This window comes from Maylandia zebra, linkage group LG7 (assembly GCF_041146795.1).
Source record: "Maylandia zebra isolate NMK-2024a linkage group LG7, Mzebra_GT3a, whole genome shotgun sequence".
NCBI classification, from domain to species: domain Eukaryota; kingdom Metazoa; phylum Chordata; class Actinopteri; order Cichliformes; family Cichlidae; genus Maylandia; species Maylandia zebra.
Window position 1 is genome coordinate 40144877 of NC_135173.1, and position 131433 is coordinate 40276309.

General features: G+C 39.0%; 4 protein-coding genes and 1 long non-coding RNA gene across 10 annotated transcripts; 1 reads left to right on the forward strand and 4 right to left on the reverse strand.

The window, feature by feature from the left end:
• Nucleotides 1-7655: 7655 nt before the first annotated feature.
• LOC143419696 (uncharacterized) lies at nt 7656-85556 on the reverse strand. The gene is made up of 3 exons (XR_013099708.1): nt 85425-85556; nt 77316-77364; nt 7656-8018 (listed from the first exon to the last, which is right to left on the reverse strand). It is a non-coding gene; the product is annotated as an uncharacterized LOC143419696 (long non-coding RNA).
• Nucleotides 85557-86790: 1234 nt separating this feature from the next.
• Nucleotides 86791-105818, reverse strand: smad2 (SMAD family member 2). Of its 5 annotated transcripts, none has more exons than XM_014409564.3 (11): nt 105742-105818; nt 101349-101813; nt 96325-96414; nt 95013-95206; nt 94586-94720; nt 94333-94407; nt 94099-94152; nt 93777-93989; nt 93226-93363; nt 91690-91834; nt 86791-90455 (listed from the first exon to the last, which is right to left on the reverse strand). In XM_014409564.3, exons 2-11 carry the CDS (start codon nt 101597-101599, stop codon nt 90332-90334), a joined length of 1419 nt encoding a protein of 472 aa, XP_014265050.1. In that variant the 5' UTR covers nt 101600-101813; nt 105742-105818; the 3' UTR covers nt 86791-90331. The 5 variants fall into 5 exon arrangements, with proteins under 5 accessions (XP_014265050.1, XP_014265053.1, XP_014265049.1 ...); XM_014409567.4 differs by lacking the exon at nt 105742-105818 and adding an exon at nt 105021-105184 and having other exon boundaries at nt 94345-94407; XM_014409563.4 differs by lacking the exon at nt 105742-105818 and adding an exon at nt 105021-105184.
• Nucleotides 105280-108575, forward strand: LOC101481391 (N-acetyllactosaminide beta-1,3-N-acetylglucosaminyltransferase 2). Of its 2 annotated transcripts, XM_012916902.4 has the most exons (4): nt 105280-105357; nt 105696-105946; nt 106222-106242; nt 106475-108575. In XM_012916902.4, exon 4 carries the CDS (start codon nt 106504-106506, stop codon nt 107845-107847), a length of 1344 nt encoding a protein of 447 aa, XP_012772356.1. In that variant the 5' UTR covers nt 105280-105357; nt 105696-105946; nt 106222-106242; nt 106475-106503; the 3' UTR covers nt 107848-108575. The 2 variants fall into 2 exon arrangements, with proteins under 2 accessions (XP_012772356.1, XP_012772359.1); XM_012916905.3 differs by lacking the exon at nt 106222-106242.
• A 1004-nt stretch (nt 108576-109579) lies between these two features.
• LOC106675214 (heat shock protein 30) lies at nt 109580-111095 on the reverse strand. Its single transcript, XM_014409315.4, has one exon. The coding sequence runs from the start codon at nt 110983-110985 to the stop codon at nt 110374-110376; it is 612 nt and encodes a 203-aa protein (XP_014264801.3). The 5' UTR covers nt 110986-111095; the 3' UTR covers nt 109580-110373.
• Nucleotides 111096-112583: 1488 nt separating this feature from the next.
• LOC106675223 (heat shock protein 30-like) lies at nt 112584-113425 on the reverse strand. The gene has a single exon (XM_014409331.4). It carries the CDS (start codon nt 113306-113308, stop codon nt 112664-112666), a length of 645 nt encoding a protein of 214 aa, XP_014264817.3. The 5' UTR covers nt 113309-113425; the 3' UTR covers nt 112584-112663.
• Nucleotides 113426-131433: the final 18008 nt, after the last annotated feature.

Consider the following 131433-nt stretch of genomic DNA (forward strand, 5'->3'; position numbering starts at 1 on the left):
GTTTTAAAGATAAGAAATAACATGTACAGCCTGTTATTTCCTGAAAACTCTTTCTTTATTACAAAGTAAATTATTCAAGCTCAAATATTTTAATAACTTTTTGGTAACTTTCTAATTAACTTGTCCCAAAATTTAGTTTCAAGGAAAATGTATTTAAAGTAAAACAATGTGACGATTTCAGCACAACTAATAATATAGCTAATATGCAACTACACTAAAAATGACAAATTCACATTTAATTGCTCGATCAAAACACGTTTTTTTAATGACAGACCAACAACTTCTTCTCTCCCCCCTAAATGAGATCAAGAGTGCCACATATGGATCAATTTTACATCTGTATTGTTTGTGATGTCCTGATCCCCCCCATATTAAAGCTCAGCATCAAAAACAGTCTTTCTTGCTATTATTGTTATTATTATTGTGCCTGATCTCGTACCACCGATGCACTAATACCCTTGTACAACATTGTGTGAACTGAGGGATTAACTGAGAGACATTAAGGACGCATGGCAGTGATCTGACAGAGTTAAGGGCGTTAATGATGACAGAAACATAAGCCTTTGTTGTTTTCGATGATGACAAACAAGCTCATGTGCCACATGTGCACACACACACACACACACACACACACACACACACACACACACACACACACACACACACACACACACACACACACATGATATGCTCATTGACTTAAGTATCCCCCAAAACACAGTGCCAAACATGAGATCCAACAAGATGTTTTTCCACCTCTATTTTTGATGGATTATTTTGCCCCAAACACTGATATAATCTTTAGGATATTTCAGTATCTACTGACAGATGTTATACAGAAAGAAGATAATAAAAACAGCTATACTTCTCACCTATTAAGGGTCATTCATATGTAGTTCATTATTGTCACATAAGTACAAGACTTACAAAAGTTTTGATTAGGTTTGGGAGAGTTAATCAGTGTATAGTGCTGTATGCTGTATATGAGCTTTTTGATCCCAATTGTAACTTGGTAGGTTAAACTTGAAAATAAAGAAAGAAAACCAGCAATTAAAATTGGAGACCCCTGAAGGCATCCAAGCAGCAAAGTCTTTTAGTAGACAAACATTTGATTCAATCCACTGCTATGCATACATTTTAAAACTCTGCATCCAGTCTTGTTGCCATCAGTGTACCAAGGCACCAGACCCAAAGGACGCCTGGTGCATATCTCTATGATGGCAGCAGTGGCTTCTTATAAAACAAGAGTATTAGTCATACTGGGATGAGAACATGTTGTTATCTGATTGTTAAGTCTGATGTCATAGCCATTTCCACATCCAAAGTTCCCTTTCAATTCCCCAAAGCAAAAATGCAGAGGCACAGCTGACAGTTTAAAACTACCCAGATTCGATCAGCACCAATAAAATGATCAACATGGTTGTTCTACTAGGCATTATAATAAAGAGAAGTGTCCAGACAATGATGATAGAGGATTTGCAAGGTTGTGCAAAATTAGAAGTTAGCAGTAAGTTAGATTAAGATGCCAGTTACTGACAGATTCCGAATTTTTAATTATTATTGGGCCTTCACCTTTATTAGATAGTGGAAACTGACAGGAGGGTGAGAGAGTGGGGAAAGAGGAATGGGCCTCGGGTTTGACTCAAACTCAGGCTGCTGCATTTCAGCCTTCGGGCATTTGGCTGCTTCTTCACCCTGTGAGCTAATCTGGCACCTGGCCTGAAGTATTCCACGCTTCTATAAACTTGGACCTAAATACGTGTGACATATAGATGATTAGTGAAGATTTGTCACATTTACATAATGATCTGCCACTGTGTCACTAGATATAGTGCCAGTATTTGAGTAATATAGACTCACAGGTAAGATGTAGGATGAGGGGTAAATTGTTCTCAATACAGATAATCTAGAAGAAGATACTGAAAACATAGAAAAGCTTAATCAAAGCAGCACCTGAAATTACCCCATGCATTGCAGTAGGTTATTATGCATGAAAAAAGTCCTTCAGTTCTTAATATGCACCCTAAAATCTTACTCAGCCTGAGAGTGATTTATCTTGGTGTTGCTCAATCATCCAGGTAAGGAAATCCCTAAAAGTTGATTCTTTTCATCTGGACATCAATTCAGTTCAATTCAATTTTATTTATTTATCACCAAATCACAACAACAGTCACCTCAAGGTGTTTGTAAGGTAGACTTTACAATAATACCCTATGAGCAAGCACTTTGGTGACAGTGGGAAGGAAAAACTCATCATTGATCATCATTGAACATCATTGATCAATGGCCATTTACAACTGATCAGTTGGCCAGTGATCAGTTTGCATATTATTGATCATTGTCAGTCAGTGGTGCTAGTTTCAGTCATTATGCAAATGTGCTGTTTATAAGGTTGGGGGTGAAATGATGAAATTTTACATCCAGATGAACAGGATCAGCTTTTTATGACCTGAGTGTGATTGTTTCCTTGAACTATTTGGCGTTTGGGACACTGAGCTTTAGTTTTGCTAAAAAGTTAAACAGATTCTCATCAAGAGGTCATTAAATCATGATTTAACAATTGTACAACATCCACAGTATAGAAGTAGCTACTGTGTCATCACCCACTGATTTCTGAAGTCTAAGATTGAGCATTCACACTGTTGCTGTTTTCATTTCAGAAAATTGGATATGACATGGAGGGCCATGTCTGACTGTGAAACCACTCAGTCATATCACAGATGATTCACCGTTTTGAAGCATAATATGTATTTCTGTATTTTTTTCATCTTTATATTGAGTTTATGAAATTTGGTTAAAGCTGACTTTATGCATGGATAGCCGTGTTTGACATTTCCTGTTTATCAACTTAAAAAAATCTTAAATTTTTAAAATGTATTTATTTATTTTGTCTCGGTTGTATTCCAGTAAAATGTGAAGCCTGTTTGTTGTGTACTCATGGCAAGTTTTAAGAAAAGCTGAAACATTTTGCCTTTAGAATAAATTTGCACATTTTGGAGGATTTTAGCGGCAGTCCCACTTGAGTCCCACATCATTCATTGTTGCAGCTGACGTTCTTTAAAATGTGTAACTATTACTTTCAAGGAGAACCGTTTCTGTTTGTGACTCTTGACCTTGTTGTTTAACTTTATTATAAAACTTAAATTCTAATTATTGTGGCACAGCTTCCTTCAGTGCACCAATAAGCCAGAGAAAGACTTAAGAACATTTATGCAGCACCAGCTTCGGAAGATTTATTTGCATGAGCAAAAGTGAAAAGGAAATACCCCCTAAACATTTTATACACAGCTTTGCATAAACAGCTGTAATTAAACATTATTTTTCATCCCTTTCTAAAAAAGAAAAAAAGTTATCAGTTGCCAGACCATCTTTGTTTAAAATTTTAATCTCATGGCTTCATAAACACACCAGAGTGGATTGTTAGTAAGAACTGGACTTTTCTATTCACCCCAAATCAAAAAGTATAATACCAGTTGCCTTGAAATGGCCCTGCTGACCTGCGTTTGACTCTTAAAATACTCTGCTTCCGCTCTAAAATGTGGATTAAAAAACATAGCTGAGAGCATAAATATTCTTCAGCATGTGTATTTGCTTTTTATAAAATCCCAGCAGCATATTACTCTTACAGAAGTCGTGTGCACTGAGTAAAAATCATAGAGTGTAAAATTGACAGATGGGGCTATTTGGGTTTCTGTTAGTGCTCAGGGACACTCACACACTTTAGGAGGGTCTCTTGTCATCAACGGTACTTTGGTTAATGATGACAGCTGCACTCAGTCGTGATTGACAAATTTTAAAAGAAAGAAAGTGAGGGAGAGTTATCGTTCAGCTCCACCCACACCCACCATCCTCACTCACCCGCTCCCCTACTTTTACATGAAATCAAGAGCAACATGTTGACTTCAAACTCTTAAAATTGAAAACATATGCAGTCCATTAGCATGGCCCCCAGATGTTGCTGCTGTAATCCCAGGCCTTCTGCTGATCTGATTGGCCCAGAACTTTAATCATGAGATGGTTAATGCGGTGCATTAAAGGCACATTTTTAGTGCTCAGTGCACACATGTAAAAACTTGCATAATGCCGCAGCATTGTTCATTATAGAGTAAATAAATAAAAACTTTAAAAAAGAAGGCAAAGTGACACTTCAGGTGACTCTTTTGTTTCATAATCAACCAAGAGTGCAGGAGGGAAATGTGAGACACGGCTTTAAATTGATCCTCTTTCAATATCTGATCTCTACGTGAATGTTACAGATTAAAATATCTCCCACTCTTTCTACATTCCAGCTTTGCTCTCTCTTTAAGCTCAACTTCTAAGCTGTATTTGAAATACAGAGGCCACAAATAAGATATTTAAGAAAAAGCAGATCTTTAAATGCACTCTATGCCGCTCTTCCCTTTGCAATTCTTATGCAATTTATTTGTGTGTAAGAAAGCCTAAGTATTTAAGCTGCTCAACAAGTTGTTTTAAACCATGTCCATTAACAAAAAAAATATTTAGGTATGATCCTGAGAAGCATCAACAGTTCAGTTCACCAGATTCGCCGGAGAGTGTCCAGCTGAACCTTGTGCGCTGAACTTGTTTATTAAGTTGAATAAAGCTGAATAAATAAATAAATCTAACCTGAATTAATATTATTAAGCTGATGTGTGCTGAATGCTAAGTACAAGACTTATGGTCAGTCTTATTGAGACACAGATTAACTACAATAAACCTTTGAAAGTCACTTGAAACCTACATACACTCAGTTTAGCCTTTAAAAGCATTACAGGGATGCTGATACGGTAAGTAGTTCACTGTAGTAGCGTTCTGAGTTGATAACTATACAATTGTGGTGCTCTAGTTGAAGAGATGCTGGTATGAGCCTATAAAAATAAAATAGGTAACCTGGATGTAACAGTCAGAAAATACAATATTGTTGATTTTTCTAAGTGAAAAGTGTAAATCCCAAAATGATGTCAGTCTTACACAGATCAGAACTTTGAAAATGAAACAATCTTCACGTCTTTATTTCTTGCTTAGTTCTAAAATGAGGAGCATTCAAAAAGTTTCGCGTTGGATTTACAGATTATCCTTTGGATTAGGGATATTTAGAGGAACCAATTCGTCTACTCAGCCACTGATCACCGCAAGATCCCAATTTTATCTATGACTTTGCTTATTAGATGTAACCCTTTAAAGCCTGAACCATTAAAGAATTGTCAGAAAATATAATTTCCCAAGTGATGCCTAAACTGCTGCATGACAACGACTTTTTTTTCTGCATCTTTCAACCTTAAACGACTGACAAATCCTTCTTGTCGCACCTGTCTTTTTTATACATGACACGCTTGTACAGTCTGTAGTTCATCCTCAGCCAGAGGCCAAATATTTTCCTGAGCTTTACTTTCATGTGTGTTGCACATCATGCACACTATGCAGAGTGTGCAAATGTAGCCCAGCATCTAATAATATCACACCTTGAATCTAGTTAATATGTTGATGCAGCATTGTAACATTAACTGCAACTAATCAAAACCTTATTAATTAAATGACAAAGATTTCATTCCTGATTATTTCTCAGTTGATTAATATATCTGAGAGTAATATACTGCCTCATTAATAAGTGTTTTTGCTGCCCACAGTGCTTTGCCCTCAATTTATAAACACCCACGCATAGTGCACGCCTAAAAACAGAGACGAGTCCTCTGTTTGAACTCATGACTTAATCCAATTCTATTAGTGGAGAAAATGGGTAAGGTATTATTTTGCTTTACAAGCAGCCAGTCTAGTGAATAATGTGTAATTAATAACTCGTAGTTTTCAAACAACTGTCCAAACACTGTAACAGCACTGACACTTGTGTATGAAAAATGTCAGTAAATGTGGGTTTTTTTTTAAAGATGACAGCAGATTTAGACATATGGTGTTTTACAGTTAAAACTTTTATTCAGGTCAAATAGGCATCAAGTCACTAACTGCTTTACTGGCTGTGATGGCTTTCTGTTTGCCAAGGATAATACATGCTCTCTATTTCCATCTCTGCACAGACTTTTTGGTATTTACATCTTCTCTAACTTTTAGTATGACATCTGTATGTTGAAGTGATTGAGGATCATAAGAGCATCAGAGGTTTGTATAGACCATGCAGGGTTTTATAGTCAAACATACTCCCTGATCTTCCAAGATGTAAATAATCTCTCCTTTATTCTCCTCATTAAAAAAAAAAAAAAATACAGAAGCAATATTTTCCTGGTTTGGTATTTCACATTTGATTTGATTAGTAAATTGGCAGTTTCCGTTCATAAATGGTGTTCAGGTTTGGATTGCAGTATTTGTTTTTCAGTGTTTAAATAGTTAATAGGGGAAACCAGTATTCAGTCTAGCAACCCATTAACCTCGCCTCTGGTCCTGGTGTCTATTATAGCTTCATCCCTTTGTGACATATATTATAGTACATGTTCAGCTCATCTGCTGGCAACTGATAAATTTTCTAAACATTGTATGTTCATTTCAAACAGTTGTTAACAGTAGTTGTAGCATAGTTACAAGCTTCATTTTTTTTCCAGAATATAGGAAATGCATAAAAATAATAAAAAATAAAACAAGCAAGCCCAAAATGTCTGACATATTTAAGAAGAATGCATGCTCTGTGATTACACTGGATCAGCCGACCCAGCTTCATACTCTGTCTTAAGCTAGGCCCAGACATCCTGTGAAAGTAATTTTCCATGCTCTTGAGCAACTGAGTGATCATATTTCTTTAGTGACTTCCCAAAGCTCAACAAGTGAGAGATTCAGAGAAGGTTGGTAAATAGAGAATTCAATTTTCTTTACCCCGATTCACAGCTCCTTCAGTGCCAGCGAAGTCCATATGCCAAAAAGCACCCAGACACCCATCTGGGGATGCACCAGTATACTTTTTTCTGTCTTTATTTTTGTTTGTTTTTAATGAAGTTTCTGAACCACAAAAGTGGCCCTAACAAAAGTCCTCTTGATAAAGGTTGAAAGCTCACAGGGATGGTGGGTGGTGTGATGTTTGGCAGAAATGTCCTGGGCTCAAATCTACTGACCAGCTTCAAACTCTTTCCTTTTTTCCCCTTATTTAGAAAACATGTTTAATGTGAAATTTACATTGTTTTCTTTTCACTGAATGGGACTGCGTACAATTTCCTTGTTCTTGTTGTATAATGACAATTAAAATTCTAATTTATCTGATGTGCCTGTGTGCTGCCCACCCACGGTCTAAAGACATGCACGTTAGATTAACTGGTGATTCTAAATATCTTCACATATTTCTTTTTCCGTGTGTTAGCCCTGTGATAGACTGGCAACCTGTGTAGGGTGTATGACCGCTCCACCTCTCCCGCACCCACAAATTGAAGAAGCGGTTAAGAAAATGGACGAATGGTCACCTGGATGCAAATTCTCCTCCACTCTCACCACGATGCACCACAAAGGGAGGGCTTCATTTTGAAAACTTTTTCCTCAAGCTTATAATCTTGAAATTACACGGGGAGGTCACTTGGCATGTGTTATAATTACTTTGGATCAATGAGGGCCTGTTTGAGTGTTTGGCTGAAATGTGCCTGAAGAACAATAAATCAGGAGGAGGTATACCAAGGTGAACAAAAAGCATGAATTATTAAATTTTTAATGGTCATGGAGTAAATTCAGCTTCCCACAACAGGATGCGTTATCTATTTGAAATATAATTAGTTGTGTTACAGAACTGGAGGAGATGGAGGTGATGGCTGAAAGGGGGTTTATGGCCTGGCTTATTTCTCATTGCAAAAGGATTAGGACTGATGTTAAAAATATTTTGAACTCATAATTCTTTCCCTTTAGAAATGTGCAAAACATTACATTTTTCTGGTCAATAATAGACTCACTCACTCACTCAATCACTCAACTGTGTCAGTGGGCGTTCCTCTTGAACCCTTAGAGAAGGCTTGACTGATGTCTGGCATCACTTTCTCTCCTCTCGTTCTTCCTCCTCTTCTCCTAGTCCTTCCTCCATCGCGTCACGCAGTGTCCTGCGGGATCCGGGAAATGATTAAGGAAGACAGTTTCAAATACCTTTCAAATCTCTCCCTGATGGCACTGCAAAGTAGGTGGGCATGGAGAATGTGGGAGTCGGTGAGGAGTATGCCAGTGTGCCTGGTAGAGACAGCAGAAAAGGTGAATACTGAGTGTATAGATGTGGATGTGCACGTACAGGTGTTTCCCTACATCTCTAAGAGTCATGCTGGTTGTTCGTGCATGGGAGTGCCCATTAGTAATTAGAGGAAACAAGTCTCTCCAGATAAGTGTGTTCAGGTTCATTTACTTGTGGTTGCAAGTATACCAATCTACATTTTCACCTGTAGTGCAAATGTGTGTGTGTGTTTGTGTGTGTAAGAGACACAGTGTAAGAACAAATTGAGCTCCTTTAGCAGAATATATAATCTCAATTAAATATGCGATATACTTCAGTATCTTGTTCACGGTGACATACATACATGGTCCCTCACTGTGACATGCTGCTCAGTGTGGCATGACAAGGTGTGTGCATGTGTGAATACATAAACGCGTTACAGTCTGTGCCTTTGTATGTGTACGCATGGGTCTGTGTGAGGGAGAGATAATGAGATCTTGTTCAGTTGAGGCCTGGTCTTGATCCCCAGAAGCCCTGGACTCATTTCAGTGACAAACCTCTGAACAGAGTGAATACGAAACTGAGCACCTCTGGCAAGCTTGGCATCAGAAGGATTTTAAACCTATGAAAGTCCAAGATGATAGTCTTTGATATCTGTAATGAGGGAACTTAAAAAACAACAACAACAACAACAACAACAAAAACCCAACTTTTTCTCAGGAGACAAGCTTTCTTTGTGAGATGGTGTACATTTTACAATTTAAAGAAATATGCCTAAACATAAAAGAGCAAGAGAATATCTGAACACATATGTACTACCATCTAGTATCATTTTTACCTGTGTACATTTTAATCAGTTAGGAAAATCAAGACTCTTTCATAACATAGTGTTTAGAAGTAATCAGCTATCACTTTTTTTTCATCATTTGGCTATTTGTTTAAGATGAGAAAACCTCTTATCGCTTTAACATGTGGCCAGAGACTGACACCATTATGTCAGCCATAGAGGTATGATGTCACCTATTGGTTTGAGGACTGGCATTTTGATACTGTCATTTTAGGATTTTGGCTGTAAAGACTTTTTTGTTTAAGCCAGATGTTGGAAAAAAGGTTGGAGTCCAAAGGTAGTAGCTAATGCTTACACGCTTGGTTGTAAAACTCCATTGATTGTATTTTTGCATTGCTAATTAGTAACAGTTTAGTACAATTTCCCTCTACAGTACAAAATTGGGGCACAAACCTGTGTGTATTAGTAGAAATATTATTGGTGCTTGCCAAAGAAATGCAGAAAAATTCAGCTTTTTTTGACATTTCAGAACATGCTAAGAATAGTTTCAGTGTCTTCCTTCCTATCTTTTTGTCTTCCTTTGCTTCCTCTTTCCCCTTCCTCTCTCTAGCCTTTCCACGCCTGTCAGCTAGCTTTACCAAGTAAGTTAGCCAAAGCTATCAATGTTCCCTTTTCTTTTCGGCATTGTTCAAACTAAATGGAAACAAGGTAATTAGCTTGTTACAATTAAAGCGAGACGAGCGGATGAATTGTAATCACCCGCAATGGAGTTCCTGCTTTCTCCCCTGCAGCCTCCAACAGGCCAGCTGAGCTATCCTCATTTGCATAATTAAAATATACAAATGATAATGGATTTTGTAGTCAATGTCCAGAGGCTGCAGAGGCAGGGATGAGAAGAAAATATGAAATCACAATAACAACCACACTGGTGTTTGCCTAGAGGGGAGGAACGGGGGGGTAGGAAAAGAAGGAGATGGGAAGAAATGGAGAATACGAGACTACTGGAAAAGATGGAAAGAGAAAGGAGGATGTGAAGATAATAGGGAACAAATGAGTGAGAGAAAAGGCAGCCCGAACATCACAGAGAGCAGAATAAAGGTGAACCAATTACATTTGCAAATAGCACATGCCTGGCCTTGGCCTGTGATGCCCTCCCTCTGGGGAAGCCTTTCGCCTGATTACATGAAATTGGGATAGAATTAAACATCTAAGAGTTGTCCTAAGACAAACCAAAATGAAATTAGAACCCGACTTCTTTTTTACCTTGGAGCGCCACAGAGCCGCACGACAGGGAGGGAAAGAGAGACAGAGGGATTTTGCAATTAGGCGAGGGACAATGTCGGTGAAATTAGGCCTTAGAGCTGAGTTCTCTCTTTGCTCTTTTTCTCCCCCGCCCCTTCCTGGCTTTTTATCTAGTGTTCTCTCTTTTCACCATCAGAAAGTTCAGAGGCAAAACAGCTGTGATCCCAAGATGCTGATGTGGCAATAGACTTCACACATTCACAACGCCAAAGTACATTTGCATACACTCATGTTGTGGTTATTTGGCCTATATAGCAGCTTGGTGCACGACATTAGACTGTGCCGTAAGCGCTGGGCAAGGCCTCAAAACAAGTGAATAGCTCTCCAGCCACCACGCAAACTTCTTTTTCCACTACAGTAAATGTTTGAGGCAGAGGTTATTATGTAGAGAGGGCTCCTCTTTAAAACACGAGTGTTATTTTCTGGTCAAAAAAAAAACAAAAAACGGGGGGGTGGGCAGTTTAGGGTTTGACTAAATTCCTCTCTGCCTCGCTCTCAGTTTTCTTTTGTTTTTGCATTCTCTCTGCCATCTCCACCTTGAATAAATGTAAAATAAAATATATAAATAAAATAAAAGTCAGACCTTTTACTCAGGAGATCATCAAATTACAGCAAGACACATTGTTATTATTATACAAATAATACAATAAAATGTGCACATATTGTCTCTTCTCTTCCACTCCATTTACCAACCAATTCTGCTTTCCCACAGGGATCAAATGTAGTTCATTTAAATTGTAATCTGATCAAATCTAATCTGATCTAAAATGAACACGCATGCGATGCACTTCTCCTTCTCATTTTATTACCAACAACCTCTCTAAACATAATGACAAAACACAGTGTTCTTCACTGCCTTCCAGTCCAAATGAGCAGCATCTGTTCCAGATGCCATTATTCTTTTAAAAACCCACATGAGCACTGAGAAAAAAAAGTGGAAAAAAGGAAGATTTTTCTTAGAAGCTCACTTATAAAATAATCTGGCAAAAACTTCACTCACATATAGAGCGGCTCACGGAGCTCTTCTGTACAAATAATGCAATTTTTTCTCTGGTGTCTTGTCTATGGTTAAGTGATGGGGAGTTTTAAGTGCCTTAGTTACAAACGTCATAGTTGGGAATTATTATTATCGGGAAACAGGATGGGAAACTTGCAACCAGACGGGGAATACTAATTTCTTCCTAGCGACCAGTGGTTGCCAGCAGTGGCTAGGCCTGTTTGACTAGGGCCTAACTGAGTAATGACTTTTCAGTTTTTATGAAGGAACTTTGTTTTCCTCCTTTTTTGTTTGTTCTCTTGTCCTCTTTTCCCATCTTTTGCATTTCCCTGGATATTAACGTCCTCTTCATTGTCTCTGTTATGTTTTAACTACTTCTTCCTTTGTTTGACGCTATTCTCCCAAAAAACTGCATTAGCAGTGCGTATGCAATGTAATTAAATGCTTATTACAGTGTTGAAGGCTCTCTTTGTCCAGTTGTGTAACTCTGTGTCATTTATTCTATTCTTTCATCCTTTTATTTTCATTCTCTCACCTTATTTTCATTGGCACGCACGTCTTTCGACTCTTTTCTCACCTTCTTTTTCCTTCTCTGCAGCCTTTTTTTCTTTGTGCACATTGCCTTTCCTCTGAACTTTGCATTTCTCTCACTATGTCTCTTCACACCATGTCATTTAACTCTTCATTACTTTCTCTTTGTGCTTTCATTAAGTGCAGCTCCCTCAGTCTTTACATGTGTTTTCATATAATTCTGTCTGTGTGGTTCCCTGTTTACATCGCTGCCCCCCCCTCGCCTCATCTTTTGGTATTTGTGTGAGAGTGAAAGCAATAACAGCGGCAGAGCTGTAAGTAAATAATGAGAAGTAATCAAAGTTAATGGAACCCAATGGGAGCCACAGCTTCTGTATGTGGCAATAATCTCATTTAGAGAGAGAGGCAGATTTAGTGGATAATTGGGGCCTAAGTATTCACCGAATCCCTTGCTAACTAACTAACTAACTAACTGAGCTGCTGATGCCCGTTTTGTTCACGGCAACACAGATGGAGCACAAACAATGAAGAGACGTTTGATGTACTCTTTCATATTGGCCAGTCTTCTTCCTGCTCTGGTTTCTTTTCCTTTTTTGTTTTTATGTTATCCTCTGTCCTATTGATTACCTTCTCCTATTTTCATGATTTCTTTCTTTTTTCTTTTTTCCTCCTTTCTTTTATTTGGTCTTAGCTCATCACTTTGTCTCACATCTTTCCATCATCTCTTTTCCTCCTTTCCTCCTTTCCATTATACATTTTCCCTTCTTTTCACCCTTTCCTTTCAACTACTTTATTTTCAATTCCTTATGAATTTTTCTCATTTTGGCGTTTCTCTGTCGCAGCTTCCTCCTTTCTCACTACCTGTTCTTACTTTTCCATACTTCTTTGCTTCACCCCTTTAATCTGGTGTATTCATTTCAGTTTTTTCCTCTAATCCAATTTTTCTTGTTACCCTTATTGCCTTCTTCCCTTCCCTCTCATCCTTATATAGTCCTCTTTTCTCTCACATGAATTTCTTCTCCTCTAACATTTTTATCTTGGCCTGTCTACTAATTCTCCTTTCTTCTCACCCTTTCCCCTTCCTATAAATGTGTCTATGACATAAAGAAGGATGGGCATGTACAAAGTGTGTGATGGAGTTAATGAAGGATGCTGTCAGTTTCACAGCAGGGTTGTACTTGCTCTTGGGAAAGCTCAGCATGCTTTGATCCAGGTATGTGTGTGGGTCTGTGTGTCTGTGTTCATTTTTTTTGTGTTCCTGAATCTGAATTGTCTAAATGTCATTACCGAACAGCAATCTGTGCGTGCTGCTTTCCTCTATGGCTACCAGTCTTTAACCCTCAATTTGATAAGCAACTCAAATCATTTACCTAGCATGATGACTGGACCACTGCCAAAATCGCCCTGTATCATTCTCACATGTTTTTCTCCTCTGCATCTGTATAATTAATCTTTCTCTCTTTCTCATCTTGCTCTTTTTCTCTCATCACACTTCTTGAGTCCGTTCCATCCTTTATTGGCAGGAATCTCAAATGAACAGTATTAACCAAGGATCTAAATACAAAAGAAAATTAACGAGAGAAATAATTAACAAACAGATAAAACACAAACCATGTGATTTCCCCACCGTCTCTTTCATCTGTTTACCCATTTCTATAATTTTTTATTTGCTTCTTAACGTCTTATCTCCATTTTTTTTAATTTAAAGACTGTGAGTAATTTACTACGATTGCTTCAAGTTTAGATGATTCAAAACAACAAACACTAAGCCTAAGAATTTTATGAAGTGATCTTGAGCAATAGTTGAAGTCTAAGTCTACACTTAACACACAACCTGGAAAAGAAAAGATTTCAGTTGTACCTTTAGGCATTTTATTACTAGACGCCAGTTGCAAACGTGCATAGTTTGTTCCCATCACAGAATGACAAACATAACATAATACCAAAGGGACTATTAATCAAAAACTTGGCATATCTCAGCATGCTTAAAAAATACAGAGGAAACTGGACAAAGTGAACAAAAGAAGAGGTGACAGTCTTAAAAATTATTTAAAATCAGTGGAAACAGTTCTTAGTGAGAACTTAATTTGGAAGTTTTTGTATGTCAAGAGAAACGTACAACAGTGAGTTTGCTTGGGAGGCTCTGTAATAGTTTGGGGCTGAATGTCAGCCAGCGGTGGCATTTCATTAGTAACAGCTTCATTTTGTAGTATGACAATAATCTCAAACAAACCACCAATGCAGTAAAAGTATACCTGGAGAGAAAGAAAAAACACACAAACGCACAGTGGACCTCTTTCACACAGCCCAGACCTCAATGAAAGCATGGATCCTCTTGACTGAGAAGGGAATTAAAGGCAGATAACATCCAAGTTAGAGCTTTAAATGTCCTTTAAGAAGCCTGGAGAACTATTCCCAAAGACAACTTTAGACGACTAGAGATATTAAAAAAGAAGCTTGCCTAAGAGAGTTCAGGATGTATTCAAGAATAAATGTGGGAGTACCTCATCACCAAATTGACTTTCCAGATTGTACAAACTCTGTTTTTGGTTTTTATACAGTATTTCCATGTATGTTGGCACATCTCAATAAATTGCTGGACCCATTTTAAATTTTCCTAGAAAAACATAAAGACGGGAGGCGTTTTGCACACTGTACTGTATATTAAGTAAGAGTCAAACTCCTCATCTTGTGGGTAATTAAATCTGCAACTCTCAAAATAGTAGTCCTTTGCTTTTGGCCAAAACCATAGAGTCATTACTGTAACAGGTTCGCCCTGTTTTTAGTTTGATCATTTAATGCTGTCACATTCTCATCAAGCAGAGTAATTTTTTCAGGGTGCCAAAAGGACTCTCAGGTCAGGTCACATATTTAAAAGTGCAATTTATAAAGGCTTCTGACTACATTTAATATTTTTAAGTATGGTATTTCCACAGTCGATTATGGGTGTATGCACTCGGCGTGTGTGAATTCATGGCCACGTTGGTGTGTATATGTGGACAGCTTAAAGCACCACAGCAGGATAAAGGCAGACTGTAAAAGATGTATTTAATCTGAAGATATTTGACTCTGGTTATTTTTACTTACCATCACTCGGTATTAAAAAGCACAGTTACAGTTATTATATGGTCAGCAGGGGTGGCGGAGGACCCAAGGAAGGCAGGAAGTAGATTAAAACAGCTGTTTAATCAAGGAGTGCAGACACACATAGACATATAGAGTGGTGACTGCAAAGTCACTTGTATACCAGGTAGATACACATTGTACAGGTACACATTTAGATACCATTACACATGTTGTGTAAATGTACCCCTAGAATTGGGTCATCACTCAGAGGTATAGGCAGGATTGTTTGAATATATCTCAGGCCTCCAGAAGCAAACCCAGGGCTTTAGTCCACCATTATATAAATGAGCAGGATAAGACGCTTAGAAATTATTTACACACACGGCAAGAGAGGATTAGGATCAACCCCTGCCCATCCCTTAGCCTTTTGGTTTCACCGTGCCTTGCTTCTTTCCTATACACTATTTTCTTCTCTAATTTTCAGCAAACCAAAACTATGACATAACTGTAAAAACAAAACAATCAACAAAACGTTTATTTAAAAAAAGCAATTCATCTCATTTTTAAGAATAAAACAGTATCAATTTGATAAACGCAAGCCTCCAAACAGTGCAAACAGTATCACTCTGTGAGTCGGAGAGTAAATCGACCTCTGCGTCTGAGTACTAACTAGAGCAACAAGTCATGCTGTCAGAGGTCCTTATTGGCTCATTTAAATACCGCTCAGGTGTAATTGGCTGGCAAATTAAACTGTCATTATTGGACAGGCAAAGAGGGGAAAAAAAGCATGGAGGAGTGACAGGACAAAATGGCTGCCATTCTCCCATGGGAAAACATTGAGAAATAGGGGAGACAGACATACGCACACACAGTAACACACAGAGACTTCGCTCTGAACTGTGGCGCATGAATTCTGTCAGAAGTGCAAAGTGATAGTCATGTGAAAAGTTACAATTTTGACTGTACGCTCATCTTATTTCGTTCTTTATTGAGGACTGTGCATGTGTTGCTCCAGAAATATTTTACATACGGTCTATGTGCGGGGGAAACAAGGCTCAGTTCTCTCTGATATGCAGTAAATGCCCTTGGGGAGAAAATGACAAACTTGTACAGGATACAAATAGCACAAAGTACAAAGTAACGTGTTAATGTATAATCTCATTACAGTTTTCAGCAATACAGTAATGTAACATGTTACTGTACTTACTTCAGTAATCACTAATTTGATATTTCTTCAGTGGTCTTCAGTTATCTGCATGCCGCTTGGATCGAAAGACAAAGCAAATCAAACAGTCCTTTTTTCTTCCTGTGTACTTGTGCAACAGTCAGCTAATTACAGTTCATGTGTAGAAGAAAGGGAAATGTTTTATTGCACAAAAGGACATGAACATGCTGTAAAGTGCAACACACGTCCAGGAGAGAAACAGAGGCGTTATACTGCTAACAGAGCTTTGTCTGTTTTCAAACATCTGCACGGACAGCATGCTAACGCAAAGCTAGCCAAGAACCCAGAGTGATAGTAAAGCTGAGTGAATGCTGAACCCGCCCAGCAGCCAGAACTGGAACTTTTACAGGTAACAAATGAGCAAACTTGAAGCCTCTGCTTCACTGTGGTGATTGCTTTGAAATCTCTTTAGACTGGGTTTCATCTTTGCTTTGTGTTGTCAACTTTGTGTTCATATGTGTCCTCATTAGGTTGTTGGTGTGTGCGACTGAAGCCCAAGGTTTATACTGCTAACTGGTAATTATGTTTCAGAATATTTTACGGAGTAATGAAAAGAGTAGTGGAAGAAATTCCAGTAATTAAGTAACGTAGAATAAGAATAATGTGTAATACATTACGTTTTTTTGAGTAATGACCCAAACACATACAGGCAGCAACTTCAGAGACTGAAAAATGAAGCTAACACAGAATTCCCAAAAATTCCTAAAATGGCCATCTGAGGCTGCCTCCAAAAAGGAGTTAGTCCTCATGGATGACCTTTGATCAAATACTCAACGTCACAGAAGAAGAAAGCATGTTTACTGCCTAAAAAACATGAACAAATCAATGAACGAATAATTTACTGAATAAAATAATTGTACTAACAGAATGCCAAGATGTCTATGCAGGGAAATCCTAGTATTCTGTTAGTATAGTCAGTATAGTATAGTAAGTATACCCACCTTCCACTTCATTAGACACATCTGCTCAACTTCTCATCAACACCACTATCTAATCAACCAATCACATTCCAGCAACTCTGTAAAACATGGTCAAGAGGACCTGTAGATGTTGTATCATATAAACTGTAATCAGTTTGAATTTTTACAGGCTCACCAAAAATAGACAATAGAAGATGAAAAATGCTGTCTGGTGTGACGAGTTTTGATTTCTACTCTGACAGTGGTAGGTTCAGAATTTGGCAAAAGAAAACATAATGAATAAATTTTGTGGTTCCAGTGGTGGTGCTGCTACTGGTGGTGTAATTGTTGTGTGGAGTTTTTTTTTTTGGCACACTGAGCATTGTTGCTGACCATTATCCCTTTCTGACTACAGTGTACCCATCTTATGATGACTGCACCGTTTGGATGAGGCTGAATAGGAGGTTCAAATCATGGATGTGCTGCTGATATTTCTGCAGCAGCTGTTTGATGCTACCATGCCAATATTCACCAAAGTCTTGGAGGAATGTACAGTAACGTTTACATATCTATGCCATGAAAGACTTCAGATAGCTCTTAAGGCTAAAGGGGGCCCAACCCTGTACTAGCAATGTGTGCCTAAGAAAGAGTCTGGTGAATATAAATGTTAGCACAAATTAGCAGGTATTTGTGCCTGTGTAATCCACCCATATAACTACAAATGCACCTTGCTATCCAAGCTAGCTAGTGTCAGATCACAGCTTAGTACTCCACTGTCCATTGGCCGCTCAAGGTTCAGAAAACAAACAAACAAGATGCAAACAGTCACAGTGACCGCACTTTTCATACAGTTATTTATACAATAGATCATTTTCACTAGCTGACCTAGTGTGGGCTGTACCACTGAGAGGGAGAGAAACAAAAAAATAAAATCAGTTCATACCCTGCATATCATTTTTTGTCTCTGTAATAAAACTGATGGATGGACAGTGACCAGAGCTTCTGCAGGTGAACCTTGACCTCAGGGAGTATATATGAATGTGTGTTTATGTGAGCATGTCTTTGTGAGTCTGGCCCATCTGTGTGTCCTGTTAAGAGCCCCTTTCTGTTTTTGCCCTCTTATTCTGACCCACATCCTCAGCGGTCAACACAGAGAGCACTCAGGCCCTGGGGAGGAGCGTGTCTCTATTTCTTTGTGTGTGTGTGTGTTTATGAGTTTCAGTACATGAAGGAGTGAGTCTTAGGAGGGCAGCTATACACACACACACACACACACACACACACACACACACACACACACACACACACACACACACACATACAAAAACATACACAGTTTTTCATGATCTCATCAATGGATTGTGAATACAGTATTAACGATGGCTGGGCAGCCCCTGGCCACTACTTACTGAATCAGATATGTGACATCTGATATGGCTTCAATTTGAAATCCATTTGTAATGCAATATAGCGGTGTACTTGATGTGAGGGTCAGGACCCAAAGTTGGGTCACTGAAAGATCATAATAAGTGGATGGCCTCAAATAACAATTCACTCTTTTTTTTTTTTTCATTTGAAAGCACATACGTGAGTGCTATACTTCTAATTCTGCATTTGCCTAAATGCTAAAGCTTGTATGTTGAGGTTTCATGTGTTCTTTTTTTGTCAACCAACTCATATATTGGTAATGCTTTGTCAGCTCTAAACTGCAAGTAATACTATTATAATATTGTTCTTTAATATCACCACTATCACAACAAATATAAGCTGGGTGTCCTATCTTTTCCTGAGACGCTGTCCCAATCAACTCTTGCACTGATAACTGATATATCACAGCTTTAAAGTTATGATAACAATCAGCTATGATTTCTAAAAGTCTTAATTTTACTCATAAATTGTCTTCTCATGTAAAGTCCAGGCCATTGTTTTGTGTTTGCAGTTTTCTTCTGCAGCATCAGGGATAAGCTTCCAATGACTCTGGCACCCTCAGCTCACAGTGGAACAACAGTGGTGATCACTGCTCAAGGCAGCTCCTGTTCATGGTTACTGTTGTGGAAATTGACATAATTTCTTCTTTAATTTTCCCTAAAGAGATTTTCCCAGTCACAAATGTGACTAACGGTGCTCTAGGCTACAGTTCAATACAATGTCATTATTATTTGCAAACAAATACAAAATTGAAGGTTCATGTAGGGCGTTAAAAATGTGCCTGACTGTTGTGTAGTAATTACATGACTTGTAGTTTTGTGCCTGATGTGTCTGGATGACGCATGTAGAGGTGTCAGCAGGGAGCACAGAATGTTTTGCCTCACGCTATCTTACTATTAATGTAATATATGACATATTGCCAACTGTATTCTGCTAATGACATGGTCCGGTGAACCATCTGTCTGGGGAATGAAAGGACAACAGACATTAGAACGGCTGTCAGAGGTGATGCACACACTAATAGAGATAGTGTACATGTGCGCAGACACACATAAAATCAGACACAAGCACACAGGGTGCCATTAAATGCTATTTAGGATAGAAAGGGTTGGCTGGTGTGTGTTTTGGTGCGCAAAGCTCAAACAAATGGATTCAATCCCTTGACGAACTGTGTATTCATGTGTGCGTGTGTCTCTGTCTGCGAGTTTCAAAGCCCCATGCCCCTGTTGTGACATCATCTATGAATGTCATAATTGAGGGTCGGTAAATTGCCGTTTTTCCCTGCTCAGCGTCGCCCCATGTGTCAATACCGAGGTTCAAGGTGACGGAGCGGATCAATACTCAGAGACAGGAGCCATCCGCTGAATTTACAGCCCAGTAACAAGAGAGCCATGAAACGACGCTGCTGTAGCCTTCAGCAAGCTGCTGGACGAGACTGCAGCGCTGCCAGCGAGCATTTGTCAAACATGCACACCAGTGATTCTCAGAAGACTTTTGTGTTCTTGTTGTTTTGGGAAATAATTTTAGTTTGAGTCTTGCATCAGTCATAGCTATGGGCGGTGTTCTGGTTGTGTTTGTTGTGAAAGTGTTTTCATCTGAATGAATAAAAGGCCATTTCAAAAGGAGATATTCTGATTTATCATAGAGGGAAGAGCACAGGTGAACTAATAACATTACCAGTGGCTCTGTTCCATTTAGTTGTCTTAGTGAGTCATTTCTGTGAGCCAGCACAATACAACGCAATAGCACTAATATATATATATATATATATATATATATATATATATATATATATATTAGGGGTGCAACGATACACAAAATTCACGGTTCGGTTCGGTTCGATACTTTGGTGTCACGGTTCGATATTTTTTCGATACAAAAAAAATGTTCATGCCTTTTTAATTTGTCATTTATTAAAATTATAAATATATATTTTAACTCAAAAGTACAGTTTTTAAATTTAACCCTAACCCTTGTGCGTGTTTTTTATTTTGACAGCGAATGCGCACCTGCGGACCACTTATGTGCAGCCCTGGTTATTTAGCTCGTCATATTGCAGCCACAGAAATTCTTTTGTCCATGAAACCATAAAGCTGCACTTTCTTTTTGCCTTATAGTCTGATTTGTCATAACTTCTCCGTTTTGTGGTAAGCTTTTCTTTGGCTGTCACTTCTTCACCCTGACCTATCTTATTTGGCTCAGCAGAACTAAAATATATATCCTGCTGCTTTCACACACACACACATAACGGTCAGCGATTCTCTGCGCGATCAACCTCTCACATGTTTAAGCTGCAGGAGATTTCACTTGTCATGTTTGCATAGTAAGCTAACGATTAATAAGACGATGTCAGAGGAATTGGTGCACAAATTATCATCACTCACAGATCAGTGCTGTCGCTCTCTATACACAGTTCGCACGATTGCAAAGTGAAAGCAAAAAAACAAGCGCAAATTCAAACGTGATTTCAATATGTCACATATTGACAGTGGCTCACCGATGCCAATGACATAATTACCCAGCTACATTTCTGAAAGAATGCAAAAGCATTGACATATATTTTTCCTTCCTACAATAGCCCGACGGGCAGGGCAGAGATAGATTTTGGTACCCCGACTGAAAAAATCGCTAGCTCCGGGACGTCGGGCTAGCGATATTGCAAGCCCTGTATCTGATTGAGGAATCACTCATCTTTGGAAAAGAGAGTTTATTACAGAGAAATGTCTCTTTCCAAAATAAAAGCTATACTATCCGCTTCTTCTGGGCTATATTCTCAGCAGCATAAGGAGAATCATGTGCTAACAGCTGTCTAAATGACTCGGCTAAAGTTAGTAGCATGCTTGTTGTTTTTGTCTTTGCACTAGGATGATGTCGGCGTAAATGTGCAGTCATATTCGTTGTGTTCCCACTAGTGCTTTCAGGTTAATCTCGTTGAAATGACCTTAACGCCACAACACGGCAAATCTCCGTTAACGAGCTACCGCCGATCGCCCCGTGCATGGGGCTAGACGGCCAACACGTTAACGAGCTAACTGCGCTAACACACTAGCTCCCACCCATGTAATTGAGCATTGCATGGCACATCCAACATACTGTTTTACTTTAGTTCATGACTCGCTTACCTTCAGGGTCATACGTCACATGAAAACCAAAATAATTCCAAACGCCAGATCTGAATGAGGGTGGGGGAGGTCCATGTTGTAAGGAGAGCTTAACTTCTGTCTTGCTAGCTTGCCCTGCGCTCTTCCTTCTGACTATGCTGTCTGTGTTGAGCGCTCAGTGGATCTGCGGGTGACAGTGCAGCCTAGGCGGAGTAGTCGAACGCAGATTCACTGAGCGCTCAACACAGACAGCCTCGTCAGAAGGAAAGTTGATAAAATAAATTACAAATGTTGTATTGTTCGATACATATGCGTACCGAACCGAAAGCACTGTATCGAACGGTTCAATATCGATAAGAATATCGTTGCACCCCTAAAATATATATATAAAAAAAAAAACACCCAGCACGCCCCTGCGGGCGGTTTATCCTTCAAGCTCGGGTCCTCTACCAGAGGCCTGGGAGCTTGAGGGTCCTGCGCAGTATCTTAGCTGTTCCCAGGACTGCGCTCTTCTGGACAGAGATCTCCGATGTTATTCCCGGGATCTGCTGGAGCCACTCGCCTAGCTTGGGAGTCACCGCACCTAGTGCTCCGATTACCACGGGGACCACCGTTACCTTCACCCTCCACATCCTCTCGAGCTCTTCTCTGAGCCCTTGGTATTTCTCCAGCTTCTCGTGTTCCTTCTTCCTGATATTGCTGTCATTCGGAACCGCTACATCGATCACTACGGCCGTCTTCTTCTGTTTGTCTACCACCACTATGTCCGGTTGGTTAGCCACCACCATTTTGTCCGTCTGTATCTGGAAGTCCCACAGGATCTTAGCTCGGTCATTCTCCACCACCCTTGGGGGCATCTCCCATTTTGACCTCGGGACTTCTAGGTTATACTCGGCACAGATGTTCCTGTACACTATGCCGGCCACTTGGTTATGGCGTTCCATGTATGCCTTGCCTGCTAGCATCTTGCACCCTGCTGTTATGTGCTGGATTGTCTCTGGGGCATCTTTACACAGCCTGCACCTGGGGTCTTGCCTGGTGTGATAGACCCCAGCCTCTATGGATCTTGTACTCAGAGCTTGTTCTTGTGCTGCCATGATTAGTGCCTCTGTGCTGTCTTTCAGTCCAGCTTTGTCCAGCCACTGGTAGGATTTCTGGATATCAGCCACCTATATATATATATATATATATATATATATATATATATATATATATATATATATATATATATATATATATATATATATATATATACATACATATATATATATATATACATATACATACATACATAGTACTATTGTATACGTACATTTGTGTAGCCTAAATTAATAGTAATGTCTTTAATCAAAATAAAACGTTAATTACTGTTGTTATCCATGAATTTTCATTTTTTACTGTTTTACAAAAAAAGCTGGAATATATTAAAGCACATAATATTTTTTGATTGTGTTGGTAAATGACAATTTTACTATGCAAAATGAGTTTGAGTGGTTGATTTTTTGTCCTCTCAAAGAGGTTTAGTGTACTGACTAAAAATGTGTCTACTGAATTCAGCGAATTTAGTAATTTTTCAATTTTCACCCTGTTTAAAAATTTTCAATTAAGAGTTACGTTGAAGTTTACAATTTCCAGTAACCTTTAAACTAAAATAAAGCTAAATTAAACCCAGTCATATCCCTTCTGCAAAAGTTTTAATAAATTAAACGCATGTAACGATAAAGATACTTACTGTTGGTGTAATTTTCCTGAAAAGTAAGAGCTTAATGTTTGTTGTTAAAATTCCAAAACTATTGCAAAATATTCTCTGAGGTTAAAAAGTCATAAAAGCCTATTTATCTGCTACCCATTGGTGCACTATTTATACATCAACTGCAGCCTTTTCTCAAGAGAATATAATTAAAATAAGAGTTGTTTTGTGTGTGTCTGTGTGCATGTGTACCCACTACAAATTCAAGTTTATTATTTTCTTTAAGTAGCTTAAAACAAAGGAATGAAAGCCATACAGTATGTCTGTGAGCATCAACCAAAAAAGTCAGTATTGTAAAATTCAGATGCATGTGTGGGTGTATATGCAGACACTTCTCTATTTATGAATTTATCACAGCAGCTACAGTGTCCAGCAGGCATGTCACAGTGATAGTAGGTGAGCTGTGAAGGTGACGAAGCTTGCTGTGTGTGTATGCGTTCCAAGTGATGGATTAGGTTCATTTCCAATGTAAGCCGTCTCTTGTGAAAGTGAGTGAAAGTGTGTATGCTTGAACATAAGCAGCAGGAGGGAGTGTGTAAGTGATGTGTGTGTCTCCTGGACAGAGAGAGCATGCGTTTCTGTTGCCTTGACTCTATTTATATGTGCCTTTACGTTCACGTGCATGTCTCTGACTGCGTGTTTCTGTGTGACAGTAGCTGAGGGATGGGTCCAGCATAGCGTGTAGTATAGCAGACAGACGCAGGGTTTCTGTGGCCAGGGGCAACAGCGAGGTGTGTATACAATCAAACATGTGTTGACAGGTACGATGGACATCACACTTTTATGATGACCTCCACGTGATTCAGTTGACACTGCACAACCAGGCAGCGCAAACACACAAACCGAACAAATGTCCCAGTTTTTAATTTACTATAGAAAAGCACAGAAAAATTCTACTTAAAGATTAGAGTGGTAACATAAAAGAGTGCCCAAAAAAGAGCAAGTGTATACACCCTACACCCTCACCCTTTAAAAAAATACAATAAAATGTAGTAACAGCCAGGTTATTAAATGCATACACTCTGGACCTTTTTGGAGATTTTGTGCATCACTGAATTCAAAACTGAATCCATCAAATAAGTCCTAAGATCTGTGCACAGTGCATGATCACTAACACTAAGCTTGAATGGGCAACAAACCAATTAGTCATTTTATTGCAGCACCACATTATTTTTAAGGCAGAACTGCACATTAGCATACAATATCTGAGATGTTGGTAATTGCAACCAGCGGGTTTTGCTATTTGCAAACTATGAAGAACTTTTCATGTCATGGGCAACACTTGATGGGGTCAGTCCCATGTCCAAGAGCTCTTTACATATGTGACCTGGGAACAATATTTACTGGAGTGATTTGGTCACCATGCTTGAATGTAAATGAGCAGTTAACTAATAAAGTGGCCGATTTTTTAACAGTTTGGTTTGGGTAACAACTTGATTGTTACCCAGTAAGTTTGCCCAACTTTGGCTTTGTTTTAAACAAACTTTTCCGTCTTGTGCCTTTCAGAACAGCCAGTTCACTGAGTGCTCAAAACACAGCCGTGCCAACTGCGAGCCGTAGAGTTGATGGGCTGTCATTTATGGTTGTGCTAGTTTATCTCCTCTCCCGTGTTCTCTGTTTCACCGCTCTGCTTCAAACATATGTCACTGTTTGTCATCTCTTTTCAAATAAAGATAGTATCGTTAAAGTAAATCTATTTGGAAGATGCAGTATAATATTTGCTATTTATGTAAATTGATTCAAAGGAGTCAAACGGACTCAAAAAAAAAAAGAATTCCCAGCATGTCTGTTTGTGTGCATATGTTGGTGTATGTATGTGGATATGTTTATATGTGTTCTGTGTGTCTCTGCATGTTTTCTGCATCTTTTTTGTTGTCCCCTTGTGAGTCCAAAACAAGGTAAACGTGTAATAATAACATCTTCAGAATATATCTCCCCGTCTTTCTCCCTTGAGCAAACCAACCCACACCATACACACCTACTCCACACCTCCTCCCTGCCTCCTCCCCGTGGCAGTGCAAGGAGCGTCCGGGTGTGAAATGTAAAAGGGAGAACGCTGTCGTTCAAACTGTCCCAACCACCAGTGTCTCCTGCTCTCGTCCTCCCTCACGCTCTTGCTTTCTCCTGTGGCGACTCTACCTCATGTTTGTTTCTTACTCTCTTTCTCTGTCGCCATCTATCTTTCTCCTCCTCTCTTTCCTCTCTCTTTCTCAGGTGGGCTTGCTGCTGTAGGTTGCAGGTGCGTGGGACCCCTCAGCCAATGAAAAATGAGTGCCTTTGCTCACTGTGACTTTGATGAACCTCACCGTGCGTCAGCCTATCACTCTTCTCCATTTGGCTTCCCCCGAAAAAAACTGCCCTGCGACACACATATACGCAGTTTGCACACACAAAAGTGGAGAACGGTCTTGACCAAATATTTGTCTTGTTGAAGGAAGAGGCTGTGCTTGGCTAAATGTGTGGTCAAGAGTGCCTTTTTGTCTGTGTGTGCACCTGTGTGTGTGTTTGTGGACAGATCTATTAAAGCATGATTTGACTTTGAAACTAAAAAGTCACTGAAGGTAAGTAAAGTTATCTTCCAAAACATGTACAAGGTTTGGAATGAACAATTCCTTTGTTAAGCTTTGTAGTTCATAAAAACGGAATTACATAGTTGCAGCTATTACAGGATTTAACTACCCCGACGTTTCTAATTTTCAGCAAATCTGGATGGGTGACTGTGAGGGTGCTGGGGAGCATCTCCCTCACTAAGTGATGTACGCACTCACGATGTCTGATAGGAAGTTTTGATTTTGTTATGCTTTTGTTTTGAAGTCCATTAACCTCTCTCTCTCTCTCTCTCTCTCTCTCTCTCTCTCTCTCAGTCAACTTCCTGAAGGCCTGAGTCATGGAGTGCACACATGATTATAGCCTAATGATGTTCACCTGAAAGGAGTTCTCCAATCAGTGGGTTGAACCATCTGATGAGAGCTGGGGGGGGATTTTCAGTTTGATTTGATTTAGTTAGTTTGGATATTGTTTAGCTGGGGGGTGTTTTGTAGCCGGGCTGTGGGGGACCTTTTAAATTTTATTGGTGATGGTATGACCAGCATCTATTTAAGGAGGAGTTTGTTGAGGCTCAGGTGGTTATTTCTAGATGTGTTGCCAGTGAGCATGACAAAGCCTCTGTACCAGAAAGAGGAAAGAATACATTCAAAGCTTTGAAAAACAATTGAAGGCTCGTGTGGTTGTTGTTTTTTTTCCATTTGGTACCCTTCACATTGCTTTGCTACCGCTACAGTGACTATAGGCAGGACTTTCACTACTAATGCCAGCTAACGCACAAACCCCTGTATATGCCCCATTTTTCCTCCTGCAGAAAACATTTCTAGATTTGCACATCTTTTGTGGAGATCAGTCCTCACATTTGTGTATGTGAGTCACAGATGTGTCTGTGATAACTGTTATGTGAGCAGCTATTAGAGTCAGGGGGCTAATCCCTCCCAGTTGGTCTCTAATCCTGTTCTAATCCCTTTAAAACTGTCTATCAGCCTCTTAGGACCTCTTCTGAGTTAAATCTTGTCAAGTTACACAACTGGAAAACACACACACACACACACACACACACACACACACACACACACACACACACACACACACCTGTACTACAGGAGTTTTAACGAGCCACATTTTCTTTTCTAAGTGAAACGATGAAATGAGATACCCTCCATTTGTTACATGAAATCATATCAATGTTTTCTCACAGCAGGTTATAGGTTTCATTCTTCCCTCATTTCTTCTTCTTTTCACTTGTCATCGTTGTTTGCTTTTTTCTGTATGTTGACCCCTGTTTTTAAAGAAGTAGATGTTTATACAATTAGATAATAAATGTCAAATATGTTGTGCTTCCAGAGGGATGTGGATAAATGCTTGAACGAATTAACTACACACCAGACCAGAGGTCATCGCTGTAGAGCTGAGAGGTGATCTGAAAAGGCATTAGCAGACATCATCTAAGGAAAGAATGAAAAAGAGATTTGTGTGTGTCTCTGTGCATGTGTGCTTGTGCAAGTCTCTCTTTTGGGACGTCTTTAGTTCATTAAGCTCGGAAAAATGTGTTTAAATCATCCTGCATTTTAAAAAATTTGTCTCTATAAAGGGGATTGGTTTCACAAGTCAATCAAATGTCAGTTCATAAGAATTTTAAAGTCATGCGTAGCCATGATGCACTACTGTTTTTTGTGCCACACATAGCACCACATTGTTGATTTTTGTACTTTTTTTTTGCAAATAATTGTTATAATGCATAAAGAAAGTACCCACTTTCATTATAGAAACATGTGTGCGCACACACACACACACACACACACACACACACACACAAACTCCCTTTAATCCTCTTGTTTCCCCACAGCCCTCCTGCACTGCTTCCCACACAAACACATTACACAAATGAAAAACAAGTGACAGGCTGGAAGAGATGGAGGGAGGGGGAGGAAGAGGGAGGGGGAGTGAGATTTTATTTAAGTGTTCTTGTAAGCCATCTAAGATATTAATGTTGCAAAGCTACTTATCAATATTTAAGAACATAAAAGGAGTGTGAGAGCGGGGTGTGGAGCTCTCTTTGTAGGGAGGGCAAATCAGCAGGGACCTGCACTATTGAGGTGTGTGTGTGTGTGTGTGTGTGTGTGTGTGTGTGTGTGTGTGTGTGTGTGTGTGTGTGTGTGTTTGCTAGAACCACAGAACAACAATCAGAGACAGGATAAAGTCAATCCGATAGTTAGAGAAGAGGAATTGCTCAGTTTCTGGTTCACTAAAAGCTTTCACACACACACAAACACACAAAGTGACTTCTGTTAAGTGATGGTAAATACAACTGCTAATGCCCCATAACCACAGCAAACTTATTTTATGTTGTGGTTAAAATGCACTGATTTATCTTTATGTGTGGATTCATGCATTCATGAATGTACATGTAAATGCATCCGCATGTTTTATGTCTATTCTGTCTGCACTTTTTAAAGTCAGACATGTCTTTACTACATATGTGTGCACAGGTATCAATGTTTATTTTTAATTTCCTTCACAAAATAGGAAAAGTTAAAGAATGAAACATTATGTATTTATGAAGAATCTCCATCTTATACTTGTATTTATTGTTGTCATGTATTTTCCTTATTCCAGCAGAATTTAAAGTTGCATTAAAGAACAAAGGTTAACAAAAAAAGATTGTTAAGCTAACTCTGTGGTTATACTGTCAACCACAAAGCATATTTTGTTTCATTAAAGAAAAATCATTTTATATTATTCTTATATTCAAATAAGGATAATACTTCAAACACTAAAATCCTTGCCCATATAACCAAAACAGTTATATTTCAGTATGGTTTTGCCATGTATTACTTCTTGAGGTGAAAGGTAAACAAAAACATTTTACTAGCTATATGTATCTATATACTAGCTATATAGATAGCACGCTGATGCTACTAGTTGATGGATAAGCATCTAAAAATTGAAAATACATCAAACTCTTACATCACAAGTCACTGCAAAAGATGAATAAGCTAATATTTACATAACTTTAAAGCCCATATGAAGCCTGGTTAGACTCAAAGTTCTCTGCATTTCTTGATATCTTTTTTGGCCAGTTCCCACAGTAACTCAATCCAGGTAGCAAATGTCTAAGCAGAACTGAACTAACTGAAAGATGTTTGTGAGTATGTGAGAGTATTATACAGTGACAGTGGTATGTATATGCATAAACATTTAACAATAGCATGATACAAAAAAATTCTCGAAAAATCTGGCATATGTGGTGCAAAGCAGGTAGAAAAAAGATATTTTAGTTCAGCTGCGTTTAAGAGATTAGATAGAAACCCTTCTTAGGTTGCCACTCATCAAATAAAAATAAATACATAAATAGACAACAGCCTCATTTGTCTAAAAAAAACTTTTTAAAATACAAGTAGTACTTTTTGACAAATACGTTAGGAAGTGAGCAGCAGTCCGCAGGTGTTGGCTGCTTCTGTAGCTGGACTACATTAGAGTGACACACACACTCACATACACGCACATCCACAGTGACCTCTGGACAGTGTTCTGTCATTCTGTGTCTTTTCATGTCATCCCTAGTGTTACACATCCAAAACAGACTCTGAACACAAACCAGTAAATGATTGCTGCAGGGTGGAAGTGGAAGTGTGTGTGTTTGTAAGAGTGACACATAAAACGGAAAAGGGAAAAAGATGTTTGTGGGTGTGTGAATGAGGGAACAGTGTGTAAGTGCATGTGTGTATGATGACCCAAGGCAGAGCTAGATGGATGAGTGTTCTGACCTCCCTACAGGGGTGCAGGTACGCTTATTTACACAAAGCACCCTTAGGTGTGTAGATGTGTGTGTGTGTGTGTGTGTGTGTGTGTGTGTGTGTGTGTGTGTGTGTGTGTGTGTGTGGGTGGGTGTGTGAGATACAAACCTCTGAACTTAGTCTTACAAAGAGCAACAGCCTTAAATACTAAATTACTTTTTTCTTCTTTTTTCTTTTGTTTGTTTTTTTATTCGCTGGCTGATCTTTTTTGGTGATTTTTTTTCAGTGACTTTAATAACACCACATCAGTATTACAAACTGTATGGTCACACATTTGAACAAGACCCTCTAAGACAGTTAAAAAATAATGAATGTCGAACCTCTTTGAAGGTACAATAAGGCAGCTGTGAATTTTTATTCACAGTCCCCCTTTTCAGAGTCTCAGAAGTAATTGGAAAATAATTTAAAATCCTTCTCCTCATATATAAGATCTTGAATAATCAGGCTTCATCTTATCTTAAAGACCCCACAGCACCATTCACCTCTTCACTCTTCATGTGTTTATACACCACTGTTACTCAACAGGTCGCAGCCGATGGCTGCACCTCTCCAAACCCACGTTCTACCAGAGGTTTTTTTCCTGTTGCCAGGTGCATGCTCATAGTCTGTTGATTATTGGCATTTTGTCTGTATTACTGGTTCTTTTGAAGGCCTTAAACACAAACAATAATCTCCACAAACTGAGATTCATAAAGAAATCTGGTGTGCAGCAATGTAGCTAACCTCCACCCTATCCTGTCACTGATTAGTTTTCTGTATTTGTGAAAACTCCCTTTTCCCTTTTAGCCTTTTTAGATTTAGCTTCTGTGTTATTGCAACACAACTTCTAAAAAACTTTTAGGAAACACTTTGACCTTCTGTGTGGTGACAGTGCTCACCACTGGGTGTGATAGACAGTGACTCTATTGCAGAGTTTTAAATAAAACTTGCAACCAAAATTGTTCTTAAAGCAGTTGATGCACTTATATTACATGAAAACGCCTCAGAAATGTGACAACACTTTTCCTAAATGGAAACGTAAACCCACACAAGTAATATCTGAAATGATGGTGTTATGTTTTAAACATAGTTAATATGGAATTTTTGGTCTCATTAAGTCTAATTGAACGTTTTGTTACAGATTTACATTTACTTCTGCAGCTCTGTAAATAAATCTGCCGCACTAACAATTTCTTTCACAAGTCAGCAGCAGCTTTCCTTCAGTTTTAAAGTATGTTTGAATAACAATCCTGTCCAATTTTTATACTGCAAGTGAGAGAAATGTGTTCTGCAGTCATAGAATCACATTGATTTGCCTCTGAAAGGTGAATAAATTGCTCATGTATTTTATGGAAACAGAAAAATCCATGCCTCTGTTTACAATGCTCGCTGCTCCTGTAAATCAGAACATAATCATATTGACTGATCCATTCCCTGGTTGTGAATATATACTACTGAGTGTGTGTGTGTGTGTGTGTGTGTGTGTGTGTGTGTGTGTGTGTGTGTGCGCACGCGCAGTGCGTAGTTGTGTGGGAACATGTGTACATTTGTAATATACTTGTTTGCATGTTTGCATTGCAATTGCACCCATTCGTCTTATTCTCACAAGTTTGTGTGAACTTGTTCCTTCATTTTATGTTAAATGTGTTCAGACAGGTATGCTTTGCCCCTGTTTGCATTTGTGTACAAGTGTTTACGTGCATGTGCCTTTTCCAGCCCGCGAGCGGGGTCATTTCTGTATTGACAACCTGCTTGTCCCTGTCATAGAGAGAACATGAGTAGAAAGGCCATTCTCATTTAGCCTGATAAAGCGCCCGTAACGTCATAATGACCTCTAGCCATTTATAAATCATACTTTAACATGAGGGAGATGGACCTCTAAGCGCTGACTGATTAAAGAATTGATCAGAATTACTCATTCATGAGTCAGAGAACTGGGTTTGCAGGATGCCAAGCACTTTCAAAACATTTTAAAGGTAAAGCATTCACATGGGAAATAAAACAGAGGTTATGATACGATAAATATTGTACTTTGGTTGTTCTTTTGCTTCATGTTGTTCTGACTTTATCTAGTGCATAACTTGTGTGCCTTTTTAGATTATTTTTTAAAATTCTTCTTTTCATCAATCTTTTATCCCGTCTTTCCTTTTATCACTGAGTCTAGCTCTCATTTTTCTTCCATCAACCACCTCATATTAATCTGCATAGGAACAATCAGCAGCTCATGTTTACTGATTCGCTCAATCAGCTATCAGTTATCCCTTGAGGTTCACGGTCCCCATCGACATCCCAGAAATGTGTGTGTGTGCGATAATGTGGACAAAGGAAGAAAATCCCAGGGAGAGCCGAGCTGAACGTGTTGATCGATCCTCAGCAATTACCAGCCAATCGAAATGTGATTTATTTCCCAAGGAATCATTTCAATATCAAGATTGCTAGCAAGCAGATGGGAGGGTGCGTATCTGTATCTGTGTGTGTGTGTGTGTGTGTGTGTGTGTGTGTGTGTGTGTGTGTTTGAAGGGAGATCCTTGTCAATAAACTACCACTTACTCCATTCTCCTTCCTGTATCCCTCTCTCAGCCCATCCATCTATTTAGTCTCCACACTCTTCCTTTGCTTTTTGCTCACTTCTTCTCTTCTTCTTTCCACTCGTACTTCCTTGCCTTCATCCTTAACTATGTCTGTCTTCTCCAACTCCCTCTTTTATGCATCTTTCCACACTATTCTCATTCTGCTTTTCGCTCTCTTCCTATGCAACCATTAACGGGCCACACTTTTCCCAGTGTTATGTTCCTGGTTCTCTCTAATATCGCTCCCTTCCTTTTAGCCTGTTCCCTTTCCCTCCATCCTTCTCCCTGAATGCAGCCGTCTCCAGTCCTCTTTCTCTCTGACTGCTCCCCTGTGAGGCTATCATTCTGAGGCCTTGTCAATACAATCAGTCAACCAAACAAAAAGACCAACTGACCAATTGAGGTATTTTGAGTCTTAATCCCCCACCTCGCCCCTCCTTACTGCCTTCCTTCGGTCACTTTCACTATCGCCTCCACCCCTCTTCTCTTCTTTTCCCCTTTTTTGCACTTAATTAAGTCACCAAGTGGCTGTCAGGAATAATTTTTTTGCTGCAGCAGGGGGCCGAGGGCCGCTGTAGTCTTGACATTTGATAATATTGCGTCTCCACGTTGATTGAAATTGATTTTGGGGGGAGTGAGGCCCCCTGCTCGCCACTGCCGTGATCGTTTGACAACTCTCAGCCAATCAGCCCCAAGGACAGCCCATGGACCCCCCCGCCTCCTTATCTTGGCAACTCATATTCCAACGAATGATGGCTGAGAGCCGGCTTGTGTGTGAGCGAGAGTGTGTGCGTCAGGATACCAGGGGTCAGACATCGAGTACCGTCGCAGGGTCATGGAACTGGCAGTCACATTTCCCATAAATCAGCTGGGCAGCGCAGAGGCACAGAGTGTAGAAGTCCGTTCCCTTATATTAAGTTGGCAATATTGTTTTGTGTAGGCAGCTACATTTGTGTATGTCCACAAATAATCCACACAGAAATTTAACTTCAGGTTTGTTTGTTTTTCCAGCAACCTCTGCCCCCTTTAGCTACGTTTTTCCTTTGCAAGCTAATAGAGGGTATAATGTTAGATGCAAATGACTGTTTTAATTGTTGCCTTATTAGTGGGGAGTGAGGGTATTAACTAAAGAACATCATGATGAAATGCCACTCAAAAGCAAGCTGCAGTCAGAATCAATCAAGGTAATTAATTACAAACGTGAAAACCACCATCAGTGTTTCTATAATGTTTACAATCCAACTTGCAGCGCTCTTGCTTGACTTCCCTCTCAGACTGCAGGCCCAGACCGGGAACAAGTGGTGGGTTTCCAACATGTTTTCTGCTATCTTTTTATGAGTTGTGTTCCCAGGGCAAAACGTAATAATTATTTTTGTAGTTTTCAAAGATAAAGTATTTTGGAACACCCTGCCTAAGGAGCATAGACCAGCAAAACAGCATTTTAAATTACTTGAAATGCTGATTTAATTAGTTTTGACCATTTTCTCCCCCATTTCGTTCAATGTACTAGATACAATTTTTAGTTTTCAATTATAAATATATCTAAGAGTGTCTCTTTTACTGTTTATCTTACTGGCATTTATTGTAATTTTAACATGCTTTGTAGCTTTAATGAAAAATTTGAAACAGATAAAGCAGAGTCGTTAAGTTCTTAATATGATTTTTCTATGGAACAAAAAGTTTGACTAGTGTAAAACAAGTATAAACATGGTAAATATATAATATAATCCTTATTATTAAAAGTATTATTAAAAGTATTTTTAAACCAAAATGAATTTAAGACCCACTTAAAGCCAAATCTACAAATAGATTAGATTTCTGCTTTGGGAAATTTCATAGATGAAGATAGTGGCAGCCCTTGAGCAAGGTACTTAACTACCACAGTTTCCAAACCAGGAATCCCACATTGGGCAATATTTATACACCACAGTGAAGCAGGCTTTGAATCTTTAGTAACTTCTTTTGGTTTTGAGGACCCAACCCGTAAACACTGTGGATTTATTTGTAAGGTTTCTAGCCATTCTCCGTTCAGTTCTCACGTGCTCCTGTTAAACTGGGTTATGGGTATCATTTGGTGTGTCTCTGTCTCAGAGAGCTGTTCCATATTTCCATCTTTTAACCCCCTTTTTCAGGCGTCCTAATCGCCTCTCGCTGCTCCAGGCAAAAGAAAAACTGTACCAGATGAACACAGAGGGAAAACTGCTGTTGTTTTGGAGCGGACTTCACCAAATTAATTGTGATTTTTTTTTTTTTGCCTTAACTTCTCCAACAGTCGACTACAATGTTAACATTGGCCTAGAAAAACTGCTTTCAACAACAGAATGGGAGGAGCACAAGTCTATTGGCAAATAAAGGTTTTAAAGGACCTTTTGAGTGTGTATTTTTGTGTATAGAGGAATCACTGCAAGTGTGTGATTCAGAAATTTTGAACTCCCAGTAGTTTTAATACTGGTTCCTCTCTTCTTTATAATCTTTCTTGATCATCCTTCTACTTTTCTCAGTCCTCTCTTATCATGCCTTATCTTATCATGCACATAATATCCCCATTTTTCTTCTTTTCTCTGCTCGCTCCTTTTGTTTTTAGTCCTCTAAACCTCCTGCTCTCGTCTGCTGTGCCATCCTCTTCCTCCCTGTTCTGCTTATCCCCCCTGCGTTCTCAACCTTCTTGTCTGACAAGCTCGCTATTAACCTCTGGCCTTGTGTCTCTCCTCCCATCACAGCTGTGGTAATTAGGAGGTCAATCCAACCCTCTGTTATCATTTACACATGGACACACTTTACTGACATCTCTGATGGCAAAACTGTGACATATTCATTGGATTACAATAAAAAATAAATACATAAAATTAGCAGCTTGACGAGTATTTTTATATTTTAAAAAAGAAGCAACAAATTACCAGATGAGAGCAAAATATATCAGTAAATCATTGAATTTCCCCAATACAATAAACCTAGAATAAACATTTGTGACTTTGCACAGGAGATTCATTTAAGTGCTTTGTTCTGAGATTAATAAAAATGCTTCTTCCAAATTGGAAGTTTGAATACTAAAATGTATAAAATTTTAGTGTTCTCTAAAAACAAATCAGTCCAAAGGAACATAAAATCTGCAATATGTGTGCTCTGTGAAAATTACTGCGGGTTGCTGTAAAGGTTCGATCCCGTCTTATCTCTTCTGACCCAATCTTTGAAAAACAAACAAACAAACAAACAAATAAGTAAATAAATAAGAGTTCCACATTGTAATAATAGAGCCATAATTATCAAGACAAGCAATTCTGTCTTCACTGCCCTATTAGTAATTACATGTCATTTCACCAAATTGCAGGATTGTTAAATATTAATAAATGAATGAAAGCTTATACACAAACACACTCAATATGGTAATTTGATGCATAATTTCAGTGTGTATTGTGTATCGTATCTCTAATCAAGCATTTTAGAACATGTTCATCTCCATACTATAAGTACACACACATGCACACACACAGCAGGGTTGACAGCACTGGGCAATGAGCTGTCAGCGCAGTTTCTCTTCATCACACAGGTCATTGGCTGATCCCTGTCTGTCTTTCTCTCTGCCTGTCTCTTTCTCCATCCTCCTTTCCTCTCTTTCTCCCTCACCCCTCCTCCTCGCCTCTCTGCATCTCATTAACACAAAGTACAATTAAAGCATGTGTATGTGTATCGGCGTCGGACCCTTACTATTAGCACCTCAGCATAAATGGCACTTGGCAGAGAGCTGAATCCCAGCTTCCTCCTCTTATCCAAGCAATCAGAAGCTACAACGAGGTTGACATAGTAGAGAACAATACAGCTGCAGTCCTTGTATGTGGACTGACATTTAGCTCTTGTCACTTACGATGGTAGTTAAACTGCTTTTTTTCCCCTCACACCTTTACTTCTTTTATGTAATTAGGACATAAGATTAGGATAGATCTGGATTATGTGATGAAGACTACCTTGATATACAATGTAATGACATTTGATGGTATGGTAGAAAATGAAATTATTATTATTGGTTAAAAAAATAAAAAGGATCATTCTCCTGAACATCCTTCGAAACCTGGTTGTGAGGGACAATTTTTCACTTTTATTATTTTGCTACTGTTTCAAATTCTCATGAGCAGTATTTAATCTATTTTTACTATCTATAACTTAATTTACAACGGATGTTTTTTTTCTGTTTGTTTTTTCTTAATGGAGAACCAAGGGATGCCGATCTAATTGTGTTGCTTCTCCTCTGAAGTACAATGATAATAAAGTCTTCTTGAATCTTGAATCACAGCAGGTTTGCACACAGCGGCTTCAGGAGACTTGACTTACTCAGTGATAGCAATGCTCGCTGTACCTACATGCAACAAATTCCACTAATTGTACTAAATGCACGCTCTTCTTCAAAGGCACTGGGAGGACATGTTGCCTGTTCTTTTTCCATAGATGCTTTTAGGGTTTGTTTTTTTTGTTTTTTGTTTTTTTGTACTTTGCTTTGTTTTGTTTTCAGTTGCCATTTGGTTCAGTTTATGAACCAAAGCTACATCTTTAGGTTTAAGGAAAAAAAAGTTTCCTGGTTCATTATTTAGACCCATGGTTGCCCAAAATTGTACATCAGCTAAAAAGAGAAAAAAGTCTTGTAGACAGCCCAAGTTCAAAGATGCCCATCATGTAAAGAGCCAGTCATCATTGCATCATTCTGATTATTTCACACCTGGGCTAAGTGGATCTATCCGGCACTTGTGCTATAGCAGGTTTCAAATTTATTTTTTTATGTTTTTAATTAGGTAAAAGAAATAAAGGCTGCAATGAAATGTAAAATGTACTACAGACTTTGGCAATGATTTATCTTTAAGCACAACAGCAAAACCAATTTTACAAGCATGAACTAAACGGATGACAGTTTAACAGACACAATTCATGGCTGACTGCAGTAACTCTCACACACACAAACACACCGGTTCAAACACATACATGCGTACCACACCCTCTCTCACACTGCAGCAGTAAATATCTGAGATCTAAATCCTCTTCACAGCATTGCCTAATTACTCCAAACAACATGGTAGCTGATTAACTTGTAATTGCTGCTCTGAACGCAGCCTGTCCCTCTCTCCTCGTTAGGGTTATTACTGACTATAATTACCGCTAATGTGCAGAGAGCAACACACACATCCTCACACGTACACAAACATCCATGCAGGTGAATGGTAGTACCTAAGCACCTGAACACACATATCCTCACACAAACACATGGACACACCTCACCAGGAGGATACTTAGTTTCTTGGAAACTGTGACTGGAGCACAAAGCAATAACCGTGAAATTTAGGCAACTAAATTCATTTTCAGTATGTTACCTCATTTAACCATTGCAATTCACAGCAGCCAAACTCCTGTAATGGTATTCATATGTCACTTTGTGTCCCACCGGTGTCCTCTAAAGCTCATCACATCCCCACATCTAAAATTTTGGCCCCTGGATCATGTGAGTGATGTCTATGGCATGTTTAAGACCTACTGTTGTTTTCCCCTGAACATTTGTAATTCTGAAAGTACATTGTTTTAATTTTACTTGATTGTGATGATACAAGCACACAAATGGAAGTTTTCCAACAAACAGCACACAAAAAAAGGTGAAATACACAAACCTAGGTCAGGTTTTTGAGGGCATTCACGGCATAAAAAAATCACATTTCCAGAAATAATCATCTAAAAGAGCAAACAGATAATTATAAAATTGTATTTTCCATGTTTTAAAATGATGCTTTCAGTATATCCTGTCACCACACCGATCATATGCCAAATTGTTTTGATATCGTGCAGGAAATCAGATAAGTAGAAACATATGTTTAGCATTTCCATAAAAGCAACATTTGTAGAATTAACTATCTGCTTGTAAAACCCAAACAAGGAATTTAGCAATGTTAATCTGTTTAGAAACTTATGAATCCTCACTGTGCTCCTGTGAACTTCAAAAGGAGAAAATAAAGAACAAAAATACAATAAAATTCATATTATTATTTTTTTATAAAGTAATTTTTGCTCTGCGTGAAGCGAATTTCAGCGCTTGATTATGATTTATAAAAATGAATCCTTTCTGAAATGGTAAAAAAGAAGCTGTTTGTCTTCTTGCACTCTGCGGTACAGGGGGTTCTCTCCTCTCCTTCTGCCTCCTGTGTGTAAAAAGGCATTTGCGTGGATCTAAATCCGGCTTAATCGTAATTTTCCAACTAAACTTGCTGTGGAGAAAGCTATGAGCGCAAAGCTCCTTTTAAGTTCATAATCACTTTCTCCTTTAGCCAGGGATAATGGCACTACTTGTGGGAGATTTAGCCTACGTCTGTCTCTCTCCCCTCCCTGCCCTACCTCTCTGTCTTTTTCTGTTTCCCCCAAACACGCTATCTCTCTTTCTTCGGACCATTAGTGATATTGCCGGGCCGCAGACCTCTGTGTTAAGTCACTTAATCAAAAGCAATGGGTTGAAAATCTTGTTTGGCCTCTTATGTCTGATTCATTCCTGCAGACAAGAGCAGCAGAGAGACAGAGAGAGGGCCTGGGGGAAATAAATGGCGAGCGAGACAGATACGTAGAGGGCAGGGAGAGAAAGTGAGCAAGCCGGTGTTGATAGTAAAGTGAGATGGTAAGGGAGAAAGTGTGAGAGAAAAGAGAAAGGACATTAGGTGGTGGTACTATGTGTTATCACCTAAGCAGCAGCAGAAAAGGCTATCATTGGCTTTTTCACCCTCTGGGCAATGAGGAGGCCACTGTTCCTCTAACCACTTCTGACTACCTCTCATCCACACAAGCACAGACACACAAATTCTCCTGTTTTTGTCTCGTCCGTGCTCCTCGCTGGACTTCTTCATTGGTATAATTCATAGATTTCTACAAATACTTTTCAGATCCTAGCCTCTCACACAACACACAGAGGCTGAGTAAAATCTTCAAAATCAACAGAAAAATGTCATATTCCCCCTGAACTTCTAATGAAAACCTTTCTGTGATCTGAATCCTCTTCAAGTAGAAACGTTGTTAGCGGTACCTGTAAGTAGTGCTTTCTGATTTGACACCATTACCAGTAGATTCCGACACAATCTTAATCATAGAAAAATCACTGCATTTTTTTTCATGCCTAAAATATGACTTCTTTGAATAGGTTGCTAAGATTACAACAAGATAACAACATTAACTTTTAATGGTTATAAGAAATGGGAACCTTTTAGAAACCAGTCCGTTTGGCTCGTATAAAAATCACTCTTGAAAAACTCATTTTAGGCTTCACTTTTTAAAAAATCAGAAAAAAGAAAGGTTTCATACATACAACTCAGTGCTGTTTACAAAATAAATAAATAAAGATAATTAAAGATAACAGTTTACCCACTATACTAACTTACCTAACCAGATGTCACTGAACACCAACCGAAAACTTAGGATGGTGCCCAGTGGAAACATTTTTAAAAGATAGGATGTTGTGAATGACCCAAACAGAATTGGACATAATGCCATCTATGGTCCTCACAAGTATAGAACCAGAAACATACAGGCACTGTGTGTGTAAAGGAGATGATGGGTGATGGAGGGCTCTATGCTCCATAGGGGGGCAAGTGGAACATACGGAGCGCCAGACCTCTCCCACTGTTGTACTACACACACAGAGCGAGAAGCATTTTATTTTCATTTATTAATTCAAAAGAAAGAAAAGAAAAGTTTTCTGCAAGTGACAGGCTAAATAATCAACCGTCTGTCTTGTGGAGGATGTGCGACAGAAGAAGGAAGAAACACAAAAGGAAATAGTCCTTGTGTGGATGGATTAATCAATATAGAGCTATCAGGGTTTTAGTAACACATGCTGCGTATCTCACAGAATCAGAAAAAGGCAATCTGTAAAAATTTATATACACAGTATGTCAAAACCTGTACTTTTGAGACCCAGAACCCTTTGCATTTATGGCTTCCATTCATTTGTTTGTCTGCAAAAGGAGATGAACAACTGAATGGAAATGCATCACTTTGATTCCCCCGTGATCAACATTATACCATTAATGCACTCTCAAACATCTATAAAGCTTTTAACATTAATACACTCTAGGACTTTATCTTAGTTGTAGAAGTTAATACGAGCTTTTTTTTTTTTTTTACTTCAAAAGTGGAAAACTGCACAAATCCAAAGATCGATAAGATGGTTTAAAAGTCGTAAGTGAATTGAATTTTCTTAATTATGGTAAAAGTCATAAAGTGGGGATTTTGTTGTGAATTACCCTATGATGCACATCGGGGTCAGAGAGTAATCTCTCACCTCTTAAGACGATCGCAGTTTTCATTTCCTAATTGAGAGAGAGAGAGAGATGGCTTGAGGGATAGATGGAAAGCAGAGATGGTGGAGGGAAATTGGCGCAACTCTGTTATCTCTCGTCTTTCTGTTTTAATAGCCTTTTATTTCATGTTCTTTTTTCACCCGTCATTCCTCCCTGTCCCATATGTATGAATGTCCAAAGTCTTGGATTTGGGAGATGCACAGTTAGCAGCACAACTTAGTGAAAGCTAAATAAAGTCCCTATTACACCAAGGCACCTTTCTTTTGGAAATGCTCAGTTGAAGAAACTGGAGAGCAAGAAAAAAAAAGTAAGTGAGAGATTAAAAAAAGCTGAGTGAAAATCCTACATGTGCTTAGAAAATAGATGGTGACAATATCTTCAGCAATTTCTAAACAATAAAACGCTGCACAATGTGTGATTGTTATTGCATGTTGGCAGTCAAGTTGTTCAAATCACACCATTCACCAAAGAAAAGAGAAACCTAGGTAATCAAATGTTGAGTACCTTTAATTGAGAAAAGAAAGTTCTAGAAATGATTTATAATTTCTCTAAAAAACCTTCATTGTACCACTAGTTTTACTGTTGTTTGTCTCAGGAAACCGAATGAAAATGATCCTCTTTTCACCCCTTCTTCCCTCATGTGCGTGTGATAAAACATGTGTTGCTGAGGTTCAGCTACTTCACATCAAACGCACTCGCAGCACCTGTACACACAATCAGCCTCTTCGCACTGTCACAGGTGTATGGTATGAACGCACTCTGTTATGCACACCTCTCAGACATTGAGAAGACGCAATTCAATTAACAGGCAGACACATGCACACATTTATATGCACTCAAACCCATCCATCCAACCACCAACCAATCACCTAATACAAAAATTATGGCACAGACACACACACACATGCACACTTAAAGTTGATATTCAGCCCTGTTGCAGACGCTTCTCAATTCAATTAAGATACACTGGAATATATCTTTTGATCTCAGTATTGGCTATCAGGAACACACACCTGATGCTAGCAGCAATAGTGGCCTCATTGTCTGCCACACAATGCTGCTAAAAGCTCACATCATCTGGCTAGCGGTAACAACAGTTTTCAGGCAATAGTGCCATTTTCAAAAGTACAACAGGAGAGCACACCGCGGATTCAATTATGGTGCATTGTATTTCATGTTTGTGTGCTTCGATGAAGTCATGTTGAGCTGCGTTTTTACATTTACACATTAAGCGTCCGTGGTGCCTCAATGCAGACAAATGCCATTTCCATTTGATGATGAGCTTTCTCCATATTTCAGGATCAGAAACCAAACTGTAATGATGTGCCTAACGTAACATAAACTTGTGTTTCATTTGAGTAATTAGGTGATGGAAAACTGCAAAACAATTTCTTTAAAGAAATAAAAAAAATAACCTAACCTGACTATATCTGTGTGTACATGGCCATGCTGCACAGCACCTTCCTCATAAAAAACAAAAAACAAAGGACTGTGGTATGGTCATTCAGCACAGAAACAGGCGGCTGTTACGAGATTGAATTAGAAAATGATAAATGTAGCTTCTGGTTTTCTTTTAAAATTTTAGATCACGGAAGAGATCCTTCATTTTACATTAGGGGAATAATTGTAATACAGTCACCAGCCACTATGGTAGGTAATACCTGTTCAACTGTTAATGCAAATATATATTCAGCCAATTACATGTCATCAGCTAAATTAATTTAGGTGGCAGACATAGTTAAAGTTCAAACTGAGTATCAGAATGGGGAAGAGAGGTGATTGCAGTGACAAACTGCTGATCTACTGCCCAGTGTACCCTTCTTCTGGTGGCAGGATAACACATCACGTCAAAAAGCACAAATGGTCTCAAAATGGTTTCTTGAACATGAAAATGAGTTTACAATACTGAAACAGAACACCTTTGGGATGCGGTGTAATAGGACATCAAATCATGGATGTGCAGCCGACAAATCTGCAGGTATCATGCCAACAATCTATTAATCTCTGCCATGAAGTATTAAGGCAGTTTTGATCTTAAAATGGGGCTTCAGGAAGTTAAAACCATTATGACATTTGGAGATTCTCAACTTTGGGATCAGAACCCCTCTAGATATTTAGGTAATATGTCCAAGGAATTGAAACAAATTTCAGAATATCAAAATTTACAAAGATTAATACGATTCAGCTGAAGTTTTCCATTTTAACACTGGTGAGGAAACTCTGCGCCACTAGGTATGGGAGCATTCTGTCCTCAGCATAAGAGTCTCAGCCATCACAGTGGCAGGGAAATGACATTTTTGATTGTAGTGCCTGTTTTGTGTCTCTCTGCATGAATACACAGCTCCGGATTTTGCATATGTAAGGTTAAAGTGGCGAAGCTCATCCCGCTGTATTCAATCCTTAAAAAAGACATTTCCTCTTTCCCCCCGAGGCTGTGGGGGTTGAGGTAATAAATGGGGGGGCATAATGGCATCTGTGCATGCATACGTGCACATTTGAGTATATGCATGCAAAATCATTTGTGTGCATATGCGTGTGCGTTATTCCCTGTTCATCTGAATGGGGATTCATTGGGCAGCCATTTCAAAATTAAATGCTTTTGCTCTGGCAGATTGCTTTACGTCTCTGTCATGTTGTTGTGAATGGGATGCAGCCTTTGATGGATATAAGGACTGACAGGAGAGCCCTCTGCACACACACAAACACACACAGCACTTTATTCATTTTCACCCTCATTCTTTTCATCACACCATCACCGAGCTTCACTCCCTTACCTCGTGTCTTTTGGTCTCTTCATATAATGTCTACCTCTGTTTTTGAAGATCATTTCAGTACACATCCTATTACCAAGTTTACAGGAGATGCCACTAATAAGAAACGCAATAAAAAGTTAAAACACTGCATGTTTTTTGGTGAAGAGCTTGCTTACACACAAAACTTTTCAGTTGTTTCTGTCCTATTTTTTTCCACTTTAAAAACACGTCCTGAGAGTCAAAGACAGTAAGGATCATAATTTTGCAACTGAGTTTGATAACATTTAAAAACCATAAAACCTAAAATAATTTCAAACTTGCAATGTAAACATTTCTGGTTTCATCTTTTCTGTTTCAACAACTTTGCCAACTTTTCTTTACTTTCAATCAAGTTTCCACAAAGTTCCGGTTTTGTGCCTCCTTTGAGGCATAAGTTTTGCACATACAGACATATACACTGCAGTCAGGAACTACTAGCACTAATAAGAGATCTACAGATGGTCCTCTCAGATATCCGGCACACATTTCCTTTTCCAAAACCAACTTGTACAGAATTGGTTTAAGAACAATATGCAAAACTTCCAGCCCTCCATAAGTGTTTGTTCCTGCGTGTGTATGTCAGTCATGACTAAACACAATCAGTCCTGTCTGAATTTCCTGCTCTGTGACAGTCTACATCTGCCTTCCTAGTACACGTCATCTGTCTGCCACATGCACACAAACTCCTTCATTTCCTACAAGAAATATCATTCTTAACTGAGGGAATAAATATCCCAGTTACTTTTAGGACATTACTTCATTATCTGATGATGCATAAAGTTTCAGTGTGCTGCTACTTTGATGAAGACAATTACCGTAAATGTCGGGCTATAAGCCGCTACTTTTTGCACAAGCTTTGAACCCTGCGGCTTTTAGTCAGGTGCGGCTTTTCTATGGATTATCCATGATTTTTGTCATATCGTAAGACGATTTGTTTTGTTTGTTCCGCTGTTGTACGGCACTACGTTGCCTGGCGGAAGGGCATGTGATCAGACACACAGTATCGGGGTTCAAGAGTGGTATGTTGGTCACATGTCCATCTGCCAGGCAACATAGTGCCGTACAAGTAGCGCTACACGTTCAGCGGGAGTCGTGGATGACGAGCGGCAATAAACTTGCGAAAAGCAAGTCATGCTCAACTCCACCGGTGGAATCTGACAGCGTGGAAAAGTGTGAAAACATCCATGATCACCAACGGATTTCGAAGGGCTGGACTGCTGCATGATGGAGAGGACACCACGGCCCTTCAGAGGGTGTTCGACTCTGACACTGACAACGAGGATTTGTTTGGTTTTGAAAGTGACAACGAAGGAAAGAAGCTGAGAGTGGATGACGAAGCGATCCTGAGCCTGTTCGTCTCCGACACTGGAGAAGAGGACTTTGGTGGTTTCAGTGCGCAGGAAGAAGAGAAAGATGGTGAATGACTGACTTTTCTTCTTGTTAAAGCCGTGTCACTGCACCTGAGCCTAAAAGGTAGTCCGAATCTATTTTTCTGGTGTGCTGTAGGTTATTGTTATGTACTACATTTGTTACTCATTTATGAAGCACAGTACATGTTTCATACTTGTAATTACCGCTACTTTTACATATACCTAAAAAGCTGTGCAAATATGTACCCATAACTTGTTTTTCAAAATATTAATAAAAGGGGTGTGTCTCCAAACAGCCATCTCTTTCCTGACAATTCCCTTTGTGCATATTCTCTTACATATGATAAGTCAACATTGAAACACCTGCGGCTTTTAGTCAGGTGCGGCTAATGTATGTACAAAACAGGATTTCCCCCTGATTTTAGCTTGTGCGGCTAATATTCAGGTGCGCTTTGTAGTCCGGGAAATACGGTAAGTCAGCTGCTTCATGTGCTGCTGAACTCATTCTCTCATTAGCTACTGTGCTTTGTTCTTTTTCTTGGGTATTTTGAAGTCATTCTGCAGAAGAACCAAGATCAGGTACTCAGATCTCGCCACCACTTTTTATTCTTTTACTTGACTTTTAAAGAGATTATCAACTATTTCTTATTTATTTTCATTGACTTTCAAAGTTTGATGAGGTATTACATTTATAAGAGGATGGTCATTATTTCTACTTAACCCTATTTGTCCATGAACGCTGAATGTAGCCTTATTTTTTACAAAGACAATGAATCTGTCAGAGTGAACCTGTAAGGTTGTAATGGTGGCAAAATGTCCTTAATACCGATTAAATATACAAAGGTGAATGTGGTCTGAAACAGAAATGCTATTTAATTGAACAGCAAAGTTTGATGAGGAGTAGGAAAATATCTGCTTTTAGGCTGCACTCACCAGCACAAGCTGCGATTGCTATTCTATTCTGTGATAAAATCTATTTGTATTCCTGCCTCACACATGAACACACACACACTTGGCTCTATACTTTTGTATGGAGCCAAGTTGTACATTTGCCTATGTGTGTCTGTGTGTGCATTTGTCTGCGTGTGTGTTTATGCATGTTGGATTGTGTCTCATTCACCTCAGATGCTAGTTTTTTTCGCCTATGAGCAGATGAAAGCCACTGAGAGGTAATGGAACCTCTGTTGAGATGAGCCAGCCAATCTGCAGCTTGCACAAATACATCTCTCACACACACACACAAGCACACGCGTGCGCCTACCCAATACATTTGCATCTCAAGTGCCAAAGCAGCTAGCTAGCTAGTGAGACAATTCGAGTTACCATTCAAATGAAGGCAGTGTTTGTGTGAGCCCCGGAGAGTGAAAAAAGCAGAGAATGGTTTTTTAGGAATATGCAAATTCTGCTCTGCATGGGAAATCTTTCTTGAAATGAGCTTTCTATTTGGGGAGCTTAAATCAACAATCACTTTGCTTCACTGATGTGAATTGAATAAGTTTTGCTTCTGCTGATGTTTACATTTAAACTGGGGCCAGAGGGGCTCAAAGAAACACCAAAGAAACACTAAAAAAAAAAACTAAGGAAAACTAGACTAAAAAACAAGAAAGAAACAAATCTTAGCTGAACCATCAGACTGAAAGTGAGAGAGAACCGCTTGCTGGTATAGACAATGTTTGTAATTTTCCCCCTGTACATGACCATAGCAGATTTTAAATCAAACAATTCAAATGTGACTAAAGTGCAGACTCTCAGCCTTAAATGGATGAATTACGGCGACTTTTTATAAGCAAAATTATTAAACAAACTAAGATACATTTGAATACAAGGATTGTTTTTAATACGTTCATGGAAATCCTTTGGAGTCAATGACAACCTGAAGGCTAGAACCCATGGACCTCACCAAATGCTGTGTTTCCTCCCTTGAGATGCTCTGCCAGTCATTTACCACAGTCACCTTTAGTTGCTGCTTGTTTGTGGGTCTGTCTGCCTTCAGTTACTGAAAAACTTGATCACTTAAAAAGGTTTTTTTTTATATTATTATTACTATTAAAACTCTTGGGTTGTTCTTGCAGTTTGCACTAGGTCATTGTCCATTTGCACTGTGAAGCACCCTCTGATCGCTTTAGCAGCATTTGACTGAATATGAGCAGAGAGTATAGCCCTGTACACTGCACAATTCATCCTGCTGCTTCTATCAGCAGTCACATCATCATCAAAAAAAAAAAAAAATCATTCTCCAGACTTTTCTCTTCCCGTCATAATGTTGCAAGTTAATCTTGGTTTTATCTGTCCAAACATTTTTTCCTCTGAACTGTGCAGGATCTTTCAGACATTTTGTGCCAAAATGCCATGAAGCACTTCATGAAGGCATCGCTTGATTGTAGACCTTGACAAAGAAATGCCAACCTCGTCAAGACAGCTCTTGACTTGGCTGGATGTTGTGAAGGATTTTCTAGGTTGTTTACTTGGCTACTCCTGAACTTTTCTTTCTCTCTCTCTCTCGCTTTATAATGGATTCGTCCCAAGTTTACATTTGGAATCTGTCACAGTCTCGCTGAGGCAGACTATATGGAGTGAAGAAGGTGGACCCAAGTGCGGACACGCAAAATAACAAGACTTTATATTAACTGAACATGAGCCGTCTATTGAAGGCTGATCTTAGCAATAAAAAACGAAAGCAAAGACAAAGCTAAATCCTAACCTAAACTGGGTGAGCTAAACGTAACAAAACCCTGGAACATGGACATAGACATAGAGACCTGGCATGAATGCATAATCTTGGAGACAAGGTAGGATGACAGACGCTCGGACAAGGAATGAATGAACACACACAGACTAAAAGCACACAGGAGGTGATCAGGGGAAGTGGAAACACATGGGGAAACATAACGACGTCACAGTGGAAGAGTAAAACTAAACACAATGAACACAGGAATACATGACCTCTTCAAAATAAAACAGGAAACATAATGAGACAGACATGACAGCATGAACTTGAGAACAAATGACGTGTCGACATGAAACACATAAAGAACAGGGGAGACTTAACACAGGGGTAAAACACAAGGGGAAACTACACTCAACAAAAATATAAACGCAACACCTTTGTTACTGCTCCCATTCCCCATGGGATGGACGGAGAGACCTAAAATTCATTCCAGATACACAATATAACCATCCCTCCCAAACAGTGGTCACAAATCAGTCCAAATGTGTGGTAGTGGGCACATCTGCTATATTGAGATAATCCATCCCACCTCACAGGCGTTTCAGAGAATATGGCAGCACATCCAACCGGCCTCACAACCGCAGACCTCGTGTAACCACACCAGCCCAGGACCTCCACATCCAGCAGGTTCACCTCCAAGATCGTCTGAGACCAGCCACCCAGACAGCTGCTGGAACAATTGGCTTGCACAACCAAACAATTTCTGCACAAACTGTCAGAAACCGTCTCAGGGACGCTCAACTGCATGCCCGTCGTCCTCATCGGGGTCTTGACCTGACTCCAGCTCGTCGCCGTAACAGACTTGTGTGGGCAAATGCTCACATTCGATGGCGTCTGGCACGTTGGAGAGGTGTGCGCTTCACGGATGAATCATGGTTCACATTGTTCAGGGCAGATGGCAGCTGAGAATGTCCCAGTTCTTGCATGGCCAGCATACTCACCGGACATGTCACCCATTGAGCATGTTTGGGATGTGCTTGACCGGCGTATACGACAGCGTGTACCAGTTCCCACGAATATCCAACAACCTCGCACAGCCATTGAAGTGGAGTGGACCAACATTCCACAGGCCACAATTGACAATCTGATAGACTCCATGCGACAATGTTTTGCACTGCATGAGGCAAATGGTGGTCACACCAGATACTGACCGGTTCTGGGTCCCCAGACCCCCAATAGCACAAAAAACTGCACATTCCAGGGTGGCCTTTTGTTGTGGGCAGTCTGAGGTACACCTGTGCACTACTCATGATGTCAGATCAGCATCCTGATGTGGCACACCTGTGAGGTGGGATGGATTATCTCAATATAGCAGATGTGCCCACTACCACACATTTGGACTGATTTGTGACCACTGTTTGGGAGGGATGGTTATATTGTGTATCTGGAATGAATTTTAGGTCTCTCCGTCCATCCCATGGGGAATGGGAGCAGTAACAAAGGTGTTGCGTTTATATTTTTGTTGAGTGTAATAAACAAACTATAATGACAACCTAGGCATGATAGAAATGCACTCAGAAAACCTAAAGGACTTAAACATAAAAACAAACTAAAACTCCAAACGCTGGGTCAAAATGGCCCAGGACCGTGACAGAATCAACCACAGAAGGGAACAGACCTCGCCTGGCTGTGAAAGAGTTTGCTAGCAAATTCTTATCTGACTTAAATCAACTGTGGTGTTGTAAACAGGCAAAATTACAAAAACATATTACTTGTTCAAATGCTTATGGACCTAACAGTATATATAGAACATACTTAATCAAATATGTCCACTGTATTTCACTGCTTTTTAACAAATACAAACTGACAGACTAGAAGTTAAGTAACTTTTAAAAAATAGTATCTTTGATGCACCCAGCTGCTCGTGGTTTTCTCCACACTGTGTTTATGTTTTGTCTCTCAGAATGTTTTGTCTTAACTACAATAGCTCACTCATATATGACACTAGCTTCCAAACCTTATTTAAAACAGATATCAGCTAACTATTCAATAGTCAGAAGAAGGAGAGTGGGGTTGGTGATGCTGCTGACTGCAAACATTTCTTCACATTAGTTTTTCACTTTACACATCACAATAAGAGTGCCTTTATACATCTGTAGCAACATTTAAGCCCCAGACTGTGAGTCAGATGGATGATGAGCGACTTGGGAGTGATGCGCCGTCTTGCTCTAAACAACCTCATCAAGATGAATTTAAAACATAGTTAAAATGTCATCTGCAATATGAAATATTTTAAAATCTCCACTGTAAAGCTCATTCTGAATCAACATAATACTTAGCACTATAATTCTGTCATGCAGCTCTGTTTCCCTAAGAGAAAGTTATTACAATGATTTGTTCAAGGCAGCGCTGCCATATTACCAGTGTGCATAGGTGTGTGTCTGTGTGTGTATTTGAGATATTAGTGTATCTCCGTGCTTGTAGTCTTGCATGGATTTGAATGTGCATACATCTGTGGAAGTACATACAGGACCTAGCGTGAATTTATTCATGTACTGTGGTGTGTCTCAAGCCAGAGCGAGGGTGTGTTTGTCTTCGTTTTGTGCTACATATATGGGTCATAAAGCACACCTAAAGCTGAGATGGTCGATGGAAAGCGGCTACAGCCTATTGTGTAAAACTTACAGCTATCAGATAAACTAGCAGAGAGAAGTGAAAACTGGAGAAAACACACTGCAGTCGATAACATGCCGATGTCCTCAGTCACGCAGAGGACTGGCTGTTTTTTAACAGTTCAGAAACACTCTGGCAGGCTGTTCACTAACGAACAGGTTAAAATATCAGGCCAGAGTTAAGCCTGAGCTCAAGCAGCTGTTTAAAGATGAGACTTCACAACTGTAAAGAAAAATACAGACCGAGTGTAATATACTCTATAGAAAGACAAAAACAAAAGTGCTTCCTAAAAATGAAGCAGCGTGTTGGCCTTGAGCTCTCAAGTATGTAGCTACAATACAGTTTGTGTAAAACGGGCTTGAAGCCAAAAGCTTAAATAAAACACTGTTAAAGGCCAATTATGTAAAGCACAGATGTACATAATAAAACTGAAAATGCCTGGCATTGTGCCTGCTAGTTCACTTTCTGGTAACACCTGTGGCTTTTCCACTACAAGTCAAATGATCTGACAATAACCACCAACAAATACTGATCATCTCGTGATTTTATGTGGATTTTTGTGTAAGTAATTGTGCATATATTCCTTAAATATAAGTTGCCTTTGTCTGAGGATCGACTACTGAACCAACAAGGTAAATGTGGCAAGTTGTCAAGTAAAAGAAAACACTCTCCGAGTAAAAGGATGAAAATACTGGAAAACTCACTTCCTATTTAGATGATAAAAATTCAGTCCCCTCACCTCCAACATCTCTTTACCCCCTCCATTCTTGCTCTATCCATCCATCGCACCCCCTACCACCACCACCTTACAATCTTACCCCTTTCAATGGTGAAGCAATCTTGCAGCAGTCACAGCCTTCTCTCCCTGCAAAATTAATTTGACAGGTTTGCATTAAGGCACCTGATCAATACCCACTTAGAGCTGTGAGGGCTAAAGCCAAGAAAAATAACACACCGGCCTTCCCTCCTCTCCCTCTGTACCAGATGAGAAAAAATGAATCTTGGCCACTTTTTCCTTCTACCCCCCCGCCAATCCCCCAAATCGCTTGGCAGTCCTAAGCCCCGCTCTCTATCACACACATACAGACACACCCTCAAATAAACACACACACAGACACATGAAAGCACACAAATGAAAGGAGACCAATATACAGACACACACATCCACTTTCAAGCATCTCTATCACCAGGCTGACCCCTTGCCATTGATCGGCAGCCGTTAAGTTGACAAAGGGCCTAGGAGGTGTGTGTGTGTCTGCTTTGTGATTTTCACTAGGCACTTAAAAGGGGAACAACCAACTATACAACCTCGACAGAGTGAAGACTGTGCGTATGTGATAGAGAGCCCAAAAAAAAGCATAATTTGAATCCAGCTGAAATAAAATATAGAGTCCAAGTTTGGCAGGAGTTCACATGCAATCTGAAAAAGAGAGGAGGTAAGTAAATGGAACATAAGAAGTAAATGGAAGCAAATTGATATATTGGAAATGATACACACAATATTGTGAGTTTATTTGATTCTCAGATTTCTTTATTCGATCCCTGAGACGGTCTGTTACACTTGTTTTTAATTCAGGGCTAATAAGACAGTTAGAAAGTTACTAATTTTGTTCCAATAGAAGAAAAACAAACATAAATTTAACACCCATGTGGTCCTCTGGCTAATGCTTATACTAGGAGCAAAGGATCAAGCAAACTTAAAAGTATGTCCCATGGCAAACATTTCTACAAACCTTTTGTATTGGAACAAGAAGTAACTCCTGCACTTATCCCTTTCTTTCCTCCTCATCCATCCATCACTGAGTCTTCGAGGGCTATCCCATCTCATCCAGGCAGAAATCAATACCTGGCCCCTGAGACAGGTCCTTGATAAACAGCAGGGAGAGAAACATGGGCCAACCTGCAGAGCTAAAGCTCCGCGCTCACTTCCCGCACAATTCAAAGTAAATTACCTCACCACTTTTCATCCAACTTCATCCAACCAGCAGCAGAGGCCTCCATCCAGTGTTTCAGGCCTCAAGGTCACAGTGATGCTTTGATCCCAGCCATCATTCATTCAAATGCACTTTCACACTCACTTAAGAGTTTGCAATCTAACATGTGCATCTATAGATGAGTGCATGTGCATCAGAGTTGTATGTAGTATACCCTCAACTTCAGCCAGAGAGATTTTACTGTATACTGAATCAAAAAATAGTGAGCAATATTTATGATAATGAGCCGTATTTGACTCTTGTGCAAGCGTTAGGAAATAAATATCCATTCCCTTGGCTTTGCATAATCTGTGAGATGTAGAAAGCAACAGTGCTACAATATACATTTTGTATACTGAAAAGCTCAGCAGAATATGCATATATAACATATATAATATACATCTTGATTAAGAAAGGCTGACTGTTACACCAGATTTTAGGATAAATGAACTGGTATATGGTACCTTTCTACTCAATTTGAGAACTCAAGGCACTTTCTACTACAAGTTATATTCACCCAATCACACGCACATGCATATAGTGCTTGTGGCTGCATCAGAGGCCCAACGAATCAGTATCTTGCCCAAGGAAGAGCCAGGGATCGAATCACCGACCATAGCGACTGGTAGACGACCCACTCCACCAGCTGAGGCACAGACACCCCTTTTTATCTTTTTCATCAGCAGCAAGTTATCTGTAAAACCTGTTAAATGTAGTTCATTATTATCGCTAAAAATGAGTATTAGGCAGCATGAACATACACCGATTGACCGCAATTTTAAAAACTACCTACTTTTGTTTCTCCAAAACAAATCCGAACCTTTGAGGCGAGCACGTATCTGGTGGTGTTCTGTGGTATCGGCTATCAGGGCATCATAGGAGACCCTTTGTGACCTGCTAGACGCAAGGAGGAGCCTACACGGATCCAGTTATTCTGACACATCTTGATCAGTCTGGGATATTCACATCTAGGCGTATGGAGAAATTAGACACAGGTCAAATGTTTTTGGTTCTTTGTCTTGTTCCTCACCCTGCACAGTTTTTCTGAGTGTTGCAGCTACTGCTGTTGGGTTTTGTTATAAAGGCGAGTGCTCGGTCTTGTATTGTATTATAACAGTGTAATCCACGTTGATTGCAAATGATTTTAATATTGTAAACAATCAGTGAAACTGTCAATCGCATATAATATTCATATATATTATTTTGAAGTGTCGTAGTTACAAGTTACAGTGTAGGTAAACGTTTCACATCTTTACCTTTGTGAACTCAACAATAAATTGCAATGTTTTACACCTTAGAAGTAAAAAGTATTCAATCACTCCACCACTTCCCCCCCACACTTTACAACTGAGCCCTTATCATTGGTACACTGGGAGACTAAATGCCTCAAAACAGCTTTGCAATAAATCAGACTTGTATATTTCCCAATCCGTTAGCTCTAGGGAAAGAGTGCAACCTTATAAGAAACTGCTTTGTTTTGCCACTGAACTTTAAAAAGATTCTTGAACTGCTTGCCAAGGATTTTACCCAATATCTTCTTACTTACTTGGCTAGGTACCTTATCAGAATGTTCATGTGAGTATACGTGTTTCTCCTCTTCCCTGCTTGATAGTTTGTTCATTGGCGAATTACTGTATATGTGCCTGCACACGGTTTTCTCATTTTTCTTCTCCTATGGGTGAAAGTAGGAATTGAAAAAGAACAGACAGCGGTGGGATTTTACTTGTGAGAACAGTGGCCCATACACGCAAAGCTGCCACGATGCAATTTCATTGCAGTGTTGCCACTTCCAGCCCTATTCATCCCTCCCTGCTGAGCCCCATTAGAGAAGATGGGCAGGTGAACAAGTGCACATAGAAAACAAGTTCCTCTAGGCGCTGTAGACCAGCAATCCCCCCCCGAATTCTTCTTCTCCACCCACACACATAGCACAGTCCTCTTTAGTCAGATGTAGATTGGAACAGACATCAATAAATAATTTAGAGGTCTTGAGACTCTTAAGTAGGAATCTATGCAGTGTGAAACACTGTTTAATCGAGTAACTTCTGACGCCATATCAATCAAAGTGGGTTAAAATCTGCTAACGTTGGCACAAAAAAACAGAAGCTGGATTCTTCTCCTTTTATTCATCAACGTCTTCTCTCTATGACTTTTTTGTCTGGTTAATGGAACATTAAGTGACATTTGTATTCATCAGTTGACTTAGATTCAGTGGGTTGACAAAAAAGGAAAGTCAGCACTCTGAATCAGGGCAGCTCAGGCTAATAACATAAAAAAGAGGCAGATCAGAAGGCTCTGGATTGTGAAACAAAGTGTTTCAAGGTTAATTTCAAATACAGTACTTGGTTTAACCTGCCAGACACTTGAACAAACCAATTTTTGATAAAAGGAAGAAACTGTAATGAAATAAAAGAGGACGCTATAACAGCTGACTGTCACTGGCACAAGGATATACTGAAATAATGAAATAAAAAAGAAGCCTGTATACAAAATGGGTCATATCAAACTTGGGCACAGATGGAGTGATTTAAACAACACTTCCTTCTCACATATTTTTTCTTCATTTTATGACTCACAAATTGAAAGGCTTTACATTTTGATAGCAATAACTCCCTTGATAGATCAGATCGTGCAAGAGAAAAAAGGATTTATATTATGTGTCTATATTTTTATTATTTGTTTTACCACAGCTGAACAATTTGCCGGCAAAAACATAGCTGTCAAATTATAATAATATTGGAACTTTACAAACATGAGGAAGTTTCAAAAAGGCGCATGCAGGGACACACAGGAAGAGAAAAAAAATAAAGGTGTGTATATCAGACACACACACACACACACACACACAGTGCTCAATCCTCTAGTGTCATCAGCAGATGTGTACATACCCTCGTCTCAATACAATACAGATGAGCTAATAGCCTTGGAGGCTCCCAGCTTGCCTCTGATCTCCATAATGCCTCTAACCACACACACACACACACACACACACACACACACACACACACACACACACACACACACACACACAGTCATAGAGAGTTTACCTCCACAAATCCCATAATATTGCTACACCTGCCTGTCTGTGGGGAATCTGATAGACCTGATTTACATTCAACAACATTCACAAGACAAGTATGATCAGTTAGAGAAACACACACGTGTGTATGGCCCGGGTACACACACGGCTACATGGATTGCATACACACAGGTAATACAATACCAGGTAATATCATTTCAGATCCAGCTGTTTTAGAGGTATTACATGTTTAGGGGCTCATATGACAAAACACACAGCTACATTTGCTAGTATTACAGTGCAGCACATCACTATATTGTGAATTGCACACACATAAAATGAAAATAACTTGTGTGATCTGTTTAAACGAACTGACGGGAGTGCTTTCCCTCCTAAAGATAAGGGCTCTTTTAGAGGTACCAGGTGACTTTATCAAAGCAGCAATGCAAAACAACAACAGCAGAAAAAGTTTAATATGAATATAAATCCATTCATTCTCTTCCACTTATCCTTATCAGGACAGCTGGGTCGCTGAAGCCTATTCTAGCTGCCATGGAGCAACACACAGGGTACACCTCTAAACTGGACAGGTTGCCAATCTGACACAGGGCTAATACAGAGAGACAGACAACCATTTGCAGTCACATTCACACTTCTGGGCCAATTAAGAATCATCAAGTAACGTAACCCCACTAATTGCATGTCTTTGGACTGTGGGAAGAAGCCGGAGAACCCACATAACCCACGGGAAAAACATGCATCAGTGCTAACCACCATGCTGCATGATATCTATATGTAATACAGGAATGATAAATAACAACCACAAAACATTTAAAAATAAAAATAAAGTTTTAAATAAAATTTAGCAGCAACGCTTTCGTGAAAAACATCTTCAGCTTTACTGGACTGAATTGTCATCTGTTAAGCTAATTATCTGAGATTTTTAAGGACTTTAGTTGCAATTCTGGAACAAAATTCCTCAACAGATGCAAATTCTGGTGACATTTTTTGTGTACAGGTGACATGTGTTGAATGTGATGCATAAAACAAACGCAAACAGAGAAAGTAACATCACATTCACACGGGGATAACAAAATATATGAATATGAAAATAATTTGTATTTATAATAAATCTTTATATATAAATGTTAATAACTGCTGTATGTGTTACTATGTGCGTGCAAGTCTTTGCTCAGACTGGCCCACCCATCAAAGAGGCGATAAGGTACACACAGTATTTATAAAAAATAACACTACGATCATCCTAGTAAGACTTGAGATGCCAATATAACACTTTTTTTGTATGTGTGTGTGTACATGTGTATGTAAGGTTCCTTTATGTTGCTAGTGTCAGGCCTTCCATAGCCAGTAAATAAAAAGAACAGTAAATTCCACTTCAGTCTGAGGCTTTCAGAGGATCTGAGAGGATCTGATAATGACTACAGGGATTTGTGTGTGTGTGTCTGCGTGTTTGTGTAGTGTACCGTTTGATCTCCAGTTGTGAGAAGAGGCACCACAGGGATATTTCAAACAGAGGCCCTCAATAGCACCTAATTTCACAACACACACACACATACACAAACAGAAATTGTTGTAGACATTTAAACATGCAGACCAACGCACAGGTGACACACACACACACACACACACACACACACACACAAAGAAAACATACAACCACTAGGGTGCTATTGCTCAGTAATAATTGTGTAATTTCCTAGTAATATAAAGACCTGATTTTTTTTTAAATCAACAGTGAATATGAAGCCTTCCATTATTGTGCAACAACAAGGACAATTTATCAAGGTAAAAACACTATTGGGACAAAGTAATGACCCAAATATTAAATAAATAGGTATTGAAAATCACATTTAACCTAGAATGTACAAAAATAAACAAGCTGACACTCAGAATACATAAGTGGAACTAAATTACAATTCATCTCCATTTACATTTCTCAAAGCTTAGACCCATTCGCGGCGGTCTTTGGAGACCAGTTGGAAATATTAATATTTCACACCGGCGGTACATTTTCTTGTGACACAGTCAATATTAAGCAGATTAAGGGTAAAATGAGGCAAAAACTAGTTCATCTCACAGGTGAAGTAAGCAGAGAAACCCACATATGAAAGACAAAAACTAGGAAAAAAGGAATGAACGATCATTATGAGAACAGATGCAAGAACAGGTAGCTGACAGTCATAACTAGGCCAATCAATACATAGTTCCTTTACTTCCCTCTGGCTGCTGTGTCAGAGCCAACATCTGTCAATTAGCAGATGCACACACACACACACACACACACACACACACACACACACACACACACACACACACACACACACACACACACACACACACACACAGGCAAACATATACCATATCTATACACAGTCTGTATCCACATACACATGCACACACAGTTTTACCAGCCAAAGGGCAATAACCTCCTCTGAAGCATTGTGGTTTGGATCAACAGTATTGACAGCTTTCATATTAGACCTATTGAAATGCATTGTTGGTGTTGTGACAACATGCACACACGCACGCAGACGCACACGAATACTGCGAGTCTCAGGCATGCACCACCAATCAATCTAACTGCACAATCGCATTCTTTATGCCTGCTTAAACGGAGAAAAACAGTCAGGAGGGTCTTTCGACGCTTCAATGTCACTAATTTGACCCAAAGCCCTGACCTTTGACCTTTAGCGATCGTGGTCAAAGGTTCACGAGAAGGGTGGAGAGGAGAGAGATGAGGTGGATCGATAGATATGTTCTGACAGTCAACCGTTTCAGCAGAATGAAAGGCATTAAAGATCACTTGGGTCAGATATCTATTTAGTTACATTTTAATTTGTTTGCTCTCTGATATATTTTTACTTCCATATCTTTATGCCTTTAACAGTTATATATTGATGTAATATGAATATTTCAGCATTATTTTTTTAAATAAAAGTAAAGTGCAGATAAACACTAATCTTTACTGCTGGCTGTCAGTTACTTAGATAGACCTCTTCCCACCCCAACCCCCACAGCATCACTGTGTTAACCATCTAATGTCTCATTAGCATAACACCACCCCATATACACAAATCTAATATCATGGATAGAATATAGCATAAAACACTGATATTACTTAAATTAAGATCATTGCAAAAAAACCCCTCATTTTTTCTAATTAAACACGCCTGCTCTAGGGTAAATGTACGTTTATAGGCAAGTATTCTCTAAAGTCACTTACAAGACATTTTAACCAGATATGTATATATGTATATATATATATATATGAAGGCATCAATGATAGGTGTCTTAGGCCACAATAAAAACATCCAGCTCACAATCCCATGCCTTTCTTTTATTGTACTGTATTATATCCAGTTCCCAGAGGACCATGGGGTCCTCTCTCACACATCCTCCACTGGCAGCTCAGCACATCGCTTCGTGTAGTGTGTGTCATGTTGTCAGAAGGGTAAACGGGGAGTTAAACCGATATATCCAAGCGTAAAATCTAAAAAGACTCCCCAGTGGGTGCCGGAGGGGGTTTCTGGAAATCAAGCACATATCAATTGAGAAGCAAAAGGGAAACCAAGTACTGGTAAAAAGAGGGCAAAACAAATGGAGACAGAATCCCGCATACATTCACACTGCATTACAGGACTGAAAAGGTCCTGAAAAAGGTCTGCATTACAGACCTTTCTGCATTACAGACCTTTTTGCCTTCTTTTTTCATTTCCCTACTGCTCTTCTTTCTCCTTCACTTTCCAGACATTTTTGATTTCTTTACATGTTTGCTCTTAACTCCCATCTTTCTCTCTCCCATTTAATCTGCTGTGCCTCTAAAAATCTTTCAATTTTTATCAAGTTGACGTGGAAACCAAATGCACTTTGCGCAAAAAAAAAAAAAAAAAGTAATAGGACATGTAGCTAAGATGTGGGGATGCACACATACTCCCACAGCTAGCCCTGTGTTGTGCAGTGTAATGCTCTACTTGATTATCTCATTGTTGTCTGTAACTACAAGCCTAGATTGAATCAGCCTGTGCTCCATTGTCTCTCTGACGCTGCTGTGTGTGTTTGTGTGTACGTGTAGGGTTAGTAATGAATGGCCAATCTAGTCTATCTAGAGAAAACCTTCTCATCACAGCGCCCCCATAATTACTAGCTCTCTGTGAAAACCATGCACTGCTTTATTACTTTGCAACGCAGTCAAGGCTCGGGTTTGAAGAAATGAGATAAAGACACGAAGTGCTCTTCACGCAAAGATGTTTATTTTTTTCTTTTAGCTTTTCAATTTTGTCACACATTAAATAACCGATTTCTTCTAAACTGTAAGAGATGCCAATACAAAATTCTGCTTACATAAATCATTCAATAATACTTAATGAAGTTTTTACTTTTATATTTATTTTCATGTAGATACATTTGTTAGCACATGTTACTGTTGACTAAAATGAAGAAAAGTGTAATATAGATTAAAAATGAACAAAGAAAAATCTCATTTTTGAATATGTTTAGTATTCATGCATGACAGACATGAACAGATTTACTTCATCTTATTTATTGATTTAGTATATTTCCTGCACGGCATTTAAGGAATGTCCGCATAAGTTTGTGTACTCAACTACACTTTATGTATCTATTGCATACAAGAAGCTCAGAGTGCTTTACTGTATAAATAAACACCAACAAGCGAAACAGAAGCAAAAGAAAAAAACACACCCAAAAAAGTGGTTGTTTTTGGAATAGGAACATTTGAATGTTATTTATTTAATCTAGAGAAATCATGTAGCGCTACCATTATATTTGGTAGCACTCTGTTTGTTACCAATAGTCTTACACCCTGAGTCGACGCCTCCTGCCGGGAGCATCAGACTGAGCGATCAACCTCGGGCATTTGGAGGTGATGAAAGAAATGGAGAGGTTCAATGGAGGAAGATGAAGAAGACAGAGTGGGCTGAGGACACATAAAGAAAGAGAGGTGAACAAGTTTCCATGTTACACTGAGGGAAAAGGAAGCGATAAAAACTTAGAAGACAGAGTTCCCACTATGCTCTGCAGTTTACGCCCACTCCACCATCCTCATGTTTGCTGTAAATCCTGTTTTCCAAAGTAAATGTTCATGTGTTTTTTTCTGTTACACAAGGATATAAAAATGGGCAACTGACGTCATCATAAGATACACAAATTTCTGAACATTGTTTAATCTGTCTTTCTGCACTGCATTTTTATTGTGTGTTATTACTTATTACAACAGACAGACACAATTACACAGAACAGTTATCCTCACATAAAAATATTACTTTTGTCATTATCTCTGAAAAACATTGTTTGTTGTGAGCTCTAAAAAAGCCCTGTTAACACATGCTTGCTGTGTATGAATATAACTTTCAAATGTAGAACCAATAAGATCATAAGAAAAGGATTGACTGATGAACTATCACTGGAACGGGATAAATCCCAAATCAAGAGCAATCTCCTTTTTAATAACAGATTTTCTAAAGAATTTCAAAGCATATCTTAAAATTTATCCCTCAAAGGACTTTTGGAGCTTTGGGTAAATTAATTACATAATTCATTGATAAGTAAACTAAATAAACAAAGAAACAATTAAGCCGTTAGGCACTGCTTAAGTGTGCTAAAATGTAATAGTAGTGATTAGTACATGCTCAGCCAGAGGATGACAAATAGCACCTGAGACAGAGCACATGATCGGAAACATTTCTATGGGCAAAGACTGTATCAGTGGATGATGCCTGGAGCACAGTCAGAGCTGGCTCGTAATTAGACCTTAATGCCATTAGTTGTATTTCCTAGTGGGCATGTCACAAATAATGTGCCAGAGTTGTTAAAAAGGGACACTTTGACAACTGACATTTTGAATTTGTGCCAGTTGTTTACACTCTGCATGCTGTCATCATGGAGTAAAGCCTTCAGAATATTAAGTGAAGGAACAAAGGCTCCTTAGGCATGACTTATTTTCTTGTGCTAAACAGTGTATTTTAGCAATTGACTCTATCTGTTTGTGCTCACGAATCACTTCCCTTTTAGATAGATGTGTCCATAAAATGTTTGATTAGCCTGGGATGTTATACGTGCAGCACTGCACAGGTAACTGCATTTGAGGTCTCATTGTGTTGGTGTAAGCTGAGGTAATTACTAAGAAAGGTTACACTGTGTGAAGGTAAGGTAACAGAGTGGAAAGTAATAGTGTGTACCAAGGGTGGCTCAGATGATGCTGGTATCTGTTTCCACTGTCTGGCCATGTAGCTAAGATGCAAATGTGCAGGTGAAAGTCAGTCTCTCTCTCTCTCGCTCTCTGTGTGTGTGTCTGTGTGTGTGTGTGTGTGTGTGTGTGTGTGTGTGTGTGTGTGTGTGTGTGTGTGTGTGTGTGTGGGGAGGGGGGGGGGGGTGAGAGTTATGAGAGCTTTCCAAATAGGGAGGCTACAGGTAGGATTGTGTGTAGCAGTGATAGCCATTATTATGGACGAGAACAGGGAGAAAAGGCTGAGAAATGCCAAATTACACAAGAACTGGATTAAAAATCAGTGGCAAAGGTTCAACGGAGTGGTGAATCCAAATTTTAAATTACTGGCTCAGGTCATCATCAAGCGTAAGGAGAAAGGCATAACAATGAGTGTCTACAGACATCAGTAAAAAAGGGGGAAGGTTTGTCATGGTTTGGACCTGCATTTCAGCCAGTGGTGTTGGGGATCGTGACAAAATTAATGGAATTACGAAGGCAGAAAAGGAGCAATAGATTTTGATTCACCATTGAAAACATACCTCCTTCAGTCATGTATTGGCCTCTCCAGAACCCTGACCTCAATATTACTGAAGCCCTGTAGGATCATCTTGATAGAGAATGGAACAAAAGGCCACCAAAATTCAAAGAAGAGCTTTGCATGTCTTCAAGAAGCCTGGAGAACTATTCCTGAAGAAATTACTCAAAGAAATTACAAGCGCACTTACCTACGAGAGTTCGGACTGTGTTGAAGAATAAAGGTGCCAAATAATGATTTCTAAGCTCGTTAGAACAAGCATAAAAATCTCTGGTCTTATATAACATATTTACATGTAGATTTGCAGATGTTTCAGTTAATCAGTACACCTACTTCCCATTTTCATAGCAAAATATAAATACACGAAGGCTGACCTAGGACTTCTGCACAGTCCTGTACATAAGTAAAAAACAATATACTGTAGCTGTTATTGTTTACCGTTTACTGATTTTGCTAGCAATATTGCAGGTACAGCTTGCTGAATTTAAATTCTTTTGTGTAATTTGTACAAACATGCTCTATAAAGTAACCTGGATCACCTTATTATAAAATTAAAGGTCCTGTAATTTTGCGCAACTATGGGTGTGAATGCAATTATACAAATTTATGAAACTGAATCCAAGATATTACGGGCACAAAATTTATGGGACCCAGTATATAAATTCCATGAATGCCATTGTTGTATGTCATTTTATTTACCCAATGAGAGTCAACTGGGTGATTATCTCCCAATCCTGATGCTCCGTGGATAATTTGGCACATCTCTATAATTAACTGTGGTTTTAGCGGAATTACAGGTGACATTACAACAAGAACTCAAGAAGTACTGTAACACCGCATCTATCGCAGAAGTCGGATTGTGTGTAGTAAATTGATACTGCGGGAAAGGTGGTGGTGTTGTAGTTTCGCCTCTCACTCTTACACACCCACGCGCACACCCACACACACAGAGGAAGTACCCTCATTATCCTTGTGAGTCTAGCTGCTGAATTAACGAGTCATGGTACACAGGTCTAGTGAGGCTGAGATCATGTTGCCAGTCAAGTTGTAACACAGTCAGGTCAAACGGGTCAAATAGCTGTTCAAATAACACAGTGTGACCTGTTATTTTACCTCAGCTTGCCAACACTCGCTACCTGCTGTATCTGATCTGAAAGCCTTTTGTTTATCAGTAAACGATAAACATGGCATCAAATACTCCAAAAAGTTGTGTTACAGTTTTACACTCCTACCCTTTAGTGGCCTGACAGCACAGAACAAATCGCACACTTTATTATTCCACCAGAAGTTAAACTGCACTGAACACCAGCAGTAGCACACAAATAAAAACATATTATCATAGCTCTAAATCAGTCTGATCACCTAATAAGTGACATCTGGCGAGGTCACCACCACTAATTCAAAAATGATTTTTGTTCTTCAAAAGTCTTTTTTTTTTCAGGTGAGATTAAGTCAATTTAATAAATTACTGAATAGTCTGGGTCACACACAGACTATAATCTAAGTAAGTGGTACCAAAGCTGAATACCAACATTAATATGAAAATATGTTATTTAATTATTAACATTATGATAATCTGATATGTTACATTAGGTTAACCAGATTTAAGTCATAAAAGAAAAAAACAGTATGTATTAAATCTGACAAATATAAGTTTGCATGGTTTGGGAGTTTAGAAAAGAGGTGGCACACATAATAGAGTAGTAGTAGTAGACAGCTGTGTTCACTGCAGCTGCGATTCAATTTACATGGTGAGAGTACCAAAGTCTTCTAAAGAGTGTTGCATTATTGTTCGTTCTAAGTGCTTAAGTAGAAAGCAGGTAGACTTCTCAAGCCCTGTTGCCATCTGCTTAAGCACTTTGTGTTAGCATGACTTGGATGACTAAGGATCTTCAAATGCATTATTGTTCTTTGTGATTTCTTTAGCCTTTGGTAGACTTTATGATAAACCAATATTTAATGAGGGGCTGTCTCTTAATCATCCTTGTTTTACATCTGTGCTAATACAATGCTCTATCCTTGGTTCAGAGGATTTATGCCACACATGTTATATATTTATAACAAAATGAAAAAAAAGTTTTGAAGCTGGCACATTTTACATCAAAAAGTTTTTTTTCCTACTAGATTTAACTACTATGTAAGATAAATCTTTGGCTAAAGTGTATTAATATTAAACTATGTTATTTGGTTTATTATTTTAGTGCCAGTGTTACTTTCCATGCCAGTAAGGTGTGTACTCACACTATGGACTGTCTTTTGCCGTGCTTAAGCCTTATTGCCCTCCATCAATGTCCTTAAAGATCAGGTAATGAGTGCGCTTTAATTTGTCTCTGCATCTCAACTCCTCTCTCATGAATGCTCTGTGTGTCATGTAACTCACAATCTTGAAAACCATTTTTGCTGAGCACAGCAGGGTTTATGCATTTTGTGGCTTAATAGAGAAGCAGTGGCACACTGTTCTCTCTCGTATTTGTTGATTATTGAGAAATCATTAGAGATCTGGGATTGGCTGTGGTGGCCATAACACTACATGTGTATCAAGTCAGATCTGGGCACATGTTTTCAAGCTAGTCAGGGCATAGTTCACTTAATCATACCCTGGTAGTGCAAAGTATTCATTAGAGTCAAATCAGCTGAACTTTGGAGGCCAAATGCACTGAAGCACAATAAGGACAGAATACTGTGAAAAAGCCCTAAATGACTTTTGACTTGTTACTTTGTTCCCACACCAGAAATGAGCCTACGACTAAAAACTATGTTTATTCACCAGGACATTCGGCTTTAAGGACGGTTCAGAAGTGTGAGAATTAAATTAGAACTAAAGACAGTTGAAGGCAATTAAAGAAAATATATTTGTGAGGATCAATTTTGAAAAAATAATTACATCACTGGTCAAGTCGCACACTTTTTTGGCCTTAGAAAGCAAGAAGAAAATTGGAATATAGTCAAGATCGTAAGCGTGGATGTGTGTAACCTCTCTAGCTCAATGACAAATACACACAGGGTAATTAATTTGGTGGCTTCTTATTGCCAGGGTTGCTTACTGGTTGCAGAAGCCAGATCAGAGGTGTCACCTGCCAGATCGACTCCATGAGGTTCACATACAGTCACGCCCAACACACAAAAAGCAGTTAACACTCCCATCTTTTACAGAGAAAAGCGGGAGCTGAAAAACAGAGAGAAGGGAAGAAAGAAGTTAAGATAGAAAGAGAAACAAGAAATAGAAAGAAATCAGAAGAAAGCAAAACAAAGCGGGGAAAAGGACAAAACGTCCCCTTGCCCACTCAGTTGCTCTCTAAGTCACACACACACACAAACTGATACACGATGAGTGACAGTGTCTTATTGCAAGCTTAAATTGAGGCTGTGAGGACTGTGTGCTGTTCATTAAAGACGAGTGAATCTCTATTGGTTTTCATTAAGGGGTCTGACCACACCGACTAGATGGTTAATCTAGACAGCTACGCTCCTCAGCTCAACCTATCTCTGTTTCTCTCTCAAACACAAGCACATACAAATGAATGCACTCAGATAAACCTTAACCTCTCATCCCCCACAAAGACAAAACCAGATTCTTATTTATTAAGCAGAGGTGACAGGTACTGAATAAGTTGTTTTCAGGTACAGTGTGTATGTGTGTGCGTGTGAGTGTTGATTGAGCCTGTGTGTGCCTGTTTTTGTACAATAATACCCGTGTATGCATTTACATGCTGTTTTGTGTGCCCCATCTATCTAGAATTCATAGTTTCCTCCATAGGATGTGTTTGTGTTGGCCTATATTTGTGAGTATGTGTGGTAGAGGAGGACAATCGGCGCCTGTGGTTATGAGTTAAGTCTAATTTCCAGGAGGCCTGTCCTGAGTAAACAGAGCTGACACGGTGCTGCTCCAACCAGTTATCTGTCACTGGGAATTAGAAACTAACACACACTGTGAGAGAAGCTGGGGCAAAAACACACCCACATAAACTCCAGTTTCTCTCTTTGCCTAATATATGTGCGCATATAAACATGATCAAATGTATGTGGACAACATATACATATAAACACACATACACACACTTAACAGTACAGACTGCTTTTTAAAACAGTGTCTGGGTAGTTTTCGCACAATACTTTTGAACTTTTCTGCAGGAATTTTCAACCACAAGGGCATTACTAAGTTCAGCCATCAATGTTATGTGGCAAGAACTGGCATACAGTTGGTGTTCATTTGCAAGATCTTTAACATTATACTGGGAAACTAACTTCTTCATAAGCTTTGCTTTGTGCACAGGAGGTATGTTATTTTTTTCTGTTGCTAAGAGATAGAAACATACTGGGCTGTAACAGTATTCTATAGCAATAAATTAAAGGTTAATTGAAAAATTGTAAACTGTATCACATCCAAACCACACAGCAAAATTGGTATGGCCTGGATCTGGCCCACACAATGTGCTTACACATGGCCCACATACCGTAAAGAATGACGGCCCTTTGGTGGCCCAGATCTGGTTTGCCAGAAGTGGCCCACACATGGGCCAGCACAAGGCCAGTTGCAGACACACTGCTGGCCCTGTGCTGGCCCAGAACAGTTTCAGCTCTGGTCCCAGACGTTACCCTAATGTGTACCCTAATCAAGCCATGTAATACCATGTGCCGGAACATAATAGTCCAAAAGTGACATGACAAAACTCTGTTCAGACAGTGAATAGACTGATTCTTATATAGTACTTTTCTACTCTCCCAGATTAGTCAAAGTGCTCTATACAACACAACACATTCACCCAATCACACACTTTCTCTAAACTGAGAAAGTTTAGTGCTTCCTAACTACATTCATACACATTCTTGACATGCAGACTGGAGGAGCCACTGATCACACCACTAACCTTCCGATCAGTAGGGGACCTGCTCTACCTCCTGAGCTACAGCCATCCGGTGGGAAACATGAGTAAACCCTCACCAGATTTTGGATTAAGTGTACACTCACAAACCTGTCAAATCTGCATTTGAAACGTTGGCTACCATTGCAGTATAGTATTTGGGTCTTCTAACTAAAATAGGAAAATAGGAACATAAATAGCGCCATCATTGCCAGACCTGGCCCACATCTGGTTGAAATACACCCTGTCATGACACCAGTCAGTCAGAAATGCCAGCTTGATGCTGGATCCGAGCCAGACCTGTTTTCTATGAGCTTGAGCCACATAAACCAAACCGCAATCGTGCCAGATATGGCATGCCATCACATAAACAGTGCCATTTATGCCAGGCCTGCCCCATATCTGGATGACATACCACTTACCATGCCAGAAGTCAGCCAGCAGTGCCAGCTTGACACCAGATCCGGGCCAGACCTGTGTGCTATGTGGGGATATGGAAAAACCTCAGTATCACAAGATGCACGTTATCTTTTCCAGTTAGGCTACTGTACATCGACCTAAATGTTTGGATCCAATGTTGTGAAGCTGCTGTGCTTCATAGCAGAGATGTCATTTCACATCATGGGCCACATACAGCACATTTTGATGTCAAGTGTACCAGACCAGTGAAATTCGCCTTTCTGTCAGTGTAAAGAACCCCTGAGATTATTTAATATAAGAAAAAGAAGTGTAATTTTAACCATGAGTCTTAGTTTTTCTACATGATAAAGAAATGTTGCTGTAGTAATTGAAATATATCAACTCTTTGGGCTTAAAAAATCTATAGTAGATCAAAAAAAACCCTCTTCTGTCATTTAATTGCACAGTTTAAATAAACATTTAGATGATTGATTAGCTGCCCTTATGTAATTTGCCTCAGAACTACCATCTTTAAAATACAGCCTAGCACTGAGTAAAAAAAGAGAGATAATTTTTTGGGGGAAGAAAAAGTATTTTTGCCAGAGCCTTACTGACTTAAGATAGATACGATATTCTGCCCCCCACCACCACCCCTCACACACACACACACACGCACGCACGCACGCACGCACGCACACACACACACACACACACACAGTCACCAAAGATATACCTGCAGTATAGCAGAGCAAAGGAACAATGCAGACAGGATGCCCTAAATCCATCTTTATACCGAACCACACACATGCATGCACACACACTATTTACTATGTGTGAGGAGGAAATGTGTGTGAAACGTTGAGTGTTTACAAGTGTCCAGTAACCCAGTAGTAGGATACCAGGAAATACAGAATCAGAATCAGCTTGTCTTTTTATCTTTCCATCTCATTATTCCATCTCTTTCACTTTCTCGCTCAAACAGGGGACCTTTTAACAAGTGTGTAAGAAAGGTGGTTTATAGAGTGTTCAGAAGTATCTGGCATAGCAGATGGGATCAGGGTAACAGCGTCTGATCTTGGTCTCCCATTATTCCAGTTCATACACTCTACCTTTTCAAGTGGTCTTGCTGCACTTTTAGCCAAGCCTCACTCCAATCTGCTGTATGCTCTGAGGGGCCATCCTGTCACTCTTTCTCTAGCTTTGAACACTCTAGCACTAATGGAGAATATAAAATTACATCTTAAGGAGTCTCTGTTGCATGCTTTAGACAGACTGTGATCTAAGAACACAAAACTGTCAAGTTTCCAAAACAATATTAAAAAAAGTATTAGATGTTTGCTGCCAGGTTCTTCTGATTGAGATTACAGAAACAGCAAGTAAAAAGGTACCATATGGAACAATATGGGATTTCTCTTTTGTTGTCTTGTGAGACAGTTTAACCCTCATCAACTAAGTAGATGATATAAAGCCACTTGATTCTACAGCTTTTATCTCCCGATGTACTTGAACCAGAGGGTCTTCTGTTATCAAATGTTTTAGTAGGCTTGACAAATTTTGTGGGTCATGTTCATAACAATGGAACTACTGGACACCTTATTAGGTACACATATTCAGCTGATTGTTATCATAAATCTCTAGTCAGCCAGCCACATGGCAGGAACTCAGTGCATTTAGGCATGTAGATATGTTCAAGAAAACCTAAGCATAAGAACTGGTAAGAAAGGTGATTTAAGTGACTTTCAACACTGCACGGTTATTTGGTTTCAGGACTTCAGAAACTGCTGTTCCACTGCAATTTTCACACACAACTGTCTCTAGGGTTTACAGAGTACAGTCTGGAAAAGGGAAAATAGCCAGTGTCCAGAAGTTGTTGAGGCCAGGGGTCAAAAGAGAATGGCCAGACAGCTTCAAGCTGAAAGGAAGGCAACCGTAATTCAAATCATTAATTACAACGAAGGTACGCAGTATTTCTGAATGTACATGTCAAACCTTGAACTTTGGACTATAGCAACATTAGACCACATCAGGTATCTCTCCTGTCAGCTAGGAACAGGAAACTGAGACTGCAATTGGCACAGTTTGACCAAAACTAGACAACAGAAGATTGCTTGGTCTGATAAACAAAAATTTTTGAGGTGTCAGAATTTAGCTCTAACAAATTAGGGTCAACCTGATACTAGGTGTGTGCTATACCAAACAAAGTGGATGGTGATTTTGTGCTCCTCACTGTACATTAATAAAGTTCTGAATCACAAAATCTTTATATTTATAGGCTCAAACAGAGCATTTGATTAAGGAACCAAACACTACCAGCTTCTCAGAAATATTCATAATAGCCATAAAAAATCTTATTCTGTTAGCCTTTAGTAAAAAACTAAATAATGGAAAATCATGCTGTTTGTTGATGTAACCATGGACACTAGCAGTGTGCTATCTATCTTAACTATATGTGGCCACCTCTATAGTTACACAAACATCACTCACCAAACAAACGTTTGATTCCTGCAAGATTTTGAACTCTAGATAAGAACATAAAATGTGGAAGTGCTTTATTTAGTGTTTTTGCAAAGTTGAGGTAGAATAGATATTGTAACACAATACAACAGTCTATTCATGGAGGTATTGCACACATTCTCATTTAAAAATACTGCTTTTGTATCAAAGTACCACATAAGAGAGAGATTATATTGGGCTGCTGGTACTTGGAAAGAGGGATTTAGGAATGCGTGTGTGTGTGTGTGTGTGTGTGTGTGTGTGTGTGCGCGCGCATGTACTCAAGTGTGTATTCCCAGGGCTTGGACAAGCTATCAAGCATCTATCCATCCTTTGTAAGAATCAATATTTATAAACCCCCGAGGACCTGTGGTATAAAGCATATAAACAAGCAATGGAGTAGAGCAAGACAGACCACCAAAAAAGACACGCACATACACACATAAAAGTAAGAATGTATTAAAGTGCATCTGAAATCAAACACATTAACAGAAGACTGAAGGCAAGACAGAAGGATATCTAGAAAAAAACAGTGGTTCAGCAGATAGTCAATATTTTTCAGAAGTGTTCATAATCACATAAGGAATATTGTAAATGGGGTCTCAGAATACTTCCCAGTGCGATTTGCTTTATGTGAAATCACCTGAAACAGGAGTATTGATTGTCAATGCCATTCAGCATCTTATTACTGTCACAATGATATTGTCAAATAAAAAAAACATACAAAATCTGGAGTTGTGTGCACATGATTACCTACACAATATTGCCTAAAGTATTCACTTGTCTGCCTTCACACTCATATGAATTTGAGTGACATCACATTCTTAATCCATAGGATTTAATATGATGTTTGTGGCCATAATAGCTTCAACTCTTCTGGGAAGGCTTTCCACAAGGAGTCAAGGAGGTTTACAGTAGGAGTGTGCATTTGTGAGGTCAGACACTGATGTTGGATGAGCAGCCCTGGCTCGCAGCTGCTATAATTCATCCGAAAGGTGGTCTGCTGGGTTGATGTCAGGACTCTATACAGGCCAGTCAAGTTCTTCCACACCAAACTTGCTCATTCATGTCTTTATGGAGCTTGCTTTGTGCACTGGTGCACAGTCATGTTGGAAAGGGGGCTGTTCCCAAACAAGCATCAAACTGTCCAAAATGCTAAATTGCATATTTATTTGAAGATGTATTTTTAATTATTTAATTATTTATTTATTATTTGTGTGTGTGTGTGTGTGTGTGTGTGTGTGTGTGTGTGTGTGTGTGTGTGTGTGTGTATAAGTATGCGCCGTGCACGCGTGTGTGTGTGTGTGTGTGTAACATACAGATAAAATAAAGTCAGTTTTCCATGCATGTCACAATTATTGTGTTAATCATCACTTGGCTGCAGGTAAACACAGCTACAATAGTTAGGTTACTTCTAGCTGTTTTTAAACAAGCACAGGCAACCTATTCTTATCCTGGCATGTCCAAAGTTTCGCTTGAATTCACAAGGGCCCCATACCAACACAACGTCCAAGACACTGTGTGTGCAGGACATCTTTTAATGTGCGTGTTGTGTCATCAAAGCAGGTGGAAGCAGTGTGTAATTAACATGTCATAATCAATGTGGGGGAGTTTGACACCTTGTAATCACTGCACTGAGGAACCCTAGCCCCAGGACATACACGTGCACACACACACATACACACCAATGGAGAAAGACACTTTCAGCCCGTCCACACAAGAACAAACAGCCAAACAAAGACACACACATGCACTCACACAAACACGGCAGCCTTCACAAACATTCATGCACACGCACCTGCATGCTCAGCTGCTCAGGCTTGAATACACACTGGAAACACACACAAATTCACACACAGAGGGCCTGTTTAATATCATTTACATAATGAGAGAGCAGCCACAGTAATAGCTTTTCCTTTCTCTTATTATCATAATTTCACCCTGGGCACTAAATGACAGAAAAGGAGAAAGAAAGAGAGAAAACACAGTAGAAGTGTCTTGTCCTTGTTATCATGAAACAATTCTCCCTCAAAGTCAAGGCCAGTTATCCCTTCTAGCCTCTGTTTCTGCCCCTGTTCCTTTCATGCTGTTCTTCATGTGCCTAATTTCTTTTATATTCTTATGTCTACATATATAAGATTGTATTTTTTAAAATACATAATGCTCTGAATGACAGTAAAGTAGCTATGCTATTCTATTCAGTCCTATTTTTTTCTTCTATTTTAACATTTTGCTTTTTTGAGCATTTGCTTTAATTGCTAATAATCAAGCTATTCAGATTCGGATACTCGTAAATACTATATATTTAACTGTGTGTTTCTGATTAGCTAAAAAATATGTTGATAATAACCTTTTATTTTGGACATATAAAAACAAAGCAATACATACACATACACACACACGCTCAAGCACATCTCAGTGACCACTCAATCATTGAATGGAGTAGGAAGACATCTATCTATAAGACAGTGTAACAAATCAAACCGTTTTAGTATTATTATGCACTTCCAGTTGCAGTGTAATTAAGGTACATCATTTATGTAATAACAGTTAATAAAATAGTTAATAGTTAAAAAGTTTGAATCTCTTACAAACTGATATTAAAGCAGCTGTTGTAAACGGTTGTAAATTGTAGGGTTTTTTTAAATACAGGATTCATGTGAGTCAAAAAAAAAGGGGTTTTTTGCTTTTGTTTTTTCCAACTGTGAAAATTCTGTTCATTTGGCTTTAGGGCTGTTTTTATGTTTCTTAAGCAATTGCACACCATAAAACCACAATTTCAAAATGCAAGTACATCTTTAAAATCAATGTGGAAATGTCTGTGAACATCTATAAAGAGGAAAGTGGGTTCATGTTCTACTGAAATCTAAAGAGTAAAAGACATATCGGACTCCTGTGTCTCAGTGTGCCTGCAGAATGTCATTGATTTTGAACAAAAATAAGATAAAAAAGACCGTGTTTCATCCATAAAAGAGGGATCAAGTGTTGGAGGCAGAAAGAAAGAAAAGCAGAGGCAAGAAGTGGATGCACTGGTATGTTTTAATTGCTTCTCTCTTTTTGTTTTTTAACAGCATTTTCTTCTCTTCCTTATCAATCTCCTTGTCTTTTCCTACCTTCCACTATGACTTTCTCTCTTTACCTGCCTTCCTTTTCTTCCTTTGTCCAGTTTTTCCTGCCTCTTCCTCATCCACTATCTTTTCCTCCAAGTTTTCTTTTTACACTGATGCCACTAATACCTTCCCTTTACTCTCCACTTGTCTCTCTCTAGCTTCTCTTCTTTCCTTACATGGTCCCATCCTTTCACTTCTCCTCTTCTTTCCCTCTTCTCCTCCTCAGTATCGACAGAGGAGGTATGCATTTTGCTAAAACACTGGCTGATGAATCATTGATGTTGGTGTTGAGGTTTCAGTGGCTCGGGGGCAGCCGGATGTAAATAAGTGAGGACTAGGCATGGAGTATAGCTAGCTGATATTCAGCCCTCAATCTGAAACATTGATGAGATATGCATGGGAGTGTGTCTATGTGTGTGTCTGTGTGTGTGTGTGCACACTCTGGACCTTCTTTGAATGCTATTTAAGAAGGCCAGATATGACAGTTGTTTACAATTTGGTCCAGACACTGAAGAAGTAAGGAAGGAGCATGGGGATAGAGAGGATGACAGATGGATGTGGGTAAGGAGGAAGAGGGATGCAAGGATGTAAGGGAGGTAGAAAGAAAAAAAAATGAAAAGAAAGGAGATGAAGAGGGGGAGTTAATGATGATGTTACTTGTATAAGTAATGAATATTAGATTACATAGAGTACAAAAACATGAATCAGGCAGACATGTCATGATGACTGGCATCCTCTCAGACATGGATCAAAAAAGGGGCCGTGCCCCCATATTTCCCACTTTAGACACTCCCCCTCAAGATTGAAGAGTGCAAGTATAACTATTAGAAAGAAAGTGAATACCTTCTGTCAGTCTGCATAGAACTTCACAGGAATTTGAAGACAGGCATCAACCTAAACTAGCAGTAAGTCTTCATTCAAATCTGCTTAGCAAGAATGCTGTGATTGCATAAAACATAATGGCACTAGATAAGACTTAACTGTGGAAATAGTTACGCTTGTTGAGTAAGCAATGTGACTCTCATTTGATCTTTCCCAGCAAAAGTCAAAAGTTTTGATTTTGATTACAGTAACTGTCACTTTTATGGCATGTTTTCTTATTTTCTATATAGATCCTGATTGGACTGAATTTTCCTATGTTTTAAAGTTCACATATATCCATAAACATTGTTGTTTGTTTTTAAACTGCCGCCAGCTTTTGGGGAAATTGACTATAAGGCCCCCCCAAATATGCAAAATTTATTTGTGATGGGATAACATAAGTTAGGATACTTGCCAACTTGCTGATGTTAGCACACAGTACACATCACTCAAAATTGTTTGGACCACAGATATGTTTTCATATTTTGTGTCAACTACACCAATGAAAAGTTAACAAAAGACACACACACACACACACACACACACACACACACACATCTATGTAAAATACAAAGTATTATTCATATAATCGCTTACCTAACAGAGTTACCACTTTTATAATCAAATCCATGATAGTTTGGTGGAAGCCATAAGTAGAGGCTATCAGTACACTGGAAAGATTTAACCTTTTCTCATATTTGTGGGAGACTATGCTGAGTAATGGATGGTGTTTTTGAGAAATACCAGTGGCTGTATTGATGTACTGCATCACATTTATAGCAGCACAGTGGTGCAATGGTTATCATTGTTGCCTAACAGAATGAAGCTTCTAGATTTGACTCTACAGCCGGGTGGGTACCGTCAGTTTGGGGTTTTTGCATGTTCTCCCTCCTTACGTGGGTTCTCTCTGGACACTCCCACAGTCTGAAAACATTTATGTTAGGTTGATTAATGAAATGTTTAGACAGGCTTTCAGCATCCTACAGGAAAACACCTTCTGTTTTGTTTGAAACTGCAATTTCTCCGTTAAAGGAAGAGAAAAAAAGATTTAAGAATCCTTGAAAATTGTCCTTAAATGTGATGGATTTCCTAATCTATCTATTAGCTCCCAAAAAGTCATGCACACACACACGCGCTCGCGCACACACACACACACACACACACCTATCGCAGCCAATCACCATTCCACACCTTCACTTAAAGCACTTTTCGGGCCTCTTAGTGCCTCCCTCCCTGTACTGAGCACCATTAATACAGTCACTTAGTCCACTAATACATCAGCGTGGTCAGTGCTGTTACATTATGCATCGTTTGGGGTCAGCGCACAGTGAACTGTACTGGTCTTGACTCTAACCACACATTGTAAAGGCATTATCCATTTCCCACAGAAAACAACACTGACAATGTGATGAGTGATTTAAGAAGACATGCACTGATGTGCCAGCAAATACTCTACACATATATACATTCATACTCAAAGTTTTATGTCCGTATGCTACATGTACGCTACAGAAAGGTATTATTATAAAGAGAAAGAGCTTTGATTAATAAAATTAAATAAGAAGGTACTGTACAGCCATTTGCAACAATGATACAGGCAATCACACCTTAAAGAGCCAAATTAGCTATCTCAATCAAGTCAGCATAGTTATGAGTCAGATAATAGTTCCAACATTCACAGGACATGCCACAGGCCTGCAGACTTTATATCACCTCACAAATGCACTGAAGCAAAAACAAAAAAATCTGTTATCTGAGGAAATAGACAGACTATTTACTGCTTATCAAACTATTCTGCATTTTGGCTGAGCAAACATGAATTAAAAAATAAGTTAAAAAAAAACCAAACAAACATCAAAAATGGCAATGAAAGGAGGACTGGCAGGAAAGGTTTATTGTACAATGTAACAGTTATAAAATAATGGCACCATAACTGTTGAGATTGTTATAAGTCTTGCAGTTACAGTGCTGGTTGCAAAATATCCCCAGGAAAAACGTAAGCCCCAACTGTAACCAAATCAAGAAGACAGATGCTGCTTTTGTCTGCTTATTTATTCGCAAAGAGTCACCAGAGCAGGTACATGCTTGATTTCACTGAACGTTTTTATATACCACAGACTCTTTGTGACACATCTGTCAATGGGATTTGTGCCTCATTCCAGGATCAAGCTGAGGATCTTTTGCTTGTTAGACAAATGTGTAAACCACTACGCTACCATCAGGACCGTTACATTTGTGTTCCTCAATAACTATGCACACTTCTTCTGGTAGCTAAAATGGCAGATGGTGGAACAACTAGAATGACTGTCGAAACGCTAACTTGCATGCTTAAGCAGGGAGAAGAGATAGTTTTCCACAACAGCTAGTCTGTATTGGATTTGAACATATAGAGCAGTTATTTTCCATTTCACATGCACCCATAAACATGAAATCCATTCTGCTTATTTCTCGTAACTTGAGGCTGGACCATTTCCCAAAATGCTTCTCGAGAAATCACACACGCAGTAACAACTCTGATTCCTTTCCTGTTTGTCTCCTATTTTAATTCCATAATAAAAAAAAAAACAACCCACAGGATTACGCTTGAAATAACACCTCACAAATGCACAGCACTTCCAACTTAGCATGAGTAAACTCTAAATTTTTAATTTTTACGGTACAAATGAAATCACTGGTGGGGACTATTCTCCTAGCACAGAAACAAATGCACATGAATACATGCATAAACACACACACATCCAAACACAAGTGCAGCTCTTAACCACACAGTAAAACCCCCATTATCTTTTAACCACAGAAAACAACAGCGCCTTAAGGTTAAAAAACCAAACTCTCTGAAGCCCATTAGCTATTCACCGCAGGGCAGAGCACTTTAGACTGGTGGTGTATACAGTTAACCACAGTATCTGAAGCACATTACCTACTTACCACAGCTCGTGTGTACTTGTATATGTGAATGCTTGTGTGTCTCTTGTGCAGTATGTACACCAGGCTCAGGTTAGCTTATGTGTATGCGCATTTTAACATTTGTGAGTTACTGAGCATGTGAGCATATCTTATCATTTCCTGGCTGTTTGTCTGTGTGTACACATGTAACACGACACTTTAATGAAAGGAAGAGAAAGACAAGGGTGGAAGAAAGATGACAGAGAAGAATATTGAACGACATAAGTCGCAAAAAATTCAAGCTATAGGGGGACACAAAAAGCAAGACATGTGGACATCGATAATGCCAAGCCACAAAGACACTTTGCATACAGCAATGTAGAAAGAAAAACTGAAAAAAAAGAAAAAGTTGCTTCTGAAACCTGCTTAAGAAAGCAAATTTAAGGACATTTTTAAGAAAAAAGCAGGGAAAAAGAAGGAAGAAGACAAAGAGAGAAAGAGAGAAGCGCAAGAGTGACTTAACTGTGAAATTCAGAGAGAGAAACTGCGATGAGGAGGCAGCAGTACATCTTGATCAACAGATGACTGATCATATCAGTGCTGGCCATCTTTCACCAGCCGCCGTTTGACGACATAACATGACCCCCTGTACACACACATGCACACAGCTGCGCGCACACACAAGCGAACACGAGCACACTCCCACATACACGCACATCCATTTCCCCCGACATACCCTGAGGCAGGAGCATCAATAACGAATGGCCTGGCCAGGGGCTTCCACTCACTCTCACTCACACACACACACACACACACACGCACTCATTCATTCACACATGCACACAAGCATGTGCACAAATATACCCCCATATGTGTCTCTCTTTCACATATTCATGCATTCATTCAAACACACATGATGGTCAGGCTAGAGGAGAACAACAGAGGAATAAATTGGACACACAGACACACACATTAACCCCACAATATGGTTCTGTGCCCTCAGGCCTAAGGTCTTACCCCCTACTCAGGACCCTGTGTCCTCCTGATGCCCTCCTGCAGCTCCTCTCTGTGTGGTTATAGGCAAAAAGAAGAAGAAATGAGAGATTATTAATAAACTGTGAATACTGCTAGACCTAGAAACATACATTTGAAGTGAACAAATGATGTGTGGAAAACAGTAAAAGCCAGCAAGGGTAACACAAGAAGGGATAAAGAGGAATTAGAAAGTAAGAAATTCACAAAAAAAAGTGACTCAAACAATTCATGAACTAAAAATGAACAATTCCAGTCTATCAGTACTGTTTCAACTGTAAGTGTAAATATTTCATTCCTTTAAGATGCCTCACATCACCCAGAGAATGGCTAAGAATGTATTTATTTAGGTTATTTATGCTATAAAGCACAACAAAAATCAAAGTCATGGAGATTTCTATAAGGTGGAGTTCATTTCCCCCTCCACAGTGTAGTTTTGACAATAATAATAAAGTTCAGCTTTAACTAACAGAATTTAGTTCAGACAATTTCTAGTTAATACTGAATTTCAATCAGTGTTGAAAACTGAACTGAAGATGGACTGTGAGGTAAGAGCAGAAAGGGGTTTTAAAAAGACAAAGAAGGTTAATAAAAGGTGGTTGGGTGGTGGAAAGATGGTGGTGTTGTGTCTCCAGTCTCATGGCTGACATCTCCTAAGTGTAATGGGAGTGTACTTTAACACCTGAGTCCACCAAAAGCAAGCGCACACATTTTCATATGAGATCCTTCACTTTCCATTCAGTCTTTCATCTTATATTCATCTTATATTATAGTATTTCTGTTTCTTTTGTTTGGCTCTCCTTTTTTCTTTTCTTCTGACTTTATTAAACAAACACACCTGGTGTCTAGCTACTTGAGGCCACACGTGGCTTCTGTTCACTCATCAAACACAAGAGCAGTACTAGATTAATTCTTCAAAGTACATATCCAATCTCTGTCTTCTTACCATGGTGGATGTCTCAGTCTTAAGACTTAGTCCAAGCCCACTTCAGTGGCATTGTAGTTACAAATACTAAAGTCCAGAATGATGGCTGAAGGGCTGTCCACAAATGGTCCAATCAATCGTAAATTTAGCTTATAAAAAAAACCCAAAAAATCATTTCAGGAGAGGAAATATTTTTTATCTAAGGAGGACTCAAACTATGGTTTACTGCATATAATTAAAACACTCTAAAGTACTCTGGACTCTAAGTACTGTCCAGAAGTCTTAAGTAACCCCTCATTTATTTATATTTCTTTATACTGGACAAGTGGACTTCAACAGCAGACGAACAGTATCCAAAAGTCACGTCCTTAAGAAACAGGAAAAAAATCCAGCAAAGACCTGAACAAGCTCTAAGAGATTCATCTGCCCCTTTAGTTGATCCAATTACCAAAGCCTCATCAGAAATGGTCTCAGTGGAAGAGTGGCTGTCAAGATGCTATTCTTAAAGAAGAAAAACAGAGAGAAAAGTCTGAGTTATGCCAGATTACACAATAAGTGGTCTGAAAATCAGCGGGAACAGGCTTTTGATGAGGGCATGATGAATTCAAATGTGAAATTTCTTGTCCCCTGGTCCCACATTTTGAAACAACACCCTGTATTTTGACTGGTTCTGTTGGACATGCACTTTTCAAAACTTCAAAACTACTCCAATGAATACAATCGGTGTCTTTCTTTTATACGCAGACTGTTATCCTGTGTAAGGCCATAGTTATCCTGGAAAGTTACAAATCAAACATGCATCTAAACTTACAATTAAAGATTAAAAACTGCCTAAATTAGCTTGGAGAATTGTTATTTTTACAAGAAAGCTTGCCCCAGACTTCAGACTGTGTTGAAGAATTAAGGCGGTCAGACGAAATATTGACTTTCAAGTTTGTTAGAATTGTTCAGACTCTATTCTATTCTATTTACATTTATCTTTTTAGATGTTTCAAAAAAACACCTATTTCTAATTTTGCTAGCAAAATATAAAGGAAAAGGCTGAAGAGTTTTGCATTGTACTGCATTTCTAATTCAAGTTCAAATGCACCTATTTAACTTACTAGAGGCAATGTAAGCTGTGAGTTAGACACGAGGATCTGCAACCTATAGTCTAAGCTGATGTTTCATTATCACAAATACTGTTTTGTCAAGCATTGTAAATAAAAGAGCAGAACGTGACATATTGTACAGACAAAACCTCCCCTGTGACACAGGTAGTCAATTATCTCAGAACATAAATGTACCTGAAAGTTGACACTTTAGCGATTTGCTAAATATCAAAACCACTGTGCAGTCAAGTGTAGAGGCAATCGTTATTTGTGTAGGTTGACCCTGCACCTCAAAAGCCGACCATGTGGCATTTAGTGCTGATACACAAACACAGCTGATCTGCAGCAATAGCAGTCCAGCCTCCTATGGGAAGTGTGGCCTATCCCTGACTATTTAATGACAGAGGGGGAAAAATCGCTGCACATAAAGCTGTCTTTGCTTCTTAATTGCACTCTTTAGTTATTCCAGTTAATGTTAAATACTGACAGAAAGGGTTTAGAGACACATTAACACACACACGCAGATTAACACTTACACACCTTAAGGTTGTGGGTGAACTATACATGACACATACACACACAAAAAGAGAAAAAAAAATGCTTTAGGTGAGCCACCGAAAACACACTGAGGATAATTATTACATTCATATGCAAACGTCTGCAGTGCCTGCCTGGCAGCCTGTGTTTCTTAAAGTGTGTGCTTTTCTTATTTAATTAATTAAAACAATTGTCAATGAACTTTAAATTAGTCCAGCATAAAATAATCATTTCCAGTGTGTGTGTGCGTGTGTGTGTGTGTGTGTGTGTGTTAATAATTAGCAGGCAGTAAAGCGGCTGTGTTAATTGCATTTAGGATCCTGCCTGGGGAGAGAGAGGGGAAGGAGTGAGCAAGAGAGAGAGACACACAAAATGAGGGAAAGAGAGGAAGAGAAACAGCAAGCGAGAGCGCGCATGCAAGAGAGAGAGAAAAGGACCGTCTCTCATCTCTTGTTCCTGAAATAGAGAATTCCCATGTATTTTGAGATATAAAATGGAGCATGGAGCCCCCAGGAGCAGGAAAACACACATATACCGTCCATCTCACACACACTTTTTTTTTTTTATTCACTCACACCCTCATACATACACAGCCCCTGGGAGCATAGCGCTAACCTTAATTAGCCTAACACTGTGGTGAAATTGATTGAAATGCAGAACATCAATTATTAAGCCTAACTGTTTTCATAACCCCACACACACCCCGCCATGTAGCACATGTAGGGGGAGGCGGAGAATATTAGGAAGGTGGAGAGTTTGTGTGTTTGTGCGAGCACAGGCACGTGCGTGTTTGTTTGTGCGCACGGCCTTCAGTAGCTCGTTGCTTTAAAAAGTAATGTGAGATGATGTGAAAATACACAGTGTACACAGCTGCACACTTAATACACAGAATTAACAGACAAACATGCATAATATGATCTGCTTCGCAACAAACAGGGAATAATATTAGCTGATATTATTGCACACAATGTATTGATATTGGGAGGAAAGACAAATAAGAGAAAAAGGTTGAAGATCAGCGAAGGAGACAAAAGCAGCTTACAGGCCACATTCAGAACTGCAAAAGTGACAGTAAAAAAATCGTTAAACTAAACAAAGAACAACTAGTGCTTTAATTTTATTTATTCAACCAACGTGAAAAGGTTAGAAGGGACAGAATGTCTTCTCCCCCTCCGCTCAAACAGCCTCCATCATTGTAAAAACAACCCCACAAACAGCTCATTTACAGGTGCTGCTGTATGCTGACAGGTTTGCCTGTGGTGGGAGAGCAAGACCTCGCGCTCACAGGGCACTAAATTTATCATTATGCAATTTTTTAAGGAAAAGTGGCTGTGAAGATATGAAAACTTGCTAATTCTTTAAGATGGCAAAAATGAGGTGAAATGAAGCGTCATGATCACTGCTGTGCAGGAAAGGAATGGTTGAGATGGTGTGTGTTTCAGCGCCTTAAAAAATCACCTAAAAATTAATTATAATTTCAAAATCTGAAGCCAAATACCCATCCCCAAAAACATTTATATGCATAGTTGAATATCTGTGCACAGCACTAAATTTCATTTTTCCAATTTGTACCATTAAGCAGTTGTATGAGAAGAAGCAATCGGCCTGTGCTGTCATTCTCACTGGACATTTCAACCTGAAGAACCATCTAACACCAGCTACACTTGTATTTTAAAGAAAGCGTAGAAGAACAACCTTGAAAGTATATTTAGATTTTACAAGAGATATTCAGTGTTCCCAGCTAAGTGTAATATTTCCCATCCACATAATGAGCGGATCTTAATTACAAATAACCCACCATACAATCTCATGTAAAAATTCCCCCTTAATGACCATTTCTGTTACAGAGTAACCTTTTGAACTCGGTTGAGGTGATGATATAACGACGTCACAAACACTCTTAGAGCTCATAACAGCTCATAATTGGAGGGATCGTTTTGGGGTTAAAGCAGAACTCACCAATAAGAATGACAAACACATTTGAATAGAGTTCTTGAGTTGATTCCTTTCATATAGAAAGACTATTTCAAGGGTAACTTTGCCACCAGTTTCATCCATATTGAAGACAAGTGCGTTCTAGGTGCTTTGCTGTCTATGATTCGTCTATTTCTGATAGTAAATCAGTTAAATGGAAATTGAAGGATAGCTGATTGTTAAGTAAGCAAGACGGTCAATAGAATATCAGGTTAAGCAGCATGTTCAATGCTACAGGAATGCAGTGGAGAGACTTTTTTTTTCTTTGTTTAAGTGAAACAAGTCATTTAATATGATTAATTACTGTCAATATCGTGTTATTCCTCCAGCAGAGAATGTATCCTTGCAATCTTTTTGCACAATTACACCTGTGGTGACAATGTATTACACATTTATGGGGCAAATAGGCAGCAGAAAGTATGGCTTTTGCTTCCGTTTTGGGACTTTTATATGTGAACAGATTACAGATATATAATTGTCACTCATTCCTTATTGTACATATTCATGAGAATAATTGTAACTGTTGATAATATGTGAAATTCTGTGGGTGGACATAGGAATGCACTTTCATTTGGGAAATTAAGTTGTGCATTCCCCCACATTAAAATGTTGTTCATATTCAGATGTAAGATCTGATATTTTTTTTAGAACCATAAAGAAACAGGGAAAAAAAGTCGTGTCAGTCTCCCCTAAAAAACCTTGACCAAAGGAGGTCTACCGCCTGCCACGCTGCACTCATTTCTTCATGTGACCACACCATGCCCCATCCCCAAACTTGATGACTCCCTGACCTCCAGCATATCTTTGTCCCAGCGCTGCCACGACCCACTGAGTCAGTGGAAAACTCATTTAGGCCTAATTACATGGACTAGCCGTCTACACCCCCTTACTTTCTTTCCCCTCTTCGGTGAAAGAAAGTAAGGGAGGGGTAGATGGCTCTTTTCTTCTTTGCTCTCTCGCTGTCCTTTTCTCTTTGCTCTCTCGTTTCTTCTCTCATCGTGCTCCAGTTACCAGGTCAGAGTAGCCCTCTGCTACCAGCCAGCCAAAACACACACATGCATGGACACACACAGGCACACAGGATATCCAACACTCTAGTGTGGCCAAGAGGCCACAGGTAAGCAGGTACAAAGGCTTTTAGATGGTTCATTGTTATTTCCTTGGGGTCAGCCATAGGTTAGGGCCCAGTCTTAATTAGTTAACATAACTTATACATGATCAACCTTCTTCGGGTCCTATGGTGCCCAAATACACACAAAGTGCCTTTCTAAGATGTAAAGCCAAGAAGTAAGAAGGGTTCATCTACACATGTATCGACTGTTCCCAAGGAACCATCCACTTAACCCTGTCCAGGAAAGACACACATCATTCGTGTACACACACACAAACACACACACACACACGGTTGGATCAAGCAGCACGTATAAGGTTTAGATTCAAGGGGTCAGGTAAGTGAAATGTAAGGAACCCATGAAAGGAATCTTACACTGGGACGTCAAATGGCACAAACACAACGTCAGAAACAAAAAGTCATATTAATGATAGATGTCAGTCTGGGGTCAGCACACAGGTTGTATGTCAGGACCTACGCTGCAACATCACCAGGTATTAAAAAATACCTGACAGAGAGAGTTAAAGGTATTCTTAAAAATCCTCCCGCCTGTGTCAGGTTTTTGTTTTTTTTTTGCCTTAGATGCATAGACATAAACAAAGACAGAGACATGGACAGCAATAGATAAACAAATTACAAGACAGCTATTTATAGCTGTGCTGAAATGTATGATGAGGAGTCAAGCTAATAAGTCCAGCTGAGAGAGACCCTTGTCGGTACGCATTACGTAGATTAGCCATACTGTTAAGAGCAGCAGTCGTAAAACCAATGAAATGTCATAACTACACTCAAATAAACTTCATGCTCACGTGAAATCCATAATACACTACACATACTAACAGCCTGGAGTAAGATCACAGTTGCAAAATACTATATTTGCTGCTGACTGTAATTTACCAAGCCGAATTACTCTCATAGTTACTGGGAAACATATTTTGCATTTGCAACCTCTGCATGAATAGCCAGCACATCCGATCAATATCTAGTCCATAAAGCAGACGCCACAGTCACAACAATTAACGTTCTTGCGTCTATTAACCAATCGGAAATATAAATTGAAATCTTTTCTGCCACCGCAACTGAAAAAAACATGACTGCCACCATTAATAGTCTATATTACACTTCCAGAAAGTTTAGGCACACTCAGGATATGGTATTAATTTGTTTGGGAAATGCTTACTGCTCTGTACTGTAAGAGGACTCAGGGGACTGGATGAGATCCAAGGCCAAACCATAAGGAAGGAGGGTAAGCATCAACAACAACACCCTAATGATGCTCTGGTAATGGAGTGGGTCACTTAGAAAGACTACTCATTCAGGCAGGCAAAAAAGATGTAATAGGTGTACTGGCATAAATTTAACTGGGAAGACCAAAATGCTGAGTATTAACACGAAACAGGTTAAAATGTGTTGCTAAATATATTTTACTGCTTTTTTTTTTATCACAACACCAATTATCTAAAACCAACAACAACAGTACATACTATAACACATATAAAAGATACTCCACTCTCTAGACTGTTTACTCCACCCAGCCTTTTAACTGCAAAGGTTTTAATGTGTTTTAATGTGTCTGGGATGTTTAACTGTAAAACCACCATATCACTAAGTAGACTATTTCACTTCAAGGGAGGGGGTTAAAAGACGGTTTCACTCACTGACAGTAAACAAATATAAATAATTCAGGGAGGGAGAGATTACCATTTTATTTATGTTACAGATCAGTTACTGTTTCAGGGTTGTGATCCAGTGTCTGTATATATGCTTGTGAGTGTGCACATAAAGAAGAAAACATTTATTATCAAACTGGTTTGGTCAGTTTTTACAGAAATATACAAACTACTTAAATCTTCATTACAACGCTAAGTAACTGTCAGTGTCCTTGTAGACAGGTAGTGTACCTGTGTAACAGTCCGGCTTTCCTTAAAACACATTTACAAATTAACACGTGCACAGGTTAATAATACTGTTGTGAACTGGGAGTAAAATAATGCAAATAAATAAATAAACACAAAAATCAAATTTAAATTTTAAAGTAGGTTTTGAGCTTCTTTATTGCGCCTCACACCCCTGGGGCGCTTCATTAGTTTGCTTCTACCTCCCCCTACCGACAATCATAAGACATCTAGCATCAGGACCAACCCATATTCTACAACCTAGGCTACTAGGCTAGTGATTTGCTTACATTTTTAATAGTAATGCCATCCTTTTTAGTATTTGAACTAAACCACCAAAGCCCTTCAGTTTACATGCAATACACTATAAACACCACATAAGCCTCACTAAATACACTTTAGCGAGGCTTTAAAAGCAAACACAAGCTAAAAGACTTCTAACAGACAGTCTAAACAAAGCTAACTTCAATAGACGTCTGTGCATCAACTTACTGATTTAAACAGTTTACTATACTTATATCTCTCGAGAGTTATAGGATGGACATTAGCCAAAGACAGTACCTGGACCTCCGAAATGCAAATTCTTCAAGTGTTACTGTTTAATTGAATCCATCGAAGAACTCAGTGTTTAGCTAATGAGCTGGAAGAGCCCGTCCTTGTTGTAGCTGTGGTTGAGATAATACTTATTCCAGCTAAATCTTGCAGCTAATCCATTTTAAAAGTGTCCTCACGGTGGCCTAAGCTAATTAATCATAATTTGGTTGGTCTAATACACTAATATTTATCAGTTTCGCTTCTGGGGAGAGCAAATAAACATGTCTCATTATACAAAACAAAAAAACAAACACTTTTTTTTATGTGCACATAAAATGTGTGCAGCAACTCAGTGAAGGTCAAATTGAGTATCAGCGGGGGGGGGGGGGGGGGTGACGACATTGGTGTTGGTCTGAGTATTTTAGAAACTGCTGCAATCTGCTGTCATTCTCCTGCACAACTATCTCTAGGCTTGGTCTGAAAAGAGAAAATATCCAGTGAGGGGGCGAAAATACCTCATTGATGACAGAGTTCAGAGCAGAGCGCTTCAAGTTGATAGAAGGGGAACAATGGCCCAAATAAACAGTCATTACAACTGAGGTATGCAGAAGAAAATCTCTAAATGCACAATATGTGTCTTAAAGCAGATTAGCTGCAATAGAGGAAGACTCACTAGGTACCACTCCTGTCAGCTAATAATAGAAAACTGAGGCTACACACAGGCTCACCAAAACTGGTTAACAGAACACACAGAAAACCGTTGCCTTGATTTCTGCTGTGACATTCAGAGGGTATGGTCAGAATTTGACATAAACCATATGAAAGCATGGATCATGTCTAGTTTCTATTAACTCTCCAGGCTGTTGGTTCTGATGGTGTAGTCATGTGGGGGATTTTTTTCTTGACACACTTTAGGCCTCTTCATATCATATGAGCATTGTTTAAACACCACAGTCTCCCTGAGTATTGTTGCTGACCATGTCCAACCCTTTAAAACCACAGTGTGCCCATCTTCTGATGGCCCCTTTCAGCATAACGCACCATGTCGCAAAGCGCAAATGGCCTCCACAATCACAAATTTCAATCCAGCAGACCACCTGAGATATGCGGTATGAGTTTGGGATGTGCAGCCGACAATTCTGCATCCGAGGACTGTTTCCTTGTTTTATCTATGCCAAGAAGAATTAAGGCAGCTCTGAAGGTACAAGAACCAGCCTGTTTATGCCGAGAGCGAAAACACCACAAAGGACAGTATTTTAAATTAAAGAAATTCAGGTAAACTGTCAGTTTTAACTGATGACTACACCAACATGAGCTTTATTCATTTATGTAGAACACTCAGCCTAACAAAGGCTAGAACTATTTGCAATGCAACACAAGACACTATTTTCAGTTGAATTAAAACAGCTTTATTAGTGTACACAGTAAGAAGTTGTATATGCAAGGTAGTTGGAAAGCCTATGAAGTGAAGTGTTTGAAAAGACAAATTCTAAGAGACTGTCTAAGTGAATATGCTCCATTGACAGCAAGCAAAAGGAACAGCATGTATGATAAAAACAAAAGTACAACTATATAACAACACATCACTAGTGACATGTAGAAACTTCACTGTCTCCAAAGAACCACCTTCTTGACGATTCACCTGAAAGAGGCTTATTTGAAGATACACAATTGTCATCACAATCAGGAAACAAAAAGAAATAATAATAATAACAATAATAATACAACACGTGATCCTTAAATAGGAATGTGGACCTTCAGAATGTGTTGAATCAGCCGTCATGAAACCTTATTTGGTTTCATCTTCCCTCTGAGAGCTGGTAATTTGTAGGGCAGGCTAAAGTCTTAGGTGGCACTTAAAAACAAATAGAAGCGAAGGCTTTTGCTGGATCCCGGCAATACGCACAAAACAGTATGACTAGCCATCAGAAAAAAAACGAAAAGAAAAAAAAACCAAAAACCTTATCAATGTTTCTGCATAGAACAAACGTGGGTTAGCAATAATACACCATGATATCGTCACTTTAACATTTGGAAAGTCTGGCTATAACTTCCAGTCAACATTTTCCCTAATAAATAAAAAAAGAAAATATAAGACAGGTTGACAGATAAATAACAAAAAGATAAACAACATTTACCACATTGAGCTGGTTTTAGTCTGGTTACAGATGAGCATTAGTTAGGTGAAGAGTATAGGTCAACATTTGCCTGGGTCAAACCAGTATAAAGACAGGCAGGGCTCTAAAGTAAAGATAAAAATAAAGGCAATGAAGTACACTGCCTAATGAGAGACGTCATCCATCAACTGTGCGCTCTAAAACCCACCTACTGAAGTTTGACATCTTTGAATATGCAATAATGTATCATGTACCAGGATTTCTGGACTTCATGTCTTGGCCCTCATTATGTGAGAAGCTAAACCTTCATTTTGGTGTCCTTACTTAAAAAATAAAATAATAGCAATAATAATATGTCACATCTGCATCACTGATCAAGTAGAAGATGGGAATGTGTTTACGTGCACACCAACAACAGCTCTTTTATTTAGAGAATGTAAAATGAGGATACTGGGAATGTGACAGCAAGAGCCACAACAATGAGGCAAGTGAGTCCCATTATTATATATTTACATGTCCCACTTAAAATCCCAAGTAAAGAATTCACTTACAGTACAGAGACTTCAACTTAGTATCCCGTGTGCAAGTAAACACACTCATTGTTAATTAATGTGCATGTGTTGAATTACGGAACTCAATCAGCTTTTGATGCAGTTTGTTCACTGCACACTGGAATCTTAACTCCACAAATACACCTTTCAGCAACAGAGCTATATTAATTAATACCATGTGCTGTATACTCCATTGCGAGGCGGTTGGATTATACATCAATATCCAAAAGGTCAGTTATTTAGTCATCGAAACACCTTAATTTTTCTAATAGCTGTGGTACTTAACCATAAAATGCTCATCTTTAATTGTGGAGCTCAAACAGCCACTGGTGAATTTAAAGATTAAGCCGATCTTTGGTCAGACTCTGAGATGAAATACTGGTATCACTAAGATGACATCTGTAAGAGCCTAAATATGGTGAAAGTCTCCAAATTTCACACGTTGAAGAAAGAAAGGTATCAATTAGGACAATGTCAGTCATTGAGCGCAATGATAACTAAATGTGCTTTAAGTGGTAAATTCAGTGATAATGGTATATCCTATGCTACACGCACGCACACACACAAATAGTCATCAAGCTGTAATAATTTTCAAACTGAAGGTATGTTCTAAGAAAAATAAATTCTAATAAAAAGGAAGAAAGCTTTAAAGATTTTAAATATATTTATATGTAAAAAATACTCAGAAAATACAAAATGTAGCTAAAGGAAACAAGTAAAGAAAATAACTGTAGAGTAACTAGCTTGTGGAGTACTTAAAGCTTGAATACTTAAACGCTTTCAAACGCCAATGTCGGTACCAGCTGGCTTTCAGATAGGAAATTTTATTTATTTATTCATTTTTCAAATCAAATGAACACCAATTCATGCAATGTAAGGGCCCAAATCTTTACAGTAAATAGTCTAAAATAATAATCTTCTTCTGTGATTATCTTGAATCGAGTAGGCTTTTCAACACTTCTATATTTTCAATTTAAAAGCATACCTTGCTATATTTTACATGAAAGGCAACCATTTTTAATTTAGGATAGTGCAAGTGCAGAATAGAGGATGCTTGTTAATTACAGTCCAACACTGCAGGACTTTACTTACTGATAAAATGTCAATAATGATACACTATTGCAGAGATTTATGCCTCTTCCACAAATGTGAAACATAGGGAATAGGTGTTTATCTTTTCCTCTTGTTAGACGTAAGCAATAGTGAAGCCTTGTGTTTAATCTTAAGCCTGTGCATCTCAAAGTCTATACAGAGCTCCTCTTCACAAACAAGCCGATGTAACTGTGGAATAAAATAAGGAGAATGTAAGAGAGGGTGCATGGGAGGAACAAATTTTGGCCTAGTGTGACATATTGTAGACACTTGCTTCAAGTAATCCTCAACTTTAATTCCAATCATCTACACTAGGTGGTTAGTGATGACTACTACTATTTAATGGAAACTCCTCACCAACCAGTCCACACTTCGTATAAAGAGGAGACACTTTATCATTATGAAAACAAAGGAAAAGGAAAGCGCATATGGTTTGTGTGCATGAGAAAATGCGAAGATGGGGTTCATGAGTAATTAAACCCCTTTAAGAGCAGAAGACTTTGCATTCCAACATAGTGAGGTCAGTGATAACAACAGCACATGACTGACTGGGAGAAGAGAGGAGCATCCCAAATCAAATGGAAGTTTGGTCGCCAGAAAATGAAGATGTGAAGTTGGCTTTGGTCGATTGTGAGCCTGGAGTGGCAGTAGTACTGTTAGTCAGCGTCGTGTAAACGGAAATACTGACATGGGATCAAAGTTGTGCTGTGGTAAATAGGTAGTGAAGATGCGATCTGAACGAGTAGTTGGACAGACTGTCCAGCAAGTAGAAGGTCACATGCTCGATGCCCGAAGCAGCTGTTGCTGTGTCAGTGAGGAGGATAATAAAGCTCTGTCCTGCTTTGGGTTTTCAGATCAGAAATGTAGGCTCGCCCAATAGGACATCACTCTCTTGTCATTTTGATATTGCAAGGTGATCTCACTTGATGAGAACTAGAATGTGTCAGTTGTTCCAACAGAGTCAGGGTCTATTGTGGCATCACTTAATAAACCACTATTGTCAATTAGTGATGTCAAGCTCTTGTCCTCCGGGTCCAATGTGTGTGGGGGTTTTTTCTTCTTGTTTTTGTTTTGTTGTTTGTACATCACTTAAGACTGCATGGTGCTCTCCTTTAGGATACACTGTTCAAACACTGAAATGTCTGACTTTGTATCTGCAAAAGCAGGACACTGTTTAGGACATACTAGAGCAGCGCACTGAGGGTGAACCCATTTGGGTCAACACCTTATCCAACCACTGGAGGGGGCCATTGAGATGCAGTTCAATCCAACAAGGGGTGCTGGTGACTGTCTGACGCCTGCAAGGATAAAAATATAGCACATGGGTATGGGACAAAAGTAGCATTTCATGTGATTTGTTATTGATAATAAGCAGCATTTATAGATGGATTTCATATCAATATTCATTTTTTATTTTTTAAAGCACAAAAAAAAAAACAACCCAGTATGTTAAACATTGTTATGAGATTTCTTACGTGTGATTAAAAATACTAAAATGTACATCTGAGTTTGCAGTTTGTCCAAGACTGTTACATTGTGTGTTACTCTTGGCAGGATGCCTTTACTGCACTCACAGTCTGTTTGGGACATGCCAACCAACTACTACTCTGTTTAAATACAAAACTGTTTGGGGTGTAAAAAGCACCCGTTTTACCTTCCACTGAACACTGGGGAGCAGTAAGGCAAAAAGTCAGTCCTTTGTTAATGATGTTCCATGCATTTAGCTCCTAAAAACTTAACATTTTACGTGCACACACAAACTATGACCACTTAAAATCTTGCACGAGCTGCTTCTCTATGACCTGCATGTAAGATATACTGCTGACACCGCAATAGAGAGTGAGAGTGTACCTAGATTTGAATTTCAAGTCCTTCATCACTTTCTCAAGTTAGGTTGCTGATTCACTATTTCTCCTTAAGACTAATTTACTTAGGTTCAGTCCATTAACTTGAAGGTATACAAGCTATGAGTCAGTGTTAAGGGAAACTACAGTCTTTTTCATGCACAGTCCAATAGCTTCAGAAAAGTCCCCCTAGAACATCTTGAGAACTAATACAACTTCTATTGCTGACTATTCAACCATCACATCATGGCAAGCAAAATGTGCAGAGGTGAAGGGAACCACAAGCTTTGTCACAACTATTTGTGACACTTATGTGGCCTCTACCCACAAGCTCATTTTTAGTGCATAAAGAACTTAGATGGACACTGATGTGTACACAAAATTACAACCAAAAGTTGTTTTTAAAAAGGGAAGGTAGGCCTAAGCCTTTCAGTTCATAGAACCAGAAAAATATTGTTAGCAATCAGAGTCATGCCAACATTTGCAACATTAACAGTTTACAGAGAAAAATAAATGAATTAAACGGCTCAGAAATTGCAAACACTATATTCCTGAGCAGTCCACAGAGAGAGAGAGACAACACTACTGAGTTTTACTGAGCAACTCTCTGGTCTGATGGGGACCAGAAAGCCCTCCATTCATTATGGATGGCAGTGTAAGAGAACATGTGCTTCAGAGACAAATTCACCTGTACTCAGCTCCCCAGCCCTTGACAAAGCTCATTCTGATGGTGCACATCCTGGTTAGTTGGTATACAGCCTCAAACCCTTGATTTACTGACTGGGCCAGCAGTGCGGCAAACTCCTGGTTGTTAAAAATCTTCAGATTACAGCCTATCAAAACAGAAAAAAAATACATTAGAAAAAGGAAACGAACAAAATGATGTGTGGGACTAATAATCCCCACCAGGAAAGATTTAATTTAGTTAATGCAAATACTCCGAGGACATTTCATTTTTCACATTTGTGCACATGTAACATTTTACAAAAATAAAGCCAAATTAACAACAAATTAAATAAATGTGCATTTCCAAAACCAGTAAGCTGAATATTAGAATTAGCAAGATCACAGTTGTGCTATATTTGTAGGTACCAAGCTGAACCATTGTGAGGAGTGGGTGTGTTGCATGTTAGGAATTATTCTACACAAGCCTTACAAATCTGACCCCTGAATGTTCAAAAGATCTTTGTGGTGCATTTCAGTACCACTGTGTGCTTCAGTAATGATAGCGTTCACACTGCTCTTTTGGCCAGGGATGAAATGTTCAAAGTTACATGGGTACAGATGAGTCAGAGTGTGGGTGAGTGTCTGAAAAGACTGTCACACTGTATTCCCTTTCTTCAAGCTCAATTTCATCAATATCAGAGGGGGGGGGGGGGTCTACATATCAGAGCTATTTTAATTAAAAAAAAAACAAAAAACAAAAAGCACAGCCATCATGCACCATCATTTTCTTAATCTTTGTTTGGTGATACTTCCATTGGAGGAGGACCAACACTAAGGTTTTTTGTTTTTTTCCCCAAGAAGGGCACGAGCAGGTTGTATCCCCTGAGAAGGCAGAGATCCTTCAATGTGTACAGCAAAACACTAGGGATTTTCTATCAGTCGGACGCCAACAGACTAAACAAACCAATCTGGAAGGCCACCTCTGTGATACAAGCTGGACACGTTAGAAGCCCTCTGAACCACTTACTGTACAGGCAGCAGTGCACTTTTTACTAAGAGTGATTCAGCTCCAGACTGACTGACACAGGAAATTGTGGTTCATGCCATAACTGTGTTCAAATTAACACATATGCCTAGCAGAGAATCATCTCTCAAAAGTTTATCTCAACCCTGCAGTGTCACAGCACTTAACACTTACTGATTTACTTCACTGTACTGCACTTTCTGCTACTGAGAAACTTTAATAGCATCTGCTATGCTGTTTCTACTACACTAGGTAAGTCACTTTTTTATAAACTTAGATTTTTTTTTTACTGTATTGTATGCTACTACCTAATATTGTCAGCCAAACATTTACTTATTTAACATTTTTTAATACTCATTTTGATCCCAGATTAGTTTTTACCTTTCTGAGACATTTGCAAAATTCACATCTTTAGGATAAATAAAGTACATCTTCTATACTGTATCTTGTAAGCAAACCAGGCAGGACCTTTTTAAACTGTTGTATAAGAATCATTCAGCTTTATTTAAAAAATAAAACAAAACATGTACAAACCTGGTGGTATCTTGCAGACTGTGGCGGGGTGCCAGCCATATCGTTGATTGCAGTTAGGACTCTGGACAAAAATGGCACTGTCGCTGAGGCACTCGGCAAACACCTCCCCTCCGATATAATACAATCTCACGCCACGACCTGCAGAATGTATCACAGAAAAATTAATGTGAAGCTAACGAAAAAAAGACAGAAAAAAAAAAATCACAAAGGCTTACTCTGGAGCAAAGCTTGAACTTGAGTGAAATATCAGTGGACATAGTGCTATGGAAAGTCTTAAATCAGTCACACCTATTCAGCAACATGTCTTTATCAGATAGATTTTTAAAGCCATCACTGAAAGAACTGCTGTATTTCTCACAGCACCTTTACAATTGAAATCTCTGTAAAGACACATTTACAGCTCAAGGACGTCAGTGTAATGAATCTGAGATTCATAGTGCAGGTATTGTTAAAGTGCCGCAACACTGTAAAAATCCTTAAAAAGAGCTTTTCCCACACAGAGTAGCTGCTACACCATGTTATTTTTGACTGTGTGGCAGTGTATGCTGTACCTATATGTCTCCTTGTCATTTCAACAGTAGCATTTCTGTTAACATTGCTGAGAAGCCCTAAACAGAAGCGTTCAGAGTTGGAGGGATCGGTGAAGCCATCAACGGTCAGGGATGGCTGTGAGGCATGGAACGTCTCTCCAACCCGCTGGTTTAGCTCGTAGTAAGCTATAGAGCACCAGAATGCTGGTTCGCTATAGGTGACTGGCTGAAGGTCTGAAAGAAAGAAATCAAGGTGGTAATGTTTAAAGTTTTCATTGAATCATTTATTGATAATTTCCAAGGAAACTAAAGATAAATAAATAAACCAATAAATCGCTCTTACCCAGGCCGTGACTGACAGGAGACAGGGTGCTCGGTGACATTTCTGCTGGTGAGCCTGATGACAAAAACATACAACACATTACATCTTGTTGTACTCTGTTTTGCATTTTAAACACTGCCTGTGTAAAACACACTGCTGTAATGACGTGCATGTGTGAGGAAAAAAAAAATCCAGAAGTTTACATGCGAGTATAATCTTAAGGATATTTCCAAGTGCTAAACTCAACTAATCTACCTGATTCCATACTTTGATTCATCTGCTGGTCGCTGGTTTCACCATCTTCACTCATATAGCCAGGTGGAGGAGTGTCTGTAAAAAAGGAACATTAAATAAGATGTGTATTCTTAACAGCAACCATTGCTTAAAACCCAAACAAAGCCAAGGGGTTTTTATACTAAACCAAAGCTCAAGAGTTAGCACAGAAAGATCAGTTGTTACTTTAAACAAATGAGTGAAACTACTGAAATATGAAGGAAAACATACATACCTGGTATATAGTTATTAGGAGGATCTATGCCTGCAGGGAAGTTGGTGTTTTCAGGAATGGAGTTTGTAAAGTCGTCTAGAGGCGGAAGCTCTGTCAGAATCTCTGTGTGACGTGGGACCAACACCGGTGGCAGCACTGAAGAGAAAAGGAGTGTTATTGACAAGTACAGATGGAAATTGTTATACCAATTAATATGATATAATTATATGCATTTTTCCACTAAATATAATCTTGTAAAAAGACGAATGAACACTAATATAAACACATTTAGACTGATTTTAACAGCACAAAACGGAAAGAGACTAGGAGATCTAAAACAATGATTTTGCTATGACTACCATGCTCATAGGGTTATTCAAGGACATCTTGAACACCAGAACCAAAAGTACTTGAAGTAAGAGGACACACAATTCTCAAGGACCCTTACCAGGTGTCTCCACTCTCTGGTAATGGTAGGGATTGACACACACTTCATCCTTCTTAAGGTTAAATGCATACTGGCAGGTGTCAATGGCCCTCAGCTCATGGTGGCTGTGAAGGTCAGGCCATCTCCACAGGCGGCAGTAGATGACGTGAGGCAGGCCCTTACGATGAGACACCTGAAGACGGCCATCCAGTGACCTAAGCGAGAGAAGATGAAAAGCAGCTCATAATGCGCCAAGATCTTCACAAAAAACTCTCAGAAACTCTGAAAGGTGATTGTGTCATTTCTGGTTTGAAAGTGCTTACTAATATATATATATTTTTAAAAGTTACTGGATATGTTGCATGGCTAAACCTTATTTTAAAAGCCTACCTGCTAGTTGATTATTTAAAAAGCTATAAAGAAAGCTTTTCAGTGGAAATGACCAGCTACATTATTTCCTTATCGTCTAAATAATAAGGGTGGGGGAAAAAAATCGATACTGTGTAGTATGGTGATATTTTGTTTGCTAATTATGTATCGATACAGGGACAGCAGAAATCGATATTCTGTTACAAAAAGGTTTTTGTGCTCTGACTTCAGAGCATGTTGATCCTTTTTCTGAGCAAGAATCATTCCTTCACTGTCCAAATGTGTTTAACTTGTTTTTTGGCAGCAATAAACATGACAGTTTACTTATTTTAATTTAAGACATGTTTTATTTTAATTAAGTTTAAAACTTTTTTATTTAATGTAAAATTATATTTTGTTTTAATTTACTTTCAAATTCTTCAGTTGCTGAAGGGGCTGCATAGTTTTCATAAATTGCATAGTTCAGAATAGCTATAATTGTACCAGATGGTTGCATTCAGTTAAGTTGGACTAGACTGTAAAACAAACCGTTCAGTTTGTCAACAATAAAACTGACTGAAATGAGAGAAAGACTGAGTGTGAGACTTTGATATCAGATAAAATGAATATTGATAAAGTTTACCTTTATGGAGAGAATCTGAATATCGCAAAATATTTTAAAAAATTGCAATAATATCGTATCGTGCGTTAAGTATTGTGATAATATCGTATCGTGCGTTAAGTATTGTGATAATATCGTATCGCGGGATGTATGGTGATTCCCACCTCTACTAAATAACCAAAAATGCAAAGTTGTAGCACAAGTTGTGATTACATCTGGTTTAAAAAACAAAAACAACAGAAATGACCCCATCTTAAAAAAACAATAGGCATTACTTTTTTCTGCACAACTTTTGCAATAATGAAGACATATGTAGTAAATCTGTTGGATCACTGTATTTTTCATGCATGTGAGTATATTCACCTGCTGTGGTCAGGATATCCGTACATGCCTGCTGAGTCCCACTGCTCTATCATGTGGCCTGAGCCTAGACCCCAAAGGTCTGAGCAATTGCTACAGACACAGAAACACACAGGCACGCACACCAAAGACATGCATACACATACACACGCACACAAGTGGAAAAAGAAAAAAAAAATACAAAATGAAAGCAAACAGATGGTAAACATGAGGCGTTTCATTCCAAATTAGTACGATGAAATCACAGATATGTACAGTTGGTAACTCAATGGCATGAAGGAAGGAAAAAGCTCCACCTTCAGTTTCCCAGTAAGAGACCAACAAGATGACAGATGACTGCAAGACAAATCCAAATCAGACAATAGTGATGTGGTGCAATCAGGTGACACAGAATGGCTCCGTAAGATAATACAATTCCAGGCATGCATCCAATTGTCATTTACTTGACTTAGGTGGCTAATAAGCCGCTAAAATGCACAACTGCAAAGAACACACAAACAAATAAAAATAAAATAAAACCACACATTTGGGCATGTTTTTTTCAAAAACATGAGAAGTGTGATGTGAAGAAATATATTAATCTAAACATGAATGATATGTGAATGAGGACATTTAAAAAAAAAAAAAAAAAAAAAAAAAAAAAAAAAAAAAAATCACTAAACACTTCGTGTGTCAAGACGTGAGAAAAGAAAAAAAAAAAAAAAGGATACAACACTAATGTGTATCTGCATATAAGGAGTTTGTGTGAGAGATCCTGTTGTCTGATTAGAGCAAAATGATTGTCATGCCTGTCTGTGCAAGGTTCTCTATCTCGAAGCTTATCACCCTACTTGCATAGTTTTACAACTACAAGAATCACAGATAGCACTTTGCCTTCTTCCTTTCCTACTTAAAAAGGTCAAAAGTACAAGGTCTCTTGAGTCCATCGTCAAAAAGCCCCCTGTCTGGGAACCCTTGATCTTCATCTATTCACCTATTGATCACTGGAGATAATTTGACACAAAACTAGAACTGTATTTTAAAAGCGTCTTCTTGCAAGTTTAACCAAAGTATGCGCAAAACATTAGGCTGTTGTCATTTAAAATTTCCATTACCACCAACTATCTCCAGAAATAGCAGAGCTGCTACAGTGTTTCCTACCTCCAGTCAGAAAGAAACCTACAAACACCTTGCAATACTCGAGATACCTTTTTCCACATCCTTCACTCCACCCACAAAAAGACCAAAAGAAAAAAAAAAATTATCTTAGACTTTATCGTCACTTTCTTGAGCTTAAAGGAAATTAGAGGCGATGTGACGTACTATGCAGCTAAAAGAATCCAAGCTGTGTAGTTACAACCCTTAAAACATACTGTCTAAACAAATGTCTTTCGGTAACTATCATGATTTTATCAGTTCTATATCAGAAACTACAATCTAACCTACATTCCTCAATGAGAAGAAAACAGCAGACATTTAGCATCATGCAAGTCTTGTCTTTTTCATTTACAGGACATGGATGACAACATATGATGAGCCATTCTCATCTGTGCTAAAATCTCTGACAACTTCCTCAACAGTTAGACCACTTTCAGATGCACTGTTTAGAATACAGTACATAACCACATACAATACTGTGCAAAAATGTTGTGCTGGCCCTCATTTCTTTGCATCTTGCTTCTATGACGGCTTGGGCTGCATTTCAGCCCTAGGTGTTGGGGATCTTGTAAGAACTGATTGTATCATGATTACAGAAAAGTATCATTAGATTTTGATCCACCACACAATACCATCTGGAAAGCATCTGATGGGCTGCAACTTTCAGTCTGGCAATGATCCCAAACACACTCGAATGGAAAACTGTCAGTTTCAGTTATTGATTGGTCTCCCCTGAGCCTGGACCTCAATATTATTGAAGTGGTAAGGGATCATCTAGACAGAGAACAAAACAAAAGACATCTGGCATCCAAAGAACTTTGAATGTCCTTCAAGAGAACAATTCCTGAAGACTACTTAAAGAAAGCTTGCCTAAGTTAGATTAAGTCTACTACAATTGTACAAACCCTGTTTTTGCCTTTTATACTGTATTTACATTTAGGTTTTTACATGTTTGAATACATCACTGCACATATTTCTACAGTTTCTTAGCAAAATATAAAGAAATGATGGGTACCTTAAAACTTTTGCAAAGTACTGATTTTATATCTATCTATCTATATATATATATATGCGCGCTCATCCATTCAGAGTACATCTACACAAATGCATTAAAGACTGCAATGTAATTATGTCTGTCTGACCTCAGCCAGAAATCTGACCAGAGTGCACTGCTGAGAAACTATCTGCCCACCAAGGACGTCGTCTAATATTCCTTAATACAGAAGGTGAACCTGTGTGTGCTACAAGGCCAAAAAAAGGAAAAAAGAAATACAGTACAAACTCCATCACATTAGCTTCATTTACATTTCTGGTCACCTCACAAAGCCCTCAATTGTTTCACAAACTAAGTTACAAAAAAATGGAAGGAAAGCAGGAAAGCACCAGTCTGCCAAACCAGACACATGCTAGTTTCAACTCCATTATATTCTCGGTAAATCTGACCAGCATTCTCTGTGACTATATGGGTTTCTACCCCAATACTAGGGCTGCCACGATTAGTCGACTAGTCACGATTATGTCGACTATTAAAATCGTCGACGACTAATTTAATAGTCGACGCATCGTTTGAAGCTTTGTAAGATCACAAAGGACGCAGGAATGAGTAGTAGGATTTAAGAGTGTAATAACGGACTGAAACAGAAGATGGCAGCACTGCATGTACAAGGTTGCCAGCTGCCGTTAAACCCCGAAGAAGAAGAAGCTGTGTCCCAGAATTCATAGCGCAGCTTGTTTTGTTAATTGGCCATGGATAAGAGGTAGATACAGTGCTTTTGGTGTACAGAATAAGACACTTGCATGGATGTATGGTTAAATGTGGCCTGTAGTCTAAAGCACATATGTAGGACTAGAAAAATGTTATTGAAATGCCAATTGCTTTGAACACCTGATGTAAATTAGATCTGAATTTTCATTTCTTTTTCTTCTCCATATCTGTCAAAAGCTACCAATAGAAAGCAATGGGTTGAGTGATCAAGAATAGCACCCATCAATTCAGTGACAGGCCAGTCTGAGTGTGCTGATTTATGGTCAGCATAAGTACGTAGTGTGGTACTAAAATAATACCAAATTATAATTTGTAATTAACATGAGGCTTAAGACAGAAAGGAGAGAAAGACTACATTGCATAAAACACTTGAGAAGGGAAGCTTCTAATAATCCGATCCTCAGTGAATTAATGAAAGGTGATCACGTGTACTTTGTTGGGTTTCCATGACTTTTTTGTCTCACCTCATCTGGAGACTTCCAACACCTTCTCATGTGACAAACAGAAATCTACTGAAGCCATATGTAAGAGAGGTAGCCAGCGACTATTTGAACTAGGTATTATGGCAAACAGTTTCAGAATGAAAAGAATAAATAGATGCATTTTCTTTTGTTTTTTCTTCACTTGTTTGCAAAAACTGCAATTTGTTAAGAGAATATTCTTCACTGTAACAAACTGCACAACTCATTTTTTAATAGAATTTCATCAACTTTTGTAATCATATAATGTTCATCATATTTCAAACAGTTTGTTAACTGGTGCAGAATGCTTTACATACCAAAGGTATTCTTAAGTTTTTGGACATTGCTTCAACAGCTATTCACATTTGGTTGTCTCTTACTTTATTGCTTGAGAGTTGTAATAACATAATTTCTACAAAACTTACTGGACTTAAAGTGCTTCATGAAGTGAAGTGGCCAATGCAGAGTGCTAATTAAAAAAAAGCAGCTATTTAATTAGTAACGCCTGCTGTTATCTGAAAGTACTTAAAAGTATGCTACCAGTTAAACAACAACATTATGCTCCTACCTTTGAAGCCAGAGACGTTTATTACTTAAATAACATTTAGATCTTTGATTTGAAAATAAACTTTATAGAATTAGGAGATGAGATGGTGCAAACTACTGGCGCAAGACAAAAAAAATTTCTGAATAGATTTTAAAGATAAATTCTAGAATAGGCACGTTAATCTTTTCACTGTTTTCACTGTCATTATATTATGCTGCTATTCATACTGTCATTATATTAATGCTGCTATCCTGTATGTATTGTACATACTATTGTTTGAGTACTTACGATTGTTTTTTTTGTACTTTTTATATTTTACATTTATATTTATTATTGAAACTTGCACCAAGGGAGTGGCACTCCAATTTCGTTGTACTCTGTACAATGACAATAAAGGCTATTCTATTCTATTCTATTCTATTCTAATCTTTTCACTGTTTTCGATCAAATTCATCCGAATGATCAGTCATCGGTATAATGTTCTCAAAGGAAACACTGAAATCAGCTCAGGCAGTTCATATTCTTAAGGTGCAGAAGACCACAAGGCTGATGCAATCAAAGATTATCAGAGAAAAATCAATATAGAGCAAACTCTGCAGACGGTGTGAATGCACCCCCGAGTTCTGCATATAGGTTAGTGAGTTCTAATGAAAGCAAGCACAAGATGGTTTTGGTTGGCAATGCATGCAGGACATCTGTTTCCTCCAACCTGGTTTCACTTCTGCTGCCTTGCTAACCTATGGCACAAAGTATTGGGGAAGTGGACCCACTGTTGCATAACGGAGACTTCTTTCTGCAAATGTGTGGGTGCCTGTCACTCTTTTTCTTACTTTCATGTGTGTTGATATACCTCACTGCACTCACTAATTTGCGGTATTGTGGCACACCATTCCATGCTGCCAGCAGATTTGTTTTTGTGTGGAAGTGTGACAGTGCTGAAAAAAGCAACTGCATTGTTCACTGTTGTAGTCTTCATTTTTAACCATTCAGTGGAAATGAAAAAATTTGCTTTATATAAATGTATTAATGCACAAAGCTGTTGTGAATGAGCGTCTACAGTTCAGAGACAAAAAAAACAACAACATAGAAATACAGGATCTCTGGGTCCCTATCTTACCTGGGTATGGTGACACACTTTGTGTTGCTGTTCTGTGTACTGATCGCTTTCTCTAGCTCGTCCAATTGTCCCGTCTTCTTAAGCTTCTTTACCAAGCTTTTAACTGCTTTTTCACACCACTTCTCCTCCTGTCCACCTCCATTCTGCTCCCCAACCCCTCCGATTCCTGCTCCTCCGCTCCCCGCTGGAGTCTTCTTCCATCCCAAGAGCCGCTTCACAACAGGTGGGGTGAAGGGAAGGATGGAGGACATGGTAGCTTGTTGAATGTTCTGATGCCCCTCTTAATCTGTCTTGAGTTGGGAAAGAAGGGTTTGGGGGAGTGATATAGTTGACTGGTCTGAACTCACTGTTAATATACCCAGCGTATGTATGTCTTTTACGAGTAATGTTTGATCAGAACTAAGGCATTGGTCTTCAGAAGTCAAACTAAATATAGGGATTGAAGGGGAATAAATCCAAAGAAACCTAGAAAACAGAGAGAAAACACACATTAACATTTGTGCACGAAAATATTAAGTGAGATGAACAATTGAATGTATTTCTTTTAAACTTAAAGTTGTTGTTTTTTTTAATCATTTGTATCACAGCTTTCCACTATCACCTCTCCCACTGCACACAAAGCACAAAAATTTGATGCATCCGTATTAACAACCATCTCTCACCTCTCATATATTGTTTTTTTTTATTAAAGCCATTAACACCTAACTTTTGCAAACACTTTAAACAGAGACATATTTTTAGGACTACAACACTCACAGGTCATTTCACTGGCTATTTAAAGATATATAGAAATGATGAACAGCATTTGATTTGAAAATCTGAGTACTTAACTGACATAGCCTAAAAAAATACCACCAATACACTATTTACAGAAACATGTTTCAAGTACAGGCAACAGAGCAACACTTATACATATTTATGACAGTCCTATATTACAAAGCAGTATTTGGGGCTTAGTGGAGGGACTTTAGGTTCAACCCAAGTTTTGAAACCCACTGCCTACTTATTAACTTAATATAACTTTCACTTTTGTCATTTTCTGGCAACAACTAATTAGACATACCCTGTGGTTACTAGCAGTTTTTAAGCAATTTTATATGTTGTTGTTTAGCCTTTAAAATAGTTATATAACACTAAAAGAACGCTAAGGCTGGTATAAAGCTTTGACCTTGTATAAAATTTGCAGTTCTACTTACCTGCCAGTTTAAATTCTGTTTATATTTTTGTTCGTTACTTGCTCTCACACAGTCTAAAACCACCAGGGTTGCATCCATCTTACCAAGCTAATGCTCAACCTGTGCTTCTATGACAGAGTTGTGGTGCTGAGAAGTCTACTAACTTACATATACTAAGCTTACTTGCTGGTTTTCTACTGGGCTTTAAATAGAGTTTTTATGTGCTGCTCCAGTCTTCCTAACCACACATTAATATACTTCTTATTTATATCATTTACATACAATGCCCACCAGACACATACAATGCTGCTTTGGTTGCAGTAAATGTGCTACTTTTAGCTTGACATGTGTCTTTGACCACTTCATATTTTCTATTATTGTAGTTTTCTATTATTGTTTCTATTGTAAAGTAGAATAGGCCACCCCGCTACCAGTAAATGTATGCATGTTTGTGCCATATGTGGCCAACACCACTGTGTGAATGTGCTCATAGCTAGACTTGAAAAGCCTAGCTTGACTTATCGAGTTGATAGGAACCGTTGTGTGACCACTTAGCCCGACTGCCGATGTTAGAGTGAGTGAACCCAAATATCACAATTCATCCTGGTATACTGGATTTGCTTGTTAGTACAGCCCCCTTGCATTTCACTATTTACACCAAATTTTTTGGTCCCTAATGTAGTTATTCAGCATCACATGCATGTTGTTCATACAAATGCAGCTCTAGACAAATCAATACTAAACTTTTGAAGGATCCTAACCCATATAAATCTGTTATTCCAAATGGTGGATGGTGCACTTGATCCTGTTCCCCAGTATATAGTCGGCTTTGGAAACAACTAAAGGGTATATAATTATGCTAAAGTATTGTTTTTACTTAACAGGGAAGAACACCCATCTTAGGTAGCAATCTATAGCATTTCTGTAACCAAAACCTGTTATTACCCTATCATAAGGAAACTGAGGACTGTTTAATCCTGGTCAGTAGCAGGTTCCTAGAGGGAATTTCAGATGAAACCTGCTGGCCCACCTACTCCTGATAAACTCTTAAGCTTCCAGGATGCTTTTCTTTAGACTTTCAATCTGATATTCCCCTTCACTACAACTGAGTGGAGCAATTCTAAACCTCAACCTCACCCTCAATTGGACTAGCAACTAAGCAGAAAACAGCTCATGAAATGTGGAACACACACTAAACACCAAGTTCAGGACACTGATGTGAGCTTTGACTCGCAAGTGTAACCTCCTCCTGTATTAGACCTGTCTTTTTTATTGCAGAGAGCCATTTTCTAGCCTATTGATGGAAGAGCACACATGCTCAGACTGTGCAATTCAAACAGGACCTCCAGAGACAACTGTAATTGAATTACTAAAGGAAATTTGAAAATGCATCTTCTTTGCGGACTCAGTCTTGCCAAGACGTATACTCCATTGCTTTTGGATTAGACAGCTGCACTACAGATCAATGGACTCTAATAAATCCAGACAGAACTACTGGCAGATGCAGATTTCTCAAGTTAGCTGCCAGGTGGAAAGGATAAATATCCTTAGTGTGTTACTCTGAAAGTCCAAGCTCCTTCTAAGAATTATTTTCACTTAATGCTTAACCCTTGGACTCCTACAGTAAGAGCAGCTTCCAGAGAGAGACCTTTCCTTAAAATAATTAACTACAAGCTTAATTCTGTGTTTGTTTGATACTGTCCAAACAGCAAAGCACGCCAAGCAATATTTCTAGCTGCAGTACGCAAAATAACAGCTACTGGATGAAAGCTTAATGGCTTTTTCAATAAACGGATTGAGTTCAATGAAAAGCAATTATTTGGTCCACATGAATGATCACTTAAGCGTTGTGGTTAATATGCTGAAGAGAAGCAATGGTTTTTCGAAATAACAAAATCTCAGGGACAAGCCGCTGGCGAGTGTGAGAGCCTTCAAAGTGAACACAAAGTCTCAATGCAAGTTAAGGAGTCAGGAGAACAAAACGTGCCGATTAGGCCGTTTGTTATTTGCTCCTCGGCCATTCGTTGATTCGTGTCAACTCGAAATCCTGGCATACTATCGGGATCTTACGAAGGGAATAAGCAACAATAATATGTCTGCAACGATCTGTTTGGGTTACTTCTTCTCCGAGATCGCCTGCATAACACACGCGATTCGAAGAATAAGCTAACGCTACTTAATGGCAAGGGGATGTAGACTTCAACGAGCCACAAAAGGCGAGTTGGTCTCATTGCTGGCTGTCATTTGCCCTCAGCCACATATTGGTGAAGATATTAGGGTTTCTTTTGTCTCGGAATGACTGATAGTTCCCCCTCATCCTCCTCACCTCGCCCCCCTCTCTCTCTCAAAAAAACAAAAACAAAAAAAAAAAACCAAGAGTGCGAAAAAATCTGCTAGCAACCTTGCTACTTTGTCACAGACAAACAGGTCTGTGGCATGTTTTGTCGCTTACAAATCAATTCTCTTTCATTATTTAAAAAAAAAAAAACACGCTTACCCAGCACCGAGATAAAGTGAAGCTTAACAGTCACTGGAGTACCTGTGAAAAAAGCCTGCTTGCTCATTTTGAATTCATCCAGAGATACTTTGAAATGTATTTTCCACCTCCTAGCCGCCGGGATGATGGCTCCTCATTCAAAGCTCAACCAAACATGTATTGCTTCACGCAAAACAAACGTAAGAAGACTTCACAATGCCCCGCCCCCCAACTGGTTCTATTGGTCACATCCGGGGATTTAGCCCCAAAGCCCTCGACTGTTTAGCCCGTAACCTGTTGCAAGACGCGTGCTCTATTGGTCTGAGGCAGTGTCCGTCACAGGGTGTTATGCATGGAGGTATGTCGGTGTTACCTTGATTATCTTTATAAAATTGCATAATACACTTGTACACTAACTGTATCTCTGTATCTACACGCACACAAACATACTGACACACAGAATATATATATATATATATATATATATATATATATATATGTGTGTGTACTTAAGTGAAACCTTAAACCACTAATCATTTATAATTTGCGGTTGGGTGGGTCCAGACAATCTGGCTACATCATGCAAATAGCCTCTACACCTGCAACGCATGTAAATAAAATCAATGTGTTGGCAGGAGACAGTACAACAAATCATGTGGATCCCTTTGTTCTTTTTTTCCCCTCGTTATGCTTAAGCGTCAAAGAGCCAAAGGAGCGCATGCTCGATGCGCATGGGACTCACCTGGGACACGTTGCTCAGCTGCGGTTGAAAGTCCCATACGCTGAAGGACCAAATGATGCACTACAATACAAACTGTGCTACACAGCTGCGGCTTAATAACCAGCTCATGACGAGGCCGGATGCTAAAACTAAAACAAGAAGTGGACACCACAGGTGACTGTGCCTTTTTTCCCACTCGCCATAACCAACGAAAGTTCCCTCGCTTGTAAGTACTTCTGTGTTTCCTCTCGTCCCTTGCCTAAACCTGTAAGAGTTTGACAGAATTGTAGGAAACACATGTAGCAGTTCTAACAAGTGTATTTTGTAGACTAAAAGATGCAGGCAAGTTTAGTCTATTCATCCATCCTTGGAATTAGATAGATAGATGTAGAATCAATAGGCCATTCTTTTCAAGTCAAATACAATATGGAAGCAGTAACTGATGAAAGAGGCAAATAATCCTTGTTGTTTCATAATACATTTTCCACATTGTTCCTACAGGGGCTGAGTACCTGTCGACAGGTAGGTATTAGATGATGTTGTGAATGTGTAGAGAAGAACAGATAATAAACCTCCCTGGACCATCACTAAGGAGACAAAAAACCTCCCTTGAGTTGATGGCAGTGTTTGCTATAAAACCTCTTATGAGACTCGTTCTGTTGTATAAATCTGTACAGTGAAGGCAGTGCCATTTTTCTTTCTCTGCTTTGCATTATTATCTTTAAAAGAAAGCCTCATGTTTTTCTGTGTGCAGGTGTGTGTCTGCTTTGTATACCACAGGCAATGGGAAAATGCTGCAAACGCAATGGGAGACTGCTGTGCTTGTGTCTGCTGCCTTGTATGATGACTGGCCATCTTTTAATTTATATTGGCATCTCCATATTCATCACCATCTCCTACGCTCCGCCAAAAATAACTATCCACTATATTGCTCCAGGGATTTCTGCTAATTCTTCAACTATGGCCTCCCATCCACTCGGGCCTTTCTGGAACCTTCGTTTGGAGGACAGTGCTCTGTGGAACCAGCTTCAGCATGCTTGGGACCGTGAGCACAATCCACTACTGATAGGAAACACAACTCGCATACAGAGGAAGCCCAAAGCTAAGTTTTTATCAGAGATTAACAATGAATGTATTTCTGACAACACATCATACAAGTGTTCAGTCCCTCACATGCAAGATATAAACAAGCTGCCAGAACAGATTAGGGCATTTATCAGGTCAATGTATTACAGGGAGTACCCCCTTCTTATCAACCAACCTGGTATGTGTAGGAAAGACAACAGTAGCTTTGATCTGGACTCTCCCATGCTCCTCATGGCTATCAAATCTCAAGTGGGAAACTTTGAAAATAGGCAGGCAATCCGTGAAACATGGGGACGCAGTGGTCTGGTGGAAGGGGAATCAAATAAAAAAGGTGGATTGGTGCGCACAGTCTTTCTTCTTGGAAGGCAGGACTCAGGTACAGGTCCACACCCAGACCTAAAAAATCTCCTGGAGCTAGAGAACCTGAAGTATGGGGATATTCTACTGTGGGACTTCAGAGATACTTTTTATAATTTGACCCTAAAGGACTTGCTGTTCTGGCAATGGTTCGAGCAGTACTGTCCCACTGCCATCTTTGTTTTCAAAGGAGACGATGACGTCTTTGTCAGAACAAATGCCCTTCTGGATTATCTGCACAAGAACGAGGAGGAACACAAACTACAGCTACTTTTAAAAAGGAAAACTGAGATGGATATGTTCATCGGGGACGTGATTACTAATGCAATGCCAAACCGTGAACCGTCCACAAAATACTACATACCAGAAAATTTCTACAAAGGAGTGTATCCACCCTATGCTGGTGGAGGAGGGGTGGTGTATTCTGGATCACTTGCATTACGTTTGAAAGAGGTGTCTGAGAGGGTCCACCTTTTCCCTATTGATGATGTGTATCTTGGAATGTGCCTGCACAGACTCGGGCTTTCTCCAACCCATCACCCGGGTTTTTTAACATTTGACCTCCCAGCAGGAGAAAGGGAAAATCCTTGTGCATACAGATCTGTTCTGCTTGTTCACAAACGGAGTCCCAAGGAGATGGTTACTTTGTGGAAAAAGCTCCGGAACCTGCCTGGTCAATGCTAAGGCTCATTTGCCAACCAAATAGGACTCAGTGAGTACAGGATGACTGCTACAACCACACTCACTGGCTTCATCATCATATCAATCAGGCTTTGTCACATTACGTAAGGTCACATAATGGACATTTCCTGTGTGGAGTTAAAAACTGAATAGAAGACCAATCTACCTCAAAGAGGGTTTGTTAATAAGGCATCACAGATTAAGGGCATACATTCTGGCCCCTTATTCACCATTTGTATTTATTTACTCTTCTTTAACTTAAAGGTTTTATTTTCTTGACTATAGAAAATATTTTACCATTGTAAATGATTTAGATGTATTTATACAATGGCTGGTGAACATAGTTTGTTTTTTTTTCCCCTTTCTTAAATTTCTTGGCACTATTTTCTTCCCTTTAAGTCAGCAGTTTCTCTTAAAATGTTCTGATGTTTAACTTTCACTTCGAAACTGCAACACAGCTTGATTAAATGTATAATTTTCATGTGATGTCTTCTGTACCTCAAAAAAAGCAATGCTTGACTTTGAAAGGTGTGTATCTACATGGTTGTAATCCTTGAAAAAAACTTTGTCTTTTTTTTTTATGTTCTCGGCTGCCAGAAAAATGGTTTTTTTAGTGTCAATCTATGATGCTAACTACTTCCAACTTCTTGTATTAAATCATAAAGCATAAAACAACGTCTTTCAAGTCATGAAAATCTGAAAATCACTGATAAAGTAAAATTATGCAGTTGTTATTCAAAACGCTATAAGTTGCCTTAAACATGGACAATGTTCATTGGTATATAGATGTTGTAACACTGGAGTTTGGTTGTGAATAAAAAAGATGAACTTTAGCATTTCTTGAAAGATAAAATACTCAGTAAGAGTTTAAGTGCATTAATAGACACATTATAAATCAGCAGCATGGCACAAACAGCAGAGATCACATTTAAGTAAATATTTTCGCACTTGCAGTCTGAAATGTTTATGGATAACTCTTGTGTTTGGCGCGCTCGTCTCTTCTTTCTTCTTGATTATATTAGTAGCCCATTCTTGTCTGGTCTCAGTTATTGATCTTAGTACTAATAGGCAGACAGTGGCTTCAGAGTAATGCATTTGGAGGAGTCCATCCAAAGAAAAGACAGGAAAGATTGTTAAGATGATGAATACTAAACACAAAATATATATTTTTTAAAACATTGTATAAAAACAAACACCCTAATTGTGTTTATGTGTACACATATACATTTATATGTGTTTATATGTGTGCTTTTGTTGAGATGATACTCAGATTAGATCTGACAATATTAGCTCATGATAGTTTAGACAGGCATCTAGTGTTGCAGTGACGCAAATGAAGGCAAGTTCCTGAAAACACAGGAGTGATGATTTAATGTTAGTAAGCCTGAGTAACAGCCCCACCCAGTGAAGCTCTGTGGTAGTGACCAGAAGGTTCCTGCTGAATTTTGACCTCTTTTAGTTATAAAAGAGGTCAAAAGACGATAAACAGTCCTATTTTTGAGAAAGAAGAATGACAGAAGGGATAAGTCAAGAGAACAGACACTTGAACATTGTTGCATCTCAACAATGCTGATAATTTATGATTCTGTGTGCTTTAGTATTTTTTATCTGATAATGAATAAATATCATAAAAGCTAAACTGTGTGTTTTAAGTCATTTTGTTAAAAAAATTGCCTTGCCTGAATGCATAGAGGTGACATTCCAGTGAATACATAATCGTTAATATAATTCTGAAATGACAGATGTTTTTTTCCTTGTTTTTTTTATTTTTGTGTGTTCTTTGACCACAGTGGAGAATACTTCTATATTTATATATTAGTATTCTTTTTAGTACTAGTATTTTAAGTGGAAATTGATCGCGCATAGGAAAAAAAGGCACAACGTTACAGACAATACATCCTTGATTATTTGTGTACATTGATGACAGTATATTTCAAGTAGTCCTGTAACCTTCTTTGTCAGGAAGAACATCTGTACATGAAGAAAAGAACCCTCATCAGCTCAGTAAAATCAAAAACTGTGTGTAATTCTTAGAAGGTCAATATCAAGGTTGCTTTTGAATTTACAGATGTATGCTCAAGACGTTTATTAATGCAGCTTTCATGGAAAAACGTAGAATAAAAATATTTGTAAAACATAAATTTTGATGGAAGAGGAATAATAAACGCACTGTCTAGAATTTTTGGTACAGATTGTTTTAAATAAACTTTAAATAAAGTCAAATTGGGGAAACACTGTACACCAAATAATTACCTGTATTACAAAATCCAAACAAGATATTCAAAAATAAGTCTTTGATCCAACAGGAATAGTCAAGTGAAGTTTGTATTCCTGATGAACCGTCACCTGTGGTGATTTTTTGGGTATTGCAATTAAATGGAAATGCAAACCTATAATCTGAAGTAAAAGCTTATTACACATTTATATATTTTACATGTTTTTGTCACTGAGGCAGCCTATCAAATAGTTTCACAGAAAAGAAGTCAGACATGATGGATGAGCAATTGACGAGTGATGTCATTAGTCCAGTCAAACAGCGTGTGTCTCTGTCCTGCTGTCTTCTGCCTGTGAACACACACTCTGCTGTGCTTTGTCCTCTGAGCTCCTCTTGATAGTCAGCTCTCTCTCAGCCTCTTCAACACACGGAGCTTTGGCTGCCTGGATGTGGAGCTTCCCATCTGGAGACAGGTGGCAGGTGATGGCTTGATGGTTCAGTCCTTCAGGCAGATCAAACTCCTGTCTGAACTCCTGCAGTCTGTAAGAGTACGAGCCTTTCCCATCCTCCTGCTTCTTCTCTGTCTTGCCACTGACTCTCAGCTTCCTGCCCACCTGCCTGACAGACAGCTCCTCTGGGGAAAAGCCTTGAGTGTCCAGCATCAGAGCAAACTTGTCTCCCTCTTTCTCCAGCTGGACGGCAACTGGCTGCACAGCCATGCTGCTTTGGAAAGGATCTGTCTCCTCCAGGATCCTGTGTTGAAGTTTATCCATCAGCTCCAGACTGCTGCACAGCTCCTGTAGGTTTCTCTGCAGGAGATCCTGCTGGTAGAACAGAGGCTTGATCTCTGGCCACAGACTGCACACAGGCCAGTAGAAGTCCATGAATGGACTGAGTGCAGACTGGACTCCATGAGAGCACAGCATCTTCAGTGGGTTTAGTGTTGAGTCCTCTTCTTGTGAGATGAAACACTGTTCAGGTGTCTGTTGTCTTCTTGGTGTTGCTTGTCTTGCTTTCTGTCTCAGCAGTGAGACTGTCCCAGTTTATATATACTAAGTGGAGGAGTTCCAGAGTCTTCAGGAATGTTCTGGTCTTTGCCACAGATCTCCACTGGGTGGAGCTGTTTCCCAGGAACAGAACCTCACTTTTGCTGCTGGAAAAACTTAAATCCCCATCCATGACTTGAAATATGTACTATTTTCCCCCCAAATTTTCATTTGCTTTGACTGAGAAGAAAAACTATATCTACTAAACAAATATCTGATTCATGCTGATGAAAGACGAGCAGGAAATTGACCTCTTCTTCCTCAGCCCTCAACCTGCTCTCACCAAGACTGAAAAATACAAAAAATAAACTAAAGAACAAAACTCCGCATTACTTGAGAAGTATAATATAATACAATATTTACTGGAATATCCATTCTAACCATATATGCAGTGAATTTGTTTTTAACAAGTCCATTGATTTAAATACGAATTTAAATGCAAACATTGGAGGTAAGCCTTAGATGTACACCATTTCCCCAGAAGGGGTCCAGAATCTTCAGGAATGTTCTGGTCTTTGCCACAGATCTCCACTGGGTGGAGCTGTTTCACAGAACTTCTGACGTCACTTGTGAACTGAATGCACTTCATGTCTGATGTGAAAAGCTATTTGTCTACTGATCAAAAAATGTTTGGGTTCATGCTGATATTTTTTAAACACTAGTTCAAATCAATTTTATAATCCAAAACATATTATTAAAATCAAATAACATAAACTCCAAATTCTAAGAATGTGTAGAGAAACAGGTGAACATGTTTCAACATATAGCCATTACCACATATATCCACTAGGATGGGTTGTTTCTCAAGAGTGCCGAGTTCACTTAATAATTCTTAATAAGAATATGTTTTTGCAAATGTGTTTTGCTAACTTCAAATAGCATGATGTTAGTAATTATCACATGTGCAGTATATAATTGTTGTTAAATTATATGGTGAAATAGTCTGGCTTGTAAAATATTTGCTCAATTTATCAATACTTGGTACATTCTTCATGTTTGTTTGAAGGCTGTAACTTTCATTTGTTTAATAGATTACTGGAAATTGAAAAGCAACACACACACACAGAACTTGTGGAAACTAATTGCGCAGTATTTGATTTTTCTTACTTGTGAACTGAATGTTCTGTTGTTCACTTTGACATCGAGTGTTGTCACATTTTTGGAACAGACAATAAGATTGCATGAACTACTCTGAAACCACCTGGTCTATGAAGTGTTAACTCAGATAAAGCCAGGAGCTCATTCATCAAACCCAGATGGTGTTGAATTAAACAACAGTTTTCAGTCTGAACTACCAAATTCAATTTGTCCTCATTTGTTTCTATTTTTAAAAGCCATAAAGTTTAGAATTTTAGAGCTGGAGAACTTGGATGCATGGATCACAGGACCTCAATAAAACTCCTTCTATCCTCCTCTGTGCTTTTTTTCTTTCTTTTTTTTTAATGTAGGACTTAGAAAGAAAGACACAGAAAACATAGTTAAGCTTTGATAACATTTATTTCTCAACACATGAAAACTGAATGAATATCAATACAAAAACATTTATTTTACATTGGTATCATTTCATATCCATGTTTACAGGTTTGTCCTGTGTGCTGCTGTGTGTCTCTGTCCTGCTGTCTTCTGCCTGTGAACACACACTCTGCTGTGCTTTGTCCTCTGAGCTCCTCTTGATAGTCAGCTCTCTCTCAGCCTCTTCAACACACGGAGCTTTGGCTGCCTGGATGTGGAGCTTCCCATCTGGAGACAGGTGGCACGTGATGGTTTGAGGGTTCAGTCCTTCAGGCAGATCAAAATCCTGTCTGAACTCCTGCAGTCTGTAAGAGTACGAGCCTTTCCCATCCTCCTGCTTCTTCTCTGTCTTGCCACTGACTCTCAGCTTCCTGCCCACCTGCCTGACAGACAGCTCCTCTGGGGAAAAGCCTCGAGTGTCCAGCATCAGAGCAAACTTGTCTCCCTCTTTCTCCAGCTGGACGGCAACTGGCTGCACAGCCATGCTGCTTTGGAAAGGATCTGTCTCCTCCAGGATCCTGCGTTGAAGTTTATCCATCAGCTCCAGACTGCTGCACAGCTCCTGTAGGTTTCTCTGCAGGAGATCCTGCTGGTAGAACAGAGGCTTGATCTCTGGCCACAGACTGCGCACAGGCCAGTAGAAGTCCATGAATGGACTGAGTGCAGACTGGACTCCATGAGAGCACAGCATCTTCAGTGGGTTTAGTGTTGAGTCCTCTTCTTGTGAGATGAAACACTGTTCAGGTGTCTGTTGTCTTCTTGGTGTTGCTTGTCTTGCTTTCTGTCTCAGCAGTGAGACTGTCCCAGTTTATATATACTAAGTGGAGGAGTTCCAGAGTCTTCAGGAATGTTCTGGTCTTTGCCACAGATCTCCACTGGGTGGAGCTGTTTTACAGGATTTATGACATCACTTCTTTTCTGTGAAACTATTTGATTACCGCATGTATTTACTAATGTCCATATAGGCTGCCTCAGTGACAAAAACATGTAAAATATATAAATGTGTAATAAGCGTAAATGCTACATATTTCAGATCTGACATCAAGTTTTTATTGTTTACTTTGATTAAGTAAATATTCAGTTACATTATTTAAATTTTTGTTCAAATGTGATATTTAAAAAAAACACAACCAGAAATCCAAAATCCAAGAACGCCTAGATACTCTTTCACGGTAATTGCAGAACATAGTGCAGTTTGATGCATTTATCACATATAACCAATTTGTGGGGCTTTTTCTCAAGAATACTGACTTCAGTTAATGTTCAATGTAGGATCAGAACTGTAAATCTTTAACATACTTTATTAAATTGCTACAGTTGGCTGTTGATAATTATCAGATTTAAAGTATTTATTTATTTATTTATTTTCAGTCTCAGCTCAAATGATCTGACTTGTAAAATGATTGCGTGTATTAGCCGATACTTATTTTGTTCTTCATGTTTCTTTGAATTCTGTAGCACTGCATTTGTAAAATAGGCTGCTGGATATTAAAAAGCACAGCTCACATAGACCTTGTGGAAACTAAATGCACAGTTTTAAATTTTTTTTAACACCTGAGCTGATAAACGTTTTCTTGTTCACTTTGACATGCAGAGCTGTCATTTGTTGGGAACCAACACAAAATTAAAACTACCCACATGGAGTTAAATATTAAGTGGGTTTTTTTTTGGTCTGCACAATCAAATCCCATTTTTATTAATTTCTCCAGATTGACAGAAGAAATAAAACGATTAAATATGTCTGCTTTTTTCTTTAAAGAAACAACAATAATGTTTCTACAAGAATATGAATGTCAGACAAAGCCAAAATTAAAAGTAAAGAGAAAAATCAATTGAAATCATTTAATCTGTTCATTACTGTAAGACTGAATAAATATGTGTATCTTTAAATCTGTCAGACAAAAGTGTGTTTATCTTGAAGACCAAATGAGCAGTGAAATAATAATCATTTCTGAAATATCCCCTTAATTTAATTTAGCATCATGAGTAAATACTCAGAATGAATTTGTTCATTTCCATTAAATTGCTAAAGTGAAGTTGAGATTATATATCCATCACACAGCTTTTGTGTCTGCCGACAGCATACTCCAGCAAAAGAAGGACTTGTTTGACTGAACAGGTTTACAGTCAGTCGAAGAGCCAACACAGAGAAAGACAGAAGATCACTCAAGTACACAGTCATACCTTTGTCAAATTTAGAATCGCCAGTAAAGTTAACTTGCATGTTGTTGTACTGCAGGAGGAAGCAGCTGAACAGATCCGACATAGATTCAGTGAGAAACTACACACATAAAGTCCTGAACCAGCCAGCTGTAGATTCGCTGTTGCTGTGAGGCCAGAGTGAAGAAACTGTGCTAAGTACTGCACCATCATCATGGATACTTTGAAGTATCTTTCTTGGTAATCAGGCTTCCTCCCACAGTCCAAACATATGCTTTCTTTATAGATTGCATAATGTGAACATGAATGACATTCATTCTCTCAGCATTCATCTCAGCTCCCTGTGAAAGACTGGGAACTCTTCCAGGGTTTCACAGGACTTCTGACATCACTCATATGATTTCTTCATTACAAGTTTTTACCAGTGATCATAAGAGACTACAAAACTACCAAGCTTAGATTTGAGGGAAGCAATATTCAGTTATGGTGCGAAAGTTAAACTCAATTTTTAGTGGAAATCATTTAATACAGACCAGACTTTTTTTTTTTTGAAAATCGACGACTTTTCACAAGTCTATGAAGAAAGTATGAAACACCTCGTCTATACATAGGGCCTTTTTATTATTCTTCCAACAGTAATTTGAGGTTTCATCCACTAGATGGCAGGATCTCCTTCCTCATACATGTACTCCCAAAACTTTTGAAATACCTCTGAAATATGTCTTCTATTATACCATATTTGGTATTAAATACTAAGCATAAATACATAAATAAATTAATTTTCCTTGTTATTTTTCAAGTTGTTTGCAGACCTGCTTTGTGATTTCCTGCCTTTTAATTTGCATTTTCCTTTTGTTAAAATAATACTTTCCTACTAGTGGTTTTACAGTTTTATGATTAGAAATGAATAACACAACCATGTGATGTAATGATACACATATAATTGTAACATACTGACTCTAGACTACACAATCCAAGATGTACTCCATGTTTTTTCCAAAGGGTAATTAACATTAAAGCCCTCATCTGGATGTATACTTCTGCACATAGAAACAAATTAACAACTGTTTATGCGTCAAACTAAACAATCACACCAACCAAAATATGTAAAGATATATTTTTAATCAATTAATTATTGTCATGCCTTGTAATATGTTGCAACTGATAATTTACAGCACTGAATGTTATTTTTGTCAGATTTTCTAATAGCAGTTTATACCTCTCATCTATCCTTACTTATTTTACCTTTCCTAAGAGTATAGAACAAAGACTAATATGATGATGATGCAGAGAAGTAGGGCAGAAACAGCATGGAGCCAGGTTTTAAACCCACAGTCTTTTCAACATTTACTGTGTCTCTCAAGAAAACAAGACGGATGATGAAACCTCGACTGGCAAATACAGCAGTTTGCTGCTCGGGGATATTGTGTCATGGTTGGTGTCAATATTTTTGACAGATAAAGAGAATATATGATTTTTTGGAGTGGGAAAGATACTTTTTCTTTTTCTTTTTTGTCAAGCATTCACCTTTGGATGAACTCTCAAAAGTGGAGGCAGGATAGAAGTGAGGAGGAGGTGGAGAAGAATGAAAAGTAACAAAAATAGAGGAAGGATGAGGAGGAGGAAGAGGAGGAGAAAGCAAGGCTCCGCTCCAAGTAAATCATCTGCATTGTTCTCCTAATGCTTCTTATACGCACCGACACCCACATATCCTGAAAGTGTCGGGACAGCGCCGCACACACAAAGAGAATCCCAGGCACAAATTCACACTTCCTTGTTACTGTCTTAGTTTGTCCCTCACGGAGATGGTTTTTAATGCACCATAATCCCCCTCGTTCCCTTGAACACATAAAAGACATATCCTTCTATCTGTGTAAGTGGCTCTGACGGCCACCAGCTCATCATAAACACACATGCACACACAAGCGCACACGGCCGCCAGCTCATCAACATGCAGTTATTCCTTTGGCGCGGGATCGCAGGCTGTTAATTGGCTGCCAAGCAGAATGTGTGTGTTTTTGTGTGTGTATGTGTGTTTGTGTCTGTACTGCAGAGCTGGGGTTGCTTAGAAATTCCCGTCACGTCCGGGAGCCTCGATTAAGACGTTGCTCCAGTTTCGAACAGACAGACATGTGGGGAGGAGGGGAAAGAGGTAGAGAGGGGTAGAGGATGAAGCAGGGGGGAGAAAGATGAGAGAACTCCAGAGGAGTGGGAAGAGAGAAAGAGAGGTGATGAGGCGGGACTCGGCAAAGAACAAAAAAAAAAGAAAAAGGAAGGAGAAGTGAGAGTGAGAGAGAAGAAGTGAAATACTGCAGTGGTCCTGTGTGTGAGACCTAGAGCAGATAACATACACTCTACTGCCTGTCTTATCACTGTGATAGAGTTGCAAAGTAGAAGACAGTATTTTAGGTATGTGCTGTAGAGTTCCAGCAGTGGGAGTCCTGTTCATCTCCTGCAGATACATTGTTAGGTGACTGGCTCACATAGAACTGACAGTCTCCTGGATTAAACAGCAGTGCAACTGTGCTCAAAAAAGGGGGAAAAAAAATCTGTTTCCACGATGAAAAAGTGACACATACAAGGACATAAGTCAAGCAAGACTGAAAAGGCTCATTTCAGTCAGAAAAAGTAATTCACTTAGTCTCTGTTAGCAGATGAAGTTGTGTTAAGTGCTCTTTACTGAGAGGAACCTACAGATATCTGATAAAACATTTAGCAGTTTAAATTAGCTCGCTTTCAGAGTCCGGATCACTTCTGGGTGATGATGACTCTATTACAAAATTGAACTTAGTACGTTTTGCCTTACAGTTCTGTTTGAATGTCATTGTGGAGCGCAAAAACTCAAATGTTTGTTCAATAGCTGGTATCAAAGCTAAGGCTGGTGACCATGCATAGAATATACAGTGGGGCAAAAAAGTATTTAGTCAGCCACCGATTGTGCAAGTTCCCCCACTTAAAATGATGACAGAGGTCAGTAATTTGCACCAGAGGTACACTTCAACTGTGAGAGACAGAATGTGAAAAAAAAAAAATCCATGAATTCACATGGTAGGATTTGTAAAGAATTTATTCGTAAATCAGGGTGGAAAATAAGTATTTGGTCAATAACAAAAATACAACTCAATACTTTGTAACATAACCTTTGTTGGCAATAACAGAGGTCAAACGTTTACTATAGGTCTTTACCAGGTTTGCACACACAGTAGCTGGTATTTTGGCCCATTCCTCCATGCAGATCTTCTCGAGAGCAGTGATGTTTTGGGGCTGTCGCCGAGCAACACGGACTTTCAACTCCCGCCACAGATTTTCTATGGGGTTGAGGTCTGGAGACTGGCTAGGCCACTCCAGGACTTTCAAATGCTTCTTACGGAGCCACTCCTTTGTTGCCCGGGCGGTGTGTTTTGGATCATTGTCATGTTGGAAGACCCAGCCTCGTTTCATCTTCAAAGTTCTCACTGATGGAAGGAGGTTTTGGCTCAAAATCTCACGATACATGGCCCCATTCATTCTGTCCTTAACACGGATCAGTCGTCCTGTCCCCTTGGCAGAAAAACAGCCCCATAGCATGATGTTTCCACCCCCATGCTTCACAGTAGGTATGGTGTTCTTGGGATGCAACTCAGTATTCGTCTTCCTCCAAACACGACGAGTTGAGTTTATACCAAAAAGTTCTACTTTGGTTTCATCTGACCACATGACATTCTCCCAATCCTCTGCTGTATCATCCATGTGCTCTCTGGCAAACTTCAGACGGGCCTGGACATGCACTGGCTTCAGCAGCGGAACACGTCTGGCACTGCGGGATTTGATTCCCTGCCGTTGTAGTGTGTTACTGATGGTGACCTTTGTTACTTTGGTCCCAGCTCTCTGCAGGTCATTCACCAGGTCCCCCCGTGTGGTCCTGGGATCTTTGCTCACCGTTCTCATGATCATTTTGACCCCACGGGATGAGATCTTGCGTGGAGCCCCAGATCGAGGGAGATTATCAGTGGTCTTGTATGTCTTCCATTTTCTGATGATTGCTCCCACAGTTGATTTTTTCACACCAAGCTGCTTGCCTATTGTAGATTCACTCTTCCCAGTCTGGTGCAGGTCTACAATACTTTTCCTGGTGTCCTTCGAAAGCTCTTTGGTCATGGCCATGGCGGAGTTTGGAGTCTGACTGTTTGAGGCTGTGGACAGGTGTCTTTTATACAGATGATGAGTTCAAACAGGTGCCATTCATACAGGTAACGAGTGGGGGACAGAAAAGCTTCTTACAGAAGACGTTACAGGTCTGTGAGAGCCAGAGATTTTCCTTGTTTGAGGTGACCAAATACTTATTTTCCACCCTAATTTACGAATAAATTCTTTACAAATCCTACCATGTGGATTCATGGATTTTTTTTTCACATTCTGTCTCTCACAGTTGAAGTGTACCTCTGGTGCAAATTACTGACCTCTGTCATCATTTTAAGTGGGGGAACTTGCACAATCGGTGGCTGACTAAATACTTTTTTGCCCCACTGTATATATAGTCATGTACAGATATGTTTAGTGCTGGGTGATATGGAAAAAATATTTATCACGATATGAATTATTTTATGTCACGATAACAATATATATCACGATATACCACCTGACCTGTGGTCATCTGGAAAGTATGCAGTCTGTAAACAGCGAGCACAGAGGGTGCTGTCTTTGTTAATGAAAGGGATGGTTACGCTCATGTAGGGCTGTGTATCTCTGCTCGTCCATAGGTCAGCAGGACACTGCAAACATCCTTCTCTACTTTGGCCCGGCATGCATCATATAAGCGAGGCAACTCAACTTTACTGAAGTGCTTACGACCGGGCATAACGTACCACGGATCAAAGACTTTGATGAGGTCACGAAAGCTGTCCTTCTCAACTACATAAACAGGAACCATGCCTTTACAAATGTAACGCGAGATGGCTCCTGTGATTTGTTTATGGCGCTGGAACGTTTTCTCATACGGCGTATCTTGTGCGAAAGACTGCTGTATCTTCAGCTGGCTATAGTTTTTCTTTTCCCAACTTGCTCCCATCGTTCCACAACTTGGTTTAGCTCGGATTTTCTGGATTCTTGAGTTTTCTTCTTCGTGGACCTTCTGTAGGTGATAGAAGAGATTTGTTGTGTTGCCATTGGGTGCAGGAATAGTTTTATAGCATAGCTTGCAAATGGGCGTCTTCTTTTTTTTTTTTCTTCTTTTTATCGGCCTCGATACCACATTTTCTTTTTTCTTTTTTTTTGTGTCCCGTTTGGATCTTTAGCCATCAGAATTGTTGTCAAATGGGCGTCTTCTGCTACGTGTTGGTGCTGTTGAACCCAAAATGTAACCAAATCACAGACGTACCCCCTCTTTTTTCGGTAAAAGTGCTTCTTCTTGGGCTGCCTGTGTAGCTGTCTCTTCCTGTTGCATGTCCAGGCATGAAACTGCAACCTGTCGCACGTCCATCGTTTTGAGTTACCGTAAAGCATGCACATAAAGCAGCACCATGTCGCAAAACCACAAGACGGAGTTTCTTTGCAAAAAATATCTTTTTTTTAACTTTATTTTCTCTTGCATAAAGTTAAGAGTATGTATAGTGAGAAGACAACACTAATATATCTGCCACAGGCTGTTTAATGATATATTTTATGTAATAATTTATAAAATTAGGTTAGAAACGGTAGAAGACAAATGGCATGATAGACACTTTTCTATCGTCCACACGATATATATCGTCATATCGCCCAGCACTAGATATTTTTATGAAGATTAGTACAACAGTGGTATCTTTATCATGATGTCAGGTCACAGTTCATCAGCTAAAGCAAAGCAACCAAAACATTGCTTTCAAAACAAATGCTCGATTATTTCTGAAAGAAAATCTGGAATTCGGAGTGCACAGAAATAGTTTCAGAGCCAAGTGAGTGACAGAGAGAGAAGATTAGGTGAAAAGGGAAATAAGAAAAAAAACAAATACACAAGAAGCCCAAGATTACTAAAAGATATGCTCAGATGCAGAAAGAAGAGAAAGAGCAGGCTGCCCATTATAGATTATAAATGGGCAGATAGATTATAAACTTTTACGACGCTCTAATAAATCCTTGAGAGACTATTGGATGAATCTATGTCACACATATGTACTGAGTCAGTCAGCACATACTGTAACAACACATACACAACACAAGATTTTACTAGACATACCCTGTTATGTAATCATGCCAAAGAGAGAGAGAGAGAGAGAAACAGAAAGAGGCACTAATCAGACACCACACACTTCTCACAGCTGTCTGTCAGACGCTGACAGGGGCCATGTTGCTCTTTCCAAGCTGTGACATCCAAATGGCTTGTTTTGTTTTTACGTTGACATGTTGCCATTCTTTATTATTCATGCAGTCAGATGGTGGCAGTAGACCACAACAGCTCAGATGCTTTAAAACAGACAAAGCTTTATGTATGATGAGGCTGAGCTGATGAACAGTACGTAAGATCAATTGCCCAAGTTTCCAGTTCCAAAAGGAAAGACACTAACACTGACTCTTATCAAGTAAACCCAGAGAAATCAGATTCTTCTTACTTAATTCATATTCAATTCTATCTTGCCAACTAGCCTCGCTGATTACCTTTTTAAAGATTTCCCCCTAACAGAGAACAGGGGTTAAGGGCCGTTGTCCTTCTCTGCTGGTGACCTTGATCCTCTCATTTTTTTTTCTATTTGAAAAATAAAATTGACTGCTGCCCTCTCTCTGTGAGGGTGTGTGTATGTGAAGAACTGCAGCCCAAGTGATCTTAACATGCTACCGTGTTTGTTTGATGGAGGATAATTAAATAGGCAATAGAACCCAGCCTGCTCTAATCGCTATCGATTCATTTGCAGCACTCAGACACACAGAAACACACACACTCGGCCAATACCCCAAAGCCTCAGGTCTCTACAAGTAGATGTCTGATACTCCCACATCAGCTATCAGCAGCCTTTCATGTTTCAACGGGCTTATTTAACCTAATCCATATTAGCCTTCATCCTCAGCCCTGTAGTGGGCCAAATCTATACATAACCCTTTAAGGAAAAAGGATTTGTCTGATGAACAAATGACCCTGCAAAAGAGCCATGCTCAGTCCCAAGCATTCTCCATTCTTGAAATCCAGAAATTTAAAGCAAAACCAGACCCCAACGATGTGATCGACACAGAAGATGCGGAAGTTTTATTATTGATAAAATGCTCTCAAATTCCCATTCTCACCCAGTCTGCTTGTGTGGCAGCAAACATTGTCATTGTTAATCCCCAATAATAGAATAGCTGGGATACATTGCAAAGTGTCAATAAAAACAGAAGGCAGAATGTCACGGTTCTGGGTCATGTTGACCCAGCTTTCTGTTTTTCATGCTTTGGTGTTTTTCTAGATTATGATTTATCAGTGATACTGTTTTGATTATGATGATTATTTAGTAGACTTTGGTCAGTGTCAAGTCTGTCTCTCTCTGTCTAGTCCGTGTCTTAGTAAAGTGTGTTTTGTTTCCTGTTTTACTTTGAAGGTTCTTGTTCCCGTCTGATGTCAGTGTTCCGGCTTTGCTCTCCCTGTCTCGTTAGGTCTTATTTCTCCCAGCTGTGTCCCCCTTCTGTCTCTAATTCCTTGATGACTCCCTCAGTGTATTTAAGCCCAGTGTGTCTTTGTGTCAGCGTTGCGTCGTTAATGTCTGTTCACCCTCAACAAGCTGTGTGTGTTTTGTCTCCAGTGCCAGTTCAGTATTTCTGCTACAGTGTTTTAGTCCACCAGCGTTTTTGTTTGTCTTTTGGTGAGTTTAGTTTAGTAAGAGGTTTTCCCAGCAATAAAGCTGCGCTTTAAGTTGTACTTCTGTGTCTGAGTCCTGCATTTTGGATCCACCACTCCTGCTTCCCTGCCTGCCACACAGCCATCCATGACACAGAATGTCTCAAAAGGCTGGGACATGGTCACCTTATTTTAGCAACAGAGTGTAAACCTCTGGGAACTGAGGAAACCAGTTGCTAATGTTGTCCTGTTCTTTTGGTGCCCCATCCCAGCATTTTTGAGACTTGATGCTGCCATTAAATTCAGATCAAGGTTTCATACAGAAATTAATTTCCTTTTTTCATTTCTCTCTGATGATAAAGTGCCTGTTGTGTTTGCCTTTTCAAAGTGCATCATTTAATTTAACACGAGTGTCATAAACCACAACGTGGTTCTTTGCTCCATACAAGCCTTTGTTCTCTACATGTGTGTGCCTTTGTTCTCCATAATGTGTTTTGTTTGTTCGTATCTGTATGACAATGATTAGCGTTGATGGATGATAGTGACCTAATAATTGTGACAAGGACACAACATTAACATTGAAGCTGGAACAATGGTAGTGCAGCTGTGTGGCCACTGCATTATTCAGACAGGATGGCTAACGGAGAAAGAAGGGGAAGGGGAGAAGATGGGAAGTAGGAACAAGAGGAGACAGGAAGGAAGGATGAGAGGAGAAGGAGGGAATGGGAGCAGGGCTAGGTGTGCAGCAATTTAGATATGAAAATAGACTGGTGGAAGGAAGGAGCATAGATACATATAGCTTGTGATAGGGCTAACAGATATTTAAGACCTCAACCAACAAAAAGAAAGGAGATGGAATTGTCTCTGACGACTGTCTATAGTCAAACATCCATCCATTTTCTAACCCTTACCTAGGTCTTGGCCACATGGGACAGCAGTCTAAGCAGAGATGTCCAATGTCATGTGTACAATTTTATTCAACATACATTCATTTTTTTAACCGCTTAACCAAAGTCACAGAGGAGCAGGAGCATTTCCCAGCCAATCACCAGTCCATTACTGGGCCAAGACAGAGAGACAGCCAACCATTCAATGTCACGGTCACAAAGGACAGTTTCCAAATGACGAGTGAGGCAACAATGCTAACCACTTCAACAACTGTCTTAGATACTAGATACTGCTGCAAATATACCACCATTGCTAAGGCCGACAATGAAACAAAATATAATAATAATGTTCATTGTGACCAAAACTCTATCAGTACACACAAGCCCCCACCAGCCCCACCTACACACACAAACTCATTCCTCACAACCCCTCACCCTCTCTCTCATAACAACTAAAACCACAGGGACACCTAGATAAAGCCCCTCTTTGGCACAGTACTGATGGTATCACTGGTGTCTTTTAACAAGATATAAGACAAACAGGACCCAGAGGAATGGTTTATTGATCCTAACACAGTATCTGTTCACTCCATCTCCATCATAATTTAGAACAAATATAAAACATATCATCTACTTCATCTCCATGTTGATCAAATTTGATTACCAGTTTAGTCTGTAACACATCAGGTTAGAAGGTGTTTGGTCACTGAGATCAATGGGGTTCAGTATTGCAGTTCCTGTCTTTGGTCCTATCATGGTCTATTTTGGGTTTAGCTATATGTTAAATTTTTTGGTCTGTCTTGCCTTTGGTGTCAGTGAGCTGATAAAATATGCATGGTTTGGACTTTTCACCTTTCCGATTTTTATTCCTTGTATAAATCAAAGGAAAATGGAGCCTTTTATGGCTGGAGCTCATCCATGTTTGATGTGCAGCCAGGAGGGAGACCTAGATAATAGAAGCTATCAGAGACATACAGCGCTCTGCGTGTGTGCGTGCATGGGCGTGTGCATGCATGGACGAGTATCTTTCCTCTTTCGGATTCTCTTCTATTCTGAGGCATTAATGGACTCGAACGCATAGACTTCCAGATGTTCTGACATAGAGATTAATTGGTTTTCATACACATGCACAAACATGCACACAATATGTGTTTTTAATAACTGTATTTAAAATGTGACAGTAGTAACATTCAACAACGTGGCGTGGAATCTGCCACGGCGGCAGATGAGGTCAAGCAGCCAGGAAGTTGGGATTCTCGTATTTCAGTTCAAGCTGTTAAACCTCACGAAGACATTTGAATTGTGCCCAGAAAGCGCCCCCCCCCCATTAAAGCTTATAAATCATTCAGTCATTACTTATCTATTCATACAAATTCAGCCATTCAAAGTAATTCAAACAGTCATTGATTTTTCTGCCAGGGATACTACAAAATAAGAGGAAATTACCTTGAGCAAAGTGATCAAAGCAGCACAGCGATGAGCGATTCATCAGCAGCTGTGGATAATAACTAATCGTCTGCAGGGACTGATCTCATAGAAACTTCACTCTTATCTCTGCTTCTGCATTTTGTCATTGCTCTTGGCTAGCACTTGCTGTGTGAGAAAATCAATAGTCATTTTAGAAACATGACTTAATAATGACTTATTGCACACTGTAGTGAGCAGTAGTTGAATTAAGGTCAAAGACTGAACAAGCACTTCTTTTAGATTTATGCTCATATGTAACTTGTACTAGCCATTATTCTTGGAAACTGAAGAAAACCTTTGTTTCAAACATGCTCGCTGTTAACCTTTTCAAATTCTTTGGAAATTTGTTAAAAATATAGTTAAAGAAGATAAAGTAATCATGTTTAAGCACCTGGAATGGCAAACTAGCTGAGACTGACTCCTGAATCCATGGTTGGAATGACTGGCTCTGTGTCAGTCAAGATGAGCACAACAATGCAATATACACTCACCAGCCACTTCAGAGAAAGTGTGCCTTGTTGATGACCGAGATCAGAGGAGAATGTCCAGAATACTTCTAAACTCTAACTACAGCAACAGTAACTCAAATAAACAGTTGTTACAATCAAGAGCATCACTGAATGCAAAACCCCAGGAGGTCCAAACAATTATTAGCAAGATGTACCTAATAAAGTGTACAGTGAGTGTAAACAGTAAGCATGTGGCAGTAAAAATAAGGACAATCGTTTTTTTGTTTGTTTTCTTTGTAATCATTATTTGTATTGGATGAAGTAACGTCAATTCCATCTTAAATTTTAAGATGAAATACAAACCTCTACCTAAGGTGGTTCAAGTGAAAACCTTTGGATGGTTCAATTTATCTACCTATCCATTCTTCCATCCACTACAGTGTGCCACACTGCACTGCTGGTGTTATCTACATGTTTTTAATGGAAATTTAACGGCAATTGAAGTGAACGTACCCCACCCATCAAATTCACTGTATGAGCATTAAAGAGACAGGATTGGAAAGAGAGCAAATTCATTAGACATATATGACGCGTGGCGTGTAGAGCATGTTAAATTAACAGCTGTTGCCATACGGATAAACAGAGTGAGGGAAAAACTGTTCCAAACAGAAATGGGAGACACACACATGTGCACTTACTTTTTATTGAAATACAATTTCCAGGTGATGCATTATAGTCATTAGTCTGTCTGTGCTGAGCATGGGGAATATTAAGACAGATGGGTTGTTTTTCACCCAAACTAAGGCATTCTCACACTCATTTACTCCAGTTTATACATATCCAAGAAAAATCACAAATTTCCATATTATGTACTATAAAGGGTTTTGGTGCAGTGCAAGTTTGCTACTGTTGTTGTAGACTTTTCTTTTCTTCTTTTTTATATATTGAATGCGAGTTCTGAATTGTGAACTCTAACTGAGCTTACCAAAAACTTCTGGAAAAAAAATGATAGGGCACATTAGAGCAATCTGATTGTTTTTAATGACCAGATATAAACCTGGTCAATTTAAAAAAAAGAACAACACTTTAATATACTTATTTAAAGTAAGAAACTGATACACAAATGTGCAGTTATTGCACTTTATTGATAATCTCTATATACAAAAATCATGCATGCCCTGATTACAACAGGAAGGAACTGCCTTACACTGTTTAGTGAAAAATTCTCATGATATTCCAATTAAACTGTTAGGCTAACTGTAGTCCCTAGATCAACTAATCAGGCAAGAGAAACTGACAAAATAATAACAGATCCATTCATCTCTTTAAGTTTTTTATTAAATCAGTGCTTGCAAAATTGTGATGGATGCAGTCATACAGATCAACTTAACTTAACTCTACTGTTATTACAGTAAAAAAGAAAGTGACTAAGGTCATTTACATGGAAAATGTATGGCAAGCAGACGCTGTGGAGGATAATTCCCTTCCAGCTCTCAGCAGGTAATGTCAAAATAATTATCAGACGAGACAGCTCAGTAGGCAGGCAGCACCTCTTCATTATAGAGTAAGGTTGAGGAGGCTAACAACCTCCAAATGTAGTAGTATACACTATACAAGGTCCAACATGTAACTTTCTAAATCTTTTTCATTTTTAATCCTCATTTTTAATGTTTTTTTTAAATACACCTCTCTTATATGACCAACTCACTAAATAATGTGGACCAGAATGGGATGAGGGTGAGAAGAAAAAGAATAGCACATGGGAATGTACAGTCATGGTGAAAAGAAAGTACACCCTTGGTCAGTTCTTGGGTCTTAGAAAATAAAATAAATTTGGTCTGACATGAACAACAACGCATGGCATATTACACGCTGTATTTATATGTTTAACAAACCACATAAACTTTGGTATACAGAGGAGTTCATGGTTGACTGCAAGGTGCTCAGTTGACAGCAAAACCAGCCCAACTCATTACAACTCCATCACTGCGTTTGACAGTTGGTATGAGGTGTTTGTGCTGATATGCTGTGTTTGGTTTCCACCAAACATGACACTAATTATTGTGATGAGTCATTTGGACCACGTTTGGTTCAAATGACAAATGAGAACTCTTGTGGTTGGGTCATATACAATTTTGCAAAGCTAGCCATGCTGTTATGGGTTTTTTTTAGAGAGAGGAGGCACACCTTTCCAACAAGCCATACTTGTTCAGTCTTTTGCTAATTGTACACGGTCATGAACTTTAAAATCTAACATCCCAACTGAGGCCTGTAGAATCTGAGATGCAGCTCTTGGTTTTGTTTTGCTTTGTTTTTTTTAAGCATAAACACGATCTGTCTTTGGGGTGAATTTTCTGGGATGGCCACTTTCAGAAGATGGTCAACTGTCTCGAATGTTTTCAGCCTGTGAACAATCTTTCTTACTGCAGAATTTTGGACTTCAAACTGTTTGAAAATGGCCTTAATACCACACAGCTCCAACAATTGCCTTTTTAAGGATCATTGCTGATGTCTAACCTCCTTTGCATTGGCTCCAGAACTGTCTTCTTTATACATGCGCTCACATTTGCTGATGATCAGTTAATTATGTGCTATTTACGCTCTTAATACTTAAGCAATCAGTAAGGGTGTACTTAATTTTTCACACACGGCTTCTGCAGTTTGGCTTAATATTTGCTAAATAAATAACACAAATATTTCATGTTTTGTTAGTTTTCTAAGGCTGTATTTAACTAATTGTAAGACAAGTTAAGTACCAGTTTATTTGTATTGTACCTGTATGGTTTACTGTACTGAGATATAAAACCTTGCAATTTAAAGAGGGTATCATTTAAAAAACAAACAAAAACATGCGTCTGGTTAATACCAATCAACTAGATAAGATAATTTAACAAAAAAATACAGATAAGTAGATTTTCTTTTATTATACAGTATTTTGGTTAATGTATTGCAGTCAGTGTCATCCTTTCCCATAGAATTTATGTGCTTCTAAGAGACTTGTCAATAAACCTTTTTTTAAAGATTCAGAAAGTGTGTGAGCAGTTAAATTGAGTTTGTTTGAGTGACGGACTTTATTAGACCTGGAAAATGGCTTCTGCCTTTGTTGTGGCTGCTGTGCATGTGTGGTATTGTAGTTGTTATTAATACATTACCTCCATGTGTCTTAGGTTAACAACACTTTCATATCGTGTCCTTTACTGACCTTGCACACACATGCATGGGTGAACATACACAAATTTGAGCACAGACAGTACTCCAAAGGGAGCTCACGTTAGGGACATTTCTGCTCATATGATTGACTACTTTGAATAAGGGACCTTGGAAAAACATCTGGGTAAGTGACAAATATGCCCCCTTGGCTGCCTTTGTATGAAGGAGACACACACTGTGTGTGTGTGTGTGTGTGTGTGTGTGTGTGTGTGTGTGTGTGTGTGTGTGTGTGTGGATGTGTGATGGAGCAAGAGAGAAAAAGAGAGAGGTAGAGAGAAAGAGATCATCGTGTGTGTGTGTGTGTGTGTGTGTGTGTGTGTGTGTGTGTGTGTGTGTGCGTGTGTGTGTGTGGTGCATTATCTCCAGTGCTACACAAAGACTTGCCAGACGGCTACCACTGGCAAGGTTTTTGTGTGTGCTTGTGTAGGTGTGTGTGTGTGCATGTAAAATGTGTGTCCTTGCCAGCCACTTGACATCACACAGCCCTCTCGTGGCAGGCTTCTCGGATCAGTAGCAGAATGGATAAGGCTATTTACCAGCATCTTATTTGGTCAGGGTCAGACCTCCAGTAACAGTTTAATAGGTGTTGAGGGTGGCTGCTACATGGAGGAGAGCAGCTTTATCTGTCCACATATATACAACACAGTGTGTGTTTTTATGTGCCTGGGAAGTGGTTTAAAAAAAAGTTTTAACCACCAAGAAATATATTATACATATCATTCATTTTTGCATTCAGCTGTATCTGTGCCCCCGTCAGCCTGCTGTTTAATTCCATTCAATTCTCTGAGATGCTTTCAATTGTAAGGTAAAATAGAAAGACCCCACAATAATAATGTTTACAAATACAGCACACACATATTATTTGGGAATAAATATAAAATGAACATGTCAAAGTCTTTAACAAAGAAAAAACTTCAAGTAGTTAGGTTTCAGTTCTGAGGATTAGACCCTTTGGGGAAAGGGAACATCACCTTCAATGAAATATCCAACACAGAAACAGACACATTTAGACCCTCTTACAGACTAAATAGAAATATATGCATATACCCTCAGACATGCCTACATTGCTACATACTTAGACAGATACATTCACAGACACATGCAATCACACCTACGCTGACAGCTAAGGTTCTGCTGAAGGTCATTCATAATGATTAAAGAGGCATCTCTGCAATGATTTTTAAATGACCCTTGGGACACTGTGACCATTGACACCTCTTCAAGAGAAAATTACTTTATCGTGCCCTGGGACACCTGAATTTAGACTGACACAGTGACAGTCTAACAGACATATAAGCATTTAAGAGCAGACTGGAGGAAAAAACGTAAAGCCAAATGAAAACACAGGGAGAGTCACACAGAGTCATGCACATAATGTCATGAATGATATGAAAATGTGTAGGGGTGTAGTGGTGGGTAAGCTTGAGCTGGTAAGAACACAGAGGGGGGACAGACGAACACAAGGGCAAGTATGTGAAGACATGCATTCATACAAAGACGTAAGAGACAGCCTGGACTAGCCCAAAGCCAGAAACCCATCCATCCAGTCCGAGAACAATCCCAGTCAGCACCAGTGGGAATATAGCCCCAGTTCAATCCCAGCACACACTCATACGCTCACACACACCCTGCAGCTCTTTTCTTCAAGCCGCTGATACAGAGGTTTTGGTAATAGCCATGCTGATGGTGTGATGGCTAATTTCACCTTCATGCGTTTGGTGTGTGTGTGTGCGTGTGATAATCACCTTGAGCCATGCAGGTAGTGGATTCCCCCAGAGATCAGCTCGGTTTGATTTGACATAACACACCTCACATGCACACACATACACAACACTTTAGTGCGGATATTAACATATAAACTAGCGTGGCTTTGTTAGAACTGAGAATCACCTTCACACGCCATGCAAGGTTATCACAAAAATTATTAATAGTGCGTAGGCGTATGAGGGATGTTTTACAATATCTGTTGTAGGGGATTAGGATATTGAGCTATTACCTGTCTTTAGGTTCTATCTTTAATTTCACAGTTTCTCCAAAAAAAGCTTGTGTTACCGAAGAATTGACCTCAAGTGTTAATTAAATTAAATAACCATTGTGTCTACAGTAGACTTTTGAGGATAAAACATTCTCATGCAAACAGGTATGCTTACTGAATAATTTCACTATGTTAATTGCTGGCAAGGCTTTCATATCATTGTCTGCTTTGTGTGAGAGTAATCACACAATAAAACGAGTTGCTGACATCAGCAGCTAATTTCACTGCATCTAACAGACACATCATTACCAAGGCTTGCATCATCATGCTTTAAAAACACAGTACATTTTACAGAACCTCACAGCTCATTATCACTGTAACCTGGCAATGACCTGCATTTTGCTGGATTCTTTCCCCAGCCTACGATGTAGCATTGTCAATAGCTTAGTACAAAGACTGCAGGTGTGATTTTTTTAGGATGCCTGTCTTTACTTGGGCAGTGTTTGATTTTCTCCTTGGATCAGCAACTGTCTATGTATTCATTTATCCATCTGTTTCTACCCCCCACACTCCACCTAGACAAAGAGAAAAAAGACTGGTAACTAGCTCCCTTGTTACCCTGTCAGTTGGTATCTTAACAAATAAAGCATGTCTAATTGCATTGCTGGGAAACATCTTGGAGTAATTACATGTCCGCTGAAAGTAGCCCATTACAATCAAACCAGCAAGCGATGAAAACACAGACAAAAACAGAGTACATTGCAGTAAATGCAATTTGGTCAATTTAACTGGTCAATATCAACTATAATACAATTAGGAAACACGCAGTGACATCCTTGTGATTTAATTAGTAAGAGAAACGTGTTTCATTTATTGCTGCTGACTGTTTTTATATGCAGTTTGCCA

Bases quoted from the DNA above. Each gene is read 5' to 3' on its own strand.
- smad2 (XM_014409564.3), bottom strand. From the start codon at position 101,599: ATGTCCTCCATCCTTCCCTTCACCCCACCTGTTGTGAAGCGGCTCTTG. The intron at 95,207-96,324 runs GTGAATATACTC...TCTCTCGCTTAG, and splicing joins GGATATCCTGACCACAGCAG to GTCACTGGATGGCCGTCTTC. The intron at 93,364-93,776 runs GTACAGCATACA...TACATTCTGCAG, and splicing joins AATGACAAGGAGACATATAG to GTCGTGGCGTGAGATTGTAT.
- LOC101481391 (XM_012916902.4), top strand. From the start codon at position 106,504: ATGGGAAAATGCTGCAAACGCAATGGGAGACTGCTGTGCTTGTGTCTG.
- LOC106675214 (XM_014409315.4), bottom strand. From the start codon at position 110,985: ATGCTGTGCTCTCATGGAGTCCAGTCTGCACTCAGTCCATTCATGGAC.
- LOC106675223 (XM_014409331.4), bottom strand. From the start codon at position 113,308: ATGCTGTGCTCTCATGGAGTCCAGTCTGCACTCAGTCCATTCATGGAC.